This window comes from Carcharodon carcharias, chromosome 2 (genome assembly GCF_017639515.1).
Source record: "Carcharodon carcharias isolate sCarCar2 chromosome 2, sCarCar2.pri, whole genome shotgun sequence".
Classification (NCBI taxonomy): Eukaryota; Metazoa; Chordata; class Chondrichthyes; order Lamniformes; family Lamnidae; genus Carcharodon; species Carcharodon carcharias.
In genome coordinates, this window is record NC_054468.1 from 20,517,559 (window position 1) to 20,624,757 (window position 107,199).

A 107,199-nucleotide genomic window follows, 5' to 3' on the forward strand; every position below is an offset into this window, starting at 1 on the left:
CATACTTTCCTACCTTTGTGTCATCTGCAAATTTAGTTACCATGTCTTCATTCCCCTCATCCAAGTCATTGATGTAAATCATAAAAAGTTGAGCCCCCAGTACAGACCCCTGTGGAACTCCACTGGTCACATCTTGCCTATCCGAAAAGGACCCATTTATGCATACTCTGATCTTGCCAGTCAGCCAGTCTTCTATCCATGCTAATAAGTTACCCCTGACACCATGAACTTTAATTTTCCATAATAACCTTTGATGTGGCACCTTATCAAATGCCTTCTGGAAATCCAAGTACACTACGTCTACAGGCTCTCCTTTATCCACTACGCATGTTACTCCTTCAACAAAACTCCAATAAATTGGTTAAATGTGATTTTCCTTTCACAAAACCATGCTGGTTCTTTCTGATTGCCTCGAGCTCTTCTAAGTGCCCAGCTATAACTCCTTAATGATCGATTATAACAACTTCCCCACGACAGATGTCAAGGTAACTAGCCTATAGTTTCCTGTATTCTGCCTCCCTCCCTTCTGGAACAGAGGGATTATATTTGCTACTTTCCAGTCTGATGGAACTTTTTCAGAATCTAGGGAATTTTGGAAAATTAACACCAGCACATCGACTACCTCATTAGCCATCTCTTTAAAGACCCTAGGATGTAGTCCATCGGGACCAGGAGACTTATCAGCCTGGAACTCCATCAGTTTGCTCAGTACCATTTCCTTAGTGATTGCAATTTTATCAAATTCCTCACTTCCTTTCACCTTCTGATTTGCAGCTATCACTGGAATGTTTTTTCCTATCCTCTATAGTGGACACAGAAACAAAATATTTGTTCATTTCTTCCACCATTTCCTTATTATCCATTATTGGCTGCCCACTGTCACTGTCTAGAGGACCAACACTCACTCTACTTTTTTCATTTTTAAATATCTGCCGAAATCTTGCTATCTGTTTTTATATTTCTAGCTAGCTTCCTCTCATACTCTTAATTTCTTTCTCTTGTTTAACCTTTTATCCATTCTCTGCTGTTCTTTATATTCTGTCCAATCATCTGTCCTGCTACTTATCATTGTGGAGTTGTATGTTTTTTCCTTATGTTTGATGCTTTCTTTAACATATTTCGTTAACCACAGATGGTGGGTCCTCCCCCTAGAATTTTTCTTTATAATAGGAATGTACTTACTCTGAAATATCCCCTCAAATGGTTGCTGCTGCTTCTCTATTGGTCTATCATTTAGTTTAGTTCCCCAGTTCACTTCAGCTAGCTCAGCTTTCATCCCCATATAGTTGCCCTTATTTAAGTTTAAGATACTAGTCTTAGACCCACTCTTCTCCCTTTCAAGCTGGATGTAAAATTCAATCATATTGTGATCGCTGCTACCTAGAGGCACCTTTACTCTGAGGTCATTAATTAACCCTGTCACATTACACAATATCAAATCTAATATAACCTGCTCTCTGACTGGTTCTGGAACACACTGCTCTAGGAAACTCTCTCAAAAGCATTCTAAGAACTTTTCATCCAGACTACTACTGCCATCTGATTTTTCCAATTTATGTGTAGATTAAAATCACCTATGATTACTGCCGTCCCTTTATCATGAACACACAATATTTTCTCTTGAATACTTTGTCCTACACTGTGGCTACTGTTATGAGGCCAATAGACCACTCCAACGAATGACTTTTTTCCCCTACTATTCCTCATCTCCACCCAAACTGACTCTACATCCTGATCTCCTGAACCAAGGTCATCTCTAATTATTGCACCGATGCCATCTTTGATTAATAGTGCCAGCTCTCCACCTCTACCTAGCTTTCTATTCTTCTTGAATGTCATGCACCCTTCAATATTACGGACCCAATCTTTACCATCCTGCAGCCACGTCTCTGTAATTGCTATCAGATTATATTTATTTACTTCAATGTGGGCCATAAATTCATTTACTTTGTTATGAATGCTGTGTACATTCAGATAGAGAGCCTTCAGTTTCATCTTTTTGTTACCTTTGTAACATCTAGTCTTGACTGTTGATGTATTCTTAGGTTTTTTTCTCTCTGTCTCTTCCTGCAATTCTCTGACACTCATTTCTCATATTACTATTTTGCTCTCCTGTCTTGACTCTACACCTTGAATTGCTACCTCTACCCAATCTTGATTCCTCACCCCTCGTTTAGTTTAAAACCCTCTCTACTTCCCTACTTATGCAATTTGCGAGGACACTCACCCCAGCACGGTTCAGGTATAGACCATCCCAATGGTACAGCCCACACTTTCCCCAGTACTGATGCCAGTGCCCCACAAACCAGAACCCACTTCTCCCATACCAGTCTTTGAGCCATGTATTTGTCTCTAATCTTATTTGCCTTATGCCGATTTGCATGTACTCAGGTAATAATTCAGAGATTAATGAGGTTCTGCTTCTTAATTTGGCACCTAGCTCCTCATACTGACCTTGCAGAACCTCTTTCCTAGTTATACCAATGTCATTGGCACCTACATGGACCACAACAACTGGATCCCCCCTGCAAGTTCCTCTCCAGCCCTGTGCAGATGTGCCAAACCTTGGCACCGGGCAGGCAACACAGCAGTCTGGACTCTCGCTCTTTGCTGCAGAGAACAGTGTCAATCCCCCCTCACTATACTATCCTCTACTACCGTTATATTCCTTTATGCTCCCCCGTTTGAATAGCTTTATGTACCACAGTGCCATGGCCAGTCAGCTCATCCACCTTGCAGACCTTGCTTTCATCTACACAGATTGCGAGCACCTCAAACCTGTTTGACAAGTGCAAAGCCTGAGGCTCGTCCCCTACTGTCTGCTCGGTCCCATTACCTGCCTCACCGACAATCACATCCTCCTGCCCTTCATTGCTGACCAAAGCAGATGACCCTCTTCAGGTGTGTGACTGTCTTCTGGAACAAAGTATCCAGGTATTTCTCCCCCTCCCTTATGTTGTGCAGTGTCTGCATTTCGGCTTCCAGGTCAATAATCCTGAACCAGAATTCCTCTGGCTGCTTACACTTCCTGCAGGTGTGTTTGTCATGGATCATCTTGGCGTCCAAAAGCTACCACATTCCACAGCTGCAAGATAACACCTGTCCCACCATTCTAACTTATGTTATTTAGATAATTTACTTTAATTACTTTCTTCCTATGAATGCTATAATTTACTGTGTTTATTGAATGCTAGTACGGCTGACAACTAAAGGTTATATGCTTCTTAAATACAAAGTCATGTGTTTTAGATGTTTGTTTAAATTATTAGATTTTTATTGCATTTTTATCTTTGTTTTTTTAAAATTTTAAACTTTTAGCTCTTTTTATTTATAGATCTACCTGAACTCGCATGCCCTAAACTGGTTTCTCACACACTGTCCCTTAGACTGAGCGCTTACCAGCCAATCAATTTACTAGCTTCCTGTGACATCACAGTTGCTTATTTTTTTCTTTTTCCCTAGACTGCAGCCTCACAACGCGCTCCTCAGCTCCCAACTGTCTCCCGCAGATCCGCTCCACTCCAATTCCCGGCAAGGTAGGCCGCTCTGGAATCCCCAGTCCGTATTTATAGGCGCTCCTCGGCTCTCGACTGTCTCTCGCGGGTCCGCTCCGACTCCCAGCAAAGTACAGGGCTGGCACAAAACCTCATGCTGCAACATTAGCACAAATGCAAATTGTGGTGTGCAGCAGAAAATCAGGTTATACAGCAAACAAAGAAGTGGTTGGGTGAGGTGGAACTTGGTCTTCGATAATCTTTAAGTGATTGGCATGAACAAATGGAAGCTAATTTTATACCCTGGCAGATTTTTTTCTGTTGACTTCCATGGAAAATAAAAGTCTGCTGCAGCCGATTCCTTGTCCTTCCCTCACTGATTTCAAAACCCATGTGCTCAATTATAATTCATCTTCAACTCTCTGCATTCATTTCAAACACCAGGCTCCACTGTGACACAGGAACCTCACCCATCCCATGAACACAACAGATCCTTCCCAGCTGGAATTTAGAAAAAAAAACACGACTGAAGTCTGCTGTCGAATTATTTAATGATCATAAAAGGGACGTATTGCAGTTGTGCTTACAGGGTTACTTCAGTTTCCAAATTTAATTAAATATCATTGTAAGTCAAAGTCAGTAAATTGAATGACCAGAGTTTGATTATTGAGTTTTATTGCACACATTTGGATGAGCAATGCTTGCATGGTCAGCAAAGTGGAACTTAAACAAAATAATTAGCATTGTTTGAATCTAAAGGGAGGTCTCAACTATCCGGTTACATAGGTATGGACCAGACTTTTCTTTAGGAGGTATGTGAACGTTAGGTGATGTATCAACACGTTAAACAAATAATTGGTTAAAAGCACATACTGGTGGAAATTTAAGAGTTCAGAGGAGATTAATTGGTATAGTTAAGCAAGAAGTCACCGGGTACGAATGATTTATTAGAAAAAAGGTGGGTGTGGTGCGTTAGATGGAAAGAGATTGGAATGTAACGTGGTGCATTCCACACTATACAGCAGAATGGTACTGCAGCAACACACACTATACAGCAGAATGGTACTGCAGCAGCACACACTATACAGCAGATTGGTATTGTGACAGCACACACTATACAGCAGAATGGTATTGTGACAGCACACACTATACAGCAGAATAGAATTGCAGCAGCACACACTATACAGCAGAATGGTACTGTAGCAGCACACCCTATACAGCAGAATGGTACGGTGACAGCACACACTATACAGCAGAATGGTATTGTAGCAACACACCCTATACAGCAGAATGGTATTGTAGCAGCACACCCTATACAGCAGAATGTTAATATAGTGCACACTACACAGTAGAAATGGTACCGTAGCACACTATACAGCAGAATGGTACTGTAGCAACACACACCAGACCACACTATACAGCAGAATAGTACTGTGACAGCACACACTATACAGCAGAATGATACTGTGACAGCAGACACTATACAGCAGAATGATACTGTGACAGCAGACACTATACAGCAGAATGGTATTGTAGCAGCACACACTATACAGCCGAATGGTACAGTAGCAGCACACACTAAACAGCAGAATGGTACTGTAGCAGCACACACGAAACAGCAGAATGGTACTGTAGCAGCACACACGAAACAGCAGAATGGTATTGTGACAGCTCACACACTATACAGCAGAATGGTACTGTAGCAGCAGACACTATACCGCAGAATGATACTGTAGCAGCACACACTATACAGCAGAATGGTACTACAGCAGCACACACTATACAGCAGAATGGTACTGTAGCAGCACACACTATACAGCAGAATGATATTGTGATAGCACACACTATACAGCAGAATGGTACTGTGTCAGCACACACTATACAGCAGAATGGTACTGTAGCAGCACACACTATACAGCAGAATGGTATTGTGACAGCACACACTATACAGCAGAATGGTACTGTAGCAGCACACACTATACAGCAGAATGGTATTGTGATAGCACACACTATACAGCAGAATGGTACTGCAGCAGCACACACTATACAGCAGAATGGTATTGTGACAGTACACACTATACAGTAGAATGGTATTGTAACAGTACACACTATACAGCAGAATGGTATTGTAACAGCACACACTATACAGCAGAATGATATTGTGACAGTACACACTATACAGCAGAATGATATTGTGACAGCACACACTATACAGCAGAATGGTACTGTGACAGCACACACTATACAGCAGTATGGTACTGTGACAGCACACACTATACAGCAGTATGGTACTGTAGCAGCACACACTATACAGCAGAATGGTACTGTAGCAGCACACACTATACAGCAGAATGGTACTGTAGCAGCACACACTATACAGCAGAATGGTACTGTAGCAGCACACACTATACAGCAGAATGGTACTGTAGCAGCACACACTATACAGCAGAATGGTACTGTAGCAGCACACACTATACAGCAGAATGGTACTGTAGCAGCACACACTATACAGCAGAATGGTACTGTAGCAGCACACACTATACAGCAGAATGATACTGCAGCAGCACACACTATACAGCAGAATGGTACTGTGACAGCACACACTATACAGCAGAATGGTACTGTAGCAGCACACACTATACAGCAGAATGGTACTGTAGCAGCACACACTATACAGCAGTATGGTACTGTAGCAGCACACACTATACAGCAGAATGGTACTGTAGCAGCACACACTATACAGCAGTATGGTACTGTAGCAGCACACACTATACAGCAGAATGGTACTGTAGCAGCACACACTATACAGCAGAATGGTACTGTGACAGCACACACTATACAGCAGTATGGTACTGTAGCAGCACACACTATACAGCAGAATGATACTGCAGCAGCACACACTATACAGCAGAATGGTACTGTGACAGCACACACTATACAGCAGAATGGTACTGTAGCAGCACACACTATACAGCAGAATGGTACTGTGACAGCACACACTATACAGCAGAATGGTATTGTGACAGCACACACTATACAGCAGAATGGTATTGTGACAGCACACACTATACAGCAGAATGGTACTGTGACAGCACACACTATACAGCAGAATGATACTGTAGCAGCACACACTATACAGCAGAATGGTACTGTGACAGCACACACTATACAGCAGAATGGTATTGTGACAGCACACACTATACAGCAGAATGGTACTGTGACAGCACACACTATACAGCAGAATGGTATTGTGACAGCACACACTATACAGCAGAATGGTATTGTGACAGCACACACTATACAGCAGAATGGTATTGTGACAGCACACACTATACAGCAGAATGGTACTGTAGCAGCACACACTATACAGCAGAATGGTATTGTGACAGCACACACTATACAGCAGAATGGTATTGTGACAGCACACACTATACAGCAGAATGGTACTGTAGCAGCACACACTATACAGCAGAATGGTATTGTGACAGTACACACTATACAGCAGAATGGTATTGTAACAGTACACACTATACAGCAGAATGGTATTGTGACAGCACACACTATACACAGCAAAATGATACTGCAGCAGCACACACTTTACAGCAGAATGGTATTGTAGCAACACACACTATACAGCAGAATGGTACTGTAGCAGCACACACTATATAGCAGAATGGTACTGTGACAGCACACACTATACACAGCAGAATGGTACTGCAGCAGCACACACTATACAGCAGAATGGTACAGTAGCAGCACACACTATACAGCAGAATGGTACAGTAGCAGCATACACTATACAGCAGAATGGTATTGTGACAGCACACACTATACACAGCAGAATGGTATTGAGGCAGCACACACTATACAGCAGAATGGTATTGTAGCAGCACACACTATACAGCAGAATGGTACTGTAGCAGCACACACTATACAGCAGAATGGTACTGTGACAGCACACCCTATACAGCAGAATGGTATTGTAGCAGCACACACTATACAGCAGAATGGTACTGTGACAGCACACACTATACAGCAGAATGGTACTGCAGCAGCACACACTTTACAGCAGAATGGTATTGTAGCAACACACACTATACAGCAGAATGGTACTGTAGCAGCACACACTATATAGCAGAATGGTACTGTGACAGCACACACTATACACAGCAGAATGGTACTGCAGCAGCACACACTATACAGCAGAATGGTACAGTAGCAGCACACACTATACAGCAGAATGATACTGTAGCAGCACACACTATACAGCAGAATGGTATTGTAACAGCACACACTATACACAGCAGAATGGTATTGAGGCAGCACACACTATACAGCAGAATGGTATTGTAGCAGCACACACTATACAGCAGAATGGTACTGTAGCAGCACACACTATACAGCAGAATGGTACTGTGACAGCACACACTATACAGCAGAATGGTACTGTGACAGCACACACTATACAGCAGAATGGTATTGTAGCAGCACACACTATACAGCAGAATGGTACTGTAGCAGCACACACTATACAGCAGAATGGTACTGTAGCAACACACCCTATACAGCAGAATGGTACTGTGACAGTACACACTATACAGCAGAATGGTATTGTAGCAGCACACACTCTACAGCAGAATGGTATTGTGACAGCACACCCTATACAGCAAAATGGTACTGTAGCAGCACACACTATACTGCAGAATGGTACTGTGACAGCACACACTATACAGCAGAATGGTACTGTAGCAGCACACACTATACAGCAGAATCGTATTGTTACGGTACACACTATACAACAGAATGGTACTGTAACAGCACACACTATACAGCAGAATGGTACTGTAACAGCACACACTATACAGCAGAATGGTACTGTAACAGCACACCCTATACAGCAGAATGGTACTGCGACAGCACACACTATACAGCAGAATGGTACTGCGACAGCACACACTATACAGCAGAATGGTACTGCGACAGCACACACTATACAGCAGAATGGTACTGCGACAGCACACACTATACAGCAGAATGGTACTGCGACAGCACACACTATACAGCAGAATGGTACTGCGACAGCACACACTATACAGCAGAATGGTACTGCGACAGCACACACTATACAGCAGAATGGTACTGCGACAGCACACACTATACAGCAGAATGGTACTGTAGCAGCACACACTATACAGCAGAATGGTACAGTAGCAGCACACACTATACAGCAGAATGGTACTGTAGCAGCACAACCTATACAGCAGAATGGTACTGTAGCAGAGTAGACTAGGTCTCAGTCATGCATCTATCCTCTCAGTCTATATATGGTATTTGGCATGGAGATCGTTTTGAAGAGGGGAATGTGGAAAAATGAGCTAGCTAGACTGAAAAAAATTTCCAGGTTGAAATAGATATGCTAACCATTCTGATACTTTGCATATCAATAGATCAAAAGGTAGAAAATTCCAGTGAAGTTCATGAACCTTAAACTGCATGTACTAGACGCTGGGGTGCAGTTCTTGTGCATTTAGTAACGCCTGCATAGGAATAGCAGCCAGGAGTGTGGTAAGAGCGTGTGTTAACTGTCCGTGAGTAAACTTTTGTCATTCGGCATGAATTTCTACTCCTGTGTTCTTATGCAGTGGCACCGCAACACCTAAAATCGACCAGGTTTCCAGTGGGCTTTTTACTTTGCCAGTGGAGGTTAGAGTTGGGTTGATCTTTGCAGTTCTATTCCGCACCAGAATTAAGGTGGACACACAGCAAGTTATTCCATTCTGGACCACAATAAGAGCTGACTCATGTTGTTCAGGGCTCCCGGAAAGCTTGAACGCCTCATCCCCGGTGCAGCATTGCTCCTAACCACCCTGAATCAGGTTATTGAATTCTTCCTGCTGCATTCCAGGAGATGGGGTAGGAAAAATGAAGCGACACCATCATCTGGCAAGATACTTAGAAAATCCACAGGCTGTAGTGCGGTGGCCACCATTGCCAAGGTTTCTGGGGGAGAAATACTGGAATCAGAACCTACAAACCAGGCAATTGCATGAAGAAACCCTCACGTATGGGGAGAGGTACCAATAGCAGCAAAGCAAAAGGCAAACTCGAAGACTGTTAGCGATATCATCACACATTTTTCTGTTTTTATGTATGTAGCAACAGGCCATTTTCTCCACTTCCCCAGTGACTATATATGGTTAAACTGAGCCATACAGAGCAGGAAGAGTGTTGGGTTTGATGCCTGGTCAACTGATTGCTACAACTGATTTTCCATTTGATAGCTGGCAATGGAACTTTTTTTTTAAAAAAGGAGAAATGATTGCATTTGAAATTTTCATCCTGGTTTTCAAATCCCCTTGTCGCTTCACCCTTTCTATAATCTCTGTAACCTCTCTTCTAGCCCTACAATCTTCTGAGATTACTAAGCCCCTCCAATTCTGGCTTCTTGTACTTCCCCGATTTTTATTGCTCCACCCTTGATGGCCATGCCTTCTGTGGTCTTGGCTTTAAGCTCTATAGATCCCTGCCTACACATCTCAACCTCTCTCTTCCTTTAGGACACTCCTTATAAGCTACCTCTGACCAAACTTTCGGTCACCTATCCTAATACCTCGATGTGATTTGATATCAAATTTTGTTTGATAATGCCCCTTTGAAATGCCTCAAAACGTTTTATGTTAAAAAGGTGCTTTTTAAGACAAAGTGTTGTTGGGTTCTATCGACGATAGGGGAGGTTTGTCTGTGATAGGCTTCCATACTCAAGCATCCCACTTATGTTCATTGTCAAAACTCATAAGTGTGTGCTTGGGTGATGACCTAGAGGGCCACTTCCAAGGAGCCATATCCAAGCATTGTAATCACCTTCTTGAGAGGTAGGGACAGAAAAAAAATGAATTAAATTTAGTGTAATTTAAAAAAATTAAACAAAATTACCAGAACTTTAGAAAAATAACTTTTCCCTCTTTGGGCCATGTTTGTGCGTCAAAGAAAGTAAAAAAGAACTAGTATTTAAATGGCGTCTTTCATAACCTCAGGACAACCCCAAGAGCTTTACAGCCAATGAAGCACTTCTGAAGCAGAATTACAGCTAAGGCACGGCAGGTATCAAACCTATCGCAAAAGGACGAGAAACACAAAGTACCTTTCAGTGAAGAAACCAAGATTCCATTTTCTCTTCCAGCTCCTTTTGTCCTCTTACAAAGTTCAGGCAAGAGTTTTTTCCACCACAGGGACTGAAAGGAGTAAAACACCAGTGTTACCTCAGTGAAATGATGGGACACCCGCGATGGTGGAAACCTTGCTGAGGTCAAGATGGAAGCCGAGATGTAGGAGGACTATCAACACCAAAGAGTTGGATTAAATTCCAATCTATAGGACGACTGCCACCTATGACTGGGGCTGAATCCAGTCTGTAGATATCGTCTCTCAGAATGGATCCTGGCATTGCTCCACTCAGAAGGGCGGGGAGAACGGGGGAAGAACTTACATTAGGCCAGTCCCACTACCATGCAATGCTTAATAACTGGTTTTAATTGCAGATAAACCTAGTTAGCGTCCTAGGAAGTCTCCAGAGTACTCTCTCAATGAAGGAAAGAAAGATACATAAAAATGAAGTCCATTGGAATGGAAGAACATTTTGAATGGATTACAGTTTTCTTTTAAGAAAGAGAAATTGACCATTTTCTTAAAACTAATTGTTGTAAGCCCAATTGTTAAAATAGTGTTCAAATAAATAAGATAATTTTCTTCACAGAAAGATGTATGGGGCCCAGTTACTTATTCTGTAGGCAATGGCCACTCTGCACCACCAAGGCTCTGCAGACAACCATGAAATAAGTGACCAGTTAATTTAGTTTTGGAGATATTGTTGGAGGGATGAACGTTGGCCAAACTTCCAGGAGAACTCCCTCTTTCTCTTCACTTAGTGTCATGGGATTGTGAATGCCCACTTCAACAGGAAGGTAGGATCCTAGCTCATCTCAAGGACGGTACAAGGGAGTCCAAGAGCTAGATATCCTTGGGAACATAAGCTAGGCATGGAACTTGAGTCAACATTCTGACTCAAGAGGGTGAAATTTCTACCATCTGAACCAAAGTTAGCGCATTCCAAGGCATCTTCCATTTCCAATATATTTACTCCCCCCGAGATGCGATAAAGCAAAATGCATTCACAAGAGGAATTCTTTTGAGGCAAACCTGTTTCTCCTGCTGCATCTCACAATTGGCAAATGGTAGGACAGCCTCAGGACATCGGTCAAGGAGTTGGTCAGTTACACGCTCACATTCACCCAGCCTTACAGAACACAGCACATGGATACTTAGGCCAGGAGCCTCATCTTCAGGGAGTTGATGTAGAAGAGGAAGAACAGATTTCACGTCGATTGAAGAACCGCACAAAATGGACTACGGATAAAATGAAAGAAATGCTAGCAAGATTCCAGTCTGAGAGAAAATTTATTTGCACTTGTACACCCTAGTGATCTTAATGAGATCCTCACACTTGTGAAAGTTTTAAGGAAACAGATGCCCCTGGAGTAGTGGAGGGTTTTGGTAGCAGAGAGCATGGCCCAACAGTGATCACCATGGGCCTGCCAGACCTGTTGGTGGACGGCTAAACCAGCTGTGTGTCCGAGTGTGGTCAACTCTGCGCCTCTTAAGCACTAGAGCGTGAGGATGTTTGTTCTGTACCAGAAGGTATGACCATAAGGGAGAGAGTAAAAGTTTTACTAGGGTGGAGATGAGGGAGTTTTTTTTATATTCTTTCACAGGGTGTGGGCGTCGCTGGCTAGGCCAGCTTTTATTGCTCATCCCCTAATTGCCCTTGAGAAGGTGGTGGTGAGCTGCCTTCTTGAACTGTTGCAGTCCATGTGATGTAGGTACACCCACAGTGCTGTTAGGAAGGGAGTTCCAGGATTTTGACCCAGCGACAGTGAAGGAACGGTGATATATTTTCAAGTCAGGGTGGTGGTGGGCCCACGTGTCTGCTGCCCTCCTAAGAGGTAATGGGTTTGTAAGATACTGTCGAAGGAGCCTTAGTGAGTTGCTGCAGTGCATCTTGTAGATGGTGCACACTGCTGCCACTCTGCGGAGGGAGTGAATGGCTAAGTTGGTGGAGGGGATGCTGATTAAGCGCGTTTTGTCCTGGATATTGTTCAGCTTCGAGTGTTGTGGGAGCTTCACTCATCCATGTAAGTGGAGAGTATTCCATCACACTCCTGACTTGTGCCTTGAAGATGGAGGACAGGCTTTGGGGAGTCAGGAGGCAAGATACCCTCTGCATCATTCCCAGCCTCTGACCTGCTCTTGGAACCACAGTATTTATATGGCTAGTCCAGTTCAGTTTCTGGTCAATGCCAACCCCCAGGATCTTGCTAGTGGGGGATTCAGTGATGGTGACGCCACTGAATCGCTGAACAGATCGACAGCTGAAGAAGTATGATGGCAAATAGAGGGTTTAAGTGGTCGCAGGTTTAAGTGACTTAGGAGAAGATTCTATTCCAGGTTCTCTCACAGAAGAAAGTGGTCATAATTGGCTTTATTTATGATTGAGATCATGGATAGGCAGGCCACATGAGATCGCAAGGTCGAAGGTGGGTGGCAATTAAGATTTTATATTCTATGTATTAAAGGAAAGCAGGGTAGGATAAGGTGGAGTGCTTGAAGGAGAAGTAGGGCGAGAGACCAAGGTGCAATTTGGTGATAGATCATGTTGTAATATGCCTTCAAGGGACTGCAGCATGACATCACTAGAAGGAAGTATGTCATGCGATCCAGTTTTAGTTTCACTTTCGAAAAGAGCACAGCACAAACAGCTTTGCTGCTGGTGTCTTCAAGCTTTATACCTCTGTGTAAATGTTCACATGTACCTAGAATTAATAAATGAACCCACAGCAGGTTTACCCAATCCCTTAGGAGTGTTTGGTGCTTTTATATAATTATAACACACACCACAGGTCACACTGCCACCATGGGGTGTTTAGGGAGGGGCTGCAGGTAATGGGAAGTATATTTGGGCAAGAGACTTCAATCAAGGGTAAAGCATCACAGATTGGGTGCAAAATTTCAGTCATAGCTGAAATGCCAACCCAAGGATACACAATAAAATTGTGGATGACAAAGGCCTTATTGGAAAGTGAATGGCCATTCGTGAGAGCAGTATGGAGAGGAGCAGTGACTGTTAATCCATTGCCTGAGTCCAAGGTGACTGTGGTGGCTGAGGTGAATAGAACTGGAAGGAGGTTGGTGAGGCTCTTACCCCACGAGAAACACTGGGCAGGAAGGTCACAGAGAGGCAGATGAAGCAATTGGGTTGCTATTTATAAGGTGACAGTATGGGTGCGTTGATGGGCTGCCAGTGAATGCTAAGAGAAGAGGTTAGGTATAGGTTTATTGATGGGGTGGGATTCAAGCCTTGGATAGTGGCAGAAGAGTAAGAAGTTGGATGAGTAATGATAAATTGGGATAGGGGTTAAGGTGGGTGGGGGAATCACAGAATGGTTACAGGACAGGAGGCCATTCGGCCCATCATGACTGCACTGCCTCTCTGAAGGAGTAAATACCTAGTGTCACTCACTAGCCTTCTCTATGTAGCCCTACACATTCTTCCTTTTCAGATAATAATCCAATTCCCTTTTAAATGCCTCAGTTGAGATTACCTCCCAGACTTTCTGGCAGTGCATTCCAGATCCCAACCAGTCACTGCATGAAAAAGATTTTCCTCCCGTCTCCATTATTTCTTTTGCCAGTCACCTTAATTTTGTGCCCTCTTGCTCTTGAGCCTTCCACCAAAGGGAACAGTTTCTCCCCATCTACGTTCAATACTCCAGACGGGAGAATTCTTCAATGTTCTTGTATTGGAATGGTGTAACTGCACAAGTGCACTGCCTCCCACTCCAATTCAGACTTTCCCCTAGGAACTCAAAACAGGGAACGCTTCACCGCCCTCTTCTGCAATTATTGCAGCTTAGGAATGAAAGCTTGAGATCACAACCATTTTAAACTGATTTATCCCGTCTTCTCTCCAAGTCTTTCCACTCTTGGTTGGGGCCCTGCACTATGGCCTTTAAGCTATGCCTCGCCAAAGGTTTAAAAAAAAAAGCCAGCACAAACCTGTAACTTTTGAAGATCCCCCAAAGTATCTTGTGAATGGGAACCAGCTGCATTAATGGTGTGGATCCATGAGAAAATTCTACCAAAGTGACCACATGAATTTATCTGTTTAAAAGAGAAAAAAAAAAAGTGAATACTGATGAAATTGGTGCTTTCTTGTCCAATTCAATTTTTATCCTGTGTTGACGGGTAAACATATTTTGCAGAAGTAGTACACTGTTGTGACATGGACATGCACGAATAAAGCTTGCTGTTGGTGGTTAACTGGCAAACATTCCTCCGTCTGGCTTTTCAACCCAGTTGTTTTTTGAATGAGTTACCACCTCTGCTAAAATGGTGTCCAAAGGAATGCCACGTGGAAAAAAGACAGACTTGCATTTACATCGTGTCTTTTACAATCCCAGGGTGTCTTTACAGCCCACAAAGTATGTTTTACAAAGCGTAGTCACTGCTGTTATGTAGGAACAGCAGCAGCCAATTTGCACACAGCAAGCTCCCACAAGCAGCATTGGCCAAGTGATCTGTTTTACTGATGTTGGCTATGCCATAAGAGTGAACATGGGCTGTCAAAGGAGATGAACTGGATGAATATATTAAACTTTCATCAGTTGACATCAGTAAAGTCTAGTTTCAATATTATGGTCCATTTGTTGTGTCTCATGGTTAATTAACAGCGTGCTGCAATAGCTTCTATAGGTATGTAAAAAGATGATGATTAACAAAGTAAAAATATTGGCCCATTACAGGCAGAGAGAGGAGAATTTGTAGTGGGGAGTAAGAAAATGGCAGAGAAACTAAACAAATACTGTGTGTCCAGCTTCACGGAGAAAGATACAGAAATCATCCCAAATATAGGCGAGAACCAAGGTCCTAGTAAGCATGAGGAACTGAAAAAGATTAGTATTAGGAAAAAGTAGCATTGGAGAACTTAATGGATTGAAAATTGTTAAATCCCCTGGACCTGATGGTCTACATCCCAGAGTGTTGAAAGAAGCTGTAGGGATAGTGGATGTATTGGTGGTCATCTTCCAAAATTCTATAGATTCTGGAATGGTTCCTGTAGAATGGAAGGTAGCAGATGTGACCCCACTATTAAGAAAGGAGGGAGAGAGAAAACAGGGAACTGTAGACCTGTTAACCTGACATCAGTAGTAGGGAAAGTGCTATTATAAAGGATATGATAACTGGACACTTAGAAAATAATGGTAGAATTCGGCAGAGTCAACATGGATTTATGAAAGGGAAATCATATTTGACAAACCTGTTGGAGGTTTTTGAGGATGTAACTAGCAGAATAGATAAGGGGGAACCAGTGGATATGGTGTATTTGGGTTTTCAGAAGGCTTTCGTTAAAGTCCCACACAAGAGGTTAGTAAACAAAATTAGAGCACATGGGATAGGGAATATGCTGGCATGGGTTGCTAATTGGTTAATGGACAGAAAACAGTAGGAATAAATGGTCATTCTCGGGTTGGCGGGCTATGACTAGTGGGGTACTGCAAGGATCAGTACTTGGGCCCGAGCTATTCACAATCTCTATCAATGATTCGGATGCGGGGATCAATTGTAAAATTCTAAGTTTAATCATGACACAAAATCAGGCAGGAATGAGAGTTGTGAGGAGGATGCAAGGAAGCTTCAAGGGGATTTAGACAGGCTAAATGTGTGGGCAAGAACATGGCAGATGGAATATAATGTGGAAAAATGTGAAGTTATTCACTTTGGTGGGAAAAACAGAAATGCAGAGTATTTCTTCAATGATGAGAGATTGGGAAGTACTGATGTCCAAAGGGACCTGGGTGTCCTTGTTCATGAGCCACTGAAAATTATGCAGGTGCAGCAAGCAACGAGGAAGGCAAATGTTAAGTTGGCCTTGACTGCAAGCGGATTTGAGTACAGGAGTAAACAGGTCTTGCTGCAATTGTATTGAGCCTTGGTGAGACTGCACCTGGGGTAGTGTGTGCGGTTCTGGTCTCCTTACCTAGGCGCGTGACTTCAGAACGGTGTGCCGCTCATGCCGACTGTCTGCTGGCCTGAACTTAGAGAGGAACTCAGAGGGGAATGCACACAACCTTGCACAGCGCTTGCAAGCACTGTCTGTAGGACATCAAGGAACAGGCGCCGTGCATTTGCAGGGGACACAGGCAAGTCGCTTTATCCAGGCTGGCTTTCAGTGTGGTGCTGGGGCAAGGGCTCCAATATGGATCAGGCTAGTGGGGAGTAGTGGAGGGGTGGCAAGGCAGCACAGACTGAAGGAAGTAATCAAGCACATGCCATGAGGGGTAAGGGAAGCGGCCACGCACTTGGAAAAGCTTGTCAAAGGTGAGCATCCTTCCGCAGCTGAAACCATTCAGCAGCAGCTCCACGGACAGGCTTGGAGTCGGGCGTCTGAAGCTTTTTTGCCCACTCAAGCAACGCTAAAGGAAGAAAGCTCCAGAACTTTTCACCCCTCGGGTGCGGGCTGCAAATTACTGTGCGGTTTTTGGGAGGGGCAGCAGAACAATTGGCCGACTGGACAAGTTGTACAATCCCTTTGCGAAAAGGTGGCCATGGTGCAATCACTGCTGCGTGCTAGGGAAGCGATGGTGTAGTGGTATTGTTGCTGGACTAGTATTCCAGAAACCCAATGCTCTGAGAACCCGAGTTCAAATTTGAATCCAATAAAAATCTGGATTTAAAAGTCTGATGATGACCATGAAACCATTGTTGATTATTGTAAAAACCCACCTGGTTCACTAATACATGTGACTCCAGACCAGGTAAGGGTGGCAGATTTCCTTCCCTAAAGGACATTGGTGAACCAGGTGGGTTTTTACAACAATGTGGTTGACTCTTAAATGCCCTCTGAACTAGGGCAACTAGGTAATAAATGCTGGCCTGGCCAGCAACGCCCACATGCCTTGAATGAATATTAAAAAAAACTGCCTGAGCTGAGAGCGGTCCTGTGGCCTTAGCTGCCGCCAATTGGTCAAATGGAGTTGGCGGAAGTGTGGGGCGTACCATACACTGGCCAACAGGATCATTCTGGCAGCAATAACATCAAGATGATGATTGATGGTGACGATGACGACATCATCTTCAAAGGCGGGGATGCCGGTGCTGGGGCTATTGCTCTGGCCAGACGAGCCAGGAGGCCCTCACAGCCACAAGATTCATGGAGGATGATGACGATGAGATGCAGTGAGGACGGTCTTGACATGCTCGCCTTGCATCAGTGAACGTCTGACTCCTGTGTGGCTGATGACAGCGGACATACCCTCAGTGCTCAGGCTCATGTCGTGGAGACGCAGCAGAGGCCCTAATTCCAGGAGGAGGATGACGACATGCAGTGAGAACACTCCACAGATCCTCACATTGCCCCTGTGAATGTCTGACTCCTGTCTGGCTGAGAGCAGCTCGCTTGCGCTGTGTGATCAGCGTCATATCATAGAGACGCAGCCATGAAACTTTATTCTCCTGTTCGGACAGAATTCCACATTGGCCCCAAGCCCCGAACCCTCCCTCGGGTGCTGGTGCCCCGCGATACGAGCCGCCTCGGGGACATGCCCTCTGTGCCTTTTGGCACGGCGCGGAGGAGCTTTTTGTACGGACTGCTGCTGCACACCTTCCATTTTCTCGCCCTTGTCCACCGCCCGGACACGCCCTGGCGTGCCTTGTTGCCGTCCGGCGGCGGAGGCCCCCGATGGGAGGCCCTCTATGGAGGTGTCCTCCCCCTTTCTATCGGGGACCTGGGTTGGAGGGTGTTGCATGCAGCAGTCCCCTATAATCGTAGAATGCACAGGTTCATGGACTCCCAGGACACGTGCCCTTTTAGCGGTCTTGTGGAGACCGTGGACCATGCATATATAGGGTGTTGTAGGCTGCACTCCCTTCTTAGCTACCTGAAAAATCTGTTATTAATGTTTTGTTTGCACTTCAGCCCCACGCTCCTGATCTATGGGCACCTGGTGCGGAAGGGGGTCGGGAAGGAGGAGGACCTCCTCGTGAACCTGCTCCTGGGCCTGGCCAAGTTGGCCATTAACAGGTCCAGGCAGCGGGCGATCGATGGGGGAGTCCCGCCTGATTGTTTATCCCTCTTCCGCGGCTACGTTCGCGGCCGGATGTCCTTGGAGAGGGAGCACACGGTGTCTACCGGCACTTTCGAGGCCTTCTGTGCCCGGTGGGCACCGCGGGGACTGGGGTGCTTTATCAACCCCTTTAATCACATTTTGGTTTAAAGTTTGTAAGTTTCCTTTAAACTTTGTTCTTAGTTTTACAGCTGACCTGAATTAGGGGCTGTGCTTCATTTGTCCTTCATTTTGTTAATTTGGTTTAATTGTTTTAACTCGAAAGAGTTACATCATCTTAACTTCCTAACTCTGTCACTATGTCTTGCAGCTCTCCCGACATCCACAGCGGAGGTGGAGACAGCCTGCTGACTGCGACGCCCTGTGATGACCTTGGTGAGCATCCTCTGGAGGGCCCCAGCCTGCTGTTGGGGTCCTGCTGTGTGGCTGTGGCACCCTCCTCGGCCTGTGGAGCTGGAGTCACAGGAAGAGGGGATTCGGATGGGCCAGGCTCTTCTGGAGTCACCTGGGTGGGTTGCCCTGGAATTTGCACCTGCTGAACCCCCTCCCTACAAGTGTCTGAGGGCTCCTGGCTGACTCCAGAAGAGGGGAAGGGGAAGCTGAAGTGAGATCGAGCTGCCCCACACCCCTTTCATGCACACACTATTGGAGGACAACTATGGTGTCAGCAACAAAGTTCAGCCCGCACAGCACTGCAGGAGTGACGTCCTGGACCAAGGTCTCCATGGCACCAGTGTTGACCTCGGTGCGTTGGCATGCCGACGCTATCACCTCAGCCTGAAGGCAGACTCCTCCATTGTGCCTTGCAATCTGAGGAGAGCAGCAGACATCCCTTCCTGATGTTCCCGAGCTTGCCTTTGCAGCTCCAGCAACTGTGACATGACCAATCACCGCCAACCTCACTGTCAGCACAGGAACAGTCCAGATCATCGCCGGCCAGCTGGATGACTCTATTTTCAAAATCTGTGAGGACCTTGGCACTGGGCATTCCTCCACCAGTCTGCGACCTCTCCCTTTTGTTGTGTACCAGCTTGACCTGCATGAAGACAGATGGAGAGAGTGTAAGCAGGACACCTGCCAGCCAGATGAGAAGGATGCCTGGCACGTGTGGGTGATGAGTGGTGCCATGGATGGGATGAGGACACGATCCACAGGGCAGATAAAGGATTGTGTGAGGGAGTGAATGGTGATGTTCCATGAACTGGCAGTGAGTGAGATCCCAGTGGACGTTTGATGGGTTTGTGAGTGTGTGAGTTGAGAGTGATGAAGAAGAGTGACTTACCCTGGCAGAATGGAGAAGATCATTCATCCTCTTTTGGCACTGGGTGGCTGCCCTCTTTTGCAGCACGTTGGCACTGACCACCACTGCCACTGCCTCCCATGCTGGATTGGTCACCTTGCTTGCTGGTCTTCACCCAAAGCGGGGGTACAGGACTTCATTGTGGGCCTCCACTTCATCCAGTAGGCGCCCAAGGGAGGGGGTCGCTAAATTTGGCGACAGCATGTTTCCTCCCTTTGGCAGCCATGACTTTGTAGCAGAGAGTGCTTGCTCTGTGCAGGGGCGCACTTTAAATATGACGCCTGGATTACTGAAGGTCTGTGGTGATGGTGGGCGGACAGGCAAATCAGAGGCCGCTGCAGAGGGCTGTGGAGGCTCAGTCATTGACAATATTCAAGACAGAGATAGATAGATTTCTAGATATTAAAGGCAACAAGGGATATGGGCATGGTGCAGGTAAACAGGATTGAAAGTCAAAGATCAGCCATGATCTAGTTGAATGGTGGAGCAGGCTCGAGGGGCCGAATGTCTTACTCCTGCTCTGATTTCTTACGTTCCTATGACTATCTCTTTAAACCGGGAATTTGTCACTTACTTTTTTAAAAATGTATTCACGGGATGTGGGCCTCGCTGGCTGGGCCAGCATTTATTGCCTACCCCTAATTGCCCTTGAGAAGGTGGTGGTGAGCTGCCTTCTTGAACCGCTACAGTCCACGTGGTGTAGGTACACCCACAGTGCTATTAGGGAGGGAGTTCCAGGATTTTAACCCACTATACCGAGGCCACTTTCTCTGATGCACAAAGATACAATCAAAATGGAACTCCATCTGAATTATTAGATATTAATTCAGTTAACACAGATAGCATATTAAAGTTTGAAAGCACTCAGCTTGTAGATTTGTGTCTCGGCTCCTGCCAGTCAACATTCTTCAAGTATTAAAATGAACGGATCACAGTCATTAGCTTATGAGCAGTGAGTTAGAAATCCTTGGCTGCAGTGTCACAGTGTGAGCCAGTGAACAAAGAATCAATTCCACCCTTCAATTTATTTTAAATAACTAAACCTTCACTTTGCCCCCCTCTTTATTTACAATTTTGTGTACGTTTTAAACTCAAGGCGAGGGATGTCAGGGAAGGCCAATGTCTGCAGCAAGCACTCAGACGCAGCACAGTTGTTTCCGAACTGCAGGAGAGTGCCCTCTGCTGTTGTCCGGTGGTAGTTTTTGACTATCCACACTGCTCATTTATGGCCCAAGTGATATTGTGCTGAATTAGGACCAGATTTGCAGAAAAACATTGGCAAAATTCATTTCACATTGCACTCAGATAACTTTCATCCTGTATTGTATTTGATCCCATGTTCCCAAAGATAAAAGGCCAGTGCCTGACCCACTGTGTTACCCAGTCCTTCCTACATTCCAGTATAAAAAAGGAATGATCTGGAATCTGTAGAGTAAGGAAAATTTGTAATTTCTTTAAAATATCTGTGGAATCTGTAGTCATTTTTAATAATGTTTGAAAATGACTTTTAAGAGTTTGTAAAGAGACCAATTGTAGCTTTCTTGGAGATTAAGAAATACTGGTCCATGGGGCCTGGCAACCGTTGACCTGGAAGCTGTATCAATAAGAAGGAAGTTAAGATATGTATGTTGTATGGCCAGACATAAAGAGGAGCTGCAAACACAAAGGAGAACTGCAAGCAGAGGAGCTGGAGGCTGAAGACCCAGATCCAGACACAGAGTAGGCAGACAGAGATAGAAAGAGGAACATCGAGAATTCTTGGGGGGAATAAGCAAAGCAATTTGAGGAAGAGGTCAGCTTTTTTGCTTGGCAAAAAAGGAGACAGGAGCTCTTGGAGGTACTCTGCGAGCTGGCTAAAAAAGGTCTAAAACTTGGAAAGCTTCACAAATAGCTCAGAGAAAATAAAGAGCTGAGTATTTTCCCAGAAGTGGCCAAACTGTGAACCAGGATGTTATTGGTTATTAAGCTGAAAAGGAATTCTGGAAAGCTACACCATCAGGACTATCATGACCCGAGGAAGAGAGGATTTGGTGTGTCTCGCTGATTATAATTGTACCAGTGAAACTTGGAGGTGAAAGCTGTTGTCAGATAGGGCTCCTGATCTACCCTGCATGATTAAAGAACAGCACGTTGTGGAATTGTGTAGCTTTGTAATACCACACATACTAAAGGTGGCATGGTTTTGGCTGTGTAAGACATATCTTTGTTGCATTGACTATTTAAAGTGAAATTTACCTTTTTATTTGAAGTATCATTCACATGTTCATCCATGTTTAAATTATGATGATTCTGATTCAAGATATAAAGCAGGAGCTACAAAAATCTTGTTGGCAATTTCTTCATTTTGGGCTCATTTGGTAAATTTGTTTATTTTGCTTTACAGTTTCCAAACGGGGGCATTGTTACAGTAATGTAAAGGAAATTTCTCAGTCAAATGTCAGATCTTGGTTAGAAGGGTGTTGTTTGTATTGTTTACAGGATAAGTGTTGGCTCAGACACCAGGAGACCGCTCTTATTGTTCTTCCATAAATGACCTCAGGCCTGTTACATGCAGATAGTTGAGGATTCAACTGAATATCAATACAGTAAAAATATGACACCTTCAACAGCGCATACCTCCCTCTGCTTCACAGCACAATGTGCGTCTGGATTGTGTGCTCAAATCCTGGGGGAGCTTAAAGACCTTTCACAAGGTCTGAGCCAAGCTGAGTCTAAGGACTATTATAGATTATGTTTTAATATATTAAAAATCAGATCTGAATGCACTTCTGACACTTCCTTCCCACACAAATTCCTGTTGCTTGTAGCTACACCTTCCAGATCTGCTGTCATGGTATGTCCCACTCATTTGTCTTCCACCAACCTCACACATGCACTGCAGCTCGTCTGCAACTGCTCTGTGATGCCCATCATATAGCTACATCCAGGTCGACCCCACTTTCTGCTGCCCTCCACAAGATATCTCTGTAGCTTTTCACCGCTAATCAAATAGCCAAAATACTGACATTTGCTCTTCTAGATGTCACTTTTGAGAGTTTTCACTCTTGCAATTTCAAACACCTCTTTGTTTGTCTTATGGTCTCTATATGGAATTTTTAGCAAAAGTTAAGCATTGCAAAGGCTTCCATCGTCTTCCACGGATCTTTACTCACTGTCCACGTTTCTGAGGCAGATGGGAAAGTGGATCAAATGTAGCATCTTGTGTTTTTTTCCCTCATTACAAATCTGAGTTTTCTCATTGTTAACACATCCTTCATCTCTACAAAATTACTTCTGGCTATCTCTATCCTTCTAATTCTGGCATTGCATCTACCATTTTCTGTTATAATTTGTCCTGAATAGACAAACTTACCTATTTGTTCCAGCGTGAGATCATCCACTTCAATTCTCACTCTAGTTTCTTCTAATGTATTCCTCCTAACTGCCATTGTGTGTGTCTTTTTGGTGTTCATACTCAATCCAAATACTAAACTTCTAGATTTTACTGGATCGATGATATTTTGTAAAGGCTCTTCTGAATCGACAAGTAGTGCTGTCTCGTCAGCATACCACAAGTTTATGTTCTCTCCTCCAATTTTACCCCAGGAAATGCACCTAGTTCTCTGAATATTTGTTCTGTTTACAGATTGAATAGTTTTGGCGACAGTACAAATGCTAGTCATACTCCTCTCTTCACTTGAAAGATGTCTAATTGTCCATCTTCTAGCCTACATTTATGAAGAAAATGACCCGTATAAATGTAGTTCACTGTTATTAAATCTTCCCACCAGTGGAGGCACTAGGAGGAGGGTGACATTACAGCATGACAACTTTACACGGGTTGATCCATTGTTAAATGTGGAAATAGGAATTTATATTGGGAATGAGGGCTGATTTACGTCTAGTTTTTTCCTGCCTCGACGGCTACAGCTAGTCTCTAATCCCAATGTTCATCGTTACAGATCAATGACTACTAGCAGTAGTCTTGATGACATGACACATTTCCTTTCTAGTGATGTCATGCTGCAATCCTGTAAAGGCATATTACAACACATTCGACGATGTTGAGACTACTGCTAGTCTCTAATCCCAATGTTCATCATTACATATCAATGACAATGTTGCTTTTTGCTCATTTGTTAACCGTAGATTTCACTTTGAATTATTGTGATCACTTTATGTCAGTATTTAAGATTGAAAATGCCCATGCAAACAGTTATAATTGAATTTTCCTATGTAAACAGATCACAGCAGTGTTGCAGTTGCAGGCCACAGCCATTAGGTAGCATGGTAGTTCCAAAGTACCCTACACTCTCTGACAGTTTGAACAATGCCATGATGGATGCACTAAAAAGACTTGCGTTTATACAGTGCCTTTCACGATTGCTCAAAGCGTTTTACAGCCAATTAAGTACTTTTGAAGTGTAGTCAATGTTGTAATGTAGAAAATAGTATTCTAAAGTATGGAAGTAGTGGGAAGCAGGGACATACCAGCTCCTCGACTGTTTTGAGTGGTCGCTTATCAGGCTGTTGTTTTCGGGCTGTTCTCTGGATGTACACCGACACCAGCTTCATGAGCAGTACCTGAACCATCACTTCCTGAGTGCAGACTATCAACATGGCTTCCCAGAAATCAACCAGAAGCTGCGGAGTCTCCTCTTCATTTGCTTCATCACCTTTTGCACAGAGAGCCTGCCAACAACAAGAATCAGCTATGATGTGGACAGCTTCCTCCCCCATTCCCCACTTCAACAGGCTCCCACTCCCAATTTTATTTCTCACATTAAGCATCACAAAAAGCAATAATTCAAAATGTTGAAAAGATTAAAACAGGAAAGGACATCACAGAGTTAGAAAAGATAATGAATAGTAAGAAAAAAAAAGGTACATTGCAGAATTATATCAAATTAAAAATGGGTAAAGGGGACCTGGTAAAAGTCAAATTTAGGACTGATGGCAGAATTATTTCAAATAGTTCTGCAGTTGAGCTTTTTGCGTACTATTCATTATCTTACCTAACTCCATGATGTTCTCTCCTGTTTTTAATATTTTCAGTTATTGCTTTTTGTGATACTTACTGAGAGAAATAAAATTGGGAGCGGGAGTCTGCTTTTCACATGAAGGCGTTGATCTTGACTTTTGTACAATGATGTAAAACACGTGACAGTGAGTTACCACCCCTGCTTTTATTTCCATTCAACTGAATAAATAAGTGAAAAGGAAAAATTTGCAGAGTATAGGGGAAGGGGGGTGGGGTGGGGGGGCGAAGTCAGCCTCATTGGATAGCTTTTTCAAAGGCACGATGGACTGAATGAACTGGACTCCTTCTGTGCTATACGATTCTGTTCAGCTTCATCCCAGCCAGGAGTTTAACAAATGAAGAGCACTACCTCCCTCTGCTGGTTCCATATATATTTACATAATACACCGTCTTTAAAACAAAACATTCCCAGCCAGTGTACAGTTACACTCACTATGAGAACTGAGCTACCAAAACAGCAAATAACTAAGACTATGGCACACCTTTTAAATAAAACATGCCTAATCAATAATTTTTCCAGAATGAAAATTTCCAAGCAGTACTGATGTATCAAAGTTCCACTTCTTAGGCTTGACGAAAAGATGGAAGAGATTGCGACTTATAAATATGAGTTGACCTGCTGTGGAATGGGGTGTGGAGTTACAACGTAGTGCTAATCATCTTAGGAATGTAAGACCAAATCAAGCTCGGAATGATTTGATGAAGTCTGTTTGGGTGGTAGTGGAATTTATTTTTCAGTTTTAGGTCGGAATTATAAAAAAGAATCTACAACCAGACAAATGTGGAACATTTGCAACTGTCTAAATCAATGGTGTTGCACAGCATTTAGTCTGGTCTGTCCATAATGCAGGTCTTTCAGAAAAACCTTTGAATACTTAGTCAGACTGAGGTTAATGAACAAGCACAGTCGCAGTGACAAGCTGCGTACAAAGGTTTGATCGTAGCCTTAAAGTTCAAGGTTAATATAAATTCTGCATTTTAGGATCTGAAGTCAAAGCAAGGAAAAAAAAACAAGGACGTTATGTTAAATCTTCATAAATCATTGATCAGACCTCAGCTGGAGTATTGTGCCAAATTCTGGACACCACACTTTAGGATGTCACGGTCTTGGACAGGGTACAGAGGAGATTTACTACAATGGTATCAGGGATGAGGGGCTTTGAGTTATGTGGGGAGACTGGAGAAGCTGGGATTGTTCTCCTTAAGAGTAGGGGGAAAGTTTATTCGAGCTATACAAAGTGATGAAGGCTTTTGATAGTATAAATCATTAGAAATGGTTTCCATTGGTAGTAGGGTTGATAGTTAGAGAACACAGATATAAGGTAATTGGCAAAAGTACTAGGGAGAGGGTGATGGTGGAGGCTGAAAGTTATGATCTAGTGTGCACTGCCTAAGAAAGGGTGGTGGAAGCAGATCCTAACGTAACTTTCAAAAGGGAACTGGATACATTCTGAAAAAGGAAAATTTGCAGGGCTTTGGAGAAAGAGCAGAGAAGTGGGACTAATCGGTTAGGTCTACCAAAAAGGCCGACACAGACACGATAGGCCGAATGGTCTCCTTCTGTGCTCTATCGTTCTAAGATTCTGTGACTCAATAACATAACATTTTGCTCTCCTCCAATGGGAAGACTTGTCACTGGTGTAAGATGATTCCAAAATGGACTTCCACAAAGAAGAATTAAAAAGCACTGCAAACCAACCTTAAAGAACAATTCAGCCTCTTTCAGATCAATTTTGTTACTTTCCAGCAAAGCTACAAAGACAGCTACCAGGAGGCCCGGCTGAGTCCTCTTCAGCTCACAAGATAGTTCCGTTGCCACAAAGCCATGATGTCGCAAGAGATTCGGTTCCGCCACAAAACCACAAACCAACCTCGTCTGTCAAAAGAACAAAGCAGGCAATTTAATGGATTGCAGTTATCACCGGACCAGATGTTTTAATGACTGGACGATCTCAGAGGTGTTTACTAATGTAACTCGCTCCTAATTAGCCAAGGCCCATTTATTGAGTTGCACCAGAAAAAAATACTTTAATTCAAATTCCAGATAATTTTCCCTTCTTATTTTTAAACTTTTGAATTCTAGGTGAAGCGTTAATGTCCATGGTAGAGGACATCATGAAGGGCAAGAAGACTAGAAGACAAACCAAGAACTAGAGATAAGGGGATGCCAACCTTTGATTCTAAAATCCTGAATGTAGGGAAAAAAAGCAGAAACTCAGCTGGTTGCAGTTTTGACTTTGAGTCAAAGTTGGTGGGTATTTGAGCATGAAAATCTAGACTAACACTTCAGCGCAGTACTGAAAGAGTTCCACACTGTCGGAGGTGCTGAATTTTGGACAAGACATTGGGCTGAATCTTCGGGTCAGCGAGTCGGGGGGTGGGGGCCATTTAAATATCAATTAAAATACTTAACTAAGCTGCTGGTCTAAACTTAAGGTTGGTGGAGGGGGGGCAGGCGAAGAGTCCAGGCGGCCTTTGCATTAATCATAGAGCCTCATCCATGGGCGGGATGAGGTTTCATGGAGGTTTTTAAAGTTTAATAAAATTTTTTTAAATAAAATTCATTGACATGTCCCAGCTCACATGACACTGTCACATGAGGGGACATGTCTTAAGATTTTTTTTTGCCTTCATTAAAATTTTTTCAAAATCAAGCTGATCTCCCCGAGAGAGCTCTTTGCCTCAGGGAGATTTCTGCGCTCTTTTCGCGCACATGCAGGCCCTGACTCAACCTACTCCCCCCCACCCCCCCCCAACACGCACAGGGAACCCTCTGCGCTTCTGGGTGCGAATCACGCTGGGCGGGCCTCAATTGGTCCGCCCACCTAAAATGGCGGCGTGCAGCCAATGATCCATGGTGATCAGCCAAGCGCCCGCCCGCCCCTGCTTGTCGCCCAACCCAAATTCTCCCCATTAAACCGAGGCTCTGTCTTTCAGGTGGATAGAAAAGATCCCTTCGTGCTATTAAGGAAATCAGGGGTATTCACCCAGTGGCTTGGCCAATATTTATCCCTTGACACACATCATTAAAACACAAACATAATTATCACGTTGCTGGCTGTGGAAACTTGCGTGCAAATTGGCTGCCATGTATCCTACATTACAACAGTGATTAAACTTCAAGAGTATTTTTTTTTAATTGTTTGTGAAGCTTTGGGGACATCCTGAAAGGTACCAAATAAATGTTGAAAAAAGAGACATGCTGTCAAAACATCTCATCTTGCACTCATCAGGACCGAATTTGCAAGAATACCAATTGTAAACGGAACAACAACTTATACTGCATAAGAACACTCTTCTGATGCAGTATTAATTGTTGTTCCCTTTACAGTTGGTTTATCTTGCACAGCTGTCCTGATAAGTGCAAGACAAAAAGCTTCAACAGCATGTCACTTTTTTCAGCAATTTTCAAGTTTTGTAGTACCAAACGACTAAATGCAAGTCTCTATGCTTTAACAAGAGAGAGAGAGAGAGAGAGGTGGATAGGACATAGGGGGGAAAAAGACAATATAAGGCGGGGGAAAAAGACAAATATAAGGCAAATGAATAAAAAGAGTGGGAGGAGGGAAGAGAGGATAGAGTGTAGTGGGGGGGAGGCGAGAGAAAAAAGTAAAGGAGGAAAAAGAGCAAAGGAAGGGAAAAGTAAAAAGTGATGGAAAAGAATGATTAGAAGTTGAAGAGGAGGGATTTAATAAATACTTCACGTCATTAGTAATTATCTTATGGGGTACCAGTGTCGATTTAAAAATTGGCATTTAACATATATTAAATCCTCTGAGCTTTTTTTACAGCTTGAAAAATGAAAGGCTTATGCGCACTCCCTCCTCCTTATAGCCCCACTATGTTGCAGTCAATCCCCATTGGCTGGTCGCTCATTCTTTTGCAGCCTCCTCTTGCAATTGAACATTGGGGAGTTTGGGGGAGGGAAATGTGGGCATGGGAACAGGACAAAGACAAATTCAAGACAAATCTGCGGCAAAATGATTTTAGTGAGAGAGCAGAACCAGCTCTTTAAAAGGAGGCAATGGAACAAGATAGTAGTGATTCATTAAAATGCAAATTAGATCAAATTTTACCTTCTGAAAAGAATCAGAGACACAGGTAAATTTGAGAAATGAATGGGGTGGAATTTTACAGCCCTGTTGTAACAGGGCAGGAAAATGCAGCAAGCCATACAAACATCCATTGAAGTTGAATTTGGTGGGACTGGAAAATCTCACCAGCGGAAGGGGCCATAAAATTCCACAACAAGGGGAGGAACAGGTGACTTTGGGCCTATGGTTCTCAAAGTTCACCCCAACTGGCAGCTTTCCTCACTTCATGTCCGGGTCTGTCACGGACTCACTGATGAGTGGTTAATTGCTTTTATTAGTCAGCAACTCCATTATTGTTGTATCCTGTGACTTAGGGAGGGCTGGGGTCAGTGTTGGGACCACAACTTTCCACTTTATAAATTAATGATCTAGATGAAGGAACTGAGGGCATCCTGGCTAAATTTGCAGATGATACAAAGGCAGGTGGAGGGACAGGTAGTTTTGAGAAGGCGGGGAGGCTGCAGAAGGATTTGGACAGGTTAGGAGAATGGGCAAAGAAGTGGCAGATGGAATACAACGTGGGGAAGTGTGAAGTCATGCACTTTGGTAGGAAGAATAGAGGCATAGATTATTTTCTAAATGGGGAGAGAATTCAGAAATCTGGAGTGCAAAGGGAATTGGGAGTCCTAGTCCAGGATTCTCTTAAGGTTAACTTGCAGGTTGAGTCAGTAGTTAGGAAGGCAAATGCAATATTGGCATTTATTTCGAGGACCAGAATATAAAAGCAGGGATGTGCTGCTGAGGTTTTATAAGGCTCTGGTCAGAACACATTTAGAATATTGTGAGCAATTTTGGGCCCCATTTCTCAGGAAGGGTGTTCTGGCCCTGGAGAGGGTCCAGAGGAGGTTCACGAGAATGATCCCAGGAATGAAAGGCTTAACATATGAGGAACGTTTGAGGACTCTGGGTCTATACTCGAGGGAGTTTAGAAGGATGAGGGGGTATCTGATTGAAACTTACAGAATACTGAAAGGCCTGGGTAGAGAGGACGTGGGGAAGATGTTTCCATTAGTAGGAGAGACTAGGACCTGAGGGCACAGCCTCAGAGTAAAGGGAAGATCTTTTAGAACAGAGATGAAGAGAAACTTCTTTAGCCAGAGAGTGGTGAATCTATGGAATTCATTGCCACAGAAGGCTGTGGAGGCCAGGTCATTGAGTGTATTTAAGACCGAGATAGATAGGTTCTTGATTGGCAAGGGGATCAAAGGTTACAGGGAGAAGGGGGGAGAATGGGGTTGAGAAACTTATCAGCCATAATTGAATGGTGGAGCAGACTCGATGGGCCGAATGGCCTAATTTCTGCTCCTATGTCTTATGGTCTTATGGATATACTTGCTCCAGAAGCAGTTTAGAGAAGAATCACTAGGCTGATTCCTAGGATGTCTTATGAGGAGAGGTAGGGCAGATTGGTCCTATACTCACTGGTGTTTTTAATGATATTGAAACAACTAAGATTCTGAGGGGGCTTGACAGGGTGGATACTGAGAGGATGTTTTCCTTGTGGGGGAGTCTAGAACAAGACTGCGCAGTTTAAAGATAAGGGTCTTCCATTTAAGATAGAGATGGGGAGCAATTTCTTCTCTCAGAGGGGTGTTAATCTTTGGAATTTTCTTCCCCAATGGAAGCTGGGTCAATTAATATATCCAAGGCTGAGTTAGATAGATTTTTGATTGACAAGGGAGTCAAGGGTTATGGGGGACAGGCAGGAAAGTGGGTTTAATGTCATAATTGGGTCAGCCATGATCGTGCAATCCAGGCTTGATGGGTTGAATGCATTGCTCCTGTTTCTTATGATTTTATGGTGGCCAGAATGGTAGAAGGCAAATTAAATGGACTTGGACTTCCTTTGTCCAACAAATCCCACGTTCCTCCTGCAATTCACAGGCATTTGAAACAGAATCTGTGCATCACCAAATCACTTATTACTGTACCTGTCTATCCTTCTCCCTCATCTTCGGTCAGATCCTGTGCTTTGCCTGGCTCCTCAGATAAATTAAGTTACAAATATTTGACATCCCTGACAAGATGGCAGACAAGTTAGGAAATGCAGCATGCTTACCCACTGCACAGGAAAACACTCCGAGGGTGATGGGGTAGGGGAAGATTCCTCACTTATCACTTACATTAATTTTGAGAGATTTACGTCATCATTAAATAATGGAAGATACAGCTACAAGTGTTTAGAAGTTGCCTTTTTAGTAACCATTTGATTTAGGGTGGAAGCAGAGTCATATGGAACATAATAATCACCAGCATAGACCAGTTGGGCCGAATGGCCTGTTTCCGTACTATAAATTCGATGTAAGTAACAAGGGGAAACGATATTAGTGCTAAGGAATGGAACTGTTTTCCAGTTTTACCACCTGTTACACCAGCACTCAGCTCAGGCACAACATGGGCCAACTGAAGAGTAATGCTTCTTCCATTTTGCTCCAATAATGCACTTTAACCTGAATCTCCAGTGAAGACCAGTGAAGCATCGGCTAACATACCAGCGTGACATTGTTAATCCATGCCCCCAACTATCCTTACAGCCGAGCAGGAATTAATGCAAATTTTTGGCCAAATTCTGCCTGGCTTTGCACTCAAAAACAGCTGTTCAAATTTGTTAGACAAATGTCAGACCAGGATATTAAGATTTTCAGCTCAAAACTCCATTACACAATAACATTGATGCACAATTCCCACTACAATTTTCACTTAGCGTTTGCTGTGAAGTTAGCTCCTTTTGGACCAACACTGTGCTGCGCCAACCAATAAGCCAGTAGTTGGCCCATGTTTACATGATGCCAAGCTTGGATCTCAGAAGGCTTGTGGGCAGGAGCTTTCAAGTGGACATCACGGAGGTTCATTCATCTACATCAGCTCCACCTCTGCAAGGTGCATCTACATCAGCTCCACCTCTGCAAGGTGCATCTACATCAACTCCACTTCTGCAAGGTGCATCTACATCAACTCCACCTCTGCAAGGTGCATCTACATCAACTCCACCTCTGCAAGGTGCATCTACATCAACTCCACCTCTGCAAGGTGCATCTACATCAACTCAATCTCTGCAAGGTGCATCTACATCAACTCCACCTCTGCAAGGTTCATCTACATCAACTCCACCTCTGCAAGGTTCATCTACATCAACTCCACCTCTGCAAGGTTCATCTACATCAACTCCACCTCTGCAAGGTGCATCTACATCAACTCCACCTCTGCAAGGTGCATCTACATCAACTCCACCTCTGCAAGGTGCATCTACATCAACTCCACCTCTGCAAGGTGCATCTACATCAACTCCACCTCTGCAAGGTGCATTTACATCAACTCCACCTCTGTGTATCGCTCCATGGCCATCTGGTACTTTTGCAGGTCTTCGAGTCTCAGTGCCACTGTTGCTTTGGTCAGCATCACCAGGGGTGACGGGCTGATTGCAGACAACCTCTCCAAATGGTCCCATGCAGTCCTTAGGCACACATTTCTCATACACGGGCTGCACAAGGCATGAGGAATTTGGGTTGGTTCAGCCAGCTTGAATACATGTAACACCTGGTTCGCCGTTTCCTGTGGGATATAAAAGTATTACTGTACTTTCAGAAAGCAAATAAAATCAATTGATTAAAAGAATATCCCATCCAACTACTGTCAGCTCCAAACTTCACTGGGTTACTCAAAGTCAACTCTTACTCTAAACCTTTAAATTAATTAGGGTAAACAAAATATTGAACAACATAAAGCAACAACTTGCATTTATATGGGATAAAAGCAAAATACTGTAGATGCTGGAAATCTGAAATAAAAACAGAAAATGCTGGAAATAAATCAGCAGGTCTGGCAGCATCTGCGAAGAGAGAAACAGAGTTGACGTTTTGAATCCGTATGACTCTTCTTCAGAGCATTAGAGATATCCCAGAGGGTTCGGCAGCTGAAGCAGGTTAGAGGGATAGGGAGGGCTGAAAACTTGAAAGGAATTGAACACAAGGATGAGAATTTTAACATCGAGGAGTTGCCAGAGCTAATGTTGGTCAGCGAGCACAGGAGTGATGGGCGAATGGGACTTGGGTGTGATTAAGTACAAGGTGTATAGGTTATACTAAAACTGTATAGTCCTCTGGTCAAATAAGAGCACATTGTCCAATTCTTATCCCCAAGATGCAAAATAAGCATTTCCAAGGAAGAAGTGCAGGAAAAGCGTAAGAGACTACTCCCAAGAGTCAGAGTATTGAACAGTGAGAAAGAAATAGGGGAAACTTGGGCTATTTGTTTTGAACGGGAAATTAGCGGGTGAGGTGGAGATTAAGATGGGAGGTCAGAGGTTTGTAAATTTGTAACTGCCAAAGAACAGGCAAATCTTAAACACTACCTCAATCTAAACTGCGACAGCAGAACGATGGGACACAAGTTCAAACTAAGAAGAGGTAAACGATGTTGGAAGGTTCTTTATGCAAAGGGTGATTGACATCTACAATGGATTCTGAACACAGTACCATGGAAAAATTCTGAAACCATTTGTTTCGAAGCTTGGAATGTGAGGCAGGGTTGAGAGAAGAGACAGAATCCCAACCTCTTTCTGGGTGGATGGGTCAACTGGTTTCCTCATGCACGTCTACTTTTTGTTTCTAAATTTAGCATTCAACAATTCTGCCCATTAGCTACATCATCTGAATTATTTAATTTACAGAGTCAATTGGTTGACAGTTAAATCCTAGGCTAGTTGAAGCAGCCAGGCAATGTTAGGCAGCACAGCATGGAATGCTCTGGCACAAAAGCAACTACGGATGCTGGAAATCCGAAATAAAAATGTCGGAATTACAGTACTCAGCAAGTCTGGCAGCATCCGTGGAGAGAGAAACAGAGTTGATGTTTCAGGTCAAAGCGTTTCTTCAGAACTCCAGTTAACATTAACTCTATTTCTCTCTTCACAGGTGCTGTCAGTCAACTTACTATTTTTATTACAGAATACTCTGGATTGTGTTAGGTTGCATCCAAGGTTATACTTAAAACTGCTTACTTCATTCAGTGGCTCTTCAATGTCCTCATAGATAGAATGCTTCAAGTAGTACATAAATCCTTTTCCAAACTTTTGGGGTTCATTTTCCCATAAAAGCCTTCTGCTGATTAGGTCATTCAGTGACAAGCCTGACATCTTATAATAGGGGAGAGCGAGGTGAAAATCATCCATCTCAAACCTATTGCCAAAATAAGTCCACCATCAGTTCAAACAACCTTTAGCACAGATTACAAACCTACGATTGCTCAATGCCTTAATTTAGTTCTCGTTCGGACTTACTACCAGTCAATGGAAAACCGTGGAGTAGAGATCAACTAACCTACTGACTCTAAAAGCAGATGGTGCCAGGGAATACTGTTTGAAATGTGAACAGCTTGAGAGAAATTCCATGGGACCCTTGGGGAAAATCAAAGCGGCAATCATAGAATCATACAACACAGAAAAGACAGCATTTGACCCATCATCCCTGTGTTGGCTTTTTTGGAAAAGCTCCAGTTAGTCCTTCTCTTCATGTCTAGCGCTGCAAATTTTTCCTTAAATTAAATCATGATCTTAGTGTGGAAAAACTGACCCACTTTCCTTGCTGCAGTGTCAAGTAAATAATTTATTAATGGAAAGGCATATCAGGGCAAAAAGGTGACAGATGGATTATATGTGGGCAGATGAGGGATCATCCACTTTGGTAGGAGGAAGAGAAAAGCAGGTTATATTTTAAAAAGTGAGGGACTAGTAAATGTTGGTATTCAGTGGAATCTGGGTGTCCTTGTACACAAATCACATAAGGGCAGTATGCAGGCATGGCAAGCAATTAAGAAAGTAAATTGTGTATTAGCCTTTATTGCAAATGAATTTGAGTATAAAAGGAAGTCTTGCTGCAATTATATGGGGCTTTGGTGAGAATATACCTGGAATGCTATGCATAGATTTGGCCCCTTTACCAAAGGAAGGATGCATTTGCTGTGGAGGTTGTACAATGAACTTAAGAACAAAAGAAATAGGAGCAGCAGCAGGCCATTCGACCCCTCAAGCCTGCTCTGCCATTCAATAAGATCATGGCTGATCTGATTGTGTTTCGAATTCCACATCTACCCCTTCCCTTGCCTAACAAGAATCTATATACCTTTGCCTTAAAAATATTCAGTGATCCTGCCTCCACCACCTTCTGAGGCAGGGAATTCCAAAGTCACACAACCCTCAGAAAAAATTATCCTCATCTCTGTCCTAAAAGGGTGACCCCCTAATTTTAAACAGTGTCCCTTTGTTCTGGACTCACTCACAAGAGGAAATATCCTTTCCATGTCCACCTTGTCAAGACCACTCAGGACCTAATATACTTCAATCAAGTCACATCTCGCTCTTCTAAACTCCAGTGGAAACAAGCCCAGTCTGTCCAACCTTTCCTCATAAAACAACCCGCTCATTCCAGGTATCAATCTCGAAAACCTCCTCTGATCCGCCTCCAATGCATTTACATCCTTTCTTAAATAAGGAGACCAAAACTGCACAGTTATGAGATGTACTCTCACGAATGCCCTGCATAACAAAAGCATAACACCCTTACTTTTAAGTTCAATTCCTTTCATAATAAAGGACAGCACTCCATTAGTCTTCTTAATTACTTGCTGTACCTGCATACTAACTTTTAGTGACTCATGTGCTAGAACATCTCGATCAATCTGCACCTTGGAATCTGCAGTTGTTTTCTGTTTAAGTAATATTCTGCTTTTTTATTCTTCCTGCCAAAGCGAACAACTTCACATTTTCCCAAAGTATACTCCATTTGCCAGATCTTTTTCCACTCACTCAACCTATCTAAATCTTTATGTCCTCTCCACAACATACTTTCCTACTTATCTTTGTGTCATCTGCAAATTTAGCTACCACGTCTTCACTCCCCTCATCTAAGTCAGTGATGTAAATTGTAAAAGGTTGAGGCCCCAGCACAGACCCCTGCGAGACTCCACTTGGCACATCCTGCCAATTAGAAAAAGACCCATTTATGCATACTCTGACTTCTGCCAGCCAGCCAATCTTCTATCCATGCTAATAAGTTACCCCCTATACCATGAGCTTTTATTTTCTGCAATAGCCTTTGATGTGGTACATTATCAAATTTTTTTAAAAATTCATTCATGGGATGTGGGCATCACTGGCTAGATCAGCATTTATTGTCCATCCCTAATGGTCCTTGAGAAGGTAGTGGTGAGCTGCCTTCCTGAACCACTGCAGTCCATGTGGTGTAGGTATACCCATAGGGCTGATTGGGAGAGAGTTCCAGGATTTTGACCCAGCAACAGTGAAGGAATGGTAATATATTTCCAAGTCAGGATGGTGAGTGGCATGGAGGACAACTTCCAGATGGCGGTATTCCCATGTGTCTGCTGCCCTTGTCCTTCTGGATGGTGGTGGCCATGGGTTTGGATGTTGCTATTTAAGGAGGTTTGGTGAGTTCCTGCAGTGCACCTTATAGTTGGTACACACTGCTGCTACTGTGCATCGGTGGTGGAGGGAGTCAACGTTTATGGGCGGGTTGTCATTCAAAACGGGCTGCTTTGTCCTGGATGCTGTCAAGCTTCTTGAGTGTTGTTGGAGCTGCACTTATCCAGGCAAGTGGGGAGTATTCCATCACACTCCTGACTTGTGCCTTGTAGGTGGTGGCTAAGCTTTGGGGAGTTAGGAGGTGAGTTACATATCACAGGATTCCTAGCCTTTGACCTGCTCTTGTAGCCATAGTATTTATAGTCCAGTTCAGTTTCTGGTCAATAGTAGCCCCCAGTATGTTGATAGTGGGGGATTCAGTGATGGTAATGCCATTTAATGTCAAAGGGTGATGGTTAGATTCTCTCTTGTTGGAGATGGTCATTGCCTGGCACTTGTGTGGCACGAATGTTACTTGCCACTTGTCAGCCCAAGCCTGTATATTGTCCAGGTCTTGCTGCATTTGGACATGGACTGCTTCAGTATCTGAGGAGTCGCGAATGGTGAATATTGTGCAATCATCAGCGAACATCCCCACTTTTGACCTAATGATGGAAGGAAGGTCATTGATGAAGCAGCTGAAGATCACTGAGCCTAGGACACTACCCTGAGGAACTCCTGCAGTGATGTCCTGCAGCTGAGATGATTGACCTCCAACATCACAATCATCTTCCCTTGTGCTAGATATGACTCCAACCAGCGGAGAGTTTTCCCCGATTCCCATTGAATCCAGATTTGCTAGGGCTCCTTGATGCCACACATGGTCAAATGAGGCCTTGATGTCAAGGCCAGTCACTCTCACCTCACCACTGGAATTTAGCTCTTTTGCCCATGTTTTAACTAAGGCTGAGGTCTTGAGTTGGCCCTGGCAGAACCCAAAATGAGCTTCAGGTGAGGTTATTGCCAAACAAGTGCTGCTCGATTACACTGTTGGTGACCCCTTCCATCACTTTATTGATGATGGAGAGTAGACTGATGGGGCGGTAATTAGCCAGGTTGAATTTGTTCTGCTGTGTGTCTGCAGGACATACCTGGGCAATTTTCTACATTGCCAGGAAGATGCCAGTGTTGAAGCTGTACTGGAACAGCTTGGTTGGGGGTGCAGCAAGTTCTGGAAATCCAAGTACAACATGACTACAGGCTCCCTTTATCCACAGCACATGTTACTCCTTCAAAAAACTCCAATAAATTGGTTAAACATTATTTCCCTATGACAAAACATGCTGATTCTTCCTGATTACCTTGAGTTATAGTACCCAGCTATAATGTCCTTAATAATTGATTCTAACAACTTCCTCATGATAGACAGCAAGCTAACTGGCCTATAGTTCCCTGTTTTCTGCCTTCCTCCCTTCGCGAATAGGGGTGTTTATATTTGCTACTTTCCAGCCTGATGGAACCTTTTTGAAGAATTAACAACAGCTCATCTACTACCTCCTTATCCACCTCTTTTAAGGTTCTAGGATTAAGTCCATCAGGATCCAGAGACTTATCAGTCCGCAGGTCCATCCGGTCGCACAGTATCACTTCCCTAGTGATTGCAATTTCACCAAGTTCCTCTCTCCCTTCCACCTCTGATTCACAGTTATTATTGGAATATTTTTTGTATGCTCTATAGCGAACACAGAAGCAAAATAATTTGTTCATTCCATCTGCCATTTCCTTATTATCTATTAACTCCCCACTGTCACTCTCTAGAGGACCAATACTCACTTTACTCACTCTTTCACTTTTTAAATACCTGTAGAAGCTCTTGCTATCCATTTTTACATTTCTAGCCAGTTTCCTCTCACACTCTAATTTCTTACTCCTGATTAATCTTTTAGTCATTCTCTGCCATTCTTTATATTTCTGACATATCATCTGTCCTGCCATTCATCTTTGCGCAGTTATGCTTTTTTCTGAAATTTGATGCTTTCCTTAACTTTTTAGCTAACCCAGATGGTGGGTCCTCCCCTTAGAATATTTTATAGTAGAAATATATTTATTCCGAATATTCTGAAATATCCCCTTAAATATCTACCACTGCTTCTCTAGGATAGCCTAGTATCCCAGTTAACTTCAGCTAGCTCATCTTTCCTGCCAACATAATTGCCCTCATTTAAATTTAAAATACTAGTCTTAGACCAACTCTTCTCTCTTTCAAACTAGATGTGAAATTGAATCATATTGTGGTCGCTACGAGGGGTGCTTTTACTCTGAGGTCATTAATTAATCCTGTCACATTACACAATACCAAGTCTAATATAACCTGCTCTCTGGTTGGCTCCAGAACATGCTGCTCTAAGACACTCTCTCAAAAGCTTTCCAAGAACTCTTCATCCAGGCTACTACGGCCAATCTGATTTTTCCACTTTATACGCAGATTAGAATCACCCATAATTATTGTCATCCCTTTATCGCAAGCACCCAATATTTCTTCTTGAATACTTTGCCCTGCACTGTGGCTACTCTGAGGGGACCTGTAGACCACTGCCACTAATGACTTTTTCCCCCTATTCCTCAAGTCCACCCAAACTGATTCTACATCCTGATCTCCTGAACCAAGGTCATCTCTAACTATTGCACCAATGCCATCTTTAATTAATAGTGCCAACTGTCCACCTCTATCTAGCTTCCTACTCTTCTTGAATGTCATGTACCCCTCAATCCTTGTTGTCCTGCAGCCACGTCTCCGTTATAGCTACCAGATCATGTTTATTTACTTCAAATGTGCAGGGAGCAATTCATTTACTTAAAGTTTCACCAGATTGATTCCTGGGATGAGAAGACTGTCCTAAGAAGAGAGATTGAGTAGAAAGGTCCTATATTCTCTGGAGTTTAGAGGAATGAGAAGCAATCTCATTGAAATTTGTAAAATTCTTAGAAAGCTTGACAAGTTAGATTTTGTTTCCCCTGGCTGTGGAATCTAATACTCAGGGTCATGGCCTCTGCATAGGGCATTGATCATTTAGGACTGAGATGAGGAGAAATGTCTTTAAGCAGAGGGCTGTGAATCTTTGGAATTTTCTACCTCATTTTCTACCTGAGTGGATGCTCAGTCTTTAAGTAGATTCATGACTGATATTAAGATATTTTTGGACACTAAGGGAATCAGGGGATTTGGGGGTTAGGAAGGATGGTTGTATTGCAAGTTGAAAATCAGCCATGATACACTGAATAACAGGGCAGGCTCGCAGGACTGGATGGCCTACTCCTACTCCTACTTCTTATGTCCATATATAAGTAGCACAAATAAGGGACTGATCTCTCACACTTGCAAGTACAACAGGAGATCCACACATGAAATGAAGCTCTCCCAGGTCACAATCTTGCTCCTGGAGTTGCTCTTTCTCTCTGCTTGAGGAAGCAGGTTTTCCCAGTAGCCAGTGCACAGGTAAAATTACTAGATTGAAATCTTAGGCCCCCCCAAATTGCTTTCAGAATTTCTCTAGGCTTACCAAACCTCCAGGGGTTGTCTGGGTGTCTCTTGGAATGGGACACAAATCTCCCAAGCAGCAAAGCCAGTAGGATATTGGGCCGATGCAGAGTACCAGTGAAAATTCTGGAAATACTCGGCAGGTCTGGCGGTAACTGTGGAGGGAGAATCAGAGCTAACGTTTCAGGTCTGTGACCTTTCACCAGTTCCCCAGTTTGAAACTGGTCTCTCCTCAGGCTCACCTGCAGGCCTAGGTTTTAACAGCTTATCTAAAAAGTTCAAAACCAGGAACAAAGACATTCAACTACCAGGGGAACAGGAACAGGAAAGGTCCATTCAACTCCTCGATCATATTGCACCGCTCAATAAGGTCACAGCTCAACTGTAGCCTAACTCCACCCAGCAGCATTGACTCCATATCTGTTAATGCCCTTGGCCCAGCAAAAACCTATTGGTCTCAGGTTTAAAATTATTTGAGCTGGCAACGAATATTATTTTTTGTGGGAGAATTCCACACTTCTACCAGCTTTTTCATGCAAATGTTTCCTAACTTCTCTCCTGAACAGCCTGGCTCTGATTTTAAGGTTATATCCCCTTGTCCTAGAATTCCCCGTCAGTGGAAAACAATTCTGTCGACCCTTTCAATTTCTTTCCAAATCCTAAAAAAGTCAAATCACCTTCCATATTCTAGGGAATGCAAACCTAGTTTATGAATGTCTCCTTATAATCTAATGCAATGCTTCCTCAACTTTTTCCAGTGTGATTCTATTTTACTGCCTCAGGCTTCGTGTGATCTCAGGGGTGGGGCTAGCTTCAGCTGCTCTGGGGCTGCGGGTATGGTTTAGCTTTTAAGTGGGTGGGGGGCTTTATTTCCGGTGGGGAGAGGGGTACTTTAGCTCCTCAGCAGTGGAGGTGGGGAAAGAAGCTCAGCATTGTGAGAACTGTTTAAGCTGCAGGGTTTTTTTTAAAGTAAAAACAAACAGCCTTTTATAGGCTTCTTTTCTGCAGCAGTACTCAGGCCTCAGAGACCTGTCCAATAGGCCATTTCCAACAATAGAAAAAAAAAAGAGGATTTAAAGGGGTCTCGTAGCCATTGCTGCCTCAGAGCTCATGACCTCAAAATCTCAGCCCCACTGGGGGTTGCGACCCACAGGTCGGGAAGCCCTGATCTAACACTCGGAGCCCGGTAATATTCTGGTGAATTTGCTCGGCGCTCCTTCTGCGGTCAATAAATCCTAAGGTGCAGAATTGTACACCATACTCCAGATGTGGATCCAATCTGTACAAGGTTAACATAATAGCACTTACAAAGGTCAGTTGCTCAGACACCACATGATCAAGCATCTAGAAAACAATTGGCAACCTTTGGTCAAATCGTGATGTCAAATCAATACATCGCATTGAAAATAACATTTTCCAGGAAGGTAAATAGCACATACTGGCTGTAACAGTCCCCCAGCTGGGCGCAATTCTCTTTGAAAGCAGGCACTAATTCTTCACTGTCAGTCTGGTTGCACAGATCAGGGTCCAGGAGAGCTGCTTGCAACATCAGGTGGGCTTCACTCAGCAGGTGAACATAACTCTGTGGACTGCAGGCCTTGTACCTCTTGCTATAGTCAACCTGCAACAGGGTTCAAAAGTTGAAGCTCAGTGCAGCAGCCAATTATCATGTCAAAGACGATGGCAATGCAAACTACTCACCATCTCCCTGCACAACAGAACTGTTGGAACCATCTGAAGGCAATACAAATTCCACCCCGGTTCACTCGTAACTGATGGCATTTTATTAGTAGCCTTGAACTTTTGAGGCCTACAAAAAAAAAAAGAAAATTTACCAATGATTTAATACCATACCCGAATCAGATGAACTTGGAGTTAAATGGTAATGGTTTTACAATTGGAGCAAAGCATTAACTCAATTTAAGACCAACTTTACACAGCAGAATCAAGGTATAATGAAAGATCTGGCTAGTAAACCAAACATTCACTATAACTGTGGTGATTATAGTCAATTCCCCCCTTTATTGCAGTTCCACAGAGCCAAGTTCAATTGTCCATTGGTGCTGAGCTGTATCTTATTCAGAACTGCAGTCTAGGGCTGAATCATATTATTAAAAAAAAACATGTAAAATCAACAGATATTAAAATCATTAATGCTAAGACATAAGCAGGTATCCAGCAGAATTAAGCAGCCCTGCAGTACATTAATGGAATCCAGCACAAATGGAGAACTTCAACATTGTGCACAAATTGATTTTGCAACTAGAAATTAGAGGCTTATATTTGAATGATCACAAGTGGGTTCAACTGTAGTGGGAACTTCAAAGGTTGATCTTAAATCTTAAATATTATGACGATAGCAATAAAGGTTGACCAGGAATGGAATGAGAGTCTAATTATGGACCTGATCATCGGCAAATGTTGATTTTTTTTTTGTCTCCAATTTTCATGCTGCCCTTCGGAACGAGTTCTCCAGGGGATGCTCTTAAAGTGATATGGTACGGCAAGGTGGAAAAGCTTTGTACTCACGATCCTTTCTTTGGCTCGATTTGTCTATCTGGGACATGGCATTCTGTCTTGGCCAGCAGAATCAAGTGGTTTCTGGAATGACACACCGCTCTTAGTCCGATAAAGAGCTGCATACGCAAGGCACTCACTGGCATGAAAAACGGTGGACAGGCCTACCCAAAGAGAAATACCGGCAAGAAAAACAATTACGCAAGAGACTCAGCAAGCAAATACATGAGATTTACTGCTAAAGGTATTTTCTCCCCATCACCACACATCTTTTACATGATCTAGATTGTATTTGTCTATGAATTATCAATGCTATTGTGTCAGCTAAGCTCAATGGGCCACTTATGAGCCAAATGGTCTTGGTTCAAGTCTCTTCACCACCATCACCCCACTCTGGGGACCAGCAGATAACTAAGCTGACACGTCAGCACAGCACTGAGGAAATGCTGCATTGTCCAAGATCCTATATTTCAGACGAACTGTCAATCTGCTTTTCCTGATATTTCTATTAATAACCTAGACCTTGGTGCACAGGGCACAATTTCAAAAATTGAAGAGGATACAAAACATGCAAGTGTTGTGAACTTTAAGGAGGATAGTGTAGAACTTGAAAAAGACAGGCAGGTTGGTGAAATGGGCATTCAAGTTGCAGATGAAATTTAATGCAGAGAAGTGTGAAGTGATTCATTTTGATAGGTAGACTGTGGAGAGACAATATAAAAGATACAATTCTAAAGGCAGTGTAGGAGCAGAGGGACCAGGGTATATATGTGCATAAATCATTTAAAGTGGCAAGAAAGGTTGAGAAAACAGTTAATAAAGCATACAGCATCCTAGGCTTTATTAATAGGGGCATAGAGTATAAAAGCAAGGAGGTTATGTTAAACTTGCATTGAACATGGTCTAGCCTCCACTGAAGTATTGCATCCAGTTTCTGGGAAGATATCAAGGCATTAGAGAGGTTGCAGAAAAGATTCATGAGAATGGTCCCAGAGGTGAGGAGCTTCACTTACATCGATAGATTGGAGGGGTTGGAACTATTTTTCTTGAAGAGAAGGTTGGGATAGGATTTGACAGAGGTATTCAAAATCGCAAAGGATCTGGACAGAGTGGAAGGGTAGAAACAGTTTCCATTGGTGGAAGGATCGAAAACAAGATGATTTAAGGTAATTTTTTTAATTCATTCATGGGATGTGGGCATCACTGGCTAGGCCAGCATTTATTGTCCATTCCTAATTGCCCTTGAGGTGGTGGTGGTGAGCTGTCTTCTTGAATCGCTGCAGTCCATGTCCAATTGGCAAAAGAAACAACGACAATATGAGGGAAAACGTTTTCACGCGGTGAGTGGTTAGGATCTGGAATGCACTGCGTGAGAGTTTGATGGAAGCAGGGCCAATTGAGGCTTTCGAAAGGGAATTGGATTATTATCTAGAAAAGAAGAACATTCAGGGCTATGGGGAGAAGGCCAGGCAGTGGCACTAGGTAAATTACCCCTATGGAAAGCCAGCAGCAGACATGACAGGCCGAATGGCCTCCTTCTGTGCTGTAACAATTCTGTGATTCTGAGGCTCTGTTTGTCTGTTCTACCAGATGCTGAAGACTCAATGGCAGTATTCAAACAGAGCTGGTAATTCTCCCATTTCTTGCCACAACTGTCCCTTTTTTTAATTTATTTACAGGATGTGGGTGTCGTTGTTGAGGCCAGCATTTATTGTCCATGCCTAATTGTCCTTGAGAAGGTGGTGGTGAGCCACCTTCTTGAACCATTGCAGTCCATGTGGTGTAGATACATCTACAGTGCTGTTAGGAAGGGAGTTCCAGGATTTTTACCCAGCGACAGTGAAGAAACGGCGATATAGCTCCAAGTCAGGATGGTGAGTGGCTCAAAGGGGAACTTCAAGGTGCTGGTGTTCCCATGTGTCTTAACAGTTCAGAAGAACTTCATCATTGAACTCGTTGTTTTACCAGCAACACAGAATGGTTACTACATTTGCGCAGGCAAAATGGTTGTCACTATACTGTGATAAAGCATCACATATTTTAATTATTTTTTTAAAATTGCTGTGTAGCATGAATGATCACATTCATGAGCGAAACAAAAAATACCTTATTGTTGGTGTCCATCTCTGGATCCTTATCTCGAGCAGCTACTGCACTGCACCTGACTGTGTAACATAGCAAGTTATTCCTGTCGTAGTGGGTGAGACAACAAGGATTATAACCAGGAACTGATGGAGCTGAATGTAAAGATCTGCCTCTACACAGATAGTGAATCCAAACAGTTAATCATAAGATTATGAGATCATAGGAGCAGGAGCAGGCCATTTGGCCCCTCGAGCCTGTTCCGCCATTCAATAAGATCATGGCTGATCTGACTGTGGCCTTAACCCCACTTTCCTCCATAACCTTTGACTTCCTTGCAGATCAAAAAATCTGCACAACTCAGAATTGAACATATTTAGTGACCCAGCCGTTGCGGCTTGCTGGGGAAGAGCATTCCAAAGGCTAACAGCCCTCTAAGAGAAGAAATTCCTCCTCATCTCAGTCTTATATCGGAGGCCCTTATTTTTTGAACTGTGGCCCCCGGTTTAGATGGTCTGGTCCACTGGGCCATTAACCAAAGTTACCACCCCGAATGGCATGCCTCTGGCTTCTTGTAGGAGCCAACACTAGCATTCATACAAAAGCAAAATGCCACAGACGCCATAAATCAGAAATAAATAAAAAAAATGCTGGAAATATTCAGCAGTTCTGGCAACATCTGTCAGACAGAAATAGAGTTAACTTTTCAAGTCTGTGGCCTTTATTGGAACTGGTAAAGTTTAGATATGTAATAGGTTTTGAGCAACTTTCCATGCAATTGCAGGAGATGCAACACCTGCCTTTTAGTTCCTCCCTTCTCAGCATCCAAGGCCCCAAGCACTCCTTCCAAGTGAAGCAGCCATTTACGTGTACTTCTTTCAGTTTAGTACACTGCGTTTGCTGCTCAGAACGCTGTCTCCTTTACATTTGGGAAACCAAATGCAGACTAGTTGACCGCTTTGCGCAACATCTTGCTTCAGTCCGCATCTTGACCCCAAGTTTCCTGTTGCTTGTTGTTTTAATTCTCCACCTTGGTCCCACTCTAACATGTGCCCCATTTTGCTGTGTTCCTTGGCTGGTTCGTTTTTTTTCCACCCTCTCGTTTCTTTCTTATTTCCTTCAGTTTGCATCTGATGGCAGCTATCCTGTCATTCACATTCTCTCTGGACAATTCATTCATTTCTTTACTTGTCCCTTTATCACTCTCTTCAGCTCTGCATCATGAAATAGAATCACAGTGCAGAAGAGGCCCTTCGGCCCATCAAGTCTGCACCGACACGTGAGAAACACCTGACCTACCTACCTAATCCCATTTACCAGCACTTGGCCCAAAGCCTTGAATGTTATGATGTGCCAAGTGCTCATCCAGGTGCTTTTTAAAGGATGTGAGGCAACCTACCTCCACCACCCTCCCAGGCAGCACATTGCAGACCATCACCACCCTCTGGGTAAAAAAGTTTTTCCTCACATTGCCCCTAAACCTCCTGCCCCTCATCTTGAACTTATGCCCCCTTGTGACCGACCCTTCAACTAAGGGGAACAGCCGCTCCCTATCCATCCTGTCCAGGGCCCTCATAATCTTGTACACCTCGATCAGGTCACCCCTCAGTCTTCTCTGCCCCAACAAAAACAACCCAAGTCTATCCAACCTCTCTTCATAACTTAAATGTTTCATTCCAGGCAACTTCCTGGTGAATCTCCTCTGCACCCCCTCCAGTGCAATCACATCCTTTCTATAGTTTGGCGACCAGAACTGCACACAGTACTTCAGCTGTGGCCTCACCAAGGTTCTATACAACTCCAACATGACCTCCCTACTTTTGTAATCTATGCCTCGATTGATAAAGGCAAGTGTCCCATATGCCTTTTTCACCACCCTACTAACGTGCCTCTCTGCCTTCAGAGATCCACGGACCTTTTGTGTTTAATCTCTCCTGCTCTCCACCCTATCATCAACCTTCCCTTTTTACTTCAACCTGCACTCCCCACTTTCACTTGCTCAAAACCCATTACATTTCTAACTCCTGCCAGTTCTGATGAAAAGTCACAAACCTGAAACCTTAACTTTGTTGCTCTCTTGACAGATGCTGTCTGGTCTGTTGAGTTTATCCAGCATTTTCTCTTTTTAACTGCACCAGGATGTATATTTAGGCAAGGACCCCACAATGGTGTTGAATGAACAATCTTCTAACACAATGGTGAAAAATACCTAGAATTCTAGCAAACAATTTGCATCACCTCAAGACTAACATGACACATTAAGGTAATAAAAACAAAAAACTGCGGATGCTGGAAATCAATAACAAAAACAGAATTACCTGAAAAAACTCAGCAGGTCTGGCAGCATCGGCGGAGAAGAAAAGAGTTGATGTTTCGAGTCCTCATGACCCTTCGACAGAACTAAGTAGAAATAGGAAAGCTTATATTTCACCCCTTTCCTATTTCTACTTAGTTCTGTCGAAGGGTCATGAGGACTCGAAACGTCAACACATTAAGGTAATAGTCTGATGTGTTTATATTTGAGGAACTCGTTTATACTTCATGCAGTTCTCTGCTCATTGTTGCCTAATTAACATTTCAAATCAGCCTAGCTCCATGGCTGCTTGTTAATGTTAAGTCAAGTAGTATTATTTCTGTGAAGTTGGCACTTTATAAGCTGAAATCTAACCTTACAGCATTAAACTAAAACGAACTGGCTTACAAACCAGAGATAAAGACCCTAAATAAAAACAAAAAACTGTGGATGCTGGAAATCCAAAACAAAAACAGAATTACCTGGAAAAACTCAGCAGGTCTGGCAGCATCGGCGGAGAAGAAAAGAGTTGACGTTTCGAGTCCTCATGACCCTTCAACATTTCTGTTGAAGGGTCATGAGGACTCGAAACGTCAACTCTTTTCTTCTCTGCCGATGCTGCCAGACCTGCTGAGTTTTTCCAGGTAATTCTGTTTTTGTTGTTGATAAAGAGCCTAAAGTTGCGCACGGAATTTAGAATTTTAGTTCTCTGCTAACAGTGGAAGTGGATCTGAATCATTATTGTAGTAGGTCTGCAATAAAGGTTCACTAGATTGATTGTTTGTCCAAGAAGAGAGATTGAACAGAATAGGCTAATATTCTCTGGAGTTTAGAAGGATGAGAGGTGACCTAATTGAAACATAAAATTATTGGAGGGTTTGACAGAGTTGATGCTAAGAACCAGTTTCCCATGACTTCAGAGTCTAGAACTCCGAGGAGAAATTTCTTCTCAGAGTTGTAAATCTTTGGAATTCTCTACTCCAGCAGGCTGGGAATACTCAGCTATTGAGCATATTCAAGTCTGGGTTAGATTGATTTTCGAACACAAAAGGAATCAAGGGATGTGGGGTTAGGGCGGGGAAGCAGAGTTGAGGTCAAAGATCAGCTGATCTTATTGAATTGCAGAGCAGGCTCGAGGGGCCTTTTGGCCTACGCTTACTCCTATTTCTTATGTTCACAGCTGGACTTGTACATTGAATACACCCCAAAGCACTGTACCATCGCCAGTTATAACTGCTTGTAAGATTGCGTAGAACCCTTTTCACAAACATTCAAATACTAGATCAATGTTGATGTTGGGAAACTTAAACTCTTTGATCAGCTGACTAACACTCCAGTGAACTATGTGCACATTTTACGCTTCTCACTAGGCTGCAGTTATGAAGTCCAAGTCATGTGAAATGACCCTCGTACAGATCTGATGGCTTCACACCTAAATTGAACGGTACTGTTTGCATCAATGTAAAGCCAAGGGTGACTACGCATCCATACAAGCTCTGTACAATACAAGAGGGACAAGACTATAAGATTTTTCCGCACACTTCAGCTCTGATGGCAGGAGCACATTGTCTAAATTTCTTTGTACCTGGTAATGACGTGCAGGAACTGAGGGCTGATTACTGCTTGCTTGGCCTTTTCTGGGTAACTATAGGTGGACAGTTGCTGCACCATGTTGCCAACAGCATACAGGTAGCCCACATGCGGCAACGAAAAGAAACAGAAGAGGCTGAGCAGCTGCTTCTCCTTCCTTCCAGAGCCAGCGTCTGATTCTAGATCTCCTGGGGCAAAATACAAGAGGAGAAGCGAGTTATTTTATTTTTTTAATATAAAGTATAATCACAGTTAGAGCCACGGGTCACATCAGTGTACTTTTCTTGAGAAGCTAACAACATGATGTGCAGATGTGAAAGCCAAGTATCTGTCCATGTAGTATGCAGCAGTCTGAAGATCAGATGGCAGGACAAATATCAGACATTAAGGGGCTCAACCGAGCTGGCATGCCAAGTATCCGCACTGTACTGTGGCAGTCACAACTGAATTAGGCTGGTCATTTAACCAGAATATCTGACACTTACCAAAGCAAACCTTCTATAGAAAGCTTGAGTCTGGGGTGTGTTATTATGGTAGCCAGAGGAAGATCTACAAAGGACACTCTGAAGTCTTTGCTTAGGAGTTTTGATATTGACTTTCAGTACTAGAAGAAACTCATCCAGGATCACTGCTCTGGCGCAACCAAGTTAAAAAGGGTGCGGCCCCCTTCAAAAGTAAGTGCATATCAGAGGCAGAGAGAGAAAACGTAAGCAGAGGAAATCCTGAGCCAGCAACTTGTCCAAAACTTAATCATCTGTGGTATCTTGTTCTGAGCGCAGGTCACCTACGTACTCACTGGAACCCCACCAATCACCCCAGATGATGGGCATGGTCGCCTTTGCCTTCAGGGACAAATATCCCCTTTTATGCAGCAGTCCTCCATAGCTCCAGGATACAACATGCATGTAAACGTGTATGCTGCCACAGCAACTCTGACTCCTTGGGGTGGGGGCTGGTTGGCTCAGTTGGCTGGACAGGTAGTGTGGGTCAGATTGGTGTTAACAGCACAGAGTTCAACCCTTGTTCTGGTTGGGGTGGATTGGGGACAAGCCTCTTGCCCTACCCTTGGTGAAGATCATGACGCTGTGGGTTGGACCTGCCTTCAGGCAGGGACTCAAGAAGAATTGCTCAGCCCTGGTGCCATGGCCAGATGGGAAACATGCAATGGATTGACTCTGGGAGACTGGATATAACGAAAAGGTCAGAACCTAAGGTTTGAAAGGCAACCCCCTGAGAGGAGAGAGCCAAAGAAGGCCAGAATTTAGGAATAGAGTTTAATTCCAGTTCTGTTGATTGCAAAGAGGCTCAGCTTGGAAGATCCTGACTATAAAGGGAAGGAAGGGTAAACTGCAAAAGGAAGAAAGCTAAAGATAAAGTAGAAAGCTGAACGAAACTAAAGAAAAATAGGAAAATTGGGTGGAAATTATAGGAAATATGGGCAGGAAGTAAAAGTGTGGGAGATGGCTGATTATGTAATATCCTGGAAGGGATCGCGAGAGTCAGGTTGGCTCAGGCTGTTAAGGAATTAGCATGGACTAACTATTATGACATGCAAAAAAAAGTACACACAACATATAAAGAACACACAGCCTCACATGTGCCCAGACTTCAAGCACAGAAACTAGACTGAATCACCCAAGGGAAAGTTTTACGTAACACCTCCCTGATGCCCAAACATAATCAAGTAAAGCTCTAGAATATTTGTGTACATAACTCAAAGCTGTTGTGCTGTAGGTTACAGTACCTGTCGAGTACATTGGGAGTAACTGAAGTGAATGTAGAGCGGTCTCTTCAACAGAGTAAATGTGGGATAGATCTGGAGCAAAACGCCTTGGAATAGAAAAATATGAAAATTACAATTTATCTTTCAAAGGTACACATGTTCATCATTTAAAAAAAAACCCCATCATAAATCAGAAACAAATTGGAAGGACTATTATTGCTAGGATACTGTGTTGCTTTGCTAAGTGGTTGAGTTATACTGCATGAACAGACACCATGGGAACTGGTATGTATTCAAAGTCTCTGGAAGTGAGTGAGTTAGTGAGGCTCAAATGTAGAATGGTTTGGGAGGGGAGGCTTAAAGGAAGATAATTAAATATAGTACTTCAAATGAGAAAAGGCATAGTATGATGCAACATGGGCAGAGGCCATTCAGGCCATTGTGCCTGTGCCAGCTCTTTGTTAGAGTTATTTTATCCTCATTGTCCTGCAATTTATTTCTTTTCACATATACAGCCAATTCCCTTTTGAAAGTTACTATCAAATCTGTTCTTATCACTTTCAGGTAGTGCATTCCAGAGCATCATAACTTGCAGCATAAAAATAACCCATCTCCCCTCTGGTTCTTTTACCAATTACATTAAATCTGTCCCCTCTGGTTACTGAGCCCCCTGTCAGGGGAAAACATTTCTCTTTAATCAAAACTCTTTTTAAAAAGATTTTATTTTGGTGCAAAAATCCAGCATTTTGTAGAAATGAAATCCCATTCACGTATTACCATGAAGAACTTATGCAGCCATCATCTTAACTCAAATTGATCTGTGCCAATGCAAATAAATGAAGAGAAGTTATAATAGACATATCCACATCAAGTGTGTCCCTGCCCATTGATGAATAAAGTCTCAGTATTTAGTGTGTTTGCAATTCCCCATATAGCTCATGACCTTCTTGCCTTCTCTTAGCTGGGGGGGTTTCCTCTATTATAGCAGACAAGAATGGCTCCAGACTAGCTGAGAGGCCTTTACCAACACTGTGCTATGGTTGGCACATGGATGCAGGCAGCTCCTGTATTGAGCATTTCTCCATGATAGCAAGGCCAAGTTCAGGACTCTATGTGTGTTATGTTCTTATTATGATATAGCTCCTTGAGCTTATTTGCTGTATCAGACACAAGGCATCAATCACTCGTAAGGGATTGGATAAACACATTGTGGGTTTATTAAGATTAGGCACATGATAACATGTGATACTAAAACTGCAACACACTACACACTTTTCCCTTCTAGTGATGCATACAGAGGCATGCTCACATTTAAGTATACCACAACGTGTAGTACACCACAAGTGTGAACCCATGTACTACCACTTTAGGGCATAATATACTAGAGGTTCATAATGCTGCCCTGCACTCAGCAAATTATTTATTTCAGCCTTACCATCAAATAGGTTGGAGAGGTAACAGGAATTAAAACAAAACCTGAAATTGTCCCATGCTGTAGAGCATCAAATAACTGGTTAGACTGCCAGGAATAAATCCATAGGGGAACATCATCTCTTTGACCTGATCACGAGGATGCAATGCATGTCACATATGTGAAGAACCAAGAGTGGCTGGTTATATGAACATTATTGCAAAGTGATATCGCCATTTTACACTATCAAGTTTAAATCCCATAGACAAGCACAGAGCACCTGCAGAGCCTTTAAAAAATGAATTTATACACTAGCCTGCAGAGTGGTAGTTTACAGATCCCAAAGATCAACCCTGCCTCACCTGTACAGAATTGGTTGTAGGTATAGATTATTCCGCAGATCAGTTGTCAAACCCTCCATGCCTGTCCACTCCAAACTGATCAACACTCCTGATCCCCTGGAGTCTTCACCAAGCAATTCCAAAGGGCTTTGAAAGAGGACAAATTCATCCTGTCCTTGGCTCAGAGATGCTGCTAGAAGAATTGCACAAATGCTTTAAGACCGTTACATTGACACAAGCTGGGACCAGAAATCCTGTTATAGTGTGGGCTGCAAGCAACACTGCCCAGCATTACGAGGGGCTATTTTCAATTTCGACAGGGGCTAGATTCCATCAGTAGCCCAATATACATCCCACCCAAGTTTCCTTTTAATTGATAGTCTTGAATTTATGTAGCACCTTTCATGACCTCTGAACACCTCAAAGCATTTTACAACCAATGAAACTATTGTTTATATGGTTGTAATTTAGTAAATGCGGCAGACAATTTGCACAAGATCACAAGCAGCAATGTGATAATGACCAGGTAACCAGTTTCTAGGTGCTGGCTGAAGTTACATACATTGACCAGGACATCGGAGAGAACACACCTGCTTCTCTTTGAATAGTGACAAAGGATCATTTAAATCTGAGAGGCTAAACTTCTGCCAAATTGAAAATTAACCACCCCTACCCCTTATCGTTCAAGGGAAGCATCTTGCTTATGGCAAATGATTTGCTATTGCTAATGAGCTGGCATGTTATTGTCCCAGATATTTCTTAATACAAAACTATGAGCCTCTCGGCAGCAAGTTCCTCTCGATACAGAGATTTGCAAGACTTAGCATGGATTATTATGCTGCACCAGCTGACTTATCTTATCAGAATGTTGTATGAGGACAGGATTGAAACTTTTTGTTTCACCTACCCATCCCAACAACTGTTCCTTCCCTCACCTGAAGTACTCACTACTTTTTTTTACTGGGCTCTGATATTACAGGCACTGATGCCTTGTCCACCCTGTCATCTGAGAGTTCTAGCATTCAATTTTTTTTTGACTGTATGGAAAGGGAGGGTGTTCCAGCCAAACCAAATTATATCTACCCTGACATCCACTGATATACACTTCTCGCAAGAGTTGGTGACAAATATGGCCAACTTTCACTTCCCTGTCCCCCCCTCAAGGCTGCAGATTTTACCATCTCCATCACCGATCAGCCCAGAAAAAGTAGAGAAAGACTTGTATTTACACAAGTATTTAGAGCAGCTTTCATGACTACAGCATATCCCAAAGCACTAGAACTAGGGGGTCACTGTTTAAAAATAAGGAGTCGTCCATTTAAAACAGAGATGAGGCAAAAATTTTTCACTCAAAGGGTCGTGAGTCTTTGGAACTCTCCTCCTGTAAAGGTGGTGGAAGCACAGTCTTTGAATATTTTTAAGGCAGAGGTGGATAGATTCTTGGTAAGCAAGGGAGTGATAGGTTATCAGGGCGGGTGGGATGCAGATTTCAGGTTACTAACAGATCAGCTATGATCTTACTAAATGGCAAAGCAGCTCAAGGGGTCTACTCCTGCTCCTTGTTCATATGTTCTTTACAAACAGTGAAGTATTTTTTTGAGATGTTGTCATTGTTGAATATAGGAATCGCAGCAGCCAATTTGCTCACAGCAAGCTCCCACAAGGAGCAGTGTGATAACACTTGTTTAGTGATGTTGAGTGGGATAGAATATTGGCCAGGAGACCAGGGTGAACTCCCTTGTCTTTCTTCCAAATACCAAATCAGGGAACCTTTCAACGTCCACCAGAAAGGCAGGGCCTCAACTTAACATATCATCAACCTCAAAAGTATGCTCTCATTATTGCACTGAGAATGTTAACCCAAAATCTGTGCTCAAACCCTTCGAGTGGAATTTGAAGCCACAACCTTCTGATTCAGAGGCAAGAAGAGCGTTATCCACTGAACTACAGCTGACCCACCTATGTAGAGCTCAGTGCCAATGTTAAGTTGCACAGAATTGAACATTATCCTGGGTGGGGGGGGGGGGGGTCAATTTACCACAAACCTTCTGCAGGGTTGTTGTCCTCTTTGTCAATGCCCTCGTCGATTGGCGCTTCTTCCTGAACGGTCTGTTGCTGGCTTTTCCTCTCCACTTGTTGGACACTGTCCAGTTTTAGCACCAGCACTTCCAGGTCCGCTGTCAGGGCTAAACAGCCATCGCAAAAAGCGACTTCCAGCAGGCTCAGACTGACATGCACGATCAAGAAACGCTCAAAATCTAGCACAGGGCTCTCGCCGTCCAGCATCTCCTCCTTCAAGCGGAAGAACACCACCTTGTTATGGCACCCGACCACCAGGTCGCCCTTCACCGGGCAACAAGAAACGGAGAGCGGGGGGTCCGACAGCGGCACCTCCACAATTTCCATCTGATCTTTGGGTGCCCCTTTAAATGGAGCCTGCAACACATGTCCCACCATTCGGATACCAACTCGGGACTTGCCCCGTGCTTGGTATCCCCTCCAATTCAAGTAGACACGGAGCGAGAGGACCTTACTCTTCTCTTCAATTGTGGCAAGGTAGTCTCCTAAAAACAAAGTTGGGGAGTAAAATAACTAAAAGACAAAGTGAATCACTTCATTAATATGACTATATCATTTATTAGGCAGTCACGGGTCGCCCAAAAGGTAAAAAAAAGACAGTAAAACATGCAAGTGTACTGGTAAAACGTGTTCCACAACTGGGCTTGTATATCTCAAAATGAAACTCCAGCATTACTGATTTTTACTGGGATTTAACAATTTTGAACTGCTTTTTTTCCCCTTATGGGTAATATGCAAAGCCTTCACAGTAAGGGATGCCATTTATTTAATCTGAACAGGTTCCATGCGGAAATGTTTACCTATTCCGCTGAAGGTAATTTTCCGGACTTTCCCAAGGGTAACGCAAGTGCAGATCGGCTGACAGCCACTCTCCGTAATGTTAAACGCTTCGATCTTGCATCCAGCAGAGACAACGAAGAGGGTGTCCCGCCCGCAGCAGAAAGTGTCGGGTTCGTGTTGAACGGGAACGATCAGCTGGGCAGCAAACGGGTGACAGTTGTATACTCGCACCATCTCCAGCACATTGGCAGCTCTCTAATAAAAAAAATGGTGCAGATCGAGAGACGAGGCGCGGTGGGTGCCTCTTTAAATTGTTAGAGTCGAAGAGGGTGAGGGGAAATACACATTAAAGCATTGTCCAGCCTGTTCGTTAAACATAGTCTCAGAAAAGAACGTTAGGTCAACTTTCATAAACAGCAGTGACTAAGGACTCTCTAAAGATTGCAATTTAATGTGCTCAACTTAACGTCATATTATCTCCCCGATCTTATAACTGGCAATTTATGCAACCAACCGAGTTGCAGGAACGTTGCTTCCCTCCGGGTTCACATCGTTGCATGTTTCACTTTTTGCATCAGCCTCTTGTCGGCTTGTCTCCTCAGCTCGGATTCTCTCCCTCTGGTGAGTACGAGACCTGGTGGGTGTCGGAATGTCCCAAACTCCGGGCTGCTCTTCCGTAACCATTGTGACGTCAGCCCGTTTGTTGCCTCAGCCAATTGGGATCGCCAGCCGGGATGGCGCTGCTGCCAATCAAAGGCAGTCGGCCAATCCGGAATAAGGGACAGGATGTCAATCAATGTCAGGGATTGACTCAACAAACAACCACCAAAGTCAAAACTGCGGAAATCTGAAACAGAACGGAAAATGCTGCAAAACACAGTCTCTGCGGAGGGAGAGAGTGTCGATGTGTCGTCATCAACTTTTGGAGAGACCTGGAGTCATAGGAGAAAGGCCATTCGGCCCGTCTGCCCCTTGCAGGTTCTGCAAGAGCAATTTCAGGTACATAGTAACATAAGAAATAAGAGCTGGAGTGGTCCCTACAGCCTGCTCCACCATTCAATAAAATCATGGCTGAACTGGTTGTGGCCTTAATTCAAGGCTCCTGCTTGCCCCTCACCCCACCAACCCTCAACTCTGTTGTAGATTAAAAACCTGTCTAACTCAGCCTTAAATATATTCAATGACCCAGTCTCCACTGCTATGTAGGTTAGTGAATTCCAAAGGAGAAATTCTTCATCTCTGTCTTGAATGGGAGACCCCTTATTTTGAAACTGTCACCTAGTTCTAGATTCCCCCACAAGGCTAAACATTCTCTCAGCAGCTAGTCCCCTTTCCCAGTAGCCCTGCATTTTTTCCCCTTCAACTGCTTATCCAATTCCCTTTTGAAAGCAATTGAATCTGCCTCCACCACTCTCTCAGGCAGTACATTACAGATTGTAGCTACTCTGTGTAAAAAAATATTTTCCTCATGTTTTCTTTTTCTCAGTTGCCAATCACTCCAAATGCATCCTCTGGGTGTAGACCCTTTCACCAGTGGGAAGTTTCTTCCTACCCACTCTGCCAGACTCATTATTTTGAATACTGCCAAATCTCTCGATCCTATCTTTGAGAACAACTCCATCTTCTCCAATCTATCCACGTAACTGAAGTCCCTCATCCCCGTTTTTGTAAATGTTTTTTGCACCCACACTAAATCTTCACACCTTTCCTAAAGTAAGGAACCCTGAATTGGATACAATACTGTGGTTGAGGCCAAACCAGTTTTTTTTTAAAAAAGTCCAATGCAACTTTTGTACTCTATGCCTCTATTTATAAAGCCCAAGATCCAGTATGCCTTTTAACTGCTTTCTCAACACGCCCTTCCATCTTCAACACTTTGTGTGTGTGTGTGTGTATATATATATATATATGTGTGTGTATATATATATATACACACTCCAATCGTGGTAGAAGCAGAAATCCTCATATTAAGAAGTATTTGTGGTGCTGTAACCTGCAGGCTGTGAACCAGGAGCTCAAAGATAGGATTAGACTGGATAACTCTCATCAGCCAATACAGACATGGTGGGACTAATGGCCTCCTTCTGCGCTGCAAATCATTTACTGTTTCTACACCCTCGTGTTTCTTCCTGCATTTCCTTTAGAATTGAATTCTTTAGTCTCTCCTCATTCTTACTATTAAAATGTATCACTTTGCACTTGTGTTTAATCTCTTCTCCCACGTCTGCCCTTTCTAAGGCCTATGCCCTCTTGAAGTTTATCACTATACTCATGTCATCTACAGCTAAATTATGGGATTGCATAGTAATTACAGGACAGAAACAGCTCCATTACTAGTGTTTAAACTTTACATGAGCCTCATTTAGATGTATCAATATATCGTTCTATTCCTTTCTCCCTCATGTGCTTATCAAGCTTCCCCTTTAACGTACCTGTGCTATTTGACTCAACTACCTCTTGTGGTACCAAGTTCCACATTGTAACCACTCTCTCGCTAACGGAATTTATGAATTCCCTACTAAATTTTGTCACTGACCACTGTAGCTTCTGTTTATGACCCCTAGTTCTGGTTTCCAGATTGTAACAGTTTTAGAACACCACATTTTTTAGAGAATTGAAACATTCCGGCCATGAAAACATATTGACAACATCGAGTGAATAACGGTTTAATGGAATTAAAGCCAATATCAGAACAAAAGTTAAATGCAACACAAATCACATGCAATGTTGTCTTGTGATGGGAAGTGGTTACCCGCCTCTTCCTTGTGATTGATTGAAACTATTGAACGCTACATTCAATGAGAAGCTCCATACACTGATTGCTAATTGGTTTATCTGACTGTCTATCAGAACGGAGCTAGCGTTTAATGGTTAAATTTTCTGTCAATTAAGAAGGGAGGGTCGGGAAGTTGAGACATCGCAATGTCGGTTGTAAATAACGGGGTTGAAAAGTAAATCCATGGCTTTAAAAAAAAAATACTTCGGGGAGTTAAGCCCCTGATTTTGAAACATCCCCTGATTCCTCAGCCGTAATACCATGGAGGACGGGGAGGGGGCGCTTTATGGCGTCCTTCGTTATTATTGGTTGATCAGGCGATCAATCACCACCGTGGTTACCCAATGAGAAAGCGAGCCACCTGCTCTTTGTGACGTAACACGCTTTCCTATCTGAGAGGAACGGTATGCGCGCCCAGCCAGGTGCAGTGGCCGTTAGGGCGTTGTTCAGCCGCCCAGGTGGTGGCCCTGAGTCAACCGGGGGCCCCACTCAGCAGATGGGTTGGCTTGGGCAGGGCGGGGTCTTATTGTGTCCTTTTCTCATCGTTCATTTGTCATTAGTTAGTGGGAAGTACGAAGCAGGGAGACTAGAGACAGACAAGGTAACTTTATTTTTAATTGTTAGTATTTAAACATGATTCAGGTAACGGGCCTCTCAGCCCTTACTCTACTGGTTGTCCAAGTTGGTGTTTCTATCCCAGTTGTGGGCTTAAGGGTCTGATTTTTGTTTTCTTTGGGGGAGAATTTTGCAAGATATGGCCTACAGCTGATGTGCTTTGGAAAATCAAATCAAATAAAATCTGCTGGGATTAGTGGTGTTATCAATCTCTGTTAGGAGTGATACTTTAAAACTTTAATTACTCTTGTCATTTTACTCCAATGTATCAAGGAGATCATCAAAACAGTTATGGGTGGATTTAGTTGATTGCAAGTCAACTGTCTACATTCAATCTCTTTTCTAAACATATATACACCCCTTTAAAATTACTAATTTATCCCCAAACAAAGTTATGAATATTTTAATTTGGGTGACTGGGGAAGCAGTTATAGTTTGATGTTGAGATTAGTAATCCGTTCAATGGCTTCAGCTGACGCACTGTGAATGGTTGACATGCCGCCAGGAATGGATCTCTCGGGGCAGGAGTTTGGTATGTGGGGCGATGGTCTGACTTGGGTGGCCACAGTCACAATTTCAGCTGTTCTTCATGTCCCACTGGTGGAGCCAGTGGCCACATCTTCCCTGGCCTGTCCTCAGGCACTGCCTCCAGATTTTCTGTGGAAGGTTGAAACCTGGGACTTCACCACTCAGGTCAATTACCAGGCTGCAGCTGGTGATGTTTGCAGCCAGCCAAGAGGCGAATTTACTGTGAATCAACCAGCCTGTCTGGGAAATGTCATTTTGGGAGGGGCAGTTTTTTTTTCTAATCTCTTTTCCTTTCTTGAGAATTTTCTACATGTCATAACCAAATGGCTCGTTCTCCAAGTTGTTGTTTTAATTGTATGTGATAGGTGCCAATTGGATTGTATAAGGATGCATTCAAATAATAGTTGCTACAGCTAGAGAGATAGAACGGGCAAGCAGAGGTGAAAGGGTTTGAGATGAGTTATAAAAATAGAATGGAAGAGGCAAGACCCTTATAAGAGTGAATCACTGGAACATGGTACCTTCATTTTGTAACCAGATCAATGGCTTCATCTTCACCAACTGAGTGGAGGCAGGAAATAAACTTATCTACTTTCCTATGGACTATTGTTAGGAGCTGATCTTCTGAGTATCCCTATCATCAGGTGCCAGTGAGCACAAAGGCAGTCTGTGAGAACAGCTGAGCAGGCTTCTACATGATGATGTAGTTTACATGTTTATTCCTCAGAACTGAGGTTAAGCATATATTGAAAGATGCTCAATATTAATCATCAAGTATTTGTTTTGATAAAACACTGTCCTGGAGCTACTTTAAGGATCCTGTTTAGTCTGCAAAAAGTGATACATAAGTTACTGTAACATCCTTCAAGGTCAGTGTTGTGTGCTGCCTTGTAATACACAACTATGATCATAGAGAAATGTAAGCTTAAATATATATGCTTCTACAAAAAATGCCCAGCAATGCACAATCTGATTGTTATCAGTTAATGAGAATACAGAGTTCTGCTTCCCTCCACTGTCAGCAAAAAAATGTTCTAACTGAATACTTACCTCACATTTGTGACATCTATACTTTGTTTTTGCTTTTAGACAAGTAAAACGATGGTTCTGTATCAGTCACAACCAAAAAGAACCACCAGGAACTGATAAATTGGTGGGGATTGTCTGGTTCATAAATTAATACTGGTAAAGATTTTGAAGTTGCATATTGATGTCTTAGTGGTAGAAGTTGTGAACAAGCAGGAAAGTAACAGTTTCACATACATCTTGTCACGACAGTGGATTACAGCCCCGAATTACTTACGGGCATATTGAACTTGCTAAGAAAAACATCTTTTTTAAAAAAAAATATGCAATCAAAGACACTGAACAAAAGATGGCTGAGAATGTAAAGTAACCACTTTCTTGAAAATTTATGTGGATCATTCTTGAACAACTAGTCCCGAGAGAACATGGAATGTCTCACTTAAAAAGGTGTCAAGGCCTACCACAGACAGAGGCACTTGAAAGGAAGAGATGAAATGCAAAAGACTGAACTTTAATCTCCTTGTTGCAGAGACAATGGAGACTGATTGCCACACCAGCTGACATCCAAAACCAATCCCCCATTGAGTTATATCTCAGAATGTGGAAATGGTCTGAGTTGAAAGAAAAAGGAATCTATGCAAAAGACATGTTTGTTTTTCCTTCCAGGAATACACAAGGATGTGGGTTAAAAAGTTAGCTGCAGACCTGACCTCTGTCTGCTAGTATTCTGTGAGAGTGACAGAAGGGTAAGATCAACTAGGCACTCGTGCAACTTGGAGGCAAAGCCTCTCTCTCCCTCTTTCTGTTGCTGGAGACAAGTCAGCAAGCCACAACCAAAAGGAAATAGGACAGCGTCTTCAGCCAACCTGCAGAACCAATTGTCTCCAAACCAACTGCTACATTGCCAAAGTCAGCTCCACCGGAATCACCCAACTTAACAGCCACAACATTTCGCCATCTACACCACACAGAGAAGCCAAAGGCTGATTCGTATATCTTTTCAAACTTTTATTTGGACTCAGCTTCTCATTTCTGATCTGTGTGTTGCATTCTAATTTTTTTTTTCTCAGGATTTTGGTAACTAATAAATTTACTCTTTCTTTGACTCAAGAAATCCTGGTTAAGTTGGCTCCTACTAAAACATAAATACATTTGGACTGGGAAAAGGTACCTACGGGGGAGAAGGGATCACTTTTAAATTAACCTAGTTGCAACCAACTGAGGGGGTTGAATAAAGAATGGGAGTCAGCTCATTCCTCCTCACCTGGGAGCACAACAAAATTGGCATGCCAGTCGGGAAGTTAACAAATTGGGGGACCTCACCCGGGGGATGGTCGTAACAATCTTAAATCAAATAGAACGTTATACGTTTTTCATGATTTGGATTTTTACTAGTCATGTCCCTTTATAAATGGACCATATTGCTAGATTTCTTTGGGGAGGGTTAGAAGCAGGGATGATTCAGTATCTCTTTAATTTAAAAGAGATAACTTCATTGGCCTGAACAAATTACATGACTGCTAAACGGTTATCCCCTGAAACCCTTTTGCAGTCGGTTGCTGCTAAGTATGCATTTAAAACCAATATGTATGGGATTCCATCTGCCCTATGTCAGGTACTCCACTCTGCTCCCAGTGTTCCCAGGTTACTTGAGGAGGTATTGACAGCAACTTGCTTTTCAACAATTTTATGTTGAAAACTCAGTGGAAGAAGCATCAGCACTGGGTGAATTTGAGAAGGGACAAGGATCTGAATGGATTCCCACTGCCACCTTTCATAAACCAGTCTTCCAACTTAGTGATACAGCATGTATGAGGAAAGGCCTGTAACTTGGCTTTTGAGTTACTGTAGTGGTTGAACGCTTAAGAGTGTTCCTGGATTACATTGCAACCTGTGAGCAGAGTTGTAGTCTTATACTCAGAAGATAATTTCTGCACCTGTCAAAGGATTGAAGTCTTCACCCTGTTTCCAGGTCTTGATGGGAGGTGAGACATACAAAGACAGCTGAAAAAAATATGAAACACAGAGCAGTGTTTAGGGGGAGATGGTGCTGCAGTGGTAATGTCACTAAACTAGTAATCCAAAGGCTCAGGCTAATGATTTGGGGACAGAGATTCAAATCCCACCATGATAGCTGGTGGAATTTAAATCCAATTAATATAAACCTGGAATCCTGAAAGCTAGTCTCAGGAATACCAACCATGGAAACTATCATCGATTGTTGTAAAAAACCTATCTGGTTCACTAATGTCCTTTAAGGAAGGAAATCAGCTGTCCTTAACTGATCTGGCCTGCATATGACTCTAGACCGACAGCAATGTGGTTAACTCCTAGTTGCCCTCTGAAATGGCTTAGCAAGACACTCGGTTCAAGGGAAATTAGGGATGAGCAACAAATGCTGGCCTTGCCAGTGACACCCACCTCCCATAAAAGAATAAAGAAAAAAACATATACAGAAAAGGAGCAACAGAGAGAAATAAAACAGTAATAATACTGAAAGGGCGATGTACAGAAAGAGAGGGACTTCCATGCAGGTGATGACAGAAATCATCAGGCATATGTAGACTGAGGGAGAAAAACAACAGGCACAAAGAGAACTGAAGATAGGGATTCAGAAAGGAGGAGATAAGCAGAGGCACAGGTACAGAGGAAAGAGCAAGGCACCAAATTTACTTTGAGGACCACATAAAGGATGAACTAACATATTGTTGCTGATAGGAATATTAAAAGTATAGAACAGATGTGCTGGAGTTGATTTGTGTCCTGAATTCTGTTAAGAAACTCAAACTTACCTGTGAGGTTGGGAATGCCAATTCCCAGTAAACCTTGCGCCTCCTGCGCATGTTCCAGCTGGGAACTGGCTGCACGTGCACGGTTTGGAAATTTCACATTCTTCAGGCCACGAACTGGCATAGTGCGTCTGTGCACAGGAAGGAAAGAAGAGCAACATGACAGCCCAGGTCATGTGACAAGGTGCAGAGCGCCATAGTCAAGTAAGTGTCCCAGGGAGAGGAGCAAGGGAGAAGGTCCCAAACCAGGGGGTAGGGAGAGGTCCCAAGAAATGTCTCAGAGGCAGGGACAAGAGACAGGGGCCAGGAACAGGTCCCAGGTGCGTTACGGAAAGGAGAAACAGCCTTCAATTAAAGAAAGAGCTGTGGGGAGCAGACTTTAAGAGAAGTGTCCTTAGGAGAAGTCCTAATAGTTGAAGAGGGCTGAAGTGAAGCTCTTAAGATTTGAGAAAGCAACTGAAGGATGGTGACTCCGTGCTGCAGCCGTTGGGGTAAAGGTACACCTTTTGAAGCTGTAGTGTCCTGCTTGGCATGGCCAAAGAGCTGAAATTGTGCTTGTAACTTGATGCCCGAGTGTACTCGGGAACCCAGGGGAATGGAATCTCGGAAGGCAAGATTGCGGTTGGCAATTGTTGAAACCTTCTGAGATGGAGCAACTTTTGCAGAGAACACCAAAGGCAGGATCTTTGAACGTGGAGATTGGACGCCCTCATGAGAAAGGCGAAGTTTCAGTGAGAGTAGTTGGCTCACAATGTAATGGGCATCTGGTTGCGTTATTGAGAAATCCATAGAATTGGCTTTGGTTGCATTTGTCATTTATTGTGTAGTGTGGTGTGTTTGACCACGGTTGGCTTGTTAATACCCCATACTTGCCCTGAATATTAGAATATAAGATAAATATTGTAAATTGTTTTATCTTTCTAACCTTGTATAGGAAAGTTTATTTTTGTTTGTTCAAAACCTCTGGAATTTTGTGGCTTTCTTCACTGAGTAAGTGCCTTAAATCTCAAACTTTAAACAAAACATTATTGGTCCCTATCTGGACCCCTCCAATGACTTGGGTGGCCTGGCCAAGGGTCATAATAATTCTTATATGCATCCTTGTTCACGCAGCAGTGTAAATATAAGCAGCACTTGTTAATTAATATGTGATTATATTTAAGTAAGAGACTTTCTCTTTAAATAATTCCCTGTTTTATTGCAACTGATATATTTTTCTTTCAGAAATGGGTATTTTTGACCAAATTTTGTTTCTTGTCTGACAAAGGACAGATCAGCTACCATATCCGCTATGCCAAGGTAAGGATTAAATGTAGAACAGCCACAGAATTTCTGGTGGTTGAAAAAAATATGATGGAATATCCTCAGGTCTACCAATGAAGAGATTGAAAAATTAATAGCCCTATTGATGGACAGTGTCTTGACACCACTAAAGTTAGTTGAGGCAATTTTGCATTAAATAACTTAATTGCTAGAAACTTATCGATCTTATAAATTTTATTTTTGAACTTGATTCCATGTCTGTTGGGTGATGTAATGAGCAGGCCTGTAACAGGAAATATCCCTATATTTGTGGAGAGTTATCCAGCTATGGTCCTGCAGTGTGGCTGCTCAGTACCTCTCTAGAGTGCTGTCTATTAAGTGGAATGATCAGTGTGGAGTTGATACTACATCTACTGAAATCTGGATGCAGTTGGTAAGAGGATGGAGCCAATTAAAGAAACTTCTGAAATGAAGGAGGTAGCAGCAACAACAACAACTTATATTTAGCACCTTTAACATAAAACATCCCAAAGAGCTTCACAGGAGCATTATAAAGCAAAATTAGATACCAAGCCACATAGGGAAATATTAGGGAAGGTGGCCAAAATTTGATCAAAGAGGTAGGTTTTAAGGAGTGTCTTAAAGGAGGAAGGCAGAAGGATTTAGGGAGAAAAATTCTAGAGCTTAGGACATAGATAGCTGAAGGCAACAGCCACCAATTGTGCAACTATTAAAATCAGGGAGGCCTATGAGGCCAAAATTACGTTAGTGCAGATATCTCGGAGGGTTGTAGGGCTGGAGGAGATTACAGAGATAGGGAGGGGTGAGGTAATGGAGGGATTTAGGAATAAGAATGACAATTTTAAAATCGAGGCTTTGGTGACTGGGAGCCAGTGTAGGTTAGTGAATGGGACTAGGCACAAGTGAGCACACGGGCAGCAGAGTTTTGAATGATCTCAGGTTTATGGAGGGTATGATGTGGGAGGCCAGCCAGATGTGCATAGTCAAGTCTCGAGGTAACAAAGGCATGGATGAGGGTTTTAACAGCAGCTGAGCTGAGGGGAGTGGGGGGTGGGGCGGGGGGGGGCGGGGTGGTGGGAGCGAGCGGAGTCAGGCGACATTATGGAGGTGGAAATAAGTGGTCTTAGTCACAGTGCGAATATGTGGCTGGCAACTCATCTTGTGATCAAACATGACACCGAGGCTGTGTACAGTTTGGTTCAGCCTCAGACAGTTGCCAGGGAGAATTAATACCAAGAGAATGGAGTTAGTAGTAAGGACCAAAGACAATGACTGAAATATTCCCAATATATAATTAGAAGAAATTTCTGCTTATCCAGTGCTGAATGTCACATAAGCAGCCTGTTAATTTAGTCATAGTGGGGGAGTTGATAGAGGTGGTGGAGAATTGAAGCTGGGTGTCATCAGTACATGTGAAAACTAATGCTGTGTTTTCACTTGATGTCGTCAAGCGGCAGCTTGTAATTTTCAGGTAACTTGATCCCATGGGATCGGGTGGAACATGTCCCTCAATGTTTGTCTCCCTTGACTTCAATGGAGTGTAAAATTGGGCAGGATGTAAAATGAGCTTTGCATTGCACCCAATCTTTGTCTCCTTCCCAAGGATCAGGTTACATTTGCCCTCAAGCTATCAGTTTGTTTGGTCAAGCACAAGTCCTTTTTCTCTTTTCAATCCTTATCAGGTTTCTGCTGTAGAGGGCAATTATTTTGAGAATGTATAGGTCCTTGAGATTCTCAAAATATTTGCCTGCAGCAGCAGGTAGTTTAGAGCACAAGGCAGAAATCATGTTGGTGAATAAGTTTACAATTAAAGGATAATGAAAAGTTGCAGATTTGAAATGTTAACTCTTTCTCTCTCCACAGACACAGCCGGACCTGCTGAGTCTTTCAAGCATTTCCTGGTTACTTTAGAATTAAACAATCTTCATGGAATAGAATTTCTTTTGGACGTGCAAAACAAAACGCTAAGCAGCATTGACTGTTTTGCAGAGAGATGTTTGATTTTTGAGATATTTCTCTGATTTGCGTTACTAAAATTATCTGAAAGCACTTTTTGATGGAGTGTGATTCGTATTCTGGTCACCTTTTCCATTCAGAGTGGTAGTAATTGACCTACAAATCCCAAGGGTGACTAATGCTGTTCATTTTGCACTGGAAGGAGGTGCACAAAGCAAAATAGTGATTTATTTCTTCCTTTCCTCTGAGCTAGTAACATGGGTGACATTATCAGTCATGGGTGCAGCTATACTGTGTTATTGTGCAGTGTATTTGTATACCAACTTTTACCCTTAAAATATTTGAATTGAATATGGGGAACTCTGAAAATAGTAACTCCAAATATTTCCATAATATTGTGAATTAAAATGTTTTCGCATACCCTTGCTAGGAGAAACATAATGTGAATTTACTGTTTTACTATGATGAGAAGACCCAATGGCCCTCCGTGTATAAGAACAGCTCAAAGGTAGGTCTGGCAACAAACCATAGTTGAATAAGCATTATATGCTCGTACAAATTCAGATGAAATGGTTAATAAAGTAGAGTGTTTCAGCAACTAATGTTTTAATGAAATCCCCAATTTTTGCTGGACACCACCTCACAACCAAGTCACAATACAAGCTACACCTGCTCCTACTCCCCAGTCAGAATGTAGCTGGATGCTGTCGGCCCCCGGCCATAACATGCCCTGTTGGAGCTGCTTGTTACTGGTTTCTTCTGCTGACCTGAAGCGGTTATTCCAATTTGGTCAATCTGACTAAAGTGACCTCTCAACTCCCCATACGTTACTTCTAGTGTTTCCGTCGCCATGGAGTCAATAGTTTTCATTGGTATTACACAGCATTTTAGCAGGAACCAAAGGTGTAAAGCAATAGTACCTTCATTTTAGCTTATCATTTTACCAACAAACACAAAAAGAACTTAAGTGTTTGTACATTGCCTTGAGAATGAGTATTACAGCTAAATGCCCAGCATTATTATTCACGTTTTATTTCCTAATCAAAAATGTAATTAGTCATGTGCTAATGCATTAGACAACACTATCTTAGAATCTAACATTTGAACTATATGTGTGCACTGTTTATTAGAGATAATTTTCCATTAATTATTCCTACAGAAGGTGTTGTTAGATCATTAGAGGATATCAATGGTGCAACTTAACACATTTCTTCTCCTGCCTGTGGAACTTTCTCCCAGATAGTACCATGGCTTGGAATTCTGTGGAGCCATGTTTGCTGGAACATGTGACAGGCAATAGGTGTGTCTCCATTGTGCACCTCATTTGACCCCTCTTCACGTCTGAGCTGAGACAATATTGTTAGGAGTACAACCAACCTTGATCAAGCAGGACTTATTGGATAGAGATCATGAACTGATTGCTATTTGCCCTCCCTAACTCAGGGCGCTGTGGCCAAATCTAATACCTGAATTGCTGCTGTAATTAAATCAGTGGACTCTAAATAGAGACCAAAAATTGATCCTGGAATTTTCCTATCTATATGGCTCAGTTACCATACAAGGTAGCACACTTAATAACTAATCTATTGGAAGAGCGCTGATAGATATACTTACTAGGTCACTGTTGGTAGCACCATTATGTTTGGAACTGACTTTGAATACCTAAACATTTCTGTGTGTTTTATCAATTAATTCTGGAAAGTGTTTAATCAGGACTGCTGGAGTAAAGAAGCAGTGGCTGCCAATGGAAATAATCAACTGTTGAACCTCACTCAAAGCTTTCTGTTGTCTGGCTGCCAGGTATGTGTTCTGTATTTGTATGTGAGTATTTGCACTCACTAAGTTGACAGTGGTACGGTGAGGGGAAAGCAACATTTTCATATCTTTATTCTCCTTAGGCTCAAAGGGTTTAACATATATTTAGAAAGGTGGAGAGGGGACAAAAGGGAAGTGGAGTAGCTGTACACAAGTCATTTCTGGTGGTGGGGGGGTTTACACGGGATAAATTGTCTACTGGCAGATCCTCTTGCACGACCCCTCAGTTTTCACACTCTTTTGCGCATTCCCTTGCCTGTTTTCTCCCATTTCACTGTAACTTGTTGCGATTTGCATTAAATTAGGAGCTGCAATCGCCGATATTGATGGCACTGTGAGCAGTAAAATAAAGGAGACTTTAGTGTTTGCTTGCAGCATTTGCCAGGTTTGAATTTTTTGGAAAGTTGAGTTGTTGCTACTTCATTAAGATAACTTAATGGGCAGGCTCCAATTCACCCACCATGCCATCATCTTGCCGCTTCATCTCACTGGGCACCATATTTAAAGTGCAGCCGCACGCATGCATCTCAGTGCTGCCAGCTCATGACTGCTGCAAAGAAGACATGGCCCTGAAAGACAAAAAGACTGCAGCCCCCAGGTTCAATGACATGTCACTTGAGCACCTTTTGGATGCAGTGGAGGTTTGCCGTGATATCCTGCGGCCAGAGCAGGGATACAGGACGGACAGCAAACTCACTAGTCCAGCTTGGGAGGCAGTGGCAGCAGTGGTCAGCGCCAACGCCTTGCAAAAGAGAACAGCCACCTAATGCCACAAGAGGATGAATGATCTCCTTTGTTCTGCCAGGGTAAGTCACTTTTCTCATCACTCTGAACTCTCACACTCTCAAACTCAGCACACATCCACGGAGCTCTCACTCACTGCCGGTTGAAGGGACATCACCATTCACTCTCTCACACATACACCTTCATTGCCCTCATCTCTTCCATGGGATCACTCACCACCCACACAGACCAGCCATACTTATCATCTGGCCTGGCAGGCATCCTGCTTACATTCTCTCCATCTCTATTTATACATAACAAGCTGGCCCACAAGAGGGGGAGGTTGCAGGCCAGTGGAGGAATGCCTGATATCAAGATCCTCAAGGACTTTGCAAACAGAGCCATCCAGCTGGCCGGCGATGACCAGGACCGACCCTGTGCTGATGGTGAGGTCGGCGCTGCTCTACCAAGTGAGGATCCAGCAGTGCAACATCCATCAGACAACCATGCTGTGATTGATGTGTCCTGTTTCACAGGTCACTAATTATCTCTTCTTGCTTTCGCAGGCACATCTGCCAAACAGCCGACAGAGTCCACGACCCAGGGCCTCCAGTCAAGCCCTGAAGAAACCTCTGAAGAGGAATCTGAAGGCACCCTCCTTGAAGTCCCGTCACAGTGCACACCCACACCCTCCACTAGCGCAGATGCACACCTCGGTGAGACCTAGCTTTAGAATAGCCTCGGGATCACAATCTGGTGAGCACATCGTACTTTCTGATCTACAGCAGGCGGTGACAGCAACTTCCCACGTGTCTGGCACTGGAGGACTGCTGGAAGCCAGAAGTTTGCAGAGTCCGAGTCAGATGATGAGCCCCTGGACTTGGTCATGCCACAGTCGCTGGAGCTGCAAAGGCAAGCTCAGGAACATCAGGAAGGGATGGTCGTTGTACTCCTCAGATTGCAAGGCACGATGGCGAGTCCGGCTACTTTCAGGCTGAGGTGATAGTGCCGGCATGCCAACGCACCGAGGTCAACACTGGTGAATGGCAGCCGCCATAGAGACCTTGGTCCAGGATGTCGCTCCTGCACTGCTGTGCGGGCTGAACTCCATTGCTGATGCCATAGTTTGCCTCCAACAGTACATATGCGAGAAGGGTGCTGTGCAGCTCAATTTCACCCCTTCTCCTCAAGGATTCAGCCAGGGACCCATGAGCATCCATAGGGAGGAGGATCAGCAGGTGCACGTGCTAGGGCCATCTATCCAGGTAACTCCAGGAGTGTTCAGCCCATCCGAATCACCTCTTCCTGTGACCCCAGCAGCTCCAGCTTCACAGCTTGAGGAGGGTGCCACTGCCACACAGCAGGACCCTGAAAGCAGGCCGGAACCCTCCAGATCTCAGCCCTCCAGAGGATGCCCATCATCACAGACAGGGTGTAGCAGTCAGCAGGCTGCCTCCACCTCAGCAGTGGATGTCTGGGGAGCACCGAGACATAGTGACAGGGTTAAGAAAGTTATGAAGAGGTAGTTACACAGCCTGGGCGCAGGTGTTAATCACTTGTACGTAATGTTCACTATTGCCAATAAATTTCCAAGAACGTCTCCCTGCCTATGGCTCCTTGTTCTGATGAGGGTGTTCATGTCACTCAGATGTGGAAGCTTTCTGCACAAGATAAGGGCAGGTGTCTCAGTGCAGGGCCTCTTCCCTGTGCTTTGTGCAGCCTTCAGACCAAAGTGGTGGTCCAGCCTCATGTTCCCTGGACACATTAATGATGCCTGCACATTGGCAGCAATGACAAGCACCATCAGAGTGTCATGGTCAGGCATCACAGAGTTTCGACGTTCTTTCTGTGTGCGCTTAGCACCTTTTAAGGTGTGGCTGGCCCCTTTCTCTTCAGCATCTGTGACCAGTGACACCATGAGCCTGAAAGGGTCAGGTGCTCAAGATGGACGAAGGATCTGATGCTTTTAACGTTTCGTGGCTGCATCTCTATGATTTGACCCTAATCACAGAGCGCAAGTGAGCTCCCCTTGGCCAAACAGGAGTCAGACATTCTCAGAGGCTATGTGAAGATCTATGGAGTGTCCTCACTGCGCCTCATCATCATCCTCTTGTAATCTTATGACTATTAGGGCCTCCACTGCGTCTCCATGACAGGAGTATTATCACAGAGGGTATGTGTGCTGCCATAAACCAGACTGGAGTCAAAAGTTCATAGATACAATGTGAGGATCTTATGGGGTCTCCTCACTGCACGTCACCATCTTCCTCCACAAATCTAGCCACTAGGCAAGCCTCCTGAATGCACCTGCCTTGTCTAGCCAATGTGAGGTGTCCCCGTCACCTTCAAGGATCTCCTCACCCTCATCACTGTCGGTGTCCTCCTCATTGGAGGAGACCTCTGTCTTCTCCATCTCCTCCTTAGCCAGCTCCTCTCCCTGTTGCAGTGCCAGGTTGTAAAGGGCGCAGCAGGCAACAACAATGCATGAATATACTGTGGACTATATTGCAGGGCTCCACCAGACCAGTTCAGGCACCGGAACCTCATTTTCAGCATTGTGATGGTTTGTTCCAACAAGGTACTAGTTGCAGCATGAGCCTCATTATACCTTTGCTGTGCTGCAGCCTGAGGCCGCCGCATGGATGTCATCAGTCACGTCCTCTGTGGGTATCCCTTGTCCCTGAGGAGCCACCCCTGCAGCCTCTGTGGACCCTAGAAGATGTCAGTGATCTGTGACCGACTGAGGATGTAGGAGTTGTGCACACTCCCTGGAATCCGTGTGCAGACCTGCAGTATGTGTTTGTGGTGGTCACACACCAGCTGCACATTCAGCGAATGGAATCCCGTGTGTTTGACATAGTGGATCACATGTTGCAATGGAGATCTAAGCACCACGTGATTGCAGTCGATGGCACCCTGCACCTGTGGGAAACCCGAGATCTGGGCAAATCCAATCGCTCTTGCATCCTGGCTCTCTGGGTTCCAAGCGAAATGCACAAAGTTGTGTGCCCTCACAAAGATGGCACCCGTGACCTCATGGATGTATTTGTGGGTGAAGGCTTGTGTTATCCTACAGAGGTCGCCTGTGGAGCCCTGAAAGGAGCCACTGGCGTAGAAATTGAACGCCATGGTCACTTTCACAGCCACTGGCAGTGGATACCCTCCATGTCCACATGGTGCCAAATCCTGCAGTAGCTGGCAGATGTGACCGACCAATTCCCTAGACATGCACAGTCTAGCTAGTTGCCGACTAGCAATGGCTCACTGTGGCTCTTCAACCACATGTGCGGACGCCCCAGCCACCCCTTCTTCCAGAAGGTGCTGCTCCTCCCTCTGTGCAGCCAGGCATCTCAGTCATTCTGTTCTCTGTCGTCTTCGCTCTCTGTACGCCAAGAGGCATACAGCTAGGTCACCAGGCTGCATGCTCCTGATGTACCCCTCCTGCAGGATGAAAGAGAGAGATGCGTGGGTTAGCATATGTGTACTAAGAACCTGTCTTGGTTAAGTCTGAAGGCCCCTTAATGCGTCCCAGAGGGCGCTGGCCACCACTTTGATGGCCAGAGATTAGTGTGCTGCATGGCTGCCTGAAACCCTTCCCACCTCCGCTCCACTCCACCCGACCGATTGGCGGCAGCTTTGCCCATTGGACTGCATGCTGTGCTGTCGGCTCAGGCACAGACATTCTCCTAACCCATACTGCAAGCCTGAACTGTTAGTTTAACCATGGGGGAGGCTGGTCCAAACTGGGATGATGACTGTGAGCGCCAACAGCAGTGACTGCTCCATGGCCCAGCTTTAACAAAGAGATTGTACAACTTGCCCTGTCATTCAGCTTTTCTGCAGTTCACTAAAATGGTCATTAGTTTGCAGTCTGTGCCCGAGGGGTGAAAAGCTCTGGAGCACTTGGTGGCACTTTGATGCCTCTGTGTTGCTTGAGTGGGCAGATACGCTAGGGGATCGGCTCCAATCGTATCAATGTGGCTGCGCCTGAACTGTCTCAGCTGCAGAGGAGTGGTCACTTTATACAAGGTTTCCCTGATGTATGGCCGCTTCCCTCGCCCACCACCTCCCCCCTGCACTACCTCCAACCACAGGGCAGCCTTTTCCCCCTCCCCCAAAGTTGCATTAATTGCTCAACCATTGAGCAGCCTTTGCCCCTTCCCCCACCCCAATTTTGCCTTAACTGTAGGGCCGCCTTTGCAGCCCCCACCCCACCCCCCCCCAACTCCCACAACGTGCCTCAATCTTAAAATCCAACAGGCAGCCCTTGTGAGCGCTCTGCAATGTTACTGTGCACTCAGCTGCGAATTCCTCTCAAAATGCAGCCCACCAGGTGTACACCTTTTATATCCTGTTGTGAAATATGTGATGTGGGTGGACGATCCAGCGGGAGTGAGGGGGGTCGAGGGGGGATGGGGTGTGTGGGGGATGAACCCTGTGGGGCTACCCTTTTAATGACAAGCTGATGTATTACAATGAGGTTCCCAACATCCAATGGCGGAAACACAGCCCGCCATCGACGGACATAGCAGATGATCACAAACTGGTTTCACAGAGTTGTGAAACTGACTTTTGGCCTTCTCGCCATATTGTCCGCTTATGCCAATGAACACGCCTGACGCCAGTCAGACGATTCCTCCCTCTGAGTTATAGACGGAGATTAGGGATTCTGATTCACTTAGCAGAATAGTTACCCAGGAAAAGTTAGAAGGATTTAAACCAGTTCCAACTCTTCAGTAATTATACTACTGACCCTCTGACTGCATCCCACCCTTGACCAACCAACTAAAGCCCCACACCCCTGACTCCCGACTCCTTCCCCAACCCCCGATAACCCCCCTGTCCCCAACCCACCATACCCCCTCACTCACTTACCTTATACACTTGCATTCTGTCCGTGACTTGTCAAAGTTGCTTTGGGACATTTTAACTTATTGATATACGATAGCTAGTGCCATATAAAAGGGGGTTTGGATTGGTTTCCCCCGAGGTTTCTGCACTACAAAGGAAGGTCTCTGGAACCGGTACACTTCACATTTCTCAGGAGGCCTGGTTTGGATGTCCGGGTGAGAAATGTGGAGCTCCAGTGCATGCCAAGTAAATTCTGGTGACGTGGCAATCTGGCGGTGATTGTTACTCCTCAGAAGATTTGTCCCATTGTGTGAACATTACTTCATCCGTCACGATAATGATGAGTAATACTTTTAAGGCATTGTTTAAGTTGTACATGTGTGTGATAATTTGTTCATTTTGTACCATATTGGGATATTAAGCGGATTAAGATATTAAACCTTTATACTGCTGGGGCACATTGGCAGCTGGTAACACTGGAATGGGGTGCAGAGCAAATTTTGGGGGCATCTGACGTAAGTGGTTAAATTTGCATCGTTTAGTCATTTTCAGTTCAGTTTGGTCAGTTTAATGCATTATCATACAGCATTGCAAATAATGTTCAATGGCTCAGTTTAAATAAACAGTTCATACTCATTTACTGCTCCCCACCCACCAAAAAAAAACAAGTCTCAGCTGACATTTTCAGATATGGAATTTACAGCTTCCTTTATCTTTCCAAATAGGTGGTAGAAACAAATGGAATAAATTACACGGACTGTCAGAAGAAAGTCAACATTCATTCAGTAAGGGAAAGATGGTGGTTCCTCGCAATCAGTAATTGTAGGGTATGAATAGTTTTCTACACAGTTTACTAGTCACAAACAAGACCATATTTGTACAGGTAGAGTACTTCAGATGTGGCTACCTGAAAACCGGTGGTGTCCAAAAACCGGACATTTTTATAATCTTCCCTGCATCAATTTTAAGTGAGTAAAATGTATAAAATAAACTTATCTGGGCAAATTTGGTTAGGTGCTGCATTGGCGTCGTGAGGCTCCAGCTGCCCCACTTCATGCACCACTCTATCCGACACTCCAGGTGACCTGGACCTCACTTGACCCAAACTGCCCACGGCTCAAACCGTTGACCTGAAATCCGGAAATATCCCAAGGGTGCTGGATTTGAGGTACTGTAACTATAACATAAAGCATATCGGTAATTTAGGTATCTTATTTTAACAAATTTTATGCACTCTTACGATTTAAAATGCTACCTTAACAGATATAATAGGAGAGAGACAATCTGGAGTGCTCTTGTGCAAGTTCCAGAATGGCCTGGGAGTAAATGACAAATTGCTGGCAGTGAATTGGAGGCAAAAATCCTCGAGAAATTGGGAAACAGTTGAATGCTCTCTTGAGCAGGGATGAACTAAATGGCCTTCTCCCTTTGCACCTAGCTTGGAATAAACCTAATGCTCGCTGAATTCTTATTTCAGAATTATCCCTTGCAGTTTATGCACATTGCAGATTATAATACAAGTATATCTAAATCGGGATGGACATAAGCTTTCAATGCTTTCAAGATAATGGGTTCAAATAAAGACAGTACTGTTGCAGGCAGTGGCTAAATTTTGGAGCAAAATGATTTCTAGCTTTTCTATAAGAAAACCATTATCATTATCCCCAATTCTGTTTTAAGAACAGAAATAAACAATACAAACTAAGGAAGACTGAAAATAAAAAAAGGACAAAGTTGCCGTGTTTGGAGATATTAGATAGCCTGGTTGTAGTGAACACAGCAAAGCAGGGAGGGGAGGGGAATATAACCATGTGGGAGCCCACATGCTGGTTTCCAACACAACTGAGGAAACAAAGATTCAAGGTGAGCACCCAAACCAACACAATGAAGAATATATTTTTACATAGAATTACTTAGAATAAACAGCACCAAAATAGGCCACTCTGCCCATCTAGTCTGTGCTAGTATTTAAATTCGTCACAAGATTCCTTCCATGTGAGAAAAAGTAGATGTAGTACGATGATACTGCAGGACATTTGCTGCATTCCTCTTATTTTTTCATTTAACAACCACAACTGGGCATCAGCAGAGTGCCTGGCAATGACTGATTCCTGGTCTTGGTCATATGGCACTTGTGAATTGTGCTTTTGAAGGTGCTCAGAAAGAGAATGAATGTTTTTCTGTGCACATTAACTCCAGTACTGCGAGCGAGGCATAAAAAAAATGTTTCTCGTTTAACCTGTCTCCCACTACAAATATATTTGTACCAACTACATGACTCCATGACGACATGACAGGTGGATCAGTGGACATTAGCCTCAATACAGGTAGCTTACTCAGTGTAATACAATGCACTAAATATTTTGTCATGATCTTATTGAATGGAGGCTTGAAGGGCTGATTGGCCTACTCCTGCTCCTAAGTCTTATGTTCTGTAAATTCGGCACGTCTCCCTTTTTAAAACTTCTCCAATTAAATATATTTTTAATTCAGCTTAAAATATTCCTCCTTAAATTCCAAATCTGAGGGCTGCCCTTAGAGGATAAAAAACTGGCTTTCATTTTGAACTGACAAGCTTGTTTCCTGTGATGGTCCATTCTTAAGCTTTTTTGGTTGAAGGAAGCCTTTTCAAATGGATTAGTTACCGTGGACACCCCCATTGAAATTATAATACGAAAAACTTATTGTACATTTACATTTCTAAATGTAAACTTCATTAGTGTCGGTGTTAATAAAAATTGCGTGTCACTTTGACAGGCCTATCCAATATGGTGAGCATTGATGTGATTGATGTTGCAAAACCTTTTGTCTTCCCTTCAGCTGAAAGACAACCGTACATCTCTGGAATATGCCTGTAGAATACTTCACCGGATGACACACCTCCCTGCCCTTCCTGGAGTGAGATTAAACTCGGTTGCTCCTGATGAGAACAGTGTCACTATTTCAGATGTAACCTTCCACCGTCTGCTCACTCAAGTGCAGCTGCTGATTATTGCAGGGTTTTTTCATCCTCATTCTGCTTATCAGCCTCTCTGCACTAAAACATTGCTATCATGCTGCCTGATGTGTACCTGACCTGTGCCATCGCAGCTACAGGTCACATTCACATTATTTCGCTGATCCAGTGGAAAGTCTCTAAGAAACCCAAGGAGTCCACCAACCCCAGTTTGAGAACCACTGCTTTCAATTAAGGGAACAAAGGACCCAAGATGCTTAATGGAAAATGCATTCCAATTTGATGAAGAAAAGATGCATTATGTTCTAAATAGTGGTTAAACTATAAGTGTTAATGAGAGTAAGGTCAGAATAAAACTTAAATACAAATCCTGATGTGGAGATTTACTTTTCCAGCAATGACTTCTTTTTTAAAAGAGTTTGTTTCTCTGTAATGAACAATGTGTACATTTGGCTGTTATTTAGTAGCCTTCAAAATCAATATTGGTCCTTGTGAATGTTTGTTCTTCAAGTATCAGTCTGGCTCAGTTGGTAACACTCTTGCCGCTGAGTCAGAAGGCAACAGATTCAAGCTGCACTCCAGTTTGAGCACGGTATTTAGGCTAGTACTCCTAATGCACTATTAAGGCGTGGTGGATCAGTGGAAATGCTATGCTAGTTCAGGAGTACATTAAAGACCCCATGGCACTATTTCTAAGTTCTGGCCAACATTCCTTCCATCGACCCAAAAACATTGCTTTTAGGAGATCTTGCTGCATGTAAAGTTGCAGCTGAATCTGCCTTCATTATGGTCTCTTATAATCGGGATAATTAATAATATATGAAGCAGTTTGAAGTGTTGCAAGGCTCCGTTTAAGTGCATGCTTTTTTCTTGCATTTGTGCATGTCAATAAATTTGTATAATCCCTATTTCTTTCCTGAAGATACCTAAAAGGTTGCAGACATGTCATTACCTCTGCAATATTCATGTCAATGTTAAACAGATGTGTTATCATGACCATGCGGTACACTTGAGTGTTATAAATACTGTCCAAACACAACCTTGAGCCATCCTGCTTGCCATTTTTTGTTATGTGAGATATAGTTGTATAACTCTCTGTATTTTAATTAGGGTGGAGGAATAACTTTGGAATATAAAATTACAATGTCTAATGGGAAAGATTTGTGGAGAAGGCATTTTTCTGCAGACCAAATTGGTAAGGATGTTCAGCTTTCTTTTTAGCTTGTCTATGGAAATGATCAGACAAAACTAAATTGTCACCTTTCTTTTACAGGCATACTTGAAGTGCACATACTATCAGTATTGCTATTCATAATTACACTTGGAGTTTGCATCTGTTTTGCTCGTAAGTAATATATTGTTGTAGGTTGAGGTACCTTTATGGTGAGAACATTTTAAACAAAGCTTTCAGCCTTTTTTTATATATAGGTCATTTGAAGAAACGACGCTTGCTGCATTCCAGTTATCAGATGTTAATGGTCTCTGTAGGAGCAGAAGGTGAGATAGTAACATGCTGTATATCAGTAAAGATTTCCCACCCTAAATAAGAGATTGTGGACAACACAATCAATATCATAACGATTAATGTATTTATTTACTGCTTCTATATTTGCCAGAGCCATTTAATCCTTTTCCTATATTAAAAAGAGCCCAACATTTCCATCTTCACAATTTTTAGTAAAAAATAAACATGACTAGAAGGTAATGTGATATTGGTAGCAAGTGCTAACAGACAAATCAACCATGTCCAATATTATCCTGAGATAACAACTCCTGCAAAGAGGGACATTAGTGAAAAATGAGAAGTCATATCTGATTTTTTTTTTTGTTTAAATCCTTGTCACTCGTTATTAGTGTTGAATTTGTGCAAACACTGAACATTAATGGAGTGGTATCCTTTGTGTTATAAAGCCATATTTTATATCAAAAATGACTATGTATTTACTGGCTGAAAACCACTGACTGAGTTTTATAAGACTGAAAAGGCTTTTACTTGAAAGAGCAGTTTCTAAGATGGCTGAAAGTTTGCATCACTATGTCACAAATTTAAAAGCCATTAAAATGGAGTCAACTTGTCCAAAAAACCCCATCAGAAAAAAATCACTTTTTTATTCACTTACGGGATCTGGGGGTCACTGGCTAGGCCAACATTTATTGCCCATCCCTAATTGTTCTTATGAAGGTGGTAGTGAGCTGCCTTCTTGAACCACCACAGTCCCTGTGGTGTAGGTACACCCACAGTGCTGTTAGGAAGGGAGTTCCAGGATTTTGACCCAGCAGCAGTGAAGGAACGGTGATATATTTCCAAGTCAGAATGGTGAGTGGCTTGGAGGGGAACTTTCAGGTGGTGGTACTGCCATGTATCTGCTGCCCTTGTCCTTCTAGATGGTAGCAGTCGTGTGTTTGGAAGGTGCTGCCTAAGGAGCTTTGATGTGTTTCTGCAGTGCATCTTGTAGATGGTTCACACGGCTGCCACTGTTCATCTTCTGATGGAGGGATTGAATGTTTGTGGAAAGGGTGCCAATTAAGCAAGTTGCTTGGTCCTGGATGGTGTCAAGTTTCTTGAGTGCTGTTGGAGATGCACTCATCCAGCCAAGTGGTGAATATTCCATCACACTCCTGACTTGTGCCTTGTAGATGGTGAACAGACTTTGGGGAATCAGGTGGTGAGTCACTCGCCACAGGATTCCTAGCCTCTGACCTGCTCTTGCAGCCACAGTATTTATATGGCTAGTCCAATTCAGTTTCTGGTAAATGTGGTAACCCCTAGGATGTTCCTAATGGGGGATTCAGCAATAGCGATGCCATTGAATGTCGAGGGGTGATGATTAGATTCTCTCTTGTTGGAGATTGTCATTACCTGGCATTTGTGTGGCATGAATGTTACATGCCACTTGTCAGCCCAAACCTGGATATTGTCCAGGTCTTGTTGCATGTGGACATGGACTGCTTCAGTATCTGAGGAGTCGTGAATGTCGCTGATCATTATGCAATCATCAGCGAACATCTCCACTTTTGACCTTATGATAGAAGGAAGATCATTGATGAAGCAGCTGAAGATGGTTGGGCTTAAAACATTGAGGCACCCCTGCAGTGATGTCCTGGAACTGAGATGATTGACCTCCAATAACCACAACCATCTTTCTTTGTGCTAGGTATGACTCCAATCAGTGGAAAGTTTTCCCCCTGATTCCCATTGGCTCCAGTTTTGCCAGAGCTCCTTGATGTCACACTCAGTCAAATGTTTCCTTGATGTCAAGGGCAGTCACTCTCTCCTCACGTCTGGAGTTCAGCTCTTTTGTCCATGTTTGAACCAAGGCTGTAATGGGGTCAGGAGCTGAGTGGCCCTGGAGGAATCCAAACTGGACATCCAGTGAGCAGGTTATTGCTAAGTAAGTGCTGCTTGATATCATTTTACTGATGATTAAGAGTAGACTGACGGGGCAGTAATTGGCCGGGTTGGATTTGTCCTACTTTTTGTGTACAGGGCATACCTGGGCAATTTCCACATTGCTGGGTAGACTTTTAGTTCCAGACTTTTATTGAATTCAAATTTCACCATCTGCTGTGGAGAATTCCCCCGGGTCTCTGGATTTCCAGTCCACTGACAATACCATTACTCCACCACTTCCCCCTTGAAGGCGTGTGAAGGAATGTGAATCCACTAACCCATTCACAAAGTATCCAGAGAATCACCTGGGTAGTCAACCGGGTGGGGGTCATGCATTAGATGTAATCACTGCAAACAATAAACTCTGGCTAAGAAAAGGAATTCATCCAGCTGTAAGCTAATCATCTAAACCATAGACTTGGAATCTACTAGCTATGACCATGTTGGGGCAACTAATCAGTTGAAGAGAGAGGATCATGTGACAAGCCAACTTTCCTTCTGTTGCCTTTAAGAAACTGCTTTTCTCCAGGCTGTGAAACAGAAGCAGGACCCCTGAGTGTCTGTCTCTCTCTCTCTATGTGAAAGTTATAGCATTTTTATTATTTTGATTAGACTACATTAAGTACAATAAATACTGTTCTCTTTTTAAAAACCTACAGGGAAACCTATCTGTGTGGGTGTTTTACAGTTACAGCACATAAATGGTTAAACACACTGAATTGGCAAGCACATCCTTTTCTAAAAAACCTGCTGCAGTCAAATGAGGAGTGGAGAAGAGGGGACCCATTCTAGCCCTCCTCACCTGATTGTAATATTGCGATTCAAGAATGTGTTAAAGGCTGCAACATTCGTGAAAGGACTGCAGCAGTTATTAAAAGGTCATTAAATAACTGTTGAGATCAACATAAATGCAAGCCTCATGCAGCTTGCCTAAGAATAACAGAGGCTTCCTTAAATAGTGTTATAAGTTCTGAGGTGACCATTTCAATTGTCTCTGGTTTATGGAGATGAGCAGAACTTTGTTTTTGTTTATTTGTTCATGGGATGTAGGTGTAATTGCCTTTACTGCCCATTCCTAATTATCCTTGAGAAGGTAGTGATAAGACCCTATCTTGAACTGATGCAACCTGTATGGTGTAGGTACTCCTAAAGAGAGTGTCCCATAATATTGACCCAACAACAATAAAGGAAAGGCTTATATTTCCAGGATGCGTGACTTGGACGGGAACTTCCATATGATAGTCTTTCCATGTGCCTGCTGCTCTTGTACTTCCAGGCGGTAGAGGTAGCGGGTTTGGAATGTGCTGTTGAAGAAGTCTTGGCAAGCTGCTGCAGTGCATCATGTTGGAGGCATTCACTGCTGCCACCGCCTGCTGGTGGTATTGGTCATATGATAAGGTTATGAAATTGCATTTGTATTGCAATTACATCACTTGTCACTGATTTCTGTATATTCCTGAGACTTCCTGCCTGTTTAAGACTGGAGCTGTGGTGGCTCTTGCAAGTTATCCTATTCTCCCCTCGTCCACACAGTAGAAAATCAAGCAAATTCAGCAACTCGTGGGAGGAATTAGCACTCCATTCTCGACCTTTGAGAGCAAGTGATCAGTAATGTCTCAGACAGGAGGGGGTTTAATTTAAACAGCCCTGATTCCTCTGACCATCCGTCTGTAAAGGTGTTTGGATTTTGATTTGCTTCCTCCTTTATAAGCGGTGGTATATTTCCCAACCACTCAGTTTTGGTGTGACCCAATTTTTATTAATAATCACACAGCAAACTCAAGATGGGATGAACTCAAAGGGTTAGTTTATTTGCACACACTCAAATGCAGGAGGAGGGTGGCAACTTTGTCTCCTTTGCACTCATACAGTAAAAGAGGGATCGAGAAAAGAAAGATTTACAGAACAAAGACCATAGAGAATTATTTTTCACGTGAGTCCAGAGTCCAGAATCAAAGTTCAGTGAGGTATTCCTTCACAGATGTCGGCAGACTGAAACCGATGCGGTATAATTCACTTTTCCAATAGAGTTGACTTCCATGATGAGAGACGTGCAGAAATGAATCAGTCTTGTAGGTGATGAAACAGAAGTTCCTGTAGAAACAGTGTAGATGGGGCCAGGTATTCAATCCGGGCAGAGTCCCTTTCTGTGCTGCTGCTTTGTGGTACAGCAAGGCAATATAACTGGTTCCACCAGCTAGAAGTTCATGTCACATGGCTTCCACCTCTTCACAGTGTCTTTGACAAAGGGTGTGTATCCTCACCTGTGTTCCCGAGATGGTTAAATGTTCCAACCACAATGACTTAAAGGGAAGGTTGCGGGGTCCTTTATCCTAGCAGATGAATAGGCTCCCATTGGCCAGGTGTGAATTATGGAATGCAGATGGCCTTTGTATATGAATTTGGTCTTTGCAGCCCAAAGGTGTTGTTAGTGTCTCTTCAGAGATAACGATGAGCAAGTTTCTGTGGCATGGTAGCTCTTTTTGTTCAGGGTCACAGACAGACACAGCTTCAGCCATTTTAAAAGGGCATTATACAGTTTTTAAAATTTTAGAAATTAACCATGAGGATAGTATCCAGTGTGAGGTCTTAGTCCTCTGACAGTAAGGAGACTAAAGTTGCTTCCATTGTTTTGGAATCTAATGAAATAAATTGTTTTGAATTGTCACCACAACAGCAAGACATATGAATAGTACAGGGCAAGAGTATAGGTGGATATATTGCTGTGGAACCAGAGGAGTGGCAGTTTAGGATTGCGGAGGAGAATAGGGGGCACATTTCCCACAGGTACTCATCGAGGCAACAAATATGTTACAACATACTTAGCTACATGTTCATAGCAAAGATCATTACACAGAGAGGATAAGCTCATCAGATCACCTGTGATTGAGCTGTGCCACTTGTAAATACAAATGCCTTCAGGAATAACCAACCATCTGCCACATAGTGAAGGTCACTATTACTTTGTGTTGTGCAATAGGTACCCATAGGGCATAATTTTGACGTTGGCGTGTGGGCATGCGTCCCGACGTCACCACCCACCATCGTGATATTTCGGTGGGCAGGCGTGCTATGATACCCGCCATTAATTAACAGTCCACTTAAGGCTCTTGAGCCATTAATACATCGTGATTTTTCAGAGTCCGTGCGATTTTCAGAACATCGCATGGGTGCACCGGGCAGGCAGGTAGGCCACATAGACTCCACTATCCTGCTGCCAGGGTTTACAGGTGGCGATGCAGCTACCTCAATATGCCTGAGGTGCAGCGCCGAAGGAGGCTCCGTCTCTCAATGGCGATAGTGACCTCCATCTGTCAGATGATCGGCCCTGAGATCAGCTCCAACTGTGTGGGTGGACACCCCATGCCAGTGGCGTTCAAGGTCATGGCTGTTCTCAACTTCTATGCCACTGGCTCTTTCCAGGGGTCACTGAGTGATCTTTGCGGAGTCTCCCAGTCAGCTGTCCACAGTTGTGTCAAGCTGGTGATAGATTCTCTGTTCAGACGTGCATTGACTTTCATTCACTACCGCTCGGACGAAGACCAGGCCGAGCAAGCCAGAGGCTCCGCAGTGATTGCTGGCTTCCCCCACATCTGGGGTGCAATCGACTGCTTACGTGTGGCCATCAAGGCACCAGTGGGTGAGCCATCTGCTCTCATCAACAGGAAGGGATTCCACTCCATGAATGTGCAGATAGTGTATGATCACAGGATGCTGATTCTACAAGTCTGTGCAAGGTACCCAGGCAGCTCCCATGAAGCTTACATCCTGAGACACTCCCAGGTGTCGAGGCTCTTCAGTGCTCCAGTGCGGCTGGATGGATGGCTGCTGGGTGACAAAGGCTATCCATTGGAAAGGTGGCTTTTGATGCCTCTCCGCCATCCAAGAACAGAGGAGGGCAGAGTTACAACAGGAGCTGTGCCCCCACAAGGGCTGTGGTGAAGAGAATTATCAGTCTTCTCAAGATGCGGTTCCGATGCCTGGATCATTCAGGGGGTGCACTCCAATACCCCTCAGATCATGTGTCACTGATAGTGGTTGCATGCTGCGCTCTCCACAATCTGGCGCTGGAAAGGGCAGGACCAGTGGAGGAAGATGATGTTGACGCAGATGCTCTGGCTGCACACAATGAGCCCAGTAGTGAGTCGGAGGATGACCATGTTCAGGAGAACGCTGTGGGGATATACGCTGACCCAAGCAACCTCCAGGGAAGCAGGGACACCTGGGAGGCTTTGATCCAACGATCCTTCAGCTAGCCCACCACAGATGGACCTCCAACACATGCCAGGGCTGCAAGCTCCATACTCGACACCTGACAGCAACATCTGCTTGGTTAGGAACATTAACTCTGCGCCTTGTCAATAAAGCTCAATGACAAACAATTCACTCATAACATCATGGGTTCCCGTCCACCTGCAGAAGTAATGAGGCACCCTGAGCTTTGTTCAGAACTAAAACATTTAATGATTTCTTACAACCAAACAAAAATGAAAGTTCATTCAGAGGTGTTGAGCTGCACAGTGACTAAGAAGCAACTAATACGGGGGCAACAGAAAACCACCAGTGATAAGTCTGCAGTGCGCCTAAGGTGTTTTACACTTACTTCTAGGTGCACCCCTTGCTGGCACTGGCATTGGAGACAGCCTGCTCACTTTGCTGTCCTGTTGGCCTTGATGACCTTGGCGGGTGTCCTCTGGCCCAGCCTGGGAGGGAGCGGCCAGTGGCATGGCTGGCATCTCCCCACATGTTGCAGCCTCATTGGATGCCATGGTTACTGGAAGAGGGGCAGAGGAGCTGCTGCCCTCATCCGGAACATCCTGAGAGGATCCCACAGAGACGACAGGCAGCTCGTGCGCCAATGTGAGGTTGCTTTGGACCTCCCTGCTCACCATTGATGGATGGGCACCTTGCTGAGTTACTGGGTGCCCAATCCATCGCCCACACTGACAGTGACTAGCTGAGATCAGTGCTGCTGTGGGAGCTTGCAGGTCTGAATGCATCCCCAGGAAGCCTTGATTGTTCACCTGGAGGAGCCTCTCCATTACAGTTACCACCCTCTCCATGGAGGAAGCATGACGTTCAGCATGAGGGTCTCCATCACAGAGACCATGGCACACATTGCCTCATGTATCTCGGCCAGATCCTTTCGCACACCCTGCTGGACTTCCAGCATCTGCTGTCTCAGGGACGACTCCAGAGGCATATCATCAGCCACCGACTGAGCATGTTCCTGGTCCTCAGCAGTCCTCTGACTGCCAGCGCTATGGGCAATTTCTGTCTCCGCCTGCACCTCAAGCGAGTATGAAGTGCCCTCACCACTGTGCCCTAGGACACTAGCCGACGATCTTATCCCCACCGAGGTGCTGATATCTGCGCTGGTGCCTGCCTGGCTGAGAGAGTGTGATGCTGGGCCGTGTTTCTGTTCAGGGCCCTCAGGTGTCAGTGGCGGGCCCTCTGCCATCTCAGTTTGGGCGTGTGCTGGTGAGGTTGAAAGGAAGAACAAGGACATTTGATTAGTTGAAATCGTAACACTGTTCATGTGCATGCCTGGCCCCAGGACCAGGCTGTGCTCCTCCTTCCATAATCAATGGGAAACCCATGTTGGATGCAGAATTCAATAAACAGACAACAGTGGAATGATTGCAATGACAGGCATTGTGACCTCAGCGCACGGCACTCTTACTTCCCACCGGCACCCAAACCTCACCGCTGCCGGTAGACCTGGGCACATGGCGCCTCTCTAGCTTGAGAGCTTCCTGCTCGTATCTGGTGGGTATGAGTAGGTGGGCCTGCCCTCCGCCAGTCTGTATCCGTTCTGCATTATTGTGTGCTGTCTTCTCCTGAAAGGAGAGAGGAGCCTTGATTAGACCACCCTATACCTGGATTGCCATTGCAGCGCTGCTGCCCCCACCTGAGTGAAACATTGCAAGGCTCATCTGATTTGTGACCCTGGAGCTGCCATATACTCACTCCAAGCAGCCAGGGCTGACCCCCTTGCCCAGATGCTGCCTCCATCACATTTGCCACTCACGCTGTATGACCTTCCAAAGCAAGGAAGCAGTATTACCTAGAAGGATATGGATGGCTGCCCTGCCACTTGGAAGTTCCCCTCCAAGTCACTCAGCATCCTGATTTTGAAGTGTTTCGGCGTTCTAGCACTGCGCCTAGGTACAGATCCTTGAGGTTGCCCCCAAAGCAGTACTGTGAGTGTAAGTGCGCCACATGCAGCTGATACAGAAGCCAGCTCAGCACCACCCCCTCAGGGGCATCTAGGCATGGGCAATAAATGCTGGCTCATCCAGTAAAGGCCAAAAGCCGTGAATGAATCAATGTTTTGCTTGGGGAGCAAACAGGTGCTGTTTTTATCAGCCACATTTGAGAATTTTAAAAAATTCTTTCATGGGATGTGAGCATCACTAGCAAGGCCAGCATTTGTTGCACATCTCTAATTGCCCTTGAACTAAGTGGCTTGCTGGACAATTTCAAAGGGCAATTAAGAGTCAATCACATTGCTGTGGGTCTGGAGTCACATGTAGGCCAGAACAGGTAAGGATGGCACACCTTTACTGAAACTAGCTGTAAATTCCAGATTTATTAATTGAATTTAAATTTGATCAGCTGCCATGGTGGGATTTGAACCTATTGCCCCCAAGAGCATTAGTCTGGGCCTCCAGGTTACTGACCTGGTGTGTAATAACTGTAGTTGATGTTATTTGCTGAGCAAGCCGAATCCCAGAGGGAAACTTGTCATACAGATCATAACCTTTGCTTTTGTATTTTGAAAATAAGGGGAAAACTACTGATCCCAGAAACACAGAATCCCAGTAACACTTGTGGGATTTTAAAGTTAAAAGGTTTATTAACAAGAAGAAAAAAATCTTAAGCGCACAAGATTAAAATTACATAGTTAAAACAGTCTTTCAAAACATTCTCCCCCTACCCCCCCCCCCACCCCAACCCCTGCCAAAAAAAACCCACTTGGTCAGAACACACAAGTAAACTACATGGCAACAGCTCCCTTATAGCTTATTAACCATAAAAATCCAGTAATATTACCTAAGACAAAAACTGCTGCTACTTTAGTAAAGTATACCACACAACTTCACAATCTCTTCCACTCTGCTGTGGAAACCCAAGAAAGTTCAGAAACAGACTTCTTTCTGAAAGCAACCTTCCTGGCTTGAAGTGGGATGGCTGCTTCAAATTCACAACTTTTCACAGCACAGTACTGGTCTCATGGCGTCTCCCCCATACAGCCACCACAACTCAACTAAACAGTTTTCCTTTAATATCTTCATTTTTTCCCTTCCATCTTAGATTTCATTGTTCTAAGCACCTCTCTGAACTCAACTTTTCCAAAATATAAAATTCTTTCATGTTTTCCTATTGCCTCCACTTTTGGGTCGAATAAAATTTAATAACCTTCCCTGTTTATTTATGAAACCTTTGTAAGTTGTAAAAGTCCCTTAAACTCCCTTTGAAATTTAGCAGCTGAAAAGTCAAGTCCTTACTGATCACCTCATGCAAATTTTAAAACCCAACCAATTTACTTGTAATTCCAACCTCATCATAGCCTCTCATTACAAATGCATATGTCTAGCACCTTTACCTTTTATCTCTCAGTCCCCATGGTCAAACAGTCTTTACTAACTTCCCCCCAGTTTAATTACCAAAGACACACACACCACAGCCTTCTTTACACTATATTCCCAAAAATATTTTTTAAAAACCTATCTTCACATGTGACATTACCACTACACCAACATCTCCCCGTGTAAATCACAAATGCTGGTGTTGATCGATAATGACTTCAGTGGATGGTAAGTATATATTTTAAGGGAAAAAATTGTACAACTTGTTTTTCATATCTTTTATATCTTTCCAGTTCTAGGCCATTTCTTTCTATGCATTCACTTTGGCATTTATGCATTGAATGGTGTTGGTTCTGAATCAGTGAAAATAATTGGTAAGCATGTAGCATTGATGGAAAAAAAGCGAATACTTCAGTTTAAAATATGATTACAACTTTGTCAATTAACTAAGAACCTATTCAGTAAGTATTACAATGATATTTCATTACTATTCATTGACACAGTATTACAATTATAACAAGATAGCTTACCTTAAAATTGTATTGTGCAATATTTAGTGTACGAATTTGTATAACATCACTTGGTCTACTAATTTGTAAGACACCTCATTGTTTTAAATTGCTTTATTTAAAATGGCCACCACCTCAGTTGAAATAACAGATGGGGATCATCATACAGACATACTAAGTGTTCCTCCTGTTATGAAATGGCCCATGGTAAATGCTGAGTTGCTCAAATCCCAGAGGGAAGCTTGAAACAACTGTCACAACTAATTTTCAATTTGTATAAATTTTGAAATGCGTGTCTTGAATATAGCAGTAATAAGACCACCAAGGCTTATAGGTTTTTATAAAATTAGATTAAACAATTATTAATAAGAGAAATGTTTTTACATACATACGAAGATCTACAAATCACTACTATGATAACTTCTAAATCCCCTAATCAATCTAACTCCCACTTACACTTTCATTAAGGCAACAGTAAGACGCATAGATTTTAAAAGACCCAGGCAAAGAAACGTGATACCCTGAACAAGTCGAATTCCAAGTGAGTTTTCTTAACATCAATCCTTTGAGAATAGCAACTTGAGGCATAGATGCTGAAGGCTTTTCACACACTTGTAAGATCTTAAAGATGCCTTCCCTTACAAGTCTTCTCCTCTTTATACATATCTTCCTCTTTGAATGCAAATGCCCATTGTTTCACTATGTCTTTGGACTTTATCTCCCTGATAAGAAAACCTTCTCATAGTACTAAGTTTTACCAGTAATCTTTGGGAAAAATAAACACACTGTTCTAAACTTCACCTGGCTAGGTGACACATTTCATCCCTCCTTTGTAAACAATCTAGTCTGGTTTATTTCAAAATGCAAATGTTCCCTTGACACCCATGTTTCTAAACTTCCCCATGTTTATCTAAGTAACATTTCAAACCTAACCTCTCTTCCTAGATCAAAGAACCCAGATTAATTCAATTAAGTCTTACACACACACACACACACAGGCACATATAGACACAGTGACACACCCCACTATTACTCTATTTTACAATAAATTCCAATAACATTATGAGAATTATTATACCTTCTTGACACTCCGCTAATCATGCACAGTACAACTTTGTTTTGTGCATTTTTTGCCAATTCTGTAAATTATGTGTTAGTTTCTAATGTACCCATTTTTGTTTTTTTTACAATTTATTTCTTTTTTTAGGAAGGTTGTTGCTTGTAATTAGCTACTTACTACTTGTTCCAATGCTGCTTCTGATGAGCCATGGATTTACAATTACAAGGTGGAAATCATTCAAATATAATTTAGCAGAAATGATGTGGCAAATTCATGCCAATATTTTAAAAGTATCAAGAATATAGAATTGTCACTCCATGCGATGTGACTATGTTATCAGCATGAGGATCATCTCTTGACATCGGTGGATAGTTTCACAGATCATGGCCAGAATCTTCGGGTTGGCGAGCGGGGGGGGAGGGCGGTGTAAAATGACGTGCGATGACATTACCGCGCGTCATTCAGATCTTAAGTTTGGCAGGCGCACAGCAGAGGCAGCTGCATGCCCGCCGAACTATCAAAGGCCTATTAAGGCCATTTAAAAACTAATTAAAGTTATTAACTGAGCTGCCCATCCAACCTTAAGGGTAGGTTGAGGTTTCATGAAGGGTTTATAAATTAAATAATTTTTTAAGTCAAAGTTCATTGACATGTCCCAGCTCATGTGACACATTCACATGAGGGGATATGTCGTCCCAGCTCATGTGACACATTCACATGAGGGGATATGTCTTAAAGTTTTTTTTTTCTTCTTTATTAAAAGTTTTGAAAATCAAACTAATCTCCTAAGGCAGCTCTGTGCCTCACGGAGATTTCTGTGCTCTTTCGCACGCAAAATGGCAGCGCACAGCCAATCGCAAGTGGTGATCAGCTGTGCGCCCGCTCCCACTCAGCCCCCCTAATGGGGAGAAAATTATCCCCCATCTCTTGACATCGGTAGATAGTTTCACAGACCTTCCATACCATCTCACCCACACACAGATTCCAATAGAGGTAGTAACATAAATACACATTGGCTTAAATAAACCACAAAGATGTTGAAAAGAAAAATATTCCAAAATTTGTAGTCCTTCTTTGAAACAAAAACAGATTTCACAGTAATATTATACATTTAGATAGATGACTGAAAAATTCTGGATTTCAGACCATCTGCCACAGAAGGTCTTTGAAGTAATATATATTAATGCTATTGAACTAATTGTTGCTACCAAGGAACTGAATTAATAGGATAGCAGACAGGCAGGTGTAGATTAGATTTTAGACCAGCTGTCTGGATCAGTGTCCTCAAGATCTTGGTGGGGGAAAATGGGCTGGTGATCATTTGCAAGCTTTGCTCCTACCAATACTCTTTTGACTCAGGCTGAACAGAGCTCATTGCCAAGTTAGACCAGATGATTTTAGTCTGGGAGAAGGGGATAGAAGCAGTCAGATTTCGTTGAATGCTAATGCTTGATTCAGATTCTTAAGGAATTGGAGAGAACTGCTAAAACAGGTGGTAATCACATAGCAAATTGCTGCAAGAGGCATGGCAGGGGCAGATGCTTCTCCACTGGTCTTAGGGCAAGCTGCAAATTAATTATTTTGCTTAAGTTAAGCAATAGTGTTTATTTCCAGAGGAATAGAATTGAAAAGTAGTGAAGTTGTGCTAAGATTATATTGAACCATGATGAGACCACACTTGGAGTACTATGTGCAGTACTGTTTGCCATATTGTGAAAAAGGATATATAGGAACTGGAGAGGTTACAAAGTGATTTATGATGATACCAGAACTGCATATTATACCTATCAGGAAAGGATGAACAGGCTGGTTCTCTTTTTCAACAGAAAGAGAAGACTGAGGGCTAACCTAACAGAGGTCTTTAAAATTATGAAAAGTTTTGATTGATGCTATGATCCCCATAGGGACTGATAATTTTTAAAAAAATCAAATTTCCAGTTAATAGCTGAGAGAATGATGCAACAAGATTTCGCGTTTTAAGACCTTTACTGTAACAAAAGATCAAAAGTTCCATTGACTAAACATTATATTTGTGGGCAACTTATACTTTAAACCACAGAGCAGAATATTCCCCTTCTATTTTTAGCACAACTGAAAAAACACACTTCAAGGGTATACACTACACTGTCCTTTAAGTCAACATTCAATTCTCTCAAGATAGTGCAAAGTGATTCTTAGCCCTCCTAGGGTTTACTTCTCTTTTCCTTTCTCAGCCTGCTAACATCTAATCCCAGAACTGCCCTTCATGGTGAGGATATTACTGAAGATCCTCTCTTTAGCGCAAGCTAGATGAATCTTCCAGCCTTATTTTATTTCCTCACGAATTTGATCTTTTCAATCCAGGCATGAGCTTCCATCCGCATTCTGACTCAGTGAATTGCAGAGATCTTTAGTCTGTAGCAGCTCTTTCTCTCTCAGACCCTGGCAGGCTAACCTTGCTGTGGTATTTGGTTATATTTTAGGAATGCCTGTAACACAATATCACAATCGCTTCCTCTGTAACCTTCCCATCTCAAAGCCCATCACCATGGTAAGGTAGAGATGCTGATTAGCTATCCTTGAGAGCCCAATTCTCTTTTAACTTGGAATTAAATGGACAGTTTAAAACACAGAAGTTTACAACCTAATATTTTCAACACTTTTCTAGGACTCGCAGTCTATCCACTGTTAGCACACAGACTGTTGCCATTGTCTCTACGTACACCACCACCTCAGTAAAACCCTCCTTTAGTCTCTAACAGTCAAACCACCCAGGCTTGCTGTCAGTCAGACTTCAGAACAGGTCACATGACCCCTTCATTTTTGTCGTAATCTAAATACACAGTCCCAAAACAAAATAACCTCATGAACCTCATAATTATAATGTAGAGTAGACATAGTGTTTCCACTTGTGGACAAAAGCAAAACTAGAGGGGCCATCAATATAAGATGTCACCAAGAAATCAAATAAGGAATTAGAAGCAACTTCTTCACTTAGAGAATGGTAAGAATGTGGAGGAACTAGTTAAAATGAATAGGATAGATGCACTGAAGGGTAAACTAAATAAGCATATAAGGGAGAAGGGAAGAGGGTTATGCCTATGGTGTTGGATGAGAAAGAATGGAAGGAAGCTCAAGTGAAGCATAAATGTTGGCATGGACTGGTTATGGCGAATGCCATGTTTGTGTATTATATATGCTGTGTAAGACCACCCACTGAAGTGAAGTACTGTAAAATGCCCTTCCATCTTTATAAGCAAATGTAACCCTACTGGGGTAATTCTACATGCACAGAATTTTCTGCCTGTCGGGTGGACGATGCGGAAGCGGGCGCAGGCGAGCACGGACCCAATCAGCACCCCCCGATTGGGTCCGAGCTGCCATTTTACCAATTAAGGTGCCTCAGGGGGATAAGTTTTAAGGTTAAACAGTTGAATAAAGTGGTGGAAAATTTTTTATGACCTGTCCCCTCATGTGAAACTGTCACATGAGCTGAGACATGTGCATTCATTTTAATAAAAATGTTTGTGAAAATTTTAAATTATTCATGAAACCTCATTCCGCCCGTGGATGAGGTTCCATGAAAAATGCGAAGGCTGCCTGGGCTCTTCGCTTGCCCATCAACCTTAAGGTTGACCGGGCAGCTCAGGTAATTGCTTAAGTGGCTTTTTAAATGGCCTTAATTGGCCTTTAACAGTTCGGTAGGCACGTAACCAAATTGGCTACATGCCCGCCAAACTGAAAATCTAAATGACGCACGGTGAAGTCGGGACGCACGCCCGGCATCGCCCAACGTCATTTTACGCCTCAGCAAGCGGACCCCGCTCCCGCTCACCGAGCCAAAGATTCTGTCCCATGTTTTGATTCCATCATCTGTATTAAACGCTTTAAAGGATCATTTGTAGCACCTGTTAAATGCAGGATGATCTTGATACATTGGCTCAACCACATTCCTTAACTCTAAGCTCTTTATTACATCTTCATTACCCATTACTCTAATTTGGAATGATCAGTTAGTCAACACTATAAGCAATTTTTGCTGTGGATTTATTCATCCTAAATAATGGATTAATGCTCAAAATTAATTTGCTTAGAACCCTTATCCCTGCTGTAGACTTTAACCCCACTTTTCCAGGTTAAGTTTGAACTAAGGTCCCAATGTTATAATTCATTGTGCCACACAGTCTGTTAGAAAGCTCGTATTGGGAGTACACACTGCAGATATATGTCAACAAAAGCAATTAAATTTTACTGTAGTATTAAGAACTGCATTGAAACAAATACTGTAGACTTTGCTTAAAGCCAACTTTTTTTTCTGAGACTAGGACAAAAATTCATCATTCTAGCGCTGTCACTGTCTGTCTGTTGGTGGTCACCTTTGCACTTATGTACGCCTGGTTCTTCATTAATGAGAAACATGTAAGTTGTTAAAGATTGTGAGGGATTTTCAAATTATTCTCCACAAACTTCTCTGAATGCATTAAGCATCCTTATGTTCAATTTCCTTTGTCCACACTTCTGGTGAATTGTCAATCCAATTCTGTTAAAATATGCTTTAAGTATTCAAATGCCAATATTGCACAGCATATTACATTTGAATATTTACACGCAACTTCAACCTTGTTTTGGAATTAGTTCAAAAATACAGTACCCAATTCATTTTAAATCTATATCTCCATTATCAGTTGTCAAAATAAAAATTATTTTATTCGCTCTATAATTTAGACTATATGCAAACAGTAGTGGAATATTTTTGCTCCCCTTCTCCAAGCCATTGATTTTACCTTGTGTTATGATTCCACTGACATCAGCCATCTTCAGTGCCCCGCGGTAGTGGCCATTCTTGCAGGATAGCATAGTGATAACGATACTGAATGAGAAAGCCAGAGATATGATTTTGAATTCAATGATGGCAGCTGGGGGAATCTAAATTCAATTAATTAATAAATCTGTACAAAAAGCTAGTATCAGTAATGATGATCATGAAATTGTTGGATTGTCATAAAAACTCATCTGCTTCACCGAAGTCCTTCAGGAAAGGAAGTCTCCCGTCCTTACTCATTCTGGCCTAGGTGTGAATCCAGACCCATAGTAACGTGGTTGACTCTTAACCAATGTTTGAAATTACCTATCAAGCCAGTACAGAATAGTTAAGTGAGAATAAAACTAGATAGATTACCCAATATCAATCTAGGCACAGGAAACAATGCTGCATACCTGGCTCAGTTGACCCTGCAAACTCTTCTTCACTAACATCTTGGATCTTATGCCAAAGTTTGGAGAGCTGTCCCACAGACTAGTCAAACAACATGCTGACTTGGTCATACTAAACAAATTAAACCCTACAGCCAATTTCCTCTATTCCTCCGTCGCTATCCATTGGTATATCTTGTCCCTCCTGCAGATCAGACCCACCAGAGTCGGCAACACATCGGGAGGGAGTTGCCCTGGGAGACCCCAACATTGACCCTGGACCTAATGAAGTCTCATGGCATCAGGCCAAACATGGGCAAGGAAACATCCTGCTGATCAATCACCACCTACATCCCTCAGCTGCCCACCATCAAGAATAGCTCAGTAGTACTGGCTGAGTCCTGAAGTATTTGCAATACTGGGCCTAAGGCAGTTTGTGAGGGAACCAGCATGAGAGAAAATTCTACTTGTTCTCATCCTTGGCAGTTTACATGTCGTGGATGCATCTGAACGTGACAATCACATTGCTATGGTAAGAGTGACCATCTCATCACCTCCTGAGGCCCCCAGTATTACAGATGCCAGTCTTCAGCAAATTCGATGCAGTCCATGTGTTATTAAGAAATGGCTCAAGACATTGGATTCAGCAAAGGCTGTGGGCTCTGACAGCATCCTGCTATAGTACTGAAGACCTGTTCCAGAACTACCTGCGCCCCTAGCCAAGCTGTCCCAATACAGCTACAACACTGGCATCTATCTGATAATGTGGAAAATTACCCAAGTATGCCTTCCAGAAAAAAGCAGGATAAATCCAATCTGACCAATTATTGCCCTATCAGTCTACCCTAGATCATTAGCAAAGTGATTGAAGGTGTTAGCAATAGTGCTATCAAGCAGCGCTCACATAGCAATAACCTGCTCACTAATACTCAGTTTGCGTTCTGCCAGGGTCACTCAGCTCCAGACCTCATTGCAGCCTTGATTCAAACATGGACAAAAGAGCTAAATTCCAGAGATGGGGTGAGAGTGACTTCCCTTGACATCAAGACAGCATTTGACCGGCTGTGGCATCAAGGAGCCCTGGCTAAACTGGAATCGGGGGAAAACTCTCCACAGTTTGGAGTCATATCTAGCACAAAGGAAGATGGTTATGGTTTTTGGAGGTCAATTAGCTCAACCCCAGGGCATTTCCTTAGGGTAGTGACCTTGGTCCAACCGTCTTCGGCAGCTTCATCAAAGACCTTCCCTCCATCATAAGGTCAGGAGTGGGGACATTCACTTATGATTGCACAGTGTCAGTACCATTCATGACTCCTCTGATGCTGAAGCAGTCCATGCCCATTTACAGTAAGATGTGAACAGCATTCCGGTTTGGGATGATAAATGGAAAGTAACATTAGCATCACGCAAGTGGCAGGCAATGATCATCTCCAACAAGACAGAATCTAATCATCTCCCCTTAATATTCAATGGAAATACCATCACTGAATCCCCTACCATCAAAGTCCTGGAGTTATTATTGACCAGAAACTTAATTGGACCAGTCTTATAAATGCAAGAGCATGTCAGAGGCTTGGAATTCTGTAGCAAGCAACTCACTTCCTGACTCCCCAAAGTCTGTCCACCAGGTCAGAAGTATGATGAAATACTGTCCATTTGCCTGGGTGAGTACAGCTCCAACGATACTTGAGAAGCTTGACACCATCCAGGACAAAGCAGCCCGCTTGATTGGCACCCTATCCACCACCATAAATATTAATTTCCTTCACAACAGTTGCATCATGGTTGCCATGTGTACCATCTACAAGATGCACTGCAGCAACACACCAAGGCTCCGTTGACAGCACCTCTCAAACTTCCCACTTCTACCACCTGGAAGAACAAGCAGATACATGGGAACACACTACCTGCAATTTCCCCTCCAAGTCACACACCATCCCAAATTGGAAGTAAATTGACATTCTTTCACTGTTGCTGGGTCAAAATCCTCGAACTCCCTCCTTAACAGCACTGTTGATGCACCTACATCATGCAGTCTGCAGTGGTCCAAGATGTTGGCTTACCACCATTTTCTTGATAGCAATTAGGGAGGAGCAATAAACACTGGCCTAGCCAGTGACACCCAGATCCCATGAACGAATATAATAAAAAGGAGATTAATGTATGTTGGCAGGCTACTTCACCATGAAAATCATCATGGCCATGTTCCAACTTGAGCTTGTCTGTTACTCAGACACACATTTTCCACCAAGGGCCAAGGGAACAGCATCTTTGCTTAATTTTCACCTCCCAGTGGCACTAATGCTAGCTCCAGCAACAAAATTATTGAGAGAGCAAATGAAGAATGAAATCTCAATTCTTTTGACCCACACACTTTAGCGTCAAAATACACAGTGCATTTACCCAATGACTACTGCCTGCTTCTGGTTTTAAGAAACTATAGAAAGTTTTCAAAAACAAGCTTGTCTGGAGTAAAAGAAGTTTGTAAAAGTGTTGGAGAGGTGCAAAAAGACAAGCAAGGACCACCTCATTTAATCAGATGTGCAGAAGAATTGAGCATAATTTGAGAATAGGCACTGAATTTTGTCGGGTGTGGCACAATCTCAATGTCCGCCTCAATTCTGTGTTGGGTACCTGAGAGAGGCTGTTCTTTTTATTCGTTCATGGGATGTGGACGTCATTGGCTAGACCAACATTTATTGCCCATCCCTAATTGCCCTTGAGAAGGTGGTGGTGAGCCACATTCTTGAACCGTTACAGTCCATGTGGCATAGGAACACCTACAGTGGTGTTAGGAAGGGAGTTCCAGGATTTTGACCCAGCGACAGTGAAGGAATGGTAATATATTTCCAAGTCAGGATGATGTGTGTCTTGGAGGGGATCTTCCAGGTGGCGGTGTTCCGATTTGTCTGCTGCCCTTGTCTTCTATATGGTAGTGGTTGTGGGTCTGGAAGGTGCTCCCTAAGGAGCCTTGGTGAATTGCTGCAGTGCATCTAGTAGATGGTACGTACTCCTGCCACTGTGTTTTGGTCGTGGAGGGAGTGAATGTGGATGGGGTGCCAATCAAGCGGGCTGCTTTGTACAGGATGGTGTCAAGCTTCTTGAATGTTGTTGGAGCTGCACCCATCTGGGCCAGTGGAGAGTATTGCATCACACTCCTGATTTATGCCTTGTAGATGGTTTCAGGCTTTGGGGAGTCAGGAGGTGAATTGCCCGCCATAGGATTCCTAGCCTCTGACCTGCTCTTGTAGCCACAGTATTTATATGGCAGGTCCAGTTCTGTTTCTGGTCAATGGTAACCCCAGAATGTTGATAGTGGGGGATTCAGTGATGGTAATGTCATTGAATGTCAAGGGCGATGGTTAGGTTCTCTCTTGTTGGAGATGGTCATTGCCTGGCACTTGTGTGGCGAGAATGTTATTTGCCACTATTCGGCCCAAGCCTAAATATTGTCCAGGTCTTGTTGCATTTGGACATGGACTGCTTCAGTATCTGAGGAGTAGTGAATGGTGCAGAACTTTGTGCAACCATCAGCGAACATCCCCACTTCTGACCTTCTGATGGAAGGAAGGACATTGCTGAAGATGTTTGGGCCTGTGCAGAGATGTCAGTCGCGATCTACTCAGAGGCAGCCAATTAGGAAACTGCCTCCAGGCACCCCATCCAATTAAGGATGGCAGCTGGCATCAAGTGCCGGCAGGTCCATTCACTGTGGCTTCTGGATAGGATCGTTGGCCTCCTTCGCAGTGTGGGCCAGTTGGAGTGAAGAGGTGCTATCAGTCGAATACCGTATTGCAACAAGAGCAACAAAAAGATAGGTTAAGAGAGTGGGCAAAGGTCTAGCAGATGGAGTATTTTGTGGGAAAATGTGATATTGTCCATTTTGGGAGGAAGAATGAAAGAAGTGTATTATCTAAATGGTGAGAGATTGCAGAGCTCTGAAATGTGGAGAGATCTGGGTGTCTTAGTGCATGATTTGCAAAAGACTAGTATGTAGGTGCAGCAAGTCGTTAGGAAAGCTAATGGAATGTTATTATTTATTGCGATGGGAATTGAATACAAAAGTAAGGAGGCTGTGCTTCAGTTATATACAGCACTGGTGAGACCACATCTGGAGTACTGTGTACAGTATTAGCCACCTTATTTGCGAAAGGATGTAAGTGCATTGGAAGCAGTTTAGAGAAGATTAACCAGACTAATACGAGGAATGGAATGGTTGGACAGGCTAGGCTTGTATCTGCTGGAGCTTAGAAGAGTAAGAGGCGATTTGATTGAAACATATAAGATCCTGAGGGGCCTTGACAGGGTGGATGTGGAGAAGATGGTTCCTCTTGTGGGAAAATCTAGAACTAGGGGTCCCTATTTAAAAATAAGGGGTCACCCATTTAAAACGCAGATGAGGTGAAATTTTTTCTCTCGGAGTGTCATAAGTCTTTGGAACCCTCTTCCTGAAAAGGTAGTGGAAGCAAAGTCTTTGGATATTTTAAAGACAGAGATGGATAGATTCTTGGTAAACAAGGGGGTGGTGGGTTATCGGGGGTAAGCAGGATGCAGATATCAGGTTACTATCAGATCAGCCATGACCTTATTAAGTGGCGGTGCAGGCTCGAGGGGCCGAATGGCCTACCCCTGCTCCTCATTCGCAATGGAGACATTAGTCTCCATGAACTGGCTGCAATAGCATACCTTATGCTTGGGGAGACTTGAGAATTGCAATTTACTGCTGGCAGATTAATTTATAGGCCTCAAATATATCACACCTCAGCCCTCCTGCTGTGAAGCTGCTTCTATTGCAAGGGGATCATGTGCAGTAAGGAAAACTTCAGTCCTTTGCCAGAATAGGGACTGATTGGCCTATTAAGTGGCTTCCTGCTTCTGCCAACTGAGTGAGTGGTTCCTACCAGTGGGTGCCCACTTTGAGAAAAGCACACAGAGGTGGGAACAAGTTGCAGGGCTGTCTCATGATTTCAAAACTTCCATTTCTCCCTTTCTACAAAGTTGCCTCTGCGAGGCTGGAAAAATCCAGCCCTAGGTTTTTGACTTATTGCAGTTTAAGAGCAAAATGAAAAAAAAAGTAAAATCTCAGCAATAAAAAATTAATAACAAACACAAGTTTCTATTTGAACATTTTTAATTGCAGCTTATAGACCTGGGAAAGGTACAGACCGTGTTGGAGTCCTCTATTGGCCATGCTGTCACTGCCTTGCAGTTTCTGACGGCATTTTGGTTTTCACAGTCTACATATAACATCTTGCAACACCACCCTGAGAAACGACCATTTTACCTTCTCTTCTTTCCTGCGTTCACCTTGTGGTGAGTCAGCCCATTAGTTAGTTGGTTTCTTTGCAAACAATTAAAGGAGGATAGGCTGCTGCTTTTTTTTGAGAGAGACAGCCTGGAAGAGCCCAGTATCATTGTGTTCCAGTATGTCCCAATGGTAAACTACATTATATATTCCTGACACAAGTTATATTGCGTCACGTGCTTAATAAATGGAGTCAACCATTTCCCTACAATGTTAGGGAGAGAAGTGGTTTTCCTAGCTTTCTATATGTAATTGTGTGGTTTGTGTGATGGCATATATGACTAAATACATGGCGATGGCACAGTGGTATTGCTGCAGGATTAATAATCCAAAAACCCAAGGTAATGCTCCTGGGACCTGGGTTTGAATCCCGCACGGCAGATGGTGGAATTTGAATTCAATGAAAATCTGGAATTAAAAGTTTAACGATGACCACAAAACCATTGTTGATTGTTGTAAAAACCCATCTGGTTCACTAATGACGAGCGCAATATTTTGCCCATAGTACTTCAGTGGTACTTTGGGATCTCCTGTGATCAGGAAAGGCAACCCAACCTTTTAACAGAAGCTTATGTTGTTCTTTTCCTTTTCCCCTCCGTTTCAAATCGCAATAACCCACTCAAAAAAATCTAACCTTGAGCCCTTTCCTTGCAAACCTCTAGTCATCTCCCACCTCCCTTTCCTTTCCAAAGTCTTTGAATGTGTTGCCTCCAAGATCTGTGCCCACCTTTCTTACAATTCCATTTGAATTCTTCAATCAAGCTTCCTCCGCTACCATAGCACTAAATTAGTCCACAAGTGACAACTTTTATAACTGTGCTTGGCTGATCACTCCATGCTGCTCCAACACATCTCCATTGTTCAGCCTAGTGGCACTCTTCTTACATGGTTCCACCCTTATGTATCCAATTGTAGCTAGAATATCTCTAACAGTGCCTTCTCTTTCCTATTTCCATTCATCTGGAATTCCTCCAAGGATCCATCCAAGACCCGTCTTTCTCATCTAAATGAAGTCTCTCACCCCTGGAACCATTCCCATCAATCTTTTCTGCACCCCCTCCAATGCTTCACATCCTAACTAAAGTGTGGTGCTGAGAATTGAGCATACGACTCCAGCTGAGGCTGAATCTCTGTATCATAAACATTCATCATAAGCTTCCTAGCTTTTATACTTAATGCTTCTATTTATAAAACCATTTTGAATTATGATAATTGATTAGCCCTCCATGAATATATCATCTGATTTTCTTTTTGTTTGCATCCACAGGTTTTTAGCAGTACCCATCAGCAGCCTTTTTGGACAATTTATTATCGTAAGCTGGAAACGTGAACGTATCATGAACACGATTGTGCTTTTTTTGAAGTTCTATGTCTATGCTGTTATGCTGGTAGGTAAAAGAGTTTTAGGTATTTGTGATGCTAAGTGGAAATAAATTGATGTATAAATATGCACCTTCTTCCACTACCAATTGGGTACTTCAATAGAAAGTCCCATCTATTAAGATTTCACCTTTTTAAAAAAAAAACTGGCGCATTGAGAACAGCCAAAAAAAAACCCTTGTTAGAACACCTGCCAGTAAAAGTTTTCTTAAAAAATATATGCGCTCTTAATCTACTTGTGCTATGGATTCCATCCCATTACTTTCTCTGTGAGACAGCAAGAGGAATGAGCAATGCTGAATTCCAATATATAGCAATATCCACAGCTGAGCAGGCCATAAACAGAGGACCCAGGAGAATCAAGGTCTATTGATGAAGGGAAAGGGACACACAAGTGGCTGTGAGACTATATTAGGAGCACCACTGTTGGAATATAATATGAAACATATTATTTATTTACTAAATAAATGATCAAAAGGAAGAGGCATTTTATATACTTTATCCATAAAAATCAAATTATTCATACAGTTGCCAACTCACCTCCTGTCTCCCCAAAGTCTGTCTATCTACAAGGCAGAGGTCTGGAGTATGATTGAATACTCTACAGTTGTCTGGAGTGTGATGAAGTACTCTCCAGTAGTCTGGATGAGTGCAGCTCCAGCAACATTCAAGAGGCTTGACACCATCCAGGACAAAGCAGCCCCCTTGATCAGCATCCGATCTACCACCTTGAATACTCCATGTGCTCCATGATGTACAGCAGCAGCAGGGTGTACTATGTGCAAGATGCACTGCAGCAACTTGCCAAGCGTCTTTTGACAGCACTTTTCAAACCTGCAACCTCTACCACCTAGAAGGACAAGAGCAGCAGATGCATGGGAACACCACTACTTGCAAGCAGGGCCCAGGAGAGAAATTACAGGCCCTGGTGCTTCTGCTGTTTCCAGGCCCCATCCCCCCTCCCCCTACTTAACCTTCCCCCTCAATCATGCATATTATTTTTTTGAATTGGTTTCAATTAATATTTGATATCATAGCCTGAGGCTAATAAATCCAAAATGTAATCGCTTTTTATGTTAAACCAAAGTTGATAAACTCAGGGATGTGCATTTTTTAACTACCACCATTTCTGCATGTTATTTGTAGCATTCAGATGTAGCATACATTGTCCATGTTTCCTTATAGATTTTTTGTTCTGAAGTGTGAGATATTGGCACCTCCTTGACATCTTCATCCTGCATTTATTAGTTTGCAGGATACACTGACAAATTCCAATATATAAAGTTATCTTGAAGATTCTTAACTGTACTTTTTACCTGCTATTTGAACTGTATTGAAATCTTTATTTCCAAAAGACTGTAATACAGAGATGTCAATTAATTTACAACCATTTAATTTAGTTTGCAGAGCTCTGGGTTAAATTTGAGACTTGCATAGTCTGTCCTTATGGTTTACATTAATTGGGATACAATAAATTAAACTTGTTCTCTTCAGTTCCAAAGAAGAGTCATATGGGACTCAAAATGTTAACTCCGCTTCTCTCTCCACAGATGCTGTAGACCTGCTGTGTTTCTCCAGCACTTTCAGTTTTTATTTCAGATTTCCAGCACCTGCAGTATTTTGCTTTTATTTTAGATTAAACTCATTGTTTTAATTAAAATACCATGAATATGGTGTGTTTATATTTTTCTTACGAAAATGCAATGGACCTCATCATTAAATCCATCAAGTGCATATTTAAAATGCTTTTTCATCGTTTATCATGTCTGCATTTAACATTGTTGTGTGCGTTTGAAAATATTCATGAAATCTTCCCACAAATCAGTGTGTCAGGATTACAATAATCCCAACATCCACATTTAAATCCTTCACTGTTATCTCTCGGTATGAGCTGGCTGATGGAATATTAAAGACAAGGCTATTAATGTAAAATTTTTAATTTAATTATTCAACAGATCAGACAGTTCGTAGTTATACTGAGGTCTTGCACCTCATTATGATGTTTATCAAAAAGAAGCCAAATGTGTTTATTTCGCTATCCCTTCATTTGAAGTATTTTGTGTTCGGACATATTTATAAGCCTTACCCTACAGATTAGGATGCTCAGATTGAGTGAGAAATTGTGCTAATGGTAGGAGCTTCACTAACTGGAAGTCCCGGCCGCAGCTCTGCATCTCATAGGCTAATATGGTTGGGGATGGTCCAATCATCAGAGCGGAGGTTCTGGGAATTGTAGACAACATTGTCCGGTCTTTATCCGATTGGATCAAAACCCCCCCCAAAAATCCATTTGATTGACAGGTACCTTGCTTCCAACCTCCCCACACTGCCCAGGTAGTCAGGAAAATATGTTGAGTCATGAAGCAAGCAGATTCATGGGAAATATTTGCTTGAGTGTGGGCCCCCCACAGAGCACAGACCACAGTGTTTTGCATCTTGTGCACTCTGCTTTCCCAGGCCCTGCCTGCAAATTCCCTTTCAAGCCACACACCATCCTGACTTGTTGCTGGATCAAAATCCTGGAACCCTTCCTACAGCCCTGTGGGTGTACTTGCACCAAATAGACTGCAGTAGTTCAAGAAGATGCTCACCACCACCTTCTCAAGGGCAATTAGGGATTGGTAACAAATGTTGTCCTTGCCACCAACCCCCATCCCATAAAAGAATAAAAAAGTGGAATTAATTAATATTTGAATAATATTCTGGGGAGACGATGGCGTAGTGGTATTGTTGCTGGACTAGTGATCCAGAGGCCCAGGGTAATGCTTTGGGGACCCCGGTTCGAATCCTGCCACAGCAGATGGTGGAATTTGAATTCAATAAAAATCTGGAATTAAAAGTCTAATGATGATGACCATTGGTGATTGTTGTAAAAACCCATCTGGTTCACTCATGTCCTTTAGGGAAGGAAATCCGTCGCCCTTACCTGGTCTGGCCTACGTGTCCTACATGTGACTCCAGACCCACAGCAATGTGGTTGACTCTTAAAATGCCCACTGAAATGGCCTAGCAAGCCACTCAGTTGTATCATACTGCTACAAAGTCACAAAAAAGGAATGAAACAGGACGGGGACCACCTGGCATCGATATAGGCACTGGAAATGACAACAGCAATCTCAGCCCTATTGACCCTGCAAAGTCCTCCTTACTAATATCTGGATGCTAGTGCCAAAATTGGGAGAGCTGTCTCACAGACTACTCAAGCAACAGCATGACATAGCCATCCTTAGTCATGTCCCAGACACCACCACCACCACCACCATCCCTGGGTATGTCCTATCCCACGGGCAGGACAGGCCCAGCAGAGGTGGCAGCACAGTGTTACACAGTCGGGAGGGAGTTGCCCTGGGAGTTCTCAGCATCGACTCTGGACCCCATGAAGTCTCATGGCATCAGGTCAAACATGGGCAAGGAAACCACCACATACCACCCTCCCTCAGCTGATGAATCAGTGCTCCTCCACGTTGAACATCACTTGGAGGAAGCACTGAGGGGGGTAAGGGCGCAGAATGTACTCTGGGTGGGGGACTTCAATGTCCATCACCAAGGGTGGCTCGGTAGCACCACTACTGACCGAGCTGGCCAAGTCCTAAATTACATAGCTGCTAGACTGGGATGTGGCAGGTGGTGAGGGAACCAACAAGAGGGAAAAACATATTTGACCTCATCCTCACCAACCTGCCTGCTGCAGATGCAGCTGTCCATGACAGCATCGGTAGGAGTGACCACCGCACAGTCATTGTGGAGATGAAGTCCTGCCTTCAAGTTGAGGATCCCCCTCCATCGTGTTGTGTGGCACTACCACCGTGCTAAATGGGATAGATTTCGGACAGATCTAACAACTCAAGACTGGGCATCCATGAGGCGCTGTGGGCCATCAGCAGCAACAGAATTGTATTCAACCGCAATCTCTAAACTCATGGCCTGGCATATCCCCCATCTACCATTATCATCAAGTCAGGGGATCAACCCTGGTTCAATGAAGAGTGCAGGAAAGCAGCACCAGCTTTTCCTAAAAATGAGGTGTCAACCTGGTGAAGCTATAACGCAGGACTACTTGCATGCCAAACAGCATAAGCAGCAAGTGATAGACAGAGCTAAGTGATCCCACAACCAACAGGTCAGGTCTAAGCTCTGCAGTCCTGCCACATCCAGCCGTGAATGGTGGTGGACAATTAAACAATTCACTGGAGGAGGAGGCTCCACAAATAATCCCCATCCTCAATGATGGAGGACACCAGTGCAAATGATAATGCTGAAGCATTTGCTACAATCTTCAGCCAGAAGTGCCGAGTTGATGATCCATCTCGGCCTCCTCTGGAGGTCCCCAGCATCACAGAAGCCAGTCTTCAACCAATTTGATTCACTCCATGTGATATCAAGAAACGCTGAAGGCACCGGATACTGCAAAGGCTATGGGCCCTGACAATATTCTGGCAACAGTACTGAAGACTTGTGCTCCAAAATTTGCCATGCCACTAGCTAAGCTGTTCCAGTACAGCTACAACACTGGCATCTACCCAGCTATGTGGGAAATTGCCCAGGTATGTCCTGCACAAAAAAAGCAGGACAAATCCAACCCGGCCAATTACCACCCCATCAGTCTACTCACCATCATCAGTAAAGTAATGGAAGAAGTCATCAATAGTGCTATCAAGCGGCACTTGTTTAGCAATAACTTGTTCACTGACGCCCAGTTCCACCAGGGCCACTCAGCTCCTGACCTCATTACAGCCCTGGTTCAAACAGGTTGAATAGAGCTGAACTCCCAAAATGAGATGAGAGTGACTGCCCTTGACATCAAGGCATCATTTAACAGAGTGTGGCATCAAGGAGCCCTAGCAAAACTGGAGTCAATGGGAATCAAGGGGAAAACCCATCGCTGGTTGGAGTCATACCTAGCACAAAGGAAGATGGTTGTGGTTGTTGGAGGTCAATCATCTCAGCTCCAGGACATCACCACAGGAGTTCCCCAGGGTAGAGTCCTCAGCCCAACCATCTTCAGCTGCTTCATCAATGACCTTCCTTCAATCATAAGATATGAATTGGGGATGTTCGCTGATGATTGCAGCACCATTCGTGATTCCTCAGATACTGAAGCCATGTGCAAGTCCAAATGTAGCAAGACCTGGACAATATCCAGGTTTGGGCTGACAAGTGTTAAGTAACATTCACACCACATAAGTGTCAGGCAATGACTATCTCAAACAAGAGAGAATCCAATCATCTCCCCTTGATGTTCAATGGCATTAGCATCATTGAATCCCTGATTATCAACTTCCTGGGGGTTACCACTGACCAGAAATTGAACTGGACTAGCCATATAACTCCTGTGGCTAGAAGAGCAGGTCAGAAGATAGGAATCGTGCGACGAGTAACCCACCTCCTGACTCCCCAAAGCCTGTCCACCATCTACAAGGCACAAATCAGTAGTGTGATGGAATAGTGCCCACTTGCCTGGATGAGTGCAGTTCCCACAACACTCAAGAAGCTTGACACCATCCAGGACAAAGCAGCCCACTTGATTGGCACCACATCCACAAACATTCACTCCCTCCACCACCAATGCACATTGGCAGCAGTGTGTACCATCTACAAGATGCATTTCAGGAATTCACCAAGGATCCTTCGACAAACAAGCATAAGATTTCCCTATCACATTGACGCCTTCCAAACCCACAACCACTATTATCTAGAAGGACATGAGCAGCAAATGGATGGGAACACCATCACCAGGAAGTTCCCCTCCAAGTCATTTATCATCCTGACTTGGAAATATATCGCTGTTCCTTCACTGTCACTGGGCCAAAATCCTGGAACTCCCTTCTCAACAGCACTGAGGTTGTGCCTACACCACATGGACTGCAGTGGTTCAAGAAGGCAGCTCACCACCACCTTCTCTAGGGCAACTAGGAATGGGCATTAAATGCTGGTACAGCCAGAGAAGCCCACATTCAATGCATGAATAAAAAAAATTATTTGATCATAAGTTTAACATATACTCTTGTTTTTTTTAGTTTCTAACCAGGCCATTCCAAACAAACATAAGATTTCCCTATCACATTGACACCTCACGGATTGCACTTATGAGATACGCATCAGAATCGCAGGAAAATTTTGAGAAATTAGGACACCATATATACAGAAACATCAGTGTCACTAATTTCATTAATGACAATTCCCCAGCTCTCAATGGTAATGGATCCAACAGAATGGGACTGCAAGAGGTAAGATAAGAACTGTCCATGCAGTTTTAAAATAGATTGTGTGGAATTTAGTGTTAGTATCTTTGATGGAATCCAGCTTTGACTGGGAGAACATATGCTTTTTTTGGGCTGCAACTCACGGATGGAATTTGGTAAGGTTGTGGAGCCAATTCTCCAAATTATACAATTGGCTATAATTTACCACAAATTTACAATAAATTCCTAACCTCATGTAACAATTGTACAAGGAAGGTTGCTGAAGAAAGTGGGCTGCTTCTATTTTACACACAATACATGTTAAATAGCTGGCAGGCATCTTAGCTGTTACGTGTAACTGAACTAGGTAACCAAAACATTAGCTCCTGGCTTTAGATTATGTCTTGGCTCCAAAGTCTTAAGTGCTCTCATCACACATTTAACAGTTGTAAAACTAAAGAGATGATGGGTTCAATCAAGTCAGCATCTGAGGC

The 107,199-nt window shown here is 43.4% G+C and overlaps 3 protein-coding genes across 4 annotated transcripts in view; 2 read left to right on the forward strand and 1 right to left on the reverse strand.

Moving 5' to 3' along the window:
• Positions 1-8,784: 8,784 nt before the first annotated feature.
• Positions 8,785-55,443, reverse strand: hps3 (HPS3 biogenesis of lysosomal organelles complex 2 subunit 1). Of its 2 annotated transcripts, none has more exons than XM_041174287.1 (18): positions 55,310-55,443; positions 54,816-55,050; positions 53,982-54,500; positions 51,958-52,126; positions 50,206-50,291; positions 48,457-48,649; positions 44,603-44,684; positions 42,509-42,660; positions 41,681-41,789; positions 41,419-41,600; positions 34,084-34,261; positions 32,406-32,636; positions 26,690-26,866; positions 24,441-24,641; positions 14,604-14,708; positions 11,691-11,897; positions 10,636-10,726; positions 8,785-9,494 (listed from the first exon to the last, which is right to left on the reverse strand). In XM_041174287.1, the coding sequence occupies exons 1-18, from the start codon at positions 55,352-55,354 to the stop codon at positions 9,367-9,369; spliced, it is 3,090 nt and encodes a 1,029-aa protein (XP_041030221.1). In that variant the 5' UTR covers positions 55,355-55,443; the 3' UTR covers positions 8,785-9,366. The 2 variants fall into 2 exon arrangements, with proteins under 2 accessions (XP_041030221.1, XP_041030214.1); XM_041174280.1 differs by having other exon boundaries at positions 51,958-52,129.
• A 175-nt stretch (positions 55,444-55,618) lies between these two features.
• On the forward strand, positions 55,619-77,467 carry LOC121287070 (transmembrane protein 145-like). Its single transcript, XM_041204560.1, has 5 exons — positions 55,619-55,794; positions 73,884-73,985; positions 75,979-76,056; positions 77,225-77,309; positions 77,388-77,467. Exons 1-5 carry the CDS (start codon positions 55,660-55,662, stop codon positions 77,465-77,467), a joined length of 480 nt encoding a protein of 159 aa, XP_041060494.1. The 5' UTR covers positions 55,619-55,659.
• Positions 77,468-92,978: 15,511 nt separating this feature from the next.
• The window catches only part of LOC121287073 (transmembrane protein 145-like), a 15,522-nt gene continuing 1,301 nt past the window's right edge, over positions 92,979-107,199 (forward strand). The window contains exons 1-4 of the mRNA XM_041204576.1: positions 92,979-93,064; positions 98,979-99,151; positions 100,411-100,531; positions 106,541-106,750. Coding sequence (XP_041060510.1) covers positions 93,032-93,064; positions 98,979-99,151; positions 100,411-100,531; positions 106,541-106,750 — 537 coding nt within the window. The 5' untranslated portion in view covers positions 92,979-93,031. The remainder of the gene's footprint in view (positions 93,065-98,978; positions 99,152-100,410; positions 100,532-106,540; positions 106,751-107,199) is intronic.

Coding starts and splice junctions, on each gene's coding strand:
- hps3 (XM_041174280.1), bottom strand. CDS start 55,354: ATGCAACGATGTGAACCCGGAGGGAAGCAACGTTCCTGCAACTCG. Junction 42,661..44,602: donor AGATGGACACCAACAATAAG/GTATTTTTTGTT, acceptor CTCTTTGGGTAG/GCCTGTCCACCGTTTTTCAT. Junction 26,867..32,405: donor CCATGGAGCGATACACAGAG/GTGGAGTTGATG, acceptor TTCTTTTGACAG/ACGAGGTTGGTTTGTGGTTT.
- LOC121287070 (XM_041204560.1), top strand. CDS start 55,660: ATGCTGCAAAACACAGTCTCTGCGGAGGGAGAGAGTGTCGATGTGTCG. Junction 73,986..75,978: donor TCGCAATCAGTAATTGTAGG/GTATGAATAGTT, acceptor TCTTCCCTTCAG/CTGAAAGACAACCGTACATC. Junction 76,057..77,224: donor ACCTCCCTGCCCTTCCTGGA/GTGAGATTAAAC, acceptor TATTTTAATTAG/GGTGGAGGAATAACTTTGGA.